General features: G+C 35.5%; 14 protein-coding genes and 2 long non-coding RNA genes across 25 annotated transcripts; 4 read left to right on the forward strand and 12 right to left on the reverse strand.

The window, feature by feature from the left end:
• Window positions 1–13658: 13658 nt before the first annotated feature.
• Window positions 13659–17946, reverse strand: LOC105172166 (two-component response regulator ORR26-like). Of its 2 annotated transcripts, none has more exons than XM_088885726.1 (6): window positions 17748–17946; window positions 16739–16888; window positions 15722–16087; window positions 14964–15040; window positions 14050–14529; window positions 13659–13968 (listed from the first exon to the last, which is right to left on the reverse strand). In XM_088885726.1, exons 1-6 carry the CDS (start codon window positions 17902–17904, stop codon window positions 13879–13881), a joined length of 1320 nt encoding a protein of 439 aa, XP_088741852.1. In that variant the 5' UTR covers window positions 17905–17946; the 3' UTR covers window positions 13659–13878. The 2 variants fall into 2 exon arrangements, with proteins under 2 accessions (XP_088741852.1, XP_011091824.1); XM_011093522.2 differs by having other exon boundaries at window positions 15722–16096.
• Window positions 17947–18508: 562 nt separating this feature from the next.
• LOC105172165 (two-component response regulator ARR14-like) lies at window positions 18509–21966 on the reverse strand. Of its 2 annotated transcripts, none has more exons than XM_011093521.2 (6): window positions 21723–21966; window positions 20875–21024; window positions 20320–20739; window positions 19861–19937; window positions 18940–19461; window positions 18509–18849 (listed from the first exon to the last, which is right to left on the reverse strand). In XM_011093521.2, exons 1-6 carry the CDS (start codon window positions 21829–21831, stop codon window positions 18757–18759), a joined length of 1371 nt encoding a protein of 456 aa, XP_011091823.1. In that variant the 5' UTR covers window positions 21832–21966; the 3' UTR covers window positions 18509–18756. The 2 variants fall into 2 exon arrangements, with proteins under 2 accessions (XP_011091823.1, XP_011091822.1); XM_011093520.3 differs by having other exon boundaries at window positions 18509–18867.
• A 4493-nt stretch (window positions 21967–26459) lies between these two features.
• LOC105172164 (uncharacterized) lies at window positions 26460–35111 on the reverse strand. Of its 4 annotated transcripts, none has more exons than XR_016067974.1 (4): window positions 34518–35111; window positions 30210–30329; window positions 27026–29902; window positions 26460–26813 (listed from the first exon to the last, which is right to left on the reverse strand). XR_016067974.1 is itself a non-coding variant. In XM_088886140.1 (4 exons), exons 2-4 carry the CDS (start codon window positions 30238–30240, stop codon window positions 29286–29288), a joined length of 555 nt encoding a protein of 184 aa, XP_088742266.1. In that variant the 5' UTR covers window positions 30241–30329; window positions 34518–35111; the 3' UTR covers window positions 26460–29285. The 4 variants fall into 4 exon arrangements, 2 of the variants coding, with proteins under 2 accessions (XP_088742266.1, XP_020552821.1); XR_016067975.1 differs by having other exon boundaries at window positions 26460–29697; window positions 29832–29902; window positions 34518–35110; XM_088886140.1 differs by having other exon boundaries at window positions 26460–29738; window positions 29832–29902.
• A 5381-nt stretch (window positions 35112–40492) lies between these two features.
• Window positions 40493–44347, forward strand: LOC105172162 (U-box domain-containing protein 44). Of its 2 annotated transcripts, XM_011093517.3 has the most exons (4): window positions 40494–40762; window positions 40890–41643; window positions 41740–42040; window positions 42695–44347. In XM_011093517.3, the coding sequence occupies exons 2-4, from the start codon at window positions 40942–40944 to the stop codon at window positions 44155–44157; spliced, it is 2466 nt and encodes an 821-aa protein (XP_011091819.1). In that variant the 5' UTR covers window positions 40494–40762; window positions 40890–40941; the 3' UTR covers window positions 44158–44347. The 2 variants fall into 2 exon arrangements, with proteins under 2 accessions (XP_011091818.1, XP_011091819.1); XM_011093516.3 differs by having other exon boundaries at window positions 40493–41643.
• A 1519-nt stretch (window positions 44348–45866) lies between these two features.
• LOC148786705 (uncharacterized) lies at window positions 45867–47032 on the forward strand. Of its 2 annotated transcripts, XR_016067806.1 has the most exons (3): window positions 45867–46120; window positions 46288–46420; window positions 46618–47032. It is a non-coding gene; the product is annotated as an uncharacterized LOC148786705 (long non-coding RNA). The 2 variants fall into 2 exon arrangements; XR_016067805.1 differs by having other exon boundaries at window positions 46288–47032.
• A 3218-nt stretch (window positions 47033–50250) lies between these two features.
• On the reverse strand, window positions 50251–68141 carry EMB2765 (P-loop containing nucleoside triphosphate hydrolases superfamily protein). The gene is made up of 15 exons (XM_011093515.3): window positions 67728–68141; window positions 66908–67050; window positions 65959–66048; window positions 64558–64620; window positions 63577–63663; window positions 63281–63430; window positions 63026–63186; window positions 60503–60737; window positions 60275–60385; window positions 56224–57282; window positions 55844–56107; window positions 54360–54545; window positions 53070–54224; window positions 51851–52201; window positions 50251–51048 (listed from the first exon to the last, which is right to left on the reverse strand). The coding sequence occupies exons 1-15, from the start codon at window positions 68002–68004 to the stop codon at window positions 50821–50823; spliced, it is 4560 nt and encodes a 1519-aa protein (XP_011091817.1). The 5' UTR covers window positions 68005–68141; the 3' UTR covers window positions 50251–50820.
• Window positions 68142–72016: 3875 nt separating this feature from the next.
• LOC105172234 (pectinesterase inhibitor-like) lies at window positions 72017–72583 on the reverse strand. The gene has a single exon (XM_011093607.1). It carries the CDS (start codon window positions 72581–72583, stop codon window positions 72017–72019), a length of 567 nt encoding a protein of 188 aa, XP_011091909.1.
• Window positions 72584–77959: 5376 nt separating this feature from the next.
• Window positions 77960–78526, reverse strand: LOC148786706 (pectinesterase inhibitor-like). Its single transcript, XM_088886240.1, has one exon. The coding sequence runs from the start codon at window positions 78524–78526 to the stop codon at window positions 77960–77962; it is 567 nt and encodes a 188-aa protein (XP_088742366.1).
• A 248-nt stretch (window positions 78527–78774) lies between these two features.
• LOC105172229 (pectinesterase inhibitor-like) lies at window positions 78775–79320 on the reverse strand. The gene has a single exon (XM_011093602.2). It carries the CDS (start codon window positions 79318–79320, stop codon window positions 78775–78777), a length of 546 nt encoding a protein of 181 aa, XP_011091904.2.
• A 1611-nt stretch (window positions 79321–80931) lies between these two features.
• Window positions 80932–81498, reverse strand: LOC105172232 (pectinesterase inhibitor-like). Its single transcript, XM_011093605.2, has one exon. It carries the CDS (start codon window positions 81496–81498, stop codon window positions 80932–80934), a length of 567 nt encoding a protein of 188 aa, XP_011091907.2.
• A 248-nt stretch (window positions 81499–81746) lies between these two features.
• LOC105172231 (pectinesterase inhibitor-like) lies at window positions 81747–82292 on the reverse strand. Its single transcript, XM_011093604.2, has one exon. It carries the CDS (start codon window positions 82290–82292, stop codon window positions 81747–81749), a length of 546 nt encoding a protein of 181 aa, XP_011091906.2.
• Window positions 82293–83905: 1613 nt separating this feature from the next.
• LOC105160063 (pectinesterase inhibitor-like) lies at window positions 83906–84472 on the reverse strand. Its single transcript, XM_011077327.2, has one exon. It carries the CDS (start codon window positions 84470–84472, stop codon window positions 83906–83908), a length of 567 nt encoding a protein of 188 aa, XP_011075629.2.
• Window positions 84473–84720: 248 nt separating this feature from the next.
• Window positions 84721–85266, reverse strand: LOC148786707 (pectinesterase inhibitor-like). Its single transcript, XM_088886242.1, has one exon. It carries the CDS (start codon window positions 85264–85266, stop codon window positions 84721–84723), a length of 546 nt encoding a protein of 181 aa, XP_088742368.1.
• Window positions 85267–99186: 13920 nt separating this feature from the next.
• On the forward strand, window positions 99187–103546 carry ABA2 (NAD(P)-binding Rossmann-fold superfamily protein). Of its 3 annotated transcripts, none has more exons than XM_011093512.3 (3): window positions 99187–99345; window positions 100594–100740; window positions 102626–103546. In XM_011093512.3, the coding sequence occupies exons 2-3, from the start codon at window positions 100697–100699 to the stop codon at window positions 103422–103424; spliced, it is 843 nt and encodes a 280-aa protein (XP_011091814.1). In that variant the 5' UTR covers window positions 99187–99345; window positions 100594–100696; the 3' UTR covers window positions 103425–103546. The 3 variants fall into 3 exon arrangements, with proteins under 3 accessions (XP_011091814.1, XP_011091816.1, XP_088742268.1); XM_011093514.3 differs by having other exon boundaries at window positions 100602–100740; XM_088886142.1 differs by having other exon boundaries at window positions 100627–100740.
• A 2409-nt stretch (window positions 103547–105955) lies between these two features.
• On the reverse strand, window positions 105956–108720 carry LOC110012685 (uncharacterized). The gene is made up of 2 exons (XR_016067755.1): window positions 106651–108720; window positions 105956–106542 (listed from the first exon to the last, which is right to left on the reverse strand). It is a non-coding gene; the product is annotated as an uncharacterized LOC110012685 (long non-coding RNA).
• Window positions 108721–108963: 243 nt separating this feature from the next.
• LOC148786708 (uncharacterized) lies at window positions 108964–109636 on the forward strand. The gene is made up of 3 exons (XM_088886243.1): window positions 108964–108985; window positions 109081–109088; window positions 109312–109636. Exons 1-3 carry the CDS (start codon window positions 108964–108966, stop codon window positions 109468–109470), a joined length of 189 nt encoding a protein of 62 aa, XP_088742369.1. The 3' UTR covers window positions 109471–109636.
• Window positions 109637–120721: the final 11085 nt, after the last annotated feature.

Genomic DNA, 120721 nt, shown 5'->3' on the forward strand with positions numbered 1-120721 from the left:
TGAATCCGGCTCTTGGGGGTGGGATTCGTAATCTCAGAAGTTATCCCCGCATTTATGGCTGTTGCAATTACTTTGTTACCCTCAATTTTTCTCGCTTTACGATTACTTCTGCGTTGAAGAAAAAGAGAAGCAGATCACAACCCACCCCCTTCTCTCTCCTCTATTACAACGATGCCGCATCCAAAATATTCAGGAACCAGTTCGACACTGACGTCACGACATGGTCGCCGGCGGGGCGGCTGTTCCAAGTAGAATACGTGATGGAGGCGGTGAAGCAGGGCTCGGCGGCGATAGGGCTGAGATCGAAGACTCATGTGGTGCTCGCCAGCGTTAACAAGGCGAGTTCTGAGCTCTCCTTGCACCACAAGAAGATCTTCAAGGTCGACGACCACATCGGTGTGGCCGTCGCCGGACTGACGGCCGATGGACAACAAGGCTCAGGTTTAAACCCTAATAAGTGTTTCATTTCTCGTTTTTCGTACTTGTTTGGTGGTTTATTTTGTGGAGCATCGTCTAATTGAGAGTTAGGGTTTAAGATTAGGGGACTAGTAGTGTAGAAATTCGTGAAAGGATCACAACAAAGAAAACGGTTATGTAAGCTATCCCTCGCAAATCTGTTATGAGAAATACACTTCTGGGCCAGTGTTTCCATGCTCGAAATGAGAAAAGCCATAAAGAAATTTTTCATCTTTTCCAGCCTTTTCTGCAGGTATGTTTGTGTTGCTAAGTTTTATTTGAGTCTCTCACTAAACTCTCTTCTTTCTCTTTTTCTTCTATTTCTTGGAAACACGGATGTGGTGGTATGCACCTCTGTTATAATTTGTCTCTTATCCTTCCAGTCTCTTGAAGCTTTGCAAGACGGCGAACATGAAAAACAAAGAAGGCAATTTTTATACTTTCTCCTGCATCAAGAGCCCGTGAGTAGTAATTTTAGTGTGCTCATGAGGTAAAAGGCTTGCCAGGTAACTTGGCCACATGTGATGTTTTGTACTCTAGATGATACAGTTTAATAATTGCACAATCTGGACAAATAATGCAGGTTAACTGCTCATTACACTGTTAGGATGGAACAAGGAGATATTAAAAAGCAGTGGACCTGGGAACCAAAGATGAGCAATAGTTTGATACTCTTTCTTGTGGATCCTAATGATGTAATTGTTTTTAGTTATGATAGTTTTGCTTTGAGTTCTTGAGAATGATAATTTTCTGCTGTATGTTTTATTGACAAATTTGTCTAAAGTTGAGCCTTAAATTTACTGATTGTTTTAGAATACCAGACAAGCTGGCAGGCATATTCTTGAACAAGTTTCAGATGTTCGTGGCCTTACTTGTGGTCTGCAATTTCTTTGCTCCATGCCACCATCATTGTTTGCCATCCTATTGGGGTTGAGACATGCTCTGAATTTGGTAAGATGTAGTAGCATAGTGGGACTGCTTTTTGTTTTTCCGTCAATAAATATTGCAAAGTGTTGAAGTCCACCTGAGTGATGATCACTTGACTTAATCACCTATATGTCTATATCTATTAAAGTCACATGGGTTTTTCCGGAGTACTTCTCTTTGCTCATAGTATAAGCTTCAGCCTTATTGCTGAAGTGAGTTTCTTGTCTTTCCAAAATTTCTCTTTTCATCCATAGTTGCAACTTTTGAGAGAGATGTTCGACTAAACTGGAACCACAGTCAGTTGGTTGTTGTCTTTTCTACTTCATGTAACAAACTAGTAATATGTAGAAGATAAACATCACCATTTTTTTTTAAGCTATCCCTCGAAAATTTTATTTTAGCTTGTGATGTGTGCACACTCTCTCAGTTTTAAGCTTGTACTGGATTTATGTGGTTTACCTGGTACATTTGGTTTAGGATTTTAGAGCTGAGGGTGAGAATAAAGATCACAAGCAGAAGTGTCAGTTAGCTTTGAATATTTGGAACAAGTATCCAAGTTCTTGTTACACTTGTGTTTAAACCATTTGTATCTGGTATATTCATACTTCAATGATATGAATTAACTGATCAAGGATGCACTATTTGTATTATGGGGAACCTTATAAGGAGAGAAATTGACGAGTGCGATTTCCCCAACTGCTGTATTGGGGGTAGGGGAGGTATTTCATTTATTGGATCTGGAAACCGTACAAGGACTAATCAATGAATTCGAGGTAGTTGGTGAAGAGCCCCAGCTGATGAATCCGCTGCTCCAAGCCAAGCCAGTGCTGCTGAACCAGGTCCAGCTTCTGCAGATCAGGGACCCCCTACCGACCAAGGCGTCGCTCCAATGGATATCTGATGATGCCATCTTATGGTTAAAGAAATGATTCTTGTGTCTTGAAACTTCCAACACCATGACCTACTGAACAGAATTGCTGGTAGTATTTGTATGTTTGTTTTATGAGCAGCAATCAAATTGTACTTCTTTAGTGAAATTATTTTAGTTTATCCTTTTGTGTCTTGCCTTATATTATTTTCTTTGAACACTGTACGGTGCTCTTTATTCGTGTTGGGATACAATGATGAACTTTGCTTGTTTGGAACCAATGGCTTATGATTTTCATTAGCGTTTATATTTAGGAAGCAGGCTGATGGATCTCTTTCTAAAGTAGCCGAGGAAGGTACATATGCTACCATCTAAACTTTTATGTTGACGTTTATTTGAAAATCCCATACTTCATGCTCAAGATCATTAATCACTAAATTTAATCGTTTTTAAGTATATTATTAAGGGTTCGTTGGACTAGCGAAAAAGGGAAGTGAAGGGAGGATGGAAAATAATAATATTTTTTTATCAAATTATTTGGTATGATGAAATGGAGAGTAAAATTCATATACTTGTCTGTTTGGTACGAGGAAAATATATTGAAAAGAAAAGGTTAATTTCTAAAATTTTACTAATTAGCTATTTCGCATTATTTTGTATTAGAAAAATAAACAAGTTAATAATGTATTAAAATAATTTCAAGTTATTAAAATATAAAATCTTATTAATAAAAATATTCATCCAACAATAACAAGAATATGTTTTATTTGGTTGTCTTTTTTAAAATTATGTACAACGTTTGCAGAAAAAGAAAAAAGTAGATGGAAATGACGAAGGGGGGGGGGGGCAGCTGTGTTCTGTAATGGTGGATTTAATCTATACAAGTAAACAGAAATGTAAGGATATATTACCACTCTTATCCGGGGAAGTAAACATATGAGCACTCCATCCCATCTGGCACAATCCAACTGACAATCCAAAATTAATTCGGAGGGGGAGATACGAAGTGGGGGAAAGTAAACATGACCTTATAGGACTAAAACTAAAATTGGGCATACTTACCGGATTAAAAATAAATATTTTTTCCTCCTCTTTTACATTAACGTGAGAATACATATCAGAAAAATTATTTGCTCTTACACTAGTTAATATTTTTTTGTTTCCCTTCTAGTTACAGCATGCAAACGTGCATCAACGGCTGTATCAATTTTATAAAAAGGAAAGGCTCAATTTGATCTTTTGAGCTTTTCAATTTTATTTTTAATTTTTTCTATATATTTAACTTCATATTCAATAGTGTATTAATTTTATATTTAAAATTAACCATATATTATAATTATTGAGTAATATCACATAAATTGATTTAGCTAATGACAAAATATGGTTTTTTATATATATATTTAATCTCATACAAAAATAAGCTTAATAAGTTAGTAAGTTCATTATTATTATATATTTTTTTATCTATATTAATTATTGATTTTTTAAATTAACTAATAGTTGAAGAAAATTTAAAGTGTATTTTTTAAAAATAATTTGGGCATATCAATATTAAAAAATTTAAAAAGCCCAGTTCGAGCTAGAATTTTTTTGTAGGGCTCGACTCGAGCTCAGCTCGTTTATACCGCTACTGAAGATGATACAATGCCTTTGTAACTAATTATGTGGAAGGAAGCACTAATAACGCAACAACTCTTTGCAAATTTGTGTTGATGTATGAGAACGCTATACCGTAGCTTTTGGATGCAGTAATAAAAATTAGAGATGGAATACAGTTAGATTTAAATTTTAAGAAAAGCAAACAACAATAAAATCATATTTTACTAAGTTGTCCTAGTTATATTTGTAATTTTATAAAATTATTAATTTATAATATTGAAGGGACCATAAATTTATACAAAAGTCTTTTAAAAAATTATTATCTTATTAATTTATCGAAATATTAATTTAGACTTTGGGCTCAGGTTGAGACAAAAAAAATTATTATTTTAGAGCAATTATTAATTTATAGAGGTTTATTGTAGCTTTTTGCACAATTCCAAGCGTTTGATCCAACACCTGATATCAAAACCAAGATCATAGGTTAAATCCCCAGGACAAGCAATTGAACAAGGAATTGTCGGTTTATATGGCAACAATATATAGATCCCATGACAATTAGTGGAAAGGGGATTGTTGACCTCTATATGTTACCCATAATTGTTCTTGATACGGTTTGCAATTTGATTAGTGTCTCGTTGCATGAGGTATTATTTATTTTGTTTTTGTATGAGCCTCACGAGTTTGTCTTGAAAATGCGCTTCGCTAAGAGAGAAGGATCTGGGGCTTATAGGCCACTCAAACATCTGCAACTAATATGGGACGATTGCCTACATCACAGTCCCCCAGATCCAGGATTTGAAAGGAGCACATGACCTCTTTCTCTAGATGGCACTAGTGATGTGCAAGTGGTTTTGATTAAGGGATTGAATGGAAAAATTACCGCGATACAATAATACGACTAGGTCTTACCTTTTAATTTTTTTTTTTTTTGATTTAGTATACCAAGTCTTGCCTTGTGAGAGATTTTTTTGCATGTATGATATTTCTATATCAATGAATAATGAACTACATTAAAAAATACATTTCTCATAAACCTCCTAGGTTCTGGAGCTATGTATTCCAAGATAGGAGGCTGCTCACTAAGTTTTTCTTCTGTATTTATGCCTGTACTCAACTATGTACTTAAATCAGTGGCTGACTTATGTAAAAGCAATGGATTGATGCTGTAATAGGGTCTGTTTGTTCTCCTTGATATAGAAACATTTTTTTATGAAATATTGTGTCTCTGCTAACTAGTGTATTCTTCTTTTCAGTATCATATAGTTTATATCCCTTTTGTCCATGCATGTATCCTAAGAATACACATTTTGATGCTCTTGGATCAAATTTTGTTTTAGAAAACAATGTTTTATGGCATAACATAGACATCCAAAGACTTTCATATGATGATAATCAACAGACCTATTGTATAACTTTTCATAGGGTGTACTTGAGTTGAGAGTTGGGGTAGGCAATCTATTAACAATATAAGTGGCTGTGAGGATGGCTTTAGTCCAAAAACTCTTAGCGAGACAAGACTGCAACATAAGAGCTCTTGCAATTTTCAAGAGATGCTTGTGTTTCCCTCAACTACACCTTTCTGTTGAGGTGTATACACACAAGTTTTATGATGCAAGATACCTTTCTTCTTAAAGAACTCCTGACATTGATTGCTTAAGAATTCACTTCCATTATCAGTTTTTACAACCTTAATCTTCTTATTAAATTGTGTACTGATCATAGCATGGAAGGAAATTAACAAGGCCACTGTGTCTGTTTCATAAGAAAGGTCCAAGTACATCTACTGAAGTCATCCACAATTGTCATCATATAGGTGCAGTGTGACAAAGATTGTTGGTTATAGGGCCCCCAAATGTCAATGTAAACCAGGTCAAACAATGCTTTAGAAACACTATTGCTAACTTTGAAAGGAAGTCTCTGTTGTTTAGCCATTGGACAAACATCACAATTACAGATTTTACTTTGATTTTCTTTCAATAAAGGAATGTGACAAAGTACATTTTGAGATGTGCGTCCTAGCCTTCTATGCCATACATCTAAATGAAGCAGTACAGAGTAACAGAGATGAACATCTAAGTCTATCCTATAGTGTTTGATTGTTTCTAGCTCGAAAGATGCTTCATCAAGGATGTATAATCTTCCTACCACTTTTCCTACAGCCACAATTTGTTTAGTCTTGTGGTCCTGCACCACAGTGAGAATTAGTAAATAGAAATGAAATAAAGGAAGAACTGCAAAGCATGTTTACAGAAAGCAAGTTAAACTTAAGTTCTGGAACATGCAATATATGTGTAAGTTTAACTTGAAGAGGCAATATAATGCTACCAATTCGTTCAACAGGATGCCTTGGACCATCTTCAAGGTGAATATATGACTTAACAGCAGTGTCAATGAGAGATGCAAACAAGTTTTTATTTTTGCACATATGTTTAGATGCACCATTGTCAATGATCCAAGAACTTTCATGTAAATTGCTACATGTCTCATTAGGCAGTGATTTACTTGAGAAATCATCAAAGTTAACGTGTGTGTTAAACTGTGTTTGACCATTTTCTGCCATCAGTTTTTGAATCTCTGCCTGATCAAGTTAGAGATCAACCCTTTGTCTACTGGAGTTTCAATTGCAGCTGCAACTTGATTGTGTACTTCTGTTGTGTTAAGAGCACGGCCTATGTTAGCCTAAATCTTTTTCTTTTCAACTAGAGACTTATACTATTCAGGGTAACCGTGGATTTCAAAACAAGTGCTCTTCAAATGTCCAATTTTCCCACACTCTTCACAGAATATACATTTTTTAGCTACTTGAGTTCTCTTCTTTTGCATAAACTTTGGAGCAAAGCTGACATTCTTTCTACTTTCTCTTGTTTGCATTGCCATATTCTGCATTACTGTGATTTCAGAATTAATCTCTCTCTATTTTTCAACTCTCAAGATCATGGTGTAAGCTTTATTCACACTTGGTAGTAGCTCCATCAACAAAATTTGATTTCTCACATGATCAAAGCTATCATGTATTGCCATCAAGAATTGCATGAGTTGATTGAAGAGGTTTATTTCTGCAATAATCTTGGATGCTCCACACTCACACTGTGGCATTGGTTTGAGACATGCAAGTTCGTCCCATAATCTTTTCAATTTTCCATAATATGCAGAAAATTGAAAGATCACCCTGTGATACAGATGTTATTTCCCTTTGTAGTTGATAGATCATTGGCCCATTACTTTTTCCAAAGTGTGCTTCCAATTCTTGCCACGATTCTCTAGCTGAAATTGACGTATAGAAAGCCCCCTACAATATCTTTGGATATGGAATTTAAAATCCAAGAAAAGACCATGCAATCATTATTTACCCACTGCTCATACTCATTTGAGTCTTCATGTGGTTTCAAACTCTTCCCATTGATGAAACTTAGTTTCATCTTCGCCCCTAGCGCTATTTTTATGGATCGACTCCAAGAAAGATAGTTTTCCCTTTCAATAGTGATGAAACCAAGCACATTCTTCGGTTATTTGAGTTCTGCAGCCTCATTATTTCTGAGTCTTCAATCATTCTCTTTTGTTTATTTGGTTTTTCTTCCAAATTGTCCGTGGATGAGTCTTGTTAAAATTTGTGTGTATGGTGATGGGTTTTTCAAGAAAACTGACGAACCATAAGAATAGCTCTAATACCATGAAGATATTCTAAAGAGAGCAAGAAAAGGATCAAGAACTTGATAATCCATTAACTTTGATTGAAGGAATAGCAAGGTAATATATACACAATACAAACTGTTAAGAAGATGAGAAAGAAACGAACTATCCAATAAGCGCTATTCCACTAAATGACTAAACCCACTACTAATAGAGTCGCTAGTATCATTTCACATAGTAGCAATTCTTGTGGCATTTGATGTCACGACTTTGACTTCAAACACGATCAGCTACATCACCAATCTTCCTCAAGCTTCTACAATATCTTCCTTCCTTCCGGGTGTGTATCTTGTTGAATCGCATATTGAGAAAGGGAATTAGAGCAAAAACAATTAGGGAGAAGGAAGCATTCTCCATTTCTGCAAATATCTCTATAATATGTTATGTTACAGAGAAGACGATGACTATGCTGCTATATATATCGTCGAGATAAGCTAACTGTCAACATAACAAACTAACCGTATGGATGATGAGCTGGCCCAATGACCAACCGAATAAATGACAAAGCTATGTGGCAAACAAAGGAATAAAGAAAAACGTATTCCCCAAATGCGTTTAACTAAAAACTTTATCCAGCATCCAAAATGTCAATGTCTGCTGCGTTGCTTCCTCTGCTTCCTCAAACTACTGCTGCTGCAAATGAAGATGATCAACTTCAACAGCCCCCCCCAAGTGGGATGGGGACCAAAGGACACCAGGCCCAACTTGGAGATAAGAGAAATGAACGTCTTCAGGGGCAAAGCCTTTGTAAACACGTCAGCCAATTGCAGAAAACCAGGAACAAAGGAAGGAGAATAAAACCATCCTTGTAGGCATTCCGAACAAGATGACAGTCTAATTCGATGTGCTTCGTTAGCTCGTGAAAGACCGGATTAGCGAGAATGTGTAACGCGGCCTTATTATCACAAAACAACTCAATTGGCAAAGAAGTATAAATGTTAAAATCAGAGAGAATATATGATATCCAACAAAGCTCACAGACAGTTGACGCCAAACTCCGATATTCAGACTCGGCAGTGGATCGCGACATGGTGGATTGCTTTTTTTGCTTTCCATGACACCAATGCATCAGCAAGGAAGATGCAGTACTCTGTAAGAGAACGCCGAGAGTCCGGGTAAGATACCCAATCGGCGTCACAGAATGCACGAAGAACCAAGGAATTATTTGTTGGAAAATACAAGCCTTTGGAGGGGCATCATTTGAGATAACGTACTACATGTAATGTTGCTCTCCAATGTGAATCACGAGGCTGGTTTAGGTACTGACTTAGCTGTTGTACCGAGTAAGAGATATCCAGTCGTGTGAAGCCAAGATATAGTAATCGTCTAACCAATCTCCGATAAGAATCAGGACGCTAGAAAACGAGACCAGAACTAGCATCCAGCTTTAAAGCAGGAGGAAATGGACTAGATGCAGATTTTGCTTGAACCAACCCACTGTCCTCGATGATGTCCATTGCATATTTCGTCTGAGCCATATAAAGATCTGAAGTACTATGAGCAATTTCAAGTCCGAGAAAATACCTCGCATTTCCTATATCTTTAATAGTGAACAAATTGTAAAGATACTGCTTAACTCGACCAATATCATCAAGAGAGGGACCTGTCATAAGAATATCGTCGACATAGACGAGCATAGCCATAAGACCCGAAGATGAAGGCTTGACAAACAAGCAGTGATCATGGACAGATTGAGCAAACCCATAAGCAATAAGTTTCAAAGTGAACTCCACGTTCCACTGGCATGAAGCCTGCTTGAGGCCGTATAAAGATCGTTGAAGTTTACATACCAAGTTAGTAGGAACATCATATCCTTTAGAGGGTAACATGAATATATCTTCTTCAAGATAACCGTGCAAAAACGCGTCGTTAATGTCCAATTGCTGAATAGGCCAAGTGTGAGCAGCAGCAATGGCTAGAAATATACGCACAGTCACAGATTTCGCCACCGGCGAGAGACTATCTGTATAGTCGATGCCTACAATCTGGTTGAAGCCCTTGGCTACCAGACGTGCCTTATACCTCCCCACTGATCCATCAACACGTAACTTAGTTTTGAAAACCTACTTGCAGCTGATGGCGCTTACCCAGCGGAAAAGGAACAACTTTCCATATATGATTAGCTTCCAAGGCCTACAGCTCCGCATCCATGGCCTCTCTTCACTCCTTGTGCTGAACTGCTTCAGAAAAAGAGTTGGGCTCCTGCAAAATAGACAAAGAAACTACAAACGATTTGTACGCAGAGGTATGTGTATGAGGCGAGGATGGGTGTTGAGCAGTACAAACAAAATCGTTAACCAAATAGGACGTTGAGAAACTCTAGTAGAACGTCTGCGTAATGGTTCTGAGGTAGGCTAAGTCGTCTAAGAGGAAGACACTTCAGCAGACTCAGTTTCAGGACAAGAAACAGAGTCATCAGCGGAAGAAGATACTATAGGAAGAGGACATGAATGTGAGGGTTGTGAGACAGGAACAGAGTATGGGAACACTTGTTCATAGAAAAGAACATCTCTAGACACAATAACACGATTGTTATCCATGTCAAACAACTTATACCATTTTTGTGTCATGGGATATCCCAAGAGAATGCATTTAAAGGATCTGGAATCAAATTTGGTCCTATGGGGCCAACATTCGTTGTATAACATAGGTTGCCGAAAGTGCGAAGATGGTGATATGAGGGGGAATTGCCAATTAGTCGTTCGAAAGGAGTTTTCCATTTAAGAATCTTGGAAGGTGTTCTATTTATCAAGTAGGTGGCAGTAAGAATGGAATCGCCCCAAAATTTAAGGGGCAATGAAGCTTGAAATAACAATGCTCTAGCAACATCTAGGAGTTGTCTATGTTTACGTTCTATTCTTGCGTTTTGTTGAGGAGTGTAGGTACAAGAGATGTGATGTACAATGCCATTTTCTTGACATAACAGTAGGCAATCTTTGTTTAAGAATTTAGAACCATTATCCATTCTGATTACTTTAATACTCCTAGCATATTGAGTTTTGACCATAAAGAAGAATGACTTTAGAATAGAAATGACTTGGGATTTATGTTTCAAGAGGTGAGTCCAAAGAGAACGGGAATAGTCATCTAAAATCGTCAATACGTAATTGCGGTTTAAGATAGTATAAGTAGTGTATGGTCCCCAAATATCTAAGTGTACCAGATCAAAAGAACCTTTGGATTGTGATTCACTCAAATGAAAGGAAGTTCTAGTTTGCTTGGCCTTATGGCAAACATCACATGGATCAAAGGGAACAAAAGCAGAAGAATTAGGTAGCTGAAAATGTTTCATTACGAGTAATGGAATGTGCCCCAATATATGATGCCAAACTTGAGTGTTACAGTGAGATTCAACAGAATTAGAGGAAGAGTTACAAATTACAGAAGTGGAAGGGATGCTGCAGGAAATTTGTCTAATAGTGTATAAGTTCTTGGATCTATTTCCTTCAAATAGAATAGCTTTATTTGCTTGGTCCTGCAAGAGACATTTAGAATCAGTGAAATGAAAAATATAGGAAGTATCTCGACAAAGTTGACTGAATGACAACAACTTTACAGAGAAGGAGGGAAGATAAAAACCGTGAGTAAGAGTGACAAGCTCATTTAAACGAACTAGGCCAACATACGTAGCAGGTTTATAAGTTCCATTTGGTAAGTGTATGTGTATAGGTTGTGTGGGAGTTGTGAATGAGTGAAATAATTGAAGGTTAGCGCAAATATGGTTCGTAGCTCCAGTGTCTATAATCCAATAGTCCAAGTCAATTCCTGAAGGTTCAGAAATATTACCAGTGAATTCAACATCATCATGGCAAGTGAAGTTGGAACAATTGCTGATAGGGTCTCCTATTGTATTTCTCTTCTGCATCAATTTAATGAGATCTGCCATCATTTCAGTTAGCTACTTAGTATCCGAGGTGTCTACAGATGTTGGTTTCTCAGCTATTGCAATAGCTGCAAAGGTCTTGCCACTCACTACCTTCTTCTTCTTATCGCCCAAAGTCTTGTACCAGTCCGGTACACTATGAATTTGAAAACACATATCCATATCCATCGCATGTTCAGTTCTATGACAATGTGTACAAGTCAGGTTCCTTTTGTCTACATATGGTCTCCTTTTATTCTTAAATCTGTCACCTCCATCCCTCCTGCTGTCCTTAGATACGAGTTGACAAGCCATGTGTTGAGGCGTTGCAGTTGTTTCTGTGTGTATTTGCCTTTGTTTTTCTACTGTGAAAAGCATGGAAAACACTCGTTCCATAGTAGGCAAAGGATCTTGCATCAATACTCGGCTTCTCTCACTATCAAAAGCCTCGTGTAACCCCATAAGGAACTGCATTAGTTGCATATGTTCATTTCATTCTTCTATTGCTTTGTTCACTCCACACGTACAGCAACCACAAGTACACTTTGGAGTAGGTGCCAAAACCAGTAGCTCGTTCCAGTATTTCTTCAGCTTGGTTATGTAGGCTATTAAGGACAAATCAAGTTGCGCAATGAATGCTGGATTTGATATATCATCGGTCCATTACTCCTACCATATCGACCTTGTATTTCTAACCAAAGTTCATGCGAAGAAGTAACATACATAAATGATTCGACGATCTCCTTTGAAATAGAGTTCCACAACCAAGATGTAACCATCAGGTCTACTCTACGCCATTGCCCGAAATTTGTTGATCCTATCGCCGGCCTAGGGAACGTGCTGTCAATGAAGCCAAGCTTCATTTTTGTTCCTAGAGCCACATAAACAACACGAGTCCAAGTTAGTAAGTTTGTACCATCCAAGAGAGAAGAGGATAACGCCAAACTTGAGTTTTCCGACGGATGGATGTATAGTGCCTCGCGCTCTAGTTGCTCCGCAACAATTCTGCCGTTTTGATTCAAATCTGCCATAGCTCATCTAATCAGTGTGGGTAGGTAATACATATCCCAGAGACCTTCATATAGAAGGCTCTGCTTCCTCTCAATCCTATATATGTTTCAAGACGACACATGCATACATAGATTCATAATGATTTTGTTGGCCTTATCAAATAAGAGAGTAATTATTCATCCCATTTCATAATAATTATTTTTTGGTTGCATTTGATAGTAAAATATACTGAAATTAATGAGAAGACCATGTAACAAGTGGAGAAACAAATTACAATAAACTATCAAATGTATAAAAAATTATATTTGTCATCCTTCTTAGGAATTAAACCACATCGTGCAATAAATCTTTTGGCACCTCTATTATTCTCTTATAAACGAAATTTATTTGTGTCATGATGTTCTCCAATTTTGAATTTTACACTCGTACTTCTTTGTGTTTGTACATTAAAACAAATCAATATATGTGTTGTCCTCTGATCCTTATCCCTATATTTTTCTACTTGTAATTCGACATGTATATATTAGACTGAACATCTACCGTCATACTAAAACCTATAGCTATTAGCAACGCGAGAACTTATTAATTAGCTCAAGCGCCCCGTTTTGCCTGCCGTCTCTACCATGAGAGCGATTGTTGTTAACATATATAGGTCAAAAATCCCCTTCCCAGTAATTATCGTGGGATCTATATATTGTTGCCATTTACGCTGAAAACTCCTTCTTCAATTACTTCTCATGGGAAGGGGAAATGTTATTTTTCGTTAACATAGGGTCTTTTCATTTTGGGCCTCATTGATTATGAGATTCTTACTTCAGTTTCATGACATTTCTGTTATATATTTTAACGGAACGTACCAAGTGCTTAGCACGTGGCTATTAGAGCTGTTACACTTTTCGTCATATGTTACGGGATTTTCACTATTAATCCCATAATTTTAAAAAAGTAGCATTTTTAGTCTCATCCACTAACGACCACGCGGCCTTTTTCGTTAAATATCTAACGAAATGGTATCACGGACCAAAAGTGCTATTTTTTTTAAAGTTACAGAATCAAAAGTAAAAATCCCGTAACCAATAGAATCAAAAGTGAAAAAGCCCTTTTTGGTATCAGTTGTTGGATCAAGTGTCTGGAATTGTACGAAAAGTTACACTAGAAACTCTATAAATTAATACTCAATAAATTAATAACTTCTATAAAATAATAAGTTTTCTCAGTTCCGACTTGGCCCGAATGTCTAAATTAATAATTTCAAAAATCAATAAGATAATAATTTTCGAAAGACCCTTACATATATTTATGATTCATTCAATATTATAAATTAATAATTCTAGAAAATCACAAATATAATTAGGACAACTTAGTAAAATATGATCATACTGCTGTCTGTTTCTTCTTCAACATTAAATCTAACTTTATTCCATCTCTAATTTTGAAAGAAATTAAGCATGCATTTGCGACATTATTCTTCTTCCCTCGTCTGGCCCTCGATTTCCTCTTCAGCATTCCCTGATTTCGTCACCTCAAAACTCCACTCACCAGTGCTTGGTACCTGCATTTGTAGGTAAAAAAACCTAGTATATAAGTACTTGCAGTTACTGAAAAACACATTATAATTAATGAAAAGACCAACCTCATTTTGGTGAAGAAAAACTGACTCAAAACTTGCATCATAATCCATTCCTAATTCTTCTATCAAACCAGAGAAATCATGAACCATAACATCCATGTTTGGGAATTCAAACACATCCTCAGCGATGTCGTTCTGGTACGACGAAGCAGGAGTAACACTTTGGACACCTTCCATAAACAGCTCATCCATGCAAAAAGTCTGCTCAAATTGTCCCATGTTGAACGTCTCATTGTTTTGATCAAGGTTGTAATAATTATCTCCAGCCATATTCCCTTCAATTGGTAGACCGATGATGCTGTCTGGTTGATTATTGTCGTGATTTTCCTGGAGATGGGACTGGTGGTTGCTCATGCGAGGCATAGCTCCAAAGTTCACTTTCTTTGTCCTTGGAGCTTTGTTCTTTGGTGGTTTTGCTTCTGCATTCGCTGGTTTCAGTTTTCTCAGATCATCAGAGGGCAGCAGATTTGCATTCCTACATTTCTGTAGAAAGTAGAATGAACTCCACATCATTAACAACATAATTGATTGCTTACAATTGGAAGATTATGTACTTCAACGGAAAATCGCATTAGGGTTATGATTTTCTCACATTGCATCCCATAACTTGAAAATTTTCTCAATGGTAATCCTCACGTGCATTTTCGACCAATAATTGATGAAAAATGTACCGAAAGTAATAATGCTCCGTTAATTGTTGGACTGAAAACGGACGTGAGGACTAAAGTTTGAGATAAATTTCAACTTATGGGACGCAAAATATGAGAAAATTATAATAAATAGGATTAAATTGAAAAATATTATAAAATATGGGACTAAAAATATGATTTAAGTATACTCTTGAACTACAAATGCAATTTAGAAAGATATATCAAATTTGCATTAAGGTCATGCATTCATGCAGTTGAAAATCAAACCTGGAGATGGCTTGCCACTTGCATTCTGGTAAGACCTGGTTCATTCATTAGTTCAAGGATCTCTCTTGGATAGCAACCTATCTCAATCAAAATGAAGTATGTCAGCTGCAACTTTCTAGACATGTATTTGCTATGTAAATATCGGGAAAATCGTATTTTTAATCTAATAAATTAGACACATTTTTAATTTAGTCCCATTTAGTACGCTTTTTTTGCATTGCATTCCAAAAGTTAGATTTCAGTCCTTATGAGACTTTTCCGTTCAAGAATTAACGAAAAAGTCACAAAGCCATTAGTTCAAATACATGTTGGACTAACAGCCTCATGACTTCTCCACTAATTTTGGATGAAAAGTCACGTGATGACTAAAAATAAGAAAATTTCTAACTATGGGATGCGATGTAAGAAAGTCGTAAAAAATGGGACGAAATTTAAAAAAAAAAAAAACTCTAACATATGGGACCAAAAATGCGATTTTCCCATATATTGACTTGTAAATTACAAAGGGCTCCCCTGAGATCCTTGTTTTTTGAAAAATTATAAATACTCCTCTTAAAATTATAAATATTCTATAATTTTTGAAAAATTATAAATACTCCTTCACTAGGTATTTATAATTTTAGAATGATATTTATAATTTTTCAAATAACGATGGGTATTTCTAATTATGGCAAGCCTTAGGAGAGCCCTTTGTGATTTACCCTAAAAAAACCTCAAAATATTTATGTTGTAAAAGCACTATATAAGAGAGAACATACTTCCCTCTCCAAGTTGCAAGACTGCATTCATGAACTTGTCATGAAGTTCCTCAGTCCATTCAGTCCAAACCTTCTTCTTGAACGCAGCGTAATCATGCTGTGCCGTTCCTGTTTTCACTTTTTTCTTTGACTTATGTTCTTTCCCAACATCTTGGTTGCTTAACATAAGATCTTGTCCAAGTTTGTTTTGTACCATGTTGCAGTCTGCAATCGCTCTAAGTCGCTCGTCTCCTCTCATTTTACCTGTCTTCTCCCTTATCACATGCTGCCATAAGTACCTCACTGTCTGCATTGTTAATGGTTTTTTGGTACAAAAAAGAGCTCCTTGCTCTAAAGCCAGCATGGTTGTTATAGCATCATCTTCATCTGACATCACTTTATTCATATAAACAAATTAATCAAGTTGAAAAAGTAAATAAATGTGAGGATAAGTCATAACGAGCTTTCCTGAGTTTCGGCATAATTAAGTAGAAACACCCCCCTGGATGTTTGATAATTACTAATACTTCTTAATTTTAATGATCATTTAACAATTAACTCAATCTGTTAGGTTTTTATTTTTTGTGGCGGACCAACCAAAATGCCATTGTGGACCGTGAATTGTAACTTTACTTATTTTTTTAAAAAATTCTGTATTTTTTTACGGAATAAGTAGATAATATTTTTACAATTTTTTAGTTTTTCCATTCACCTCTTCCGATTGTTTCTACAAATTCTCAATTCTATTTTTAGAAAAAGAAAAAAACATTATGGGAGTATTATGAATTTTATTTTCAGCGAGGGCAAAGTTGATAATGTTAGCCCCGTGAAAGGATTACATAATTTTATCAAATATCATGGGAGTATTATGAATTTTTCTAACGACAAGAGGGTATTCTTATTTACGCCAAATTTCAAGATAACACGTTGTAATTTACACTAAATGTAAAGCATCAACTTCATAAAATTCTAAGACATTTTGCTAACAAGAAATAAATCAACATTTCTAAAAAAAAAACAATGTGAAGAACCACTTACAAATCACAAGCAGATCCATTTTAGTAGCATCTTGTAAAAGCTGGAACCCATATAAATCAGGTGAGTTTATATTTGCCATCACAAGATCAAATTTAGCCTTTCCTTTTGATAAAATTGACACAGCTGTTGATGCAAGCTTGACTGCTGTAACTGCAAGGAAAACAAAAAATCATTAACTGGTGTAAGAACAAAGAAAATGGACATTTTGGTCAGAATATTTACTAAGGTTTAATTATGACTGTAGCGGAAAATCATGTTTTTTTTAGTGAAAAAATACAAATCGATAACAATATAGGATAACATGCAACAATCGAGCAAATAATCATCGATGTAGGTACTCTTGTTCATTTAAATAAAAGTACTCGCAAATTGTATTTACTATTTTCCATTTATATAAAAAATTCTGAAGATAATTTGAAAGATAAGATATCATAAAATTAAAACTGGCGCAAAATATATATTTAAATTCAAAATATGATTGTGGAAACAAAGACATTGATGAAAATATAATAACTCAAGACCTATATGTACAAATGCACTTTGATTCTTTAACAATGTGTTTTGAATTGTTTAAGCATCATGTAAACTTAATCTAAGCGAAAAATTTGACGATCATGAAAGAAAACACTGACGGAAAATCGTATTTTTGGTTCCATATATTTGAGTCGGTTTCATTTTTAGTCCAATCTATTACAATTTTCTTACTTTGCATCCAGTAAGTTAAAAATCTTCTCAATGTTAGTCTCCACGTTCATTTTCGCCCAAAAATAAGAAAATGTACAGAAAATGCTAATTGTTCTGTTCATTATCGGGCTAAAAAATGCATATGAGGATTAAAACTGAGAAAATTTTCAAATTGTGGGATGTAATATGGGAAAATCGTAACAAATGAGACTAAATTAAAAAAAAAAAAAATCTGAACATATGGGACCAAAAATACGATTTTTTTCAAATACTGACTTCATCTTCCTTGTGTACTTGAAGGGAGACAAATATGAGTTTGATGTACCTTTGTAAGAGAAGTATTGCAACATGCTTATTGCTTTATCATGATCTTCACTATCATGCTCAACAAGCAACACATGCATCCTATGTGCCATGTTTGGCAAAAAAGCTGTTGAAATAGGTGAAGCTTCAAAAGAGTGGTGAACTACTAAATCTTTCATGATGTTTAGAGCATTTCGGAAAATCAAATGAAAATGATAATTGTAATAATACCACAATTCTCAAGCATCTATGCCCATTTATATACACATTTTTTCTTGTGAAATTTAGTGATTTTATTTTTACTTTTTAACTTTTGGACATTGGTTTCAACTCGTAACGTTTAACATTAAAATTAAAGTAATCCTTTTTGCTTTTTAATTATGGCCCTTCAAGTTGACTTACAAGAAACCATTTTTCATTAATGTTATGCACTTTAATGCTTAAGTAGTCAAATGTTAGCATAATCATGTTGAGAAAATCATCACTTTATTACATAAACCTTATTAGCATTAATTAAGAATGTTTGCTTGTTCAACTTCTAATGTTAGATTTCCTAGACAGAATGGACCATGTTTTCTTTCTTCCCACTTTGATAATTAGGAAATAAAAGAGAAATAGAAATAAATAGGTGCATATATAATCATTAAAATTATATAAAATTGTTATAATAAACTAGGTAAAAGTTTAATCAATTTCGAATTTGTTCTATAATAAATTTTTATGTCAATTCTGCTTAGATTTGAACCTCGTTGATGTCGTCGTCTCACCATATATAGTTCTCAGTTGAACAATCATGACTACATATTTTGCACAAGAATAATAGAAAATGCACCACTATATATGTATACATTGTTCTCCATGGATAAGACATAAATCACAAGCTTACTTCATTATAACTAAATATTATTCTATTAGCTATGACAATAGCTATTATTGTAAAAATAAGTTTAGCTTTCTAGATCGACACAATTATATCTCGACAACCATTATTATTTGCTCTGAATTAAAGATCATAACATAAATCAATCTCATTATTCCTCTCTTTTCTGGTCTTCAGTTTCACCATTATTTGCTATTGCTGCTTCATTCCCCTGAGTTGTGATTGTAGCATCCAAGACCGGCCCCTGCAAATGAGAGAAAGACTGAAAAATAGATAACTTATTACTTATCTAATGCAGGCAATGTAGAGTAAGTAAGCACATATGAAAACTTGCCTGGTTAGAGTAAACAGGATTGAGATCAAACGCGTCCTGACCTCCACTAGATTCCACTTTTTGTTCTTGTTGAGATGCCGATAGATTTTGGATCATGCAGTCTATATTTGGAAATTCATAGTAGTCCTCAGCAGTATTCTTTTGGTCCAATGAAGTGTTTATGCTAGGTGTAACACTTTGAGCATCAAACACAAATTGTTCATTAGACATGAACGCCTCGTCGTCCATGCCTAAACTTAACCCAATCTGCGCCACATTTAACGTCTCAAGACCAACCTGAGAAAATCGGTTACTGTATCGTTCATAAGAATTTCCTTCTCCATTATCTCCTGGCATTTTATTCCCCATCGATGAGTAGAAAATAAAGTCTGCGATATTGTCATGATCTTGTTGGCCTATATGGGGCATGGACCCAAATTTCCTTGGTTTAGCTCGACCGCTAGTTTGTGGCAAGTTCATCTTAGGCATAACTATTTTACATTTTCTCTCATCAGGAGATTGCCAAGTTCCGCGACGACATTTCTGGAAAAAAAAGCGAATCTTAAATATATTATTTCTAGCTTCTTACCAAACTAAGTGCATGCAAGTATTTTTCTAGAATCCCACATAGCAAAACATTATAACATGCTATAAGAAATAATCATAAATATTATGCGCAATCTAGAAAGCAAATCGTAAAATATATGGCCGAATACATGAATTTATACTTCTTACTTGTCAACTCGTAGATTTTAACTCACTTGTATAAATAAGTTATACGGTAAATATTATTAAATAATTAAGCAATACTAAACGATTGAAAAAAAATAAATTAATAATAATATTAAATTATATATTTGGTAACAAAATCTATTATCATATTTTCCAATCAATTCAGATGGTAGAACTCAAACGGCTATGCTCAGAATGAAATAGACAAACCTGAAGATGACTTGCCACTTGCATTCTGGTAAGTCCAGGTACATTCATCAGCTCAAGGATCTCCCTTGGATAGCATCCTATTCAAAACACAAGAATATATCCATTCAAGAAATATTATTATTTCTAGGCATTTATATATGTGAGCATATGAAAAATCTAAAACTTAAGAGCATGCAAAAACTTGACTACTATTATTTGAATTGTTTGTGAATAAAGGAAAAAATGCAAGCAACCCCCTGTGATAATTACCCCCTTATGGAAAATAAGTACCAATTTACCTCTCTATATTTTTTAAAATGCAGCAATTTAACATCCTTAGATAAGGGAGTAAATTGCTTCATTTTAAGAAATATAAGGAAGTACATTGCTGTTTTTTTTCATAGGGGTAATTTGCTCATTTGTGATATCACAGGGTGTAAATTGAACTAAACCCTGCAAATAAATTAAGAAAACACATACTTCCTTCTCCAAGCATTCTGACAGCATCCATAAATTTTTCATGAAGTTCCTGAGTCCATTCAGTCCAAACCTTCTTTCTGAACTTAGCAACATCGCGATGTTGGGGACTGGTTTCTTCATCTTCATTGGCAATTTTCGTATATCTCACTTTTTTGTTTGATACGTAGTTCTCGTCTGAATTCATATAGTCATTTATATAGCCTCTCATAGGATCTTCTTCGCCAAATTCATCGTGCAATTTATTATGCATCACAAACTCTTTGAATCGTTCGTTTTCTTTCACTTTACGCACTTTCTCCCTTAGCACATGTTGCCATAGGTACTTTGCGGTCTCTATGGTAAGTGGCTTTTTGATACATAGAAATGCTCCACCTTCTAATGCCCTCTTTGTTAACACGATGTCATCCTCATCTAACAACACTTTGTTAAACATTAAGCAAGCAAAACAAATGCCATAAGTACATGACCTAATAAAAATATAAGGGTAAATCAATTTGAAAATCGCTTTACAGAAAAATAAGAGTTTAGAAAGGATAAATGGCATGTGATACTCACGTACAACTGGCAAATCCATGTTAACGGCCTCTTGTAGAAGTTTGAATCCACATAAGTCCGGTGAGTTAATATTTTCCATCAAAAGATCAAATCTAGGGTTTCCTCTCGATAGGATTGATAAAGCCACGGAGGCAAGCTTGACTATAGTCACTGCACAAAAACATATAAAAAAAACTGTGTCAATAAACAACTAACAGGGTTTGATGTAATTTACATTTTTGTGACATTAAAAATGAGCAAATTACTCTCCATAAAAAAGGGGTTAAATTGCTTCGTTTTAAAACATTGAGGGGCACATTGCTGTATTTTAAAACAAAGAGAGGAAAATTCCTATTTTTTCTCCGTAGGGAGATAATTTGTGCATTATATCACAAGGGAGTTGTTTGCATTTTTCCAAACTAAACATCATAAAGAACATTTTCAATATCATTATGCTTCACATGATTTTATGAAAAAAAAAAAGTAAAATACAATTTTAGGAACATAGAATCCGAATTCTTGTTTATCTGAAAACGCCGAGTCCAAGTATAATAAGAAAAGGAGCATTATAAATAAAATAAGTGCAAAATAAAATATAGTTGAAACAATAGAAGGATAAAAGTACTTTAAATTAAAGAATAATAATCTTTATCAATTTTAGCTTACTCTGATATATATAGCACTAACACAAATATATAAAAAGTATTTAATCGAGCCTTTTTTTTTTTTTGTGAAAACATAAAATGTACTTAATCAATAACATACGTAGAACAAAGTTCAATTAAAACTTAATCTAAATGAATTAAAACTTAAAAGAAGAAAATGAAGTCTTACTTATACTTTGCGGTGTAAATATGAGTTTCGTATACCTTTATAAGAGAAGTACTGCAATATTTCTATAGCCGGACCGTGATGATTAATATCATGGTCAACAAGTAACACATGAATCCTGCACGTCATGCTTTGCGCCATCGACATTGTTGCTTCGAACGTCTGATGGTTCAGTTACAATATAGGTTCGCACTTATTTGCATAAGAAGGAAGCCAAACTCTAAACGACTACTAGAAAGAAGACGGAAACATGAAAGACTAATGCATTTTGTGAAAAATTGTTGATGGAAATCATCAAATGTAGGACGGGTATATATACACCGTGCTTTCATTCAGATTTCGATGATTTATTTTTCCTTATTAAATTTTTCTTTTAACTTTTTGACGGTGAATTCAACTCGTAACGCTAGCATTAAACTCTAGTCGTCTTTACGATCTCGCTTTTGTGATTGTTCAAGTTGACTAATCTTGGGGTAAAATCTCAATTATTTAGTAAGTAACATAATATATCATGTGAAATATGAAGAATTTTTATGTAAATAAGACAAATAAAATTTACATATAAAATAAAAGCCTATTCATCAAACTTATATTTTGCTAGGGTTATTACAATATATGTTTTATAGAATAAGCTACCAATTATTGCTTACCCAATAATATATTGTGTTTTTAGTATATGAAATGACACTTTCAAATTTCATTATAAATCATGAATTGATACTCAAAATAAAATCAATGTATTACATTTCACGGTATAAGTAAAATATCTACATTTTAGTCTACTTCATCTTTAAATGGTATTTTTAAGTCATTGCTTGTACAATTATTTCTAGATTTAAATATATATATATATATATAATTATATATAATATGAGGTATTAATTGAGAAACTAACTTTTTTTTTTATTTTCTTGAATTTGAAAAAGTAGAGGAACATTATGAATCGAGGAGAACTACATTGACTTGATTTTCAACACTACCTAATTCTAGAAATAAGATTTACACATTTGGTCCTTGTTAATGTAATATGATTAACATAAGATAAAAGTATATTAGAGCAATTTCTTCCATTCAAATTTGTTTCAAACTAGCATTTAATGAGATATATATTCTATGTAATAAGATTAAGAAAACCACAGATTCACACTACTAAATTATGTATATTTCGTGCAAGTTAAAGTTACTGTACATAAATTATAGGGTAAATTATATTTTGTCATTCGAATTATGCCTATTGTTACACTTTGTCATCAAAACTTTTTCTTATGTCAACTTACCATCTCAATTTTACGAAATTTGCACTTTGCATATATGACCATTTTTTTTTATCTTTCTGTTGGAAAAACATCACATGTTGTGCATATATGAAAAATATCACATCATATCATCTTTATATATCACATGTGCACTGCATGTGATTTTTTTCAATAAAAAATTTGGTTGGAAAACAGTTATAAATAGCAAAGTGCAAAATTTTGTAAAGTTGAGATGGTAAATTGACACAAAAAAAATATAGATGTCAAAGTGTAAAAACAATTATAGTTCGGATGGCAAATTTTTCTTTAATGTAAATCATCTTTAAAACTCGTACACTGTGTTTGTTTTTATTTTCAAGTTACCTCCGGAATGAGTTAAAACATACTCAATATTTGTCATTATACAGTAATACCTTATTTGGGTGTTTTTAACTGTTTTATCATAAATACATACATGTATATATATACACGCACATATACATAAATATATATAAAAAAGACATGATTTGACAATGAACAGTAATTTTTGTCTCCCAAAACATAACATTAAACATACAATACTTATTTTAAATTATCTCTAAAAATTAATCCAAACATATATACTATCTCTAACATATACTTATTTATCTTTGTTTTTTCTCTCTATCTCCACAAAATACAATAAAATACTCAAAAAAAAAAAATGAATCCAAACACTATAATAATGTTTAGCATATCTAAAAGTATTTCTTAAAAGTTTATTTCTCATACATTTCCACTTACCATAGACCAGAATATTTAAAATTGTAATATCATTTCTCTCTCACTTTAAATATCTCACATGCATCAATAGTCATATCTAAAATAAATTTTAAAGTACATATTAGATGAATATTAACTATAATATTCTTTTTTCCAACAATCATTTGAAAGTGATTTGTGGATAACTATAAATGAAAATCTCTAGAATTATTGTCTAAAGATTTTGGTCATCTTTTTATTAATAAGATTATTTGAATTTAAAAATTTTATTCTAAAAGTTATTTCAAATCATTTTATAAATTAAAGGGTAAATTATATTTTTTCATCTGAATTATTTTTATTTTTGTACTTTATTGTTTATTTTTTTTTTGTGTAAACTTACCATATCAACTTTGTAAAATTTATGTTTTGTCGTGTATGAACTTTTTAGGTAGAATTTTTTGGCTGGGAAAAGATCACATGCACTGAACATGTGATATTTTATCTATACATTGCCTTTAAATATCATATATACAGTGTATGTGATGTTTTTTTGAGAGAAAAAATGATAAAAAATTGTCATATATGAAAAAAATATAAATTTCACAAAGTTGAGATGGTAAGTTGGCACAAAAAAAAAAACAGTTTAGATGATAAAATATAAAAATGGGTATAGTTTAGATAACAAAATGTAATTTACTCTGAATTATAATACTATTACGTACCTTTATTTTCTATTATGCAGTGCCCTCTAAAGGCACTATAACTATATATCCCCTAAACATCATATTTAAAGTAAATATCCTATTTATACATATAATTATACACATAATCTTGTCCCTATAGAGTATATATATACATGTTATTTCCCCTCACCACGAGCAAATTTATCATCTCATCCACGAGATTATACATATGTGTATCAAATACTACATAATGGAACTATTAATAGTTGGTTAACATGCCATCCTCATTCTTTTTTTTTATACAACCCCAAAAGATGATATCTATTAATATTGACGAGTGAGGAAAGAATTACATACTGGCCCGACCTGATTGAAATGCAAGGTTTGGACCCAGTCCTCGGCAAGTAAAGATTTATACCTGAAAAATATTAACAAAGGAATAAGCTTGCAGCTCAGTAAGTAAATAACCAGCATCACCAATATATGTACATCAAATATAGTTTCAAACAAGACAAAATGAGCAATCAAGAATATAGTAACTTTAATTTCAATAAGATTAACTTTATTTCATACGCAGTCAACTCATCACAAAGCAATCAATTAAACTCTTCTTTTCCTAGTCTGCTTATTAGAAGGTAATATAATTATTTTTTCTCCACCAACTCAATCTCCTTGACATGCCACACAGGCTCCTCAATCTCGTTTCATATCATAGTTTTTTTAATTCATATCAAAGCTCTTTTCGCATCGCATCATAGCTCTTTTAATATCACATCATAGCTCTTTTGATTTCATTTTGCCACATAGACTATTCACCAATATAAAGGGGTAAAATATCATAGTTATATTCAATTTTCATCACTCCCTCATTTCAACATATTACCGTTCTTGTAAGCAACTAGTAATGTAAAACCACATATCAATACATTTTCATTTACAGGCACCAACAACACATCACTCAATAAATGTAATATCTCAATGCATTTTCTTATTTCACTTTAACAAGATAAACATTCAAACTAAATCCTCAACCAATTATATAATTCTATATAAACTAGTTGCTGCACGAATCAAGACTTACATAAAAGTAGTATCACACGAAAGTGAAACATATATAGATAATACTAATTATTTACCTTGCTTCCTCCAATTAATTATTCACCTTAAACTATCAACAATCATACTCTTCTCATAGATTATTAGCAACACAAATCATAAACTTACGATAAACGTAATATCAAGATAAAAGAGACATACATATAGATGATACTAATCATTCATTTACCTCGATTTTATAGCGATTTAATCAGCAGATAAGGAGTTGTTCAATCCTCTAATTTATCCTCATATCCTACAACCAGTTATAATTTATACAATCAATATATAAAAAATATCGTAATTTTTAAATAGAATATTAATATTATTCGCACAGTTTCCAACAATCTTTTAATATTTTATTTCTATAGAAATATAGATAATTGTTCCGATTCCTCTGAATAACTAGACAATCTAGGCTTCCTAAAAATATATATAATTTATCAATTATCTCATAAGAATCTATTTCATTAAAGCCATCATTTTCTTGTAGCTATCGTTCTTCATAACAATTATAGACTAACTTATCTAAAAAATCTCATAATTCTTTTGAATAAATATAATGTTTCCAAATACAACTTTCTAATATAATTTTTGAATATTTTTTTTAAATTTTCTATTAATTCTTCGTTACTATAATAAAACACCAGTACATATTATTATGTACTTGGTTAATAGGTCTAATAAAATTGAGTAAAATTATTTATAGTAGTGATTAAATCTAATCAAGTAATTTAATCAACGAACATTCTTAATTTTAATGTGAAATTTAATTAATCACCAATTTAAACAGTCCAACTCATAAAATTTTTCAGTTAAACACTATATCAGACAATATAAATTATATTTAATGAATGGACTAATCGAATAATGTAATTATATAAATTAACAATAATTTAAAATAAAAATTTTCGTACTTGTTTAATCACACCCCAAATGTGTGTAAATACGTGTAGTTTTGATGTAATTGAATTTGTGCATATTATATATATATGTATTTTTTTCTGGTAACGATAAATTGCATAATGAAAAATAATAGTATAACATGGTTCAAGCATTAGAAGTCCCTTCAAATTAAGGGATCCTCCATAGTTTATAAAGTCCTCGTGTACTAATAGCTGAGAGGAGAGTGTGACTAACTATAGCAAGCCTAATCTCATCAACTATAATTTTCACAAGTGTGGAACAAGAGTGGTTGGTGTGCTGAAAGATTCATTGGTTCTACTCTTGCCATAGGTGATAAACGAAGGAAGCCGTTAATGCCCGAAATGATGCGTTGACGACGTGCTCCCCCTCCACTTGATCGACATCCACTCCACATCAGTAGCCCAAGATCGAGCGGGCCATTGGAACCGTACTATCCTCCAGATACCTGCAAGGCACTGACGAGCATAACTGCAGCGAAAGAATAAGTGAACATGGGTATCAAGTGATCGGTCTTGGCATAAGACACATGCCCCTCCAGTGTGGGATAGCCAAAGTTTGTCAAGTGTAGAAAGTTTCCCAAAAACGGCTAACCATAATATAAATTGATTGCAGGGAATTTTGAAAGGACCCAAGAATAGTGAATACCAAGCTAGCTACCTTGGGTCCATGGGGACGGAAGAGGTGATACATAGAGGCCATTGTGAATATGCCCCCTTCTAATCGCCTACTATACGGTCTTCTCATGGCTGAAAATCGATGTTTGGGAGCATAGGCTAGCTAAGAGCAAAGACCTGACGCCAACCCCCTAAGCCCTTGTTGTCACTAACTGTCCAAATAGTTTCATTGACAAGTGGAGTATGGAATATCGAATCAACCCAGATGGAGTCACGTTGCCTCGTAATAATCTTCCATAAATATTTGCACATTAAAGCTTGATTCAGAGCAAGAACATCTCTCAACCCGAACCTACCCTCATCCACGGATCTGCAAATGGTTTTCCAAGCAACTTTGGGTAACCCGTACCAATAGTGTCTTTCCAAAGAAAAGAAGACAGACGCTTCCCAATATCCTTGAGCACTGTTTTTGGCAAAATAAATGTCGATGCCCAATAGGTGAGATAGGACAATAAAACAGATTAAATAAGTTGTAACCTGCCGGCGAAGGTGAGTCGCATCCCTTCCCATCCTCTTATGCGACTATCAATCTTCTATAGAAGAGGATCGCAGTCCCTAATCGAAATACGAGAGGCAAGGAGTGGAAGTACAAGGTACGGAGAGGTAGATGGCCCTCACTAAATGATAGCAATTCAAGCAGCCAATCTTAAATGCCATGAGCCGATTTTGAAATGATGAGATGGTTTTTTTTAGGATTGACACACAATCCGGATAGTGATGCAAACGAATCAAGTCTCTTCTTAAAAACACAAATGACGGCTCATCCGCCCTACAAAATAAAAGCAAATCATCAGCAAAGCAAAGTTGGAAAAAACCGATCTTATTACATCTCCAGTGGAAGGAGAACCCGCCATCTTGGTCAATGAGTTGTTGTAAAAGCATCCGAAGCACCTCCATAGCAAGAACAAATAAATACTAGGGACATGGGGTCACCCTGTCGCAATCCTCTCGCACCACGAAAGAACCCATGAGCTACCCCAATAAGACAGACTGAGTAGGATGGCGTGGTAATATACTCCTCAATCCACCCAATGAACGTTCCCGGGAATCCAAATAAGCGCATGGCTGCCAATAACAAATCTCCTTCCACCGTATCATATCGCAAGTCTACCTTCAAAGCACATCATGGCGGAAGCCATTGCTGTTTATAACCTGTAAATAGCTCTTGTGCCAATAATATATTATCACTAATCGATCGGCCTGGAACAAAAGCATTTTGCGTGGACTAACCAAATCATCCAACACCATACGCAACCGTTGTACTATAATTTTCGTAATCACCTTATATAGTACATTACAACAAGAAATTGGCCGAAACTCGGCCACTGTGGAAGGGTTGTGTACCTTAGGGATAAGTGCCAGGAGAGTAGCATTCACCTGTTTGAGAAGTTTACTGGTGCAAAAGAAATCCAAAGTGGCTTGAGTGACCTCTGGACCCACCATTGACCAAGCGGCTTTGAAGAAACCAGAAGTATAGCCATCAGGTTCTAGAGCTTTATACTCAGCAATGTCAAATACAACCATTTTAACCTAAGTCGGGGTGATCGGCCGTATTAAGTCATGTGCTTCCTCGGGTGTCAAGATATGACGCACCCACTGTCGTAGGTACTGTAAGTCAATATACCTCGACCGTCGATCTCTTCCTAATAATCGCTAAAAATAAGCGACAAATTCATCCTTGACTTCCATGTGCTCTGTCAACAAAGTACCATCACAGTTCACAATTTGGAAGATCCATTTTGCAGACCGTCGAGCTGCCACCTTCTAAAAGAAGACACGAGAGCATTGGTCACCACCCTTCTTCTAGGCCATCTTCGCACGTTGCTGCAGCATGCTTTGCTCCAACCGCGTAGCCAACAATAGAATCAATTTGCAGCAGTGCTCCAACTGGATGAGGAGTGAATTATGCCGGTCTAATTGTAACAGGACTGCGCTTTGTCAAGAAATCCCTTAGTCATATGAACATTAGCTGCAAGATCACCCTTATTCCTCCTTTGCTAGCGAAAGATAGGCTTGAGCGCCTTCAGCTTACAGGTAACAGCATACATAGCAGTGCCCACAATGTGATTACACCACACACGCCACACAGAAGGGGTGAATGCCGAAGACAAGGCTAAAAAATTAGCAAAAGGAACCAAACTCACATTAGTGGAGTCATCATCACTACACATGACCAGTGGAGAGTGGTCTATATAATGCGTAGCCGACTAGTGCGCCAACCACCTTCATTAATGAGAAATTGATCAAGTCGCTTCCAAAGGCTTCGCATCACTACTACAGTTGTGCCATGTGAAACGCTCCCCTTGCATCGGCAAGCAGAGTAGGCTCGTGTCATGTAGGCATGTTCGAAATTCCTCCATAGCAACACAGATGTCCCCAGAAGTGACGCACATTTCACTCATATCAAGTACAATATTGAAATCACCACCCACAAGCCAAGGGGAGTCATCAATAACATGCGCAAGATGGCCAAGATCCTGCCAAAATTCTCTTTGCAAACCCAACTCATTGGCTCCATACGCAATTGTAAGTAACACATGATGATTCAAATTTCTAGTAAGAACACAACATTGAATATGTTGAGAGCCAACATCAACCACATCCAAACCTTGCCAATCATCATCGCAAGCAACCCATATACGATTGCTGGGACCACTATAATCAATAAACCAATTCCAACGAGGCAACATATTTAACTGGATTCTAGAGACAGTATTAGCAGCAACTCTAGTTTCCAATAAACCCACTAAATGCAACCGATATTCATAAACAAGATCAATGACCGATACCTGATGATCTCGGAGGTTCAGGCCCTGCACATTCCAGACTGCTGCACTAATCATCGGCACCCAGAATGGAGCTGCAATAATTAGGACCCCGTGAGCTATATGCTACATTATCATCACTGAACATAAGAGCTTCAAATGCATGGCAAATGACACGGCCACAAAGGCCGACAACTTTACTCACGATTGCTCAAAATTCCCACCATGGGACCACCAAAGTTTTGTTCACAGAGAACAATATCAACCACAAAGGTAAGAAATCACAGAGATCTTAGCAAGTTTTTAGGTTTTTCTCGTAGGTAAGTTGTTTTTCTAATTTCTGATCAAGGAGGTTTAAGTAGACGGTAGAAGTAGAAAAGGGCCTGATGGGCTTTGGCTTACCATAACGGTCATGGGACACAATTTTTAACATTATCCACCTTGGACCAGGATCTATAAAGGGAATCAGGCCCAAGGCCGGATCCCGGCTATGATCATAGCTAATGGTTGCCTGTAAGGTACCTGCAAAACAAAGAAATATACGAGTACAAATATGGGTTAAAAATCTTATCTTAAGTTTAGTATTTGAAGACAAGTTTTGGATTTTTCAAAAAGTAAACATTTTGTTCCAACATCTTAGGGTTTAAGTCGGTTCTTATCTTTTCTAAGTTAATTATTTTTTTTCCAACTATATCTCTTATAAAATGGTATCTAACATCAATATACTTTGTTCTATCATGAAAGACTGGGTTTTTACAAAGCTGAATTCCAGATATAACTATCAGAAAATACTGTTACTTTTTCTTTTAAGAAACCTATTACATCTAATAAACCTTTTAACCAAATTGCTTCTTTAAAGGCTTCTGTAGTGGCAATATATTCAGCCTCAATAGTAGATAATGCAATAATATGGTGGAGTTGGGATTTTCAGCTTATGCATGAAGCACATAAGGTGAATACATATGAAGTTGTTGATTTTTTGTTATCTCTATTATTAGCATAATTAGAGTTCACGTATCCAATTAATTTAACATCGTGATTACATTTTGAAAATCTTATCCCATAATCCATAGACCCATTCAAGTATCTAAGTAGCCACTTAAGAACATCACAATGAGGTAAACCAACATTAAACATAAACCTACTCAAGCAACTTACAACATAAGCAATGTCAGGCCTAGTACTAACCATCAAGAACATAACAGAGCCAATTGCATTTGAGTAGGAAACTTTTTCCATTTTCTTTTTATTAGTTTTAGACATAGGATGTTGTTCTTTAATTAACTGAAAGTACGCAACTAAGGGAATAGAGGTGGGTTTAGAGGTGGACATAAGATTCTTGATTTAGGAAAATTGTTGAATCATTTCCATTTCTATTAATAGACATTCCTAAAATTTTCTTAGCATCACCTAGATTTTTCATTTTAAAATTTTTGCACAAGTTACTTTGCAAATCCTTGATAATTTTAAACTAGGACTGGCATTAACATGTGATCTACATAAAAAAAATAGGGAATATAGGAACAGATTGATCATACTTGTAATACAAGCAATGGTCATAAGGACCTCTATAAAAATGTAAAGACTCTATAAGCTCATCAAATTTTTTGTTCCATTGCCTAGGTGATTGTCTTAGACCATATAAGGATTTTTTAAGCAAACACACATGATCAGGTTTTTGTTTATCTGTAAAACCACACGGTTGATGCATATAAATAGTTTCTTCTAAATTTTTATGCAAAAAGTAGTTTTTTACATCCATTTGTTTCAATTCCCAATCAAATTGAGCAACAAGAGCAAGAATAATTCTAACAGGTGGTGTATTTAACAACAGGAGAAAAAAAATTCAGTATAGTCTAAACCTTCTTTTCGAGTAAAACCTTTAGCAATCAATCTAGCTTTAAACCTTATTGAGTTATTTTCTTGTTTAACTGCTTCTTTATAGGTATTAGGTTCAAAATTTTCAGTAGCATTTAAAACAAGAAGAAAATCTTTTAGTCTAGAGGGAGAGTACGTTCTCTTCTTTCTCTATCCCTAGCGAGTTGATAGTTTTGTAAACTATAGGTTCATTATGATTTTCATTAATCTATTGATTTTCTTCCCTATTTTCTTCCCCTTGTTGGTTATCCTCTAAAGGAACCTCCACCTTATTAAAGATGGATTCTATATCTATGTCTTTAGAAGCCCTAGATGTATTAGTAAGACGTGGCATTTCTAATTCATTCAAAGTTACTTCTCTGCTTATTATAACTTTAAATGCAGGTTGATTTCTTAGCCATAATCTATAACCTTTAACACCTCTGGATAACCAAAGAAAATACATTTTTGGAAGTGTGGTTCAAGTTTATCACCAAGTTGTAAAGAAAATGCACAACATCCAAAAATCCGTAAGTTGGAAAAATCAACAGGTTTATCAGACCAACGACATTTAGGAATTTTTCCTAGTAAGGAAACAGAAGGAAATCTATTTATTAAATAAGCAGCAGTCAGAACAACTTCACCCCAGAAAGATTTGACAAGCCAGAACTAATAAGCATGCATCTAATTTTATTTAATAAAGTCCTATTCATTCTTTCAGGCACACCATTCTGCTGAGGGGTACAGGGGGTGGTTTTATGCCTTTTGATTCCAAATTCATTACATAAATCAATAAATTATTGATTACAAAACTCCAAACCATTATCAGTTCTTAATACCTTTAATTTCTTGCCTGTTTGATTTCTACTAAGGTTTTCCAATTTTTATATTTCTCAAAAACTTCATATTTTTGTTTCATTAAGAAAACAAAGACTTTTGTTGAGAAATTATCAATAATAGACAAGAAATATTTATTCCCACTTTGAGTACCAATATTTGCAGGTCCCCAAACATCAGCATGCACATAATCAAGAATACTTCATTAAGATGAGGGATTTGGGTAAGTTGATGTAGGAATATGAACCTTGTGTTGTTTTCCTAAGACACAATCATCATAAAAATCTAATTTTTCAATTTTATCAGATAAAAAATCATTTTTATGTAGCATTTCAAGATCTTTCGCAATTATGTGACCTAATCCTTTATACCATAAGTTGGTTTTACTATTTTCAGATGCAGTAGCAGCAAAATATTCTTACTTTACAGAGCAAATATATAATTTCTCTTTCTTTTAGCTTTAAAAATAGAGAGAGACCCTTTCATAATTTTCATTATTGCCTTTCTCTATATACCTTCTAACCCTTCTTCTTCTAGTGCACCACATGAAATTAAATTGTGGCACAAGTCAGGGACATGTTTAACATCTTTTAAGGTTAACTTATAATTGTTTTCAAAGATCATACAAATGTCACCAAGACCTTTAATTTCAAATTATTTTTCATTTGCCATGGACACAATGCCCAAATTTCTAAATTTATAATTGATAAAGATTTCCTTAAAAGGACTCATGTGAAATGTACAACCAGAATCAATAAGCCATTCATTTATTTTTACAGACGATTTTTCATCATAAAGCATATAAACTTCATTACTTTCATCAGTTACAATATTAGCACCTTCTTTGTTATTATTATTCCTATTATCTCTTTTAGATTTCTTACAATCTTTTATAAAGTGCCCCCACAATTGTAACATCTATTTTATCATCTCTAGTTTTTTCTTCTCTAATTCTAGATTTAGATCTACTTTTACTCCCTACTTCTACTTTTTTCCATTTCTTCTGTATTTATAGATCGAATTTCGATTTTTAATTCTTCCTCTAACAAAATTAACTTCGTTTGAGACTGACAATTTTTATTAGTTTTTAAATATATTTCTTTGCTTTTCAAACCATTAATTACTGTATCTAAACTTCATTGTCTCTACCATATTTTATTGCTACCTTAACATCACTATAAGCTCCGGGAATTGCATTTAATAAAAAAATAGGAGTATAGTCATCCATATTCTTATCACCAGTTAGCTTTATATCTTGAATTAATTTAGTAAAATATGCTAATTTTTTTCTATATTTTTAGATAAATCTAGCTTATGACGGAAGAATTTTTCAAGTAGAAACAATTTACTAGGTAATGAAGTTTCTGTATAAAGCTCTTCTAATTTATTCTATAAGTCTTTTGCAGAGTCTTGTTTACCTACCTTTCTTAATACAGTATAAGATAAATTTAGAATAATATAGGAATAAACAAATTCATCATTTTTAAGCTTTTTATTTTCTGAAACATTATCAATATATTTTCCATCAATGGATTTAAATACTTTTTGTTGAATCAAAATTTCTTTTCATTTTTTTGTTGCCAAATTGTAAAATGAGATTTTCCATCGAAGGTTTGCAAATTGTAACCAGCCATTTAACAGAGAATATATAACAGGAGTATTAACAGATTTTAAGAAAATATTAAAAAATAATAAGGGGATCCCAAGCCAAGCTCAACCAGATACCCGTCGACCTCAAGGATCCAGCTAGGTGAGTTATTGATAGGGAGATCGGGTATTGGTTTTAATAACAATAAAAAATGCACTAAGCAGAATAATAACAAAAATTTCACACCAAGCAAAATAATTCCAAATTATAGCAATATTATCGACAGAAAATATCACAACAGAATATAGCAATATTAATCGATAGACAAATTTTCACAGCAGAATATATTTTCTTTGAAGAACAGAAAAAAAAAAATGGGCAGTATAATATTTTGCAGAAAAATAAAAGAAGGGGTTTAAAAATATTACCGCCACTAGAGAAATCAGAACCTTAAGGCTCTCTTATCACTATTGGGAGTTAATTCCTTCAGCAATAGCCCATAAACTTGCCCTAACCAGCATTACGGACATAGTGGTTTTTTAAATCTTACAATATACAAACCGATTTACAAAAATAATACAAGAATAAAGAAAAACAAATACAAAAACAGAATAAAATAAAGGAATAAAGGCTCAGGAAGCTGAGGTCCGGAAAGGCAAGCACACGGCCACCAAAGGCCAGCAATCTTACTCACGGTTGCTCAAAATTCCCAGCAAGAGATCACCAAGGTTTTGTTCATAGAGAATAATATCAGTCACAAAAGTAAAAAATCACAGAGTTATTAGCAAGCTTTTAGATTTTTCTCGTAGGTGAGTTATTCTTCTAATTTCATATCAAGGAAGCTTAAATAGAAGGTGGAAATATAAGAGGGGAAGGAGATAAGGCGGTGGAAGAAGTTTCCAAAACCATTGAAAGCAAGAATGGGGGAAATCAGAGTATGGAGGAGAAGAACCCAAGGAGCCTGTCGCAGCCAAGGAGAGGGAGAAGAGAGAATGATGCCAAATGAATTAGGGTTAGGGATAAGGGTAGTTAAATATTAAGTTATCGGGTCGAGTAGGATCGACTATTACGTAAAATAAAAAATGAGTTAATTGAATTTATTGTCTGAATTTTATTGTAAAAGAAAAACATATCATAAATAAATAATTTTGTTCTTGAAGCTATCAAAAGAAAAAAAAAATAAAATGTTTATTAAAATAAAAGCAGATTAATTCTACATATTTATTTGAGTGCATTTTTGAAATATCACAACATTTTAATAGAATGCAATATTAAATTTAAATGACTAGGTTGAAACACAAAAACACACATTATACCTTATATTTAAAAAAAAAATAACAAAATTTGAATAACCCACTTTTTTATTTTTAAAAATATAAATAAAGGAAAAATAATCTTTTTGTACCATAAAAAAAAAATCATTGTTTCTGGATATTCCTCAATGTCCTGGCTATTCACGAAACATGAGAAGCAGATGATTTCCAAAGGAAATTGAAGATATTTCTTAAGAATCCTACAAGATTGGTTTGTTCTTTTTTCTCTGATAGATGGTCAGAACTTTATTTGGGTTTGAACCCTATAGAGAGGTCCACTGGAGATCAGATTAACAATAAATAATCTCTTAGCCAACCCATCAAATAAGTGGAAGATTCATTAAACTGTGAAACGTCGTCCTGCCATAATGTGATGTACTTCCAATGCCAATAAAAAGTAACCCATCCCCAGTAAAAGGAATCACTGATTAGTGGAGGTGTGCGGAGGGATGGGGAGAAGGCATAAGCGAATGTCCTTCCTTCTTGATCCAATATCGAATACTGGTAATAATATCAGTAAAAGAACGTTCTCCTGTGCTTGCAGACATGCTCACCTTCATATATTCTTTGGTACCACAGTTATGATGAATGTCGTTTTTGGTATTCTAAAATATAAAAAAAAATGTTAACTCCTCCCCCCCCCCCCCGCCGAAGGGAAAACTCACATTCCCTTGCCAAAAAAATATATCTTTCAAATAAAAATATTAGATAAATTTTATTCTTATATAACTACTCAATAAATTTAAATTATAATTACTTATATTGGAGATAAATATATAGAATCTTTTTATTACTTTTTGATATTGAATTATTATTTGGACTAAAAATATTTTAAAAAACTTTGACTACAAACTATAAAAGATAAAATATATCTTTTTAATAACATTTATTAGAGAAAATTTATTTTAATATGTATAATAATATCAATTTAAAATTACAATTATGTTTTTTAGATAATTTGTAGGATCTTTTTATTATAATTTGAAATTGACTTATTATTTGGTCTGAAAATATTTTAATATTTGACAACAAACAATAAGAAATAAAATTTACTTTTGATAATAAAAGTATTAAATAATTTTTAGTTTTATATAAATTATAAACTAATTGTTAAATTATAATTATTTATATTTGAGATAAATTCTAGCATCTTTTTATTATTTTTTAAAAATTAAATTATTATTTGGTCTAAAAATATTTTAATAAACTTTTAAAATATTTGGTCTAAATATTTTACAATTATAATTTTAAAGCTATGTTATTATATATATTAAAATAAAATTTCCCTAACATTATTAATTTTTAAGAAATAATTTTTTTTCTTATAGTTTGTAGTCCAAGTTGATCAGAATATTTTTTTGGTATCACCAAATAAAACGTCTGAAGTCAAAAGTAGCCAAAAAGTCACGTGGTCTAACGGTAACTAACTGGCATGCGTAACGCACATGACATTCTGGAACTAAAGATGCGTATTTTTATATCTTATGGTAACAAAAGCAATATTCATATAATTATAGTACCAAAAGCGATAAAAATGGCCTTTTTGAATGGTAAAAAAAAAATATTTGCCCCATAAATGAACCATATATTATTAAACATGACTATTTTTTAGTTTGGTATAACCTCTTACTTCATTTGAAAATCATGCATTTCAATATTTTTTAACTATTTTTAATTATATATTTATTTTTACTTTTATAAGATAAAAATTAACACATACCTTTTTATAGCTCATATATATATATATATATTAGATTAGGGTTGTTTTAGTTTTTAATTAAAATTTTAACAGATTGTTTGACTAAAAACTATAAGAGGGGAGGATTTTCTAAAAGATCAAACCTTGGAGCAGGTGAATGTCAAAAATCAAAAACTTTGGGAAAGGTGGATGCAAATAACCCCCAAAACAATGTTAGTTTGTCTCATGCATTCATATTTGATAAAGGGTCAATTATATTAACACTTTTTTGAATTAGGTTCAAAATATACAAATATTTTTACTTTTTAAAAAATTATAGCTACACCCCTGATGTTATAATTGTAATTACAACTATACCCTTATTTAATTGCAAAACTTACACAAACACCTTCTGAAAATATTACACTAACACCCCTCAAGGGGTGTAAATATAATTTTGTAAAATATGAAGGTATTTTTGTAATTTAATCTAATCTAAAGTCTCAATGTAATTTACCCTTTACCAAATAACACAATTTCCAAGGAAAAAGTACAAGCAACCCCCTTATGATATTGCAAATGAGCAAATTACCCCCTTATGAAAACATAAATAGCGATTTACCTCCCTATATTTTTGAAAATATAATAATTTACCCCCTTATGATTTTTAAAATGAAGCAATTTACCTCCTGTATAGGGGAGTAAATTGTTATATTTTTTCATAAAAAGTAATGTACTCATTTTCAATATCACAAGGGATAAATTGCTATTCACCCCAATTTCCAAGAACTCACATAAAGCTCAAGAATAAGGTCATATTGGTACCTATTTCTAACTTTATACCATTTCAAATTGTGGGATCATATTTTGATTGGCTATTTTCTTGTGGAATTGAACTATAAATTCCAACAAATTCATTCTATCATATGATCTTTCGTTCCCAAAAAGAAAAAAAAGAATTGCAAAAATAACATTTTTTTATATATATAAACTATTATAAAATCTAAATACATCTTGATTTTATTACGTTATTATTTCATACAAAAACTATCACAAAAAATTCAAATTCCGACGCATTTCATTTTATCACATCGTTTCATACCAAAACTATATAAAGAAAAAAAAAAAAAAAAAAACCATCCTTTTGTACAAATTTTCATCAGCATGTAATTAAATAGAAACATTAAGACTATTCAAGTAAGCGTTATATATTTGTATACTTGTATAGCCTAATTCATTTATATTTTTTTCACGTAAATAAATATATATATTATTTTTATTTATCTTTAGATAAGTGTATGAGTATTTATCTTTATAAACAAAATACTAAAATTTTTGTAGATAAATAAGTTAGTAATAAAATTTAAATTTTATGTTAATGTCAAATAATAATTTTAGAAATCATGTCTTTTTTCCGCCACTTAGAAAATATTTTTTATTTTCTTTTTAAATTTAGATAGATGTATTGTCCAAAAGATTCGCTAATTTTTCTGAGTAAATATAATTAGTAAAATAATTTAAATTTACTTTTGTGTTCATTAATTATTTTATCATCTATTTATTTTTATATTTAAAATTTAAATAATTTATAATTTAATTATTAATTTTTCTAGGAGTACAAAACATGGGGTACTATTAAATGAAATAAAAATAAAAACTTTCTTGAAAACACTAAAAATCAAAATATAAAAATGAAACAAAGCAAAACAAGGCCCAGACTTTGACCAAAGAAAGAACCCTTCAAAGAAGATGTGCCGGCATTGCTCCCACCATCCCGGTCGCTTTCTTGGCAACTTCTTGACTATATTTACGAGGGATGAATTACAAAAAGACTGAAATACCCTTTATTAAGAGTAAAAATGGGATTCACACCATTGAGTCAGCTTATGTCCTAAATAAGGCAGGAAGAAGGAAATCTGCATGCATGATCTACGGCCAGGATCGCAGATCTCCGCCCTTAACGCGATCCGGACGCTTAACCAACGAGGAGCCGTACGATTAGGCTTGAGGCCCATGATCACGACACGTAGCAGCTCATTATGATCAACTCAATCTCTATAAATATGATGTGCCCAAACCAGTTAAAGGTAATTTTGCATCCAATTGAATAGAGCAATCTAATCTTATATATATCTCAACCAATTTCTGACTTGAGCGTAGGAGTGTCTTAGTCGGGGATTGACCTGACTAGCTTGACGTATTTTCTGATCCTCAGAAATCAACAAAGGTCTAGGAGAGACGTGGACGTGATCGGGGCCATCGATCAAATCACCTCACTCGTGACCCGATTACATATATCCCTATATTATTAATTAAAAAAAAAAAGATAAATTTCATTTACATTCGTGAAGGTTTATTTGATTTGGATGAAAAGAAAGTAAAAATAAATGTATAAAATTAAGTCTTGTGTTTGTTAGGGAGAATAGATGGAAAGAAAGTAAAAGTGGATATATATATATATGAAATCCCTTTAGAATCTAATTTTGCTTTCGTCTAAAATTGAACGGGAAAGTGAACGTATAAGGGCAAAAAGACAAAAAGTTATATATTTTATTTTTATTTATTCTATTATCCATGTACATAATTTTTCTTCAATTATTTTCTTACTTTCGCTGATAATAGCGGTAAATAATTTTTGAAAAGGGCATTGGTAGCAATTTTTATTTTATTTAAATTGAATAGTTCAGAATAAATGAAAAATACCCATTTTGATGAATATTTTTATTAATAAAAAATATTCTTATTCTTATCTGATGAATATTTTTATTACTAAGATTTTTAAAATTCTCACATACTAAAAATCATTTTAATACAATATTAACTTGTTTGTTTTTCTAATACAAAATTTAGAGAAAGGGTTCGTCAGTAAATTTTTATATTAATCTTTTATTCTGATTCTATTTTTCTCTTACCAAACAAGGAGAAGTATTTAAAATTCATCCTCTTCTATGAACCAATAACTTGAAGAAAAATTATTATTCTTACCCTCCCCCTCGCCTTTTTAATTTCCCTCCTCCTTTCACTTTTCCTCTCCTTCACCCGAATCAAACGAACTCTTAGATTTAATTATGCAAATATTTTTCTATTCTTTTATAAAATAAAAAATAAATCCCTCGAAGTTATAATTGTAATTATCAATACACGTTCCTATTCAGTGGCAAAATATTGTACGTATATCTGATGAGATACATTGCACTAACACCCGTCAAGAAATACATTTGTATTTATTTTTTTTAGAAAAAAAAAAGGGTATTTGTGGAATTAAGCTTATTATGAAGGAGTGTTCACATAATGTTCCTTTCCAATTTAAAGATAGAAAGGGTTGACCTCGTCTTCTGGAAAATGAGCATTAACTTTTCTGTTCTCCCGGACCCGGATTGCAAGTCTTTCACACAAACAACAATTCATCACTTTCACAAGTCATCCACCATTTGAACTGAATATGACATCAAAGATGCCTTTCTTCACATCCCTACAAACCACAATCTTCCAACTACTCTCTCTCTCTCTGTCTCTCTCACACACACACACAAACAGAGGAAAGAAGAAGACAGGCAATTGGAACAAGAGTGGAAACCAAGTCCAAGTCATTAATTCTTCCTTTGGCCTGTGCTATGAATAGCTTTTCTCTTGTTGGAATTCTTGAGATGATCCCAAGTGCTAATCATCAGTGGGAGTAAAGGTATAACAAACTCTACGAAGACACTGATTCTTTGCTTTCATCTTAATAAGTACTTAGATATGCTTTCTTTCTTCACACACATGTGCAAGAAATACAAGTCATCCCATCTGTTCTTCTGTCTTCCTAGTTGAATTCCAGCAGGTTCTTGATCGTTCAGAGCGGTGATCCGATCCCGGAAAATGGAGGAGTTTGATTCCTCAACCATTAACTCAAGATCATCGTCAGAGCCGGTCACGGAATTCTCTATCTTCATTGAGAAACTAAGTCCAATCCTCAGTGAAATGAAGGATAGCTTTGAGGTGAAGGGCGTGCCGGCCATGCAGAAAGCAGTGGAGTCGCTGGAAACGGATTATAACCGCGCCAAATCAGTGATGGACAGTCAGAATATTCAGTCTTCTTCCCCGGCCAAACACATCGAGCGTTTGATACAGAATCTTGGACGGTCGTTGGGGCTCGTTCTGTTCACTAGCCATGACGTGCCGATGGCTAATAGGGAGAAGATTGAGGCCTTGTGCAAGGAGATGATGAATTTGAGGTTTGACTATAGCTCGGACCGGGAGTCAGAATTTGCTGATGAGGAAGAGGAGACAGAGGATGAAATAGAGGAAAGGCAAGAGGAGGAGATAGTAGAGGAGGAGCCAAGAATATTGACAGTTGATGATGCAATCTTGCAGATCAAGTATGGTAATGAAGAGAAGTTCAAGAATGCCCTTTCGGTGCTGAATGGATTTGTCAAGGATGGCATGATTTCCCACGACCGGGTTATTGAGGAAGATGTCGTCAAGATGTTATCTAGTCGACTGAGTTCATGTAAAGGGAAGGAAAGGGCGATCATCGTTCAAACACTAAGGCATCTTATTCTACAGAATGATCAACACAAGGTAGTTTAGATGAATTGTGGTGAAGACGAGTTTATACGTTTAGGCCTTCGACTTTTTAAATTCGTTATATGAGTTACATTATCTTAAAGTATGCAGGAAAATATGAAGGATTTGGCATTTTTATCATCAGTAGTGAGGTCACTAACGCGGGATGAGGAAGAGCAGAGGGAGGCCGTGGGACTTTTGCTGAATCTCTCTGATGATGCGGTAGTTAGAAGAAGAATGGGAAGAGTACAAGGTTGTATTGTTATGTTGGTTGCCATCTCAAATGGGGACAATCCAGACGCTTCACATGATGCAAGAATGCTGCTGAATGTAATGTCGGGCAATGCTCAACATGCTCTTCATATGGCCGAGGCCGGTTATTTCAAGCCTCTCGTTAAGTACCTAAAGGAAGGTAAACTCTTCTTCCCTTTGGTACCTCCTTATGTTTCATCTAGCTGTATGCGGTTAGAACTGATCTAGGAAGATGATCCTTCATCTGCAGAAACAGATAATCATGATATCGCTAGGAAATTGCACTACAGATTATGAAATGTACGCTAAAACAAGAAGAAAAATCAAAGCCAAGACATACAAATTCTGTTTGATTTGGAGTACTTGTACTTAGAGGGTGTTTGCCTGAATTTTTTTAAAATATGTTGAAAGTTCATATAACTTATAAGATATTATTGAAGCTTATAAGTCGTTAGATCTTTCTTATATATAAGTTCTTGAAGTGTTTGGATAAAATAAGTATAGTAATGACAATTTTATGAGCAATATGATCAAAATAGGAGTAGTTTGTTAAAGTTTCAAGAAAAAAAGTTGCGAACTCATTATTTTTCTTGAAGGAGGTTATGCATATCTTATAAGCTCATTCTCAAAAAATTTACCAAAAACCTATCCACGTAACTCTGGAGCATCTGTTCAAATGTTTTCAAAAGTTTATAAGCTGGCCGTAAAGTATAAAGCTGGACCCTCCATAGTTAACCAAGATGTAATGTTGGGTCGGGGCTACACGCTCCAAGAGGTATAACAACTCATCGGATGTATATTATCCTCTTATCAGGTTCAGAAATGAGTAAGGTTCTTATGGCAACTGCATTATCAAGGTTGGAACTCACTGACCAAAACAAAGCTTCCCTTGGAGAAGACGGGGCGATCGAACCCCTTGTTAAGATGTTCAACACAGGGAATCTTGAGGCCAAGCTCTCTGCTTTAAATGCACTCCAGAGCTTATCCACTTTGAAGCAGAATATCCAACGTTTGATAGATTCAGGTATTGTGGTAGCATTGTTGCAGCTCCTATTCTCCGTCACATCAGTTCTCATGACGTTGCGTGAACCAGCATCAGCGATACTAGCAAAGGTAGCACAATCAGAAAGCATACTCGTTAAACAAGATGTTGCTCATCAGATGCTCTCGCTTCTGAGCCTATCTAGCCCGGTAATTCAAAACCATCTCTTGGAAGCATTAAATAACATTGTCGTGCATGCAAGTGCATCTAAAGTAAGGAAGAAAATGAAGGAAAATGGAGCAATCCAGCTCCTTCTACCATTCTTTACAGAAAGGGACACTCAAATCAGAACCGGCGCCCTTAGGCTGGTTTACACACTCACCAAAGATTTACAAGAAGAGCTCATGGAACAGATTGGTTATGAACACGTACATGTCGTTGCAAACGTTGTCTCATCATTGACATCATCAGAATGTGAAAAAGCGGCAGCCCTTGGAATACTCAGCAACTTGCCAGTGAGTGACGGGAAAGTCACGGACATACTCAAGAACGCCAACTTACTGCCCTTGATGGTTTCTATTATCAGTTTAATCACAGAAAACTCGAATTCAACACCTATAACCGTGTGGCTGGCTGAGAGCATTGCTGCTATACTAATCCGGTTCACGGTTCCTACTGATAAAAGACTACAGCATTACTCTGTGGACAACGAAGTAATCCCTGTTCTTCTCATGCTGCTGTCACGCAGCTCAGAAACTGCTAAACGTAACTCGGCTTTGTGTTTGACTCAATTATCACAGAATTCACTGAGTTTGAGTAAGTCCCGAAAATTGAAGTGGTTTTGCATGCCCCCTTCAGTAGACGCTTTCTGTAGCGTTCATGATGGCTACTGCTCCGTCAAAAACACGTTTTGCTTAGTTAAGGCCGGAGCAGTTATCCCGTTAATCCGAATTCTTGAAGGTACAGAAAGAGGAGCAGATGAAGCAGTTCTAAGTTGCCTTTCAACTCTCTTACAAGACGAAATATGGGAGAATGGATGCAACTTCCTTGCAAGAACGTCTGCTGTTCATGCTGTAATTAGAGTTTTAACGTACGAGAGCTTGAAGTCTCGAGAGAAAGCCCTTTGGATATTGGAAAGAGTATTTAGAGTTGAGGCTCATAGAGAACAGTATGGTGAATCTGCACAAGTTTTGCTCATTGATCTTGCACAGAATGGTGATCCCATGCTGGCACCTTCAGTGGCTAAGTTATTGGCACAGCTGGAGCTCTTGCAAGATCAGTCTAGTTACTTTTGAGGTTTTAAAGATATGTTGATTTTCATTTCTTTTTCTTTCATTCTTTGCTCTTGTGTTTCTGATTAAAACTGAAGAGGAAAATGAAAATCAACAGAAAAGCATATGTTATACTGTCCATAGCATTCATATGTACATTGTTTTCTGGACAATTTCACTTGTTTGACAATAGATTGCTCACTTTGAAATGTAATTGGCTCTCTTCATCAGCCTCTCTGTCTTAGAGGGGTGTTTGGGTTAGCTTATTTCCAAGATGTTACAAGCTCATATATTTTGTAAGATGTTTTTGGAATTTATTTTAAAAATAAGTTTATGAAGTGTTTGAATAAAGCAAGATTGTCGAGCTTATAAAATATCAGTAATGACAAATTCATAATTAATTTAAAAAAATTTGTTAACATTTTTCAGAAATAAGTTTGCAATTGTTAACTATATTTTTTATTAAATGCAAATTACCTCCTTGTGTGATTTAAATATTTAGAAAAGCCCAAGTGAAAAATAAAATTCATTAATCCCCTATTTTTCTTAAAAACTAAGCACATTACCACATCTAATAGTGTAAATCACGAACCCCAGATGTCGCTGTGCGATAATCAAAACGCCCCCATCTTCCCTAAATAATACCAAATAAGTCTGACTAAGTTCTTTTCTACCCCAATTATCATATGTTTATATAGTAGATATAAATCTATATATCTTTTGAATTATACATGTTTTTAAAATATAATATAAAAATATATAATTTCATTTTACACATTCATGTGTGTGTTTGGGATGAGCCCAAAATGACAGAGGGTGTCCGAGACAGCCCAACCCCCGACTCGAGACATACAAGACCAAAAGGTCTAGGTAACCAAGAAGCCAGGAAGAAGGACGGAAGCCCAAGACAACTCCCGATTCAGCCTAAGGTCATAGCCCAACAAGGTATCCAGCCCAAAGAGGCCCATACACGTGGCAACCAACTCCTTCACGTGGCACCCAGTTGACCCACGTGTCAGCAACTATCTCAAACCACCTCAATCTTGGAGGCCAGCATGAGCAAGAAGGGATTACTTGGTAGCTAGAACTCTTTGTATGCGAGGAAGACTCCTACTATTATTTGTCTCTAGTATCATGGACCATTGCTAAACGGTCACCCATAGTAACTAGTACTCATGGTTTAAATATAGTCATAAGTTAAAAATAATTTTATTAATCTGGTACAAAGTGTTTACTAATTAAATTGTGCACTGACACAAGTTCAAATTTAACTGAAAGTGGACTATATAATGATATACAAACCACTACAGATTTGTCATAGTTAACTGTAAATTAATTCTAGACGAAAATGATTAATTTGAAGTGTTGAAATTAATTTTAAAGAGTAAATGATATGATCATTTAATGGAGAACCCATACGATGGGAGCTCAAGTTTTAATCAATAGAATTCATTGAAATTGGGCCTTATCCAATTAAAATAATGAGATTGATTTACTTGGATTTAACTTAATTAATTGATTAATTTGGGATTGATTTATTCAATATGATTAAATAAATTCAGATTGGGCCTTTAAAATTAATGAGATTAATTCGTATGCTTAATTAAATATTATTGATCTTGAATTAATTTAAATGTTCAATTAAAGTCAAGCTCAAGCCCACATTTGATTATATCCAAGCCCGTGAACCCATTTTGTAAAACAAGAACAAACACTTTCATCTCTAACTTTCTCTCTTTGTGTGGCCTTCCCCTTCTCTCCATACTCCTTTTGTTATTCTTGCAAAGGTTGTAAGTGAAGAACAAAGAACAAAAACAATTGCACTAACTAAAAGTACTTGATTTTGTATTTTCTTCTTTTGTATGCATTGGTTTTAGCAAGGCAGTGCGTACTAGATCCATGTGTGACGTATTATAGTTCTTGAGTGAAAGCTAAAGGGAGAAAACAGAACAACGTTCCTAGCTATTTGAAGATAAAACTACAAGAGGTGAAGTTCTGGATTTACGTTTCTTGTCCTTATTGGATTTTTTTATCTAGCTAATTGAATGTTATTTAATTTTAATTGGTGTTGAATGAACTGAAAAGGGATTTGATAACTACATGGCTTTTAAGTTTTCATGTTTAATTTTGAAATTCATTGTTATGTTTTTCAAGGCCATACAGATTCTTTCATCACATAGAGTACGATGCCTCGAAATAATGCCTCAACTTCTTGATGGCATCGAATACCGCTAAGTAGACTTACTCAATGGGGCGAGTACTTCAACTCAGTCAAAGTCCTACTCAGGTAATATATAGCTCTCTCTTTTCTTTCTTTATTTTCTTGTGCCATGAGTTCACCCACATATCATTGTTTTCCACTGGTATGTATAGTATGAGTGACTACCCGGGTGTTGAAGCTACTAATACCAGCAGATTTAGCAGATGTTTCTTGATATTTTCAAAGCATTTTGACACCCTTCATCCCACTGGAATTTCATAAAGTGATTAATAGGTTGACATCTTCTCATGAACGCGAGGTTGCTTTGAAGACTTCACAGCTCCTTCACGTTTCTCGGCGGTGGTGTCTTTTGAGTAGTGTCTATCTTCAAGTGGTCGAATACAATGCCATGGTGGCAAACGATGAAGCCAAGAAATTTTCCAGACGTGATGTCAAAGGCACACTTGAGAGGATTCACCTTTAGGTTATACTTTCTCAAATGGTCGAATACTACTTGAAGGTCTGCCAAGTGTTCTCCTCTCTTCTTGGTTTTAATGACTAGATCATATACATAGCATTCCAGTTTATTGTGCAGCATATTGTCGAAAATGTTCAGCATAGAACATTGGTAGGTAGCGCATGCATTCTTCAATGTGAAGGCATTACCTTGAAATAATAAATTAGCTTGGGAGTTTGAAAGTTCGTGCATTCTTCGTCTTTGGGCGACTTACGATTTGGTTATATCTGGCCATCCATGATAGACAATGCTTCATCTTCTGTAATTGCATCAACCTTAAGTTTGATGATAGGCAGCAAAAAGTTATCGTTCATATATGCTTTGTTCAAGTTTCAAAAATCAACACAAATATAGATTGGCCATTCTTCTTTTTTACAAGCACTATGCTAGAAAATCCACGTTGGATACTTCACTTCACTAATGAATCCGACGTTGATAAGCTTGTTTACTTCCATCCCAATGCGAGGGATGAGGGTCGAACGAAGAACTTTTGCGACTGCTTCACAAAGGAACGCCATACTTTTCTTCTTCTGAGCTCAATAGTGCACTGACAAATATAGAGTGCATTTCCTCGGTTGTACCAAGATTCAACTCCTTGAATTCGTCAGTAGTTGCTTGTGCACCATAGCTATAGGGGAGCATTTCAGATTTCACCTTTAGAAACGTCCGAATCGAAAGCTTTATCAACAATGACGTTATTGGAGCCAACGATGACTTCTATCTCTTCATTTGAAACATCATTTGCATCGTATGGTCTTCTGATGAAGTGTTGTTTCACGTTGATTGGTCCTCCTAAAGAGATGATTAGAATCAAAGTCTTACCTCCTTGCGTCACCTTCCTTAGGTTCGTCTTTCTCGCAATAGCGAGTTGTTTTCTTAAATTGTTGAGCATGGTCATCTCGAAAGCGTCGAACAAGGACCCTTGTTGGCATCATCTTGTGTTGCCAAACAAAGCTTAACCTGTTTCACCTAGTCATTCAAAAACATAAGCGGAAGAAACAGGAGTGTTGAGTCTGTTGAATACAGAGACGCGGTTGTCATTTGGCCTCTATTCTTCATCACTTCTACCATTCTCTACAAAAATGTACTGCGGGGCTACACACTTGTCCTCCACTTTGTGTGCATCCTTATAGGCTCATTTGGAGTGAAACCTAAGCCAATACGGGGTTGATCCACATGATCTTGCTTTCTCAATTTGTATTGCACTTCGGTCATCCTGTGGATCTTTTCTCCGTTCAACTCAGGATTCAACTTGTTGAGTCTTGATGGCACCGAAAAATCATACCCGAATTTTGCTAAAATGTGGTAGGCTTTCAGGCCAAATGCCTTTCGCATGTTTTTGTGTTGGTCTTTCAAAAGATGTGAATTGCTCAAGATCAGCAGATGTAGTGATCGACATAACTAGCCAGCCTTGACTTCTTGAAGGTCATTGACTCTCACCTCCTTGAGTTGTCTTCTTCCCTAGAAAAGTAGCGGAACATAATACTTTGGTTGGCTTTGTTTTTCTTTTCCATTTGACCAAACTAACATATAAGTATTACGAGTAAGGTGTCTTCTTGAACTCATGACTTCCATGGGTTGGGGCTTCATTATGGTCACTCTACTATGCTTTTCATTGCTACTTTCTGAAGGCGTAGCTTTTTGGGTACCTCCTCAATGGAATGAACGATTAGAAATTTCAAAGGTAATACGTCTTGTATATTATTAGGGTCGTGGTAGAGCTTCGGCATCAGCAAAATATGACTTCACCTTAGTGAAAGGTTTCACTTCAGCATCAATTCCATGATCTTCTTATTTTTTACGTACTTTAAGTATTAGTGCAATGTGGAATGTACACTTTCATGCAACCACGGCCTCCCTAGCAGTAGGTTGTAGGAGGTTCTTGTATCAATGATGTGAAACAAAGTGGTTGCTCTTAATTCTCCAATAGTAAAGTCGCTCTGAGTCATGCAAATAACTTGTTATGTTCCTTAATCGAAGTCTTAGATGGTCAAACAGCTAGGGGACAAATCTTGTAAGGTTATGCCCAATTTCTTAATGGTGGACTTCGGCATGATATTGATAGCAGATCCTCGATCTATGAGTTTACTATACATCCTTTGTTCTTGTATAAACCCCAAGACGAGAAGCTTTTGATCCAAGAAGTAGGCCCTCGTTTGTGAAGGATAATGGGGCAACAAGAGACTAGCGGCTGTCTACTTAGAGGAGCGCTTACAGTCTTTATCTTTTTGCTAGTTATCTGTGGGAAGAATTCTTCCAAAGTCACAAGGAGTCGATGGACTACCGTTCTGACTTGCTCTTTGTCTCCGCATGTCGAGAGCATTTATTCGACCATGGCTTTCTTGGATCATAGGTTGAAGCTTATTAATACATTGTTTGTGTCTTTACCAGCATGTCACAAGGATCCATCCATCATCATCTTTTGTGTGTAGTTCCTTTTTCTCACTGACCAGCGAAGCTTCATTTGTGTTAGCTCAAAACTCCCGAACTGAAGTGGTTGGTTCTTTGGTAGAAGACGACATAAATTTCTAGTTTTTTCGCCGAAATATGCATACTATTCGTTGGAGTGATGCTAATGATATTCGCATCTATCATCTCTTCAACATCCAGGATTATCTTCCCTTCTTTAGCTAGGGCATGATTTTCTCCTTGACTACGAAGCACCCTTCGGTGGGGTGACTAACCAATGGGTGATACTTGTAGTACTTGGTGTTATTCACCCTCCTGGCTTCATTCAAAGGCTTTGACTTTGGCAATTCAATCAACTTCTTTCCAACAACTCATCGAAAATGTAAGGCATGTCGGAGTCGGGGAACAGGTATTCTTTCTCATGCAGCTCTTTCAATGTACGCCGACATCTATCATTTGTCATACATCAGTCTTCAGGCTTTTTCAACTTCTTTCTATTATTGGAAAAGATTTTGACAGAAGTCGTCTTAATGGCCATGGACTCCTTGACATTGGCTTGACGACTCTCTTGCTTTTTCTTAGTCTTTTTTCATCCTGGCCATGACTCCTTGACATTGGCTTGACGATTCTCTTGCTTTTTTTCAGTCTTTTTTCATCCTTTGGTTGTCATTAGGAAAGGCGGTTTTTTGTAATTGGCAATGTTCAGTTCCCTGCAATGCTAAGCCAAGAAGCATTGGGCCTATTGGTTTCCTTTATGAGAAGCTTCCTATGCCAACTGAATATGAACATAGCCTTGCATGATTCTAGAAACGTCGTTGCAGAGAATTTGATTGACACGCACAGCTCTAACACGTCCAAGTATTTTCCATACCTGCAGAAAAGGAACTTGAGCAGTTAAAGTTGAAAAATATATTGGAGAGTTAATGGTCAAAACATGTCGAAAGTGGAAATTTTAAGAAATGAGAAGAGAAAAGAAGTTGAACAATTGAAGTATGAAATTGGGATGTTTGCCGTTTCCCTTTCCTCCAGTTAACAAAGATAAGTATTAACGTTCACTGTCCCCCATGCCTTATCAAACAACTTGGGAGACAAGTACCTGATCTATGTCATTACAGCACAATTGGATGGAAAATGACATGGACCTATATCAAGCAAAGCATTTATGCCATCCATCAAATTAACTTAAGACTTACAGGTCCTAACATGTCCAAGAAAAACAACATGGAAAGACAGACGAGCCAAGTCCATAGGAAATAGATTGTACATATACAACTATAAAAGGATATCAACCAACAATAGCTACAGCCTCTGTTTGGAAATCGAGTAGCACACTTATCCGCTCTAGTGCCATAAATGCTGGTACAAGTATTTGTGCGTCACAATGCAGCCATAACTCCAGAGTCCAGCTAGGACCTGGAACCAAAATACAACGCGAATTCCAGGTGGGAAAGGCTGCAATCCTTGATTGCCCGTTTCATCTTGCTCTTAACACAAATTGGTTTCAATTGCTGCTGCATCATCTAGTAATCATAGAACATAAATCTCTATGCATCATCCAGGATTACACATCTCCATCCTCTTCCGCAGAAGGCTCCGGCGCAGCTGAATCATTCGACTTACCATCAAGTAAGATATCCTTATCACCACCATTTGCTGAGTCATGCGTATCAATATCCATGGCATGGAGAGAGGTCTCTCCATTCTCCATGCCATTTTCTTCAGATCTATCAATCTTTGTAGAGACGTCTGCTTGATAAGCTGAAAATTCATTAAGCTGATGTACCCGTGCCTGGTAAAGGAAAAAATAAAAGGATGATCAAAATAACTAAATTTTCGAGAATCTGCTGATGCAAGCAGAAAGAGAGGGGCTAATAAAACATGGAAAGAGTACAATCATTTGAGTTCAATTAACTTTTAAGACAGCCAACAAACAAGCACCTCCCTACAGCACTGAAGAGCTTGAACTATACACGTCCTAAAATATCAGTGCACCAGGTATGAAGTCTCATATGGAGCCTAGAAAAGGTTCCTACTAAGATATTGACTTCATGGTATCTTGTGCTAAAATGCAACTAGTAACCACTCGGATAAGTGAACTTCAAAGTTAAATGACAACCAGAATACTGGAACTGATTAAGAGGAGAAAATTGAGCCATCTGAGAGCAGATAAAAATAATTAGAGATAGGTTCTCAGTCAGGAAAAGCAAAGGGGAATAAAATGCACTTTCTTCTAGCATAACACTGCAAAACCGCTGATGGATAAAAGCATGGGATGGCTTTAGACTGAAGATGATTAAAGAATTTCAAAGCAGGATTTGGAATTGGTCAATAAAGAGACAATTCAAGTTCCCAACCTTTGTTTCGAGGCCACAAATGAAAAAAGCACAATGGAATTTTTCATTTCCAAATTAAGACTGGCGACGAGTTACAACAGAATTCTTGCCAATGCGATAGCCTATTATCAAACTTCAAATAAAAATTGCTCATGGCACATGGAAATTAAAATTAGACCACCTTTGGTTGGCAACACTTGCATACAACAGGGGAAAGGATCAGGCAGTGTTATAAGAAACTAGTTGACGATGAGATACCTGGTAAACCTGATGCATTTTGTAATTTACAATGCTGGCCATCTCCTCAAGTCCACTAACAAGTTGAATTGGTCCTGTGTCTTCAACATGACGATCTGTAAATGCTGTGAACTCATTTAGATTTAGAGCAAGACGATCAGGCCTCTGAAGCAGAAGTTGAAATGTGGGTTGCAGTTCGTAGCATTGTTCAAACAGAGAACGCCGACAGAAAACATAAAGCCCCAGTCGAGCACGAGACATTGCAACCACCAATCTTCTTACATCACGAAGGTGCCCCACGAAGCGGGTACGAACCAGAGATAACAAGATAAAATCATTTTGTTGTCCTTGAAACTTGTCGACAGTGGCTACCTATAGTTGGAAACTTGAGTGTAAGCAATGAAAAAGAAAAGAGATCAACAACATTAAGGCTATAGGACTAATAAAAGAAGTAAAGAACACAGACATCCATATCACTATTTTATGTGCAAACTGCCAAATCATCCATACAACTTCGTGTATGTTACACCCACTCATCACACTAGCATGATTGACAGAAAAATCATCTGACCATAGATGTCTTCTAAAACTGATTTTTTTCCAACATTATATAAATGAATAGGTGCAATTTTGTCATCTTATAGCCCTTTAATCAGGCCTAAAATTTGCCAATGTACATGCCCAAATCTCCAAATCAGTGAATGTTGTGCAGCGATAAGAGGATCTACCCTCCATCCACTAGGTACTGAAATGATGATAACTGATAAATTTTGAAATACAGCCATTTCATAAGCTATACCATACAGAAAGTTAGTCATCAATGAACTAGGAAAAGCACATTATAAACAAAAAGGAGAAAGAAGGCAGAGAGGTGGAAAAATGGAAAAAAAGGAAGACGAAAGGTGGAAGTAAAGGCAAACAAAAAGAAAGGCTAAATGAAGAACTGTAAATAAAGAAGCACATGAGACCTCAGCCAGCTTAAACAAATGCCATTGTTAGCATTGAAAGCCATCTCATCCACATTGAACCCCAGATGAAGCTATTCATCCATTTTGTTTTAATTTGTGATCCAACATTTACCAACATTATGAAATTAACAAACAGATTGCAAGTATACAGATACTGTATCACAGGTGGCCGTCGAAGATTATGATAACTACAAACAAGCATCAAGGCACCTTGCAGAATACAGCCATTTCAGAAATTGCAGACTACAGTATACACCTAAGATATCAGTTACCTTGTGTGGTGGACCAATGAAGTCATAAGGGACACATCGTCTGTTAATAACATCGCGAATCAGAAGTTTCTGACCATTGTATGTTGTCAGTATCGATATTTTGTGTGCTGGATACCCGAGTAAACGCATGTACATATAGACACTAACAATATACTCAGCCTCTCCTTCATTTTGATAGAACCAGGGGGAAGGCGCACTCTCACCTCTCCCATTGTAATCAGGAACATCCACTAACTGATAGTCATAGGCAAATCCAGCATTTGCTCTGTGGAAGACATCATTCTCCCTCACATATGGAAGATCGCCAAGGTCTTTATATCTCCAATTGTAAAGTCTCGCTAAACTAGGCCTAGCTCTTCCCTGGGCATTGAGCTCAATATAGGGAATTCCTAGACGCACGAATCTTGTGAACAGGCTCTGATCCATATGGCTGTACTTCTGAAAAGCCATATTTTTCACAACAGGAGGCAGTTGGTGATGGTCACCAATCAATATACAACGTTTAAGCCGAGCATAACCATCTTCCTGCCTTTGGAGCAACATTGGAATGAAAGTCTCAATTTCCAAAATTTGAGCACTTTCCTCCATTAACAAGTTGTCATATTTAAAGCCCAAATGAAGAAAATCTTTCCGTTTAAGGGCAGCATGGGTGCAAGTCATAGCTACTATTTTTGCTTGCTTGGTCATGAGATAGTTTGACCTATCAACTGTTGACTTGAGCAACTCAAATGCCCTACATTCCTCAAGCTCCTGAAACATAGTTTTCAAGTGCCGGAAGCAACCTTCAGCTGCACGCATGTCTTTCTCGAAGGATTCGCCCATGAAAACTGGCTTGGAAGTATTAGAAAAGAACTCCTTAAAAGGAAAACGGTCCTGAACAAAAGTTGGTTTGTCTTGATTCTCAGCACAAGCAGCTAAAAATTGCTCCCAACGTGAGTACACATGAAGCAACCAGAAGTATCCAGCAGTTTCACAAGTATATGCTACATCCTCGGGCAATTGAAGAGATCTTGCAAGGCGCTCCACTTCACTAAGGAGTTCGAGTCGCCGAACAAGCATGGCATTCACACGGCCCTGGCGGCTAAAATCAAGATCAGTTGCCAATTCTTGCTCACCTTGACCCAGCCGAAGAAGGTATCGAGCTGGCACATCCCTCTGAAATCATGAACACATTGTGTAGTTAAATGGCATTATTCACACATAACAAAATTTTCAAAAGTCATTTCCAATACAAGTCTCTGTAATTCGACTCTAAAATTGCTAAGGAGTGCTCTATAAGTACTCTCTTACCTCCATAATCTTTTCAAAAAGATCATTCAGAGCCTGATTTGAATGAGTAATTATCAAAGTTCTCTGAGAAGGGCAATTATGGTAAAGAACATTCAGGATTTGCACAGCTGTATCTGTTTTTCCTGTACCAGGTGGACCAACCACCATAGTTAAACCAGGCTGAATACCTGAAATGATAGCTTCAACCTGCATAATAACACAAAAAGAGACGATCCCAATTATGATAAACTGCAATCTTAAACAAAAACTTGCCCTCCATCCACAAAAAGCACAGCCTTTCTTCTGAGAAGTAAATAGAAGAAATAGATCTCTGAGGAACTACACTGCGCATTGATATACAAAAGTTTAAACGTCACAATAGCAGCCTATATCAAGCATCACGATAGTAGTGAATTACACTTTACAACAAACACCACATACAATTACCTTTATATTTGGAAACAAAGCACTTAAACACAAAATAATATAAGAACATCGAGGAAACTAATTATTCTGGCAGCATATGATCCCATTCACCACTATATGCATAATTACCACATCTAAGATGTAAATTAAAAATTCATACATCCTATTGTGACATTCGAAATATTTTTCTAGTAATGCATACTGACAACCAACCCAAGTTAAGCTCTACTTCTAACTTTCCCAACTTGAGAACAAATCAATATTGCAAGCCCGAATCCTAGATATCACATGCTGCACCTAGAACATGATAAACCAATCTGAGAAAAACCCCAGTATATTTATCTTAAATAGCATACACGAGAAAATATCTATTATCACACATTCCTTTGACCATAAGAATCATGACAGAGGGAAAAACATCATTCATTACCAGATCATCCACAATTCGCCCAGACGGAAAGTGTCCTTACACAAGTGCCTCTATAACTCTTATTGAAACCAGGAAGTCCAGGCCAACAGCAGAGTAATTCCTCCATAATTAGAAGGATTAAATCGGAGTAAAGGAACATTTACTTTTTCGAATTATACTTAATCTTGCTCATTTTGTTTTCTTTGAAGGGGATGTTTAAAGTATGGACACAGCCACAGCACACACAGTTTACCAGCATTTGCTAAACGACTGCATATGTTGAAAACAGAAACCAAGTATGGCCAATGGAGGGGGAAAAAAGAGATCAAACAGCGGATTTTATAAGGCCATTTTAGGTTCTTGGCAAAAAGACTATTCAGATTTACACATAGTAGTTGTTCAATTAATCTAAACTTGTAAAAGTATTTCATGGCAGATTTTATTCTACGAGCTTATTCAAAAAAAGCTACCAAATTCTGGAGTAGCAGCCAACAATATAATAATTCAGGAAAAAAGAAATAAAAACTGGGATTAATCTGTGCTAACAGAACCAAGCAAAAAGGCAAATCAAAAACACGGAACAAAAAAAATACCAGCAAACTAAATATCAAAGCGGCAAGAAGGAAAGAACACTCAACCAACATTCTGAAACTATTAAATATTCAAGCACCTGTGTAGGGGTAAATCTAACTGTGTTCTGCTTTGGTTGATCTTGGGGATATGGACCGGGATCAGGAGGAACATAAGCCTCAACTAGAAGCTCCAATTTATCAGAATGATCATCTTCCATGCAGCTGGCGTCTTCTAAAGATTTTGTGGATGTCACATTGGCAGGAAGAGCATGGACCTTGCCTTCAAGATTCTTCGGAAACTTAATACGGAATGGCGAACATGGCTGCAAGTTCTCCGTGCCATCTGAATTTATAAAACTAACCTGCAAACAGGAACACCAAAGAACGGGAAGTAGTAAATACGAGTACTGCAATTCACTTGTGAAAAATATGATTATAGTACGAATTCCATAAAATCATATCCAGAAAAGACACCAACCTGATAATTCGGAAAGCTCTCTTTAACATGTGCAGCATCAAGGAAAGTGTCTTTGAAATCAACCTTTTCAATGAGATCGGGCATATTGGTCCATTGCGCTGCGGAAGGATTTCCATAACCCAAAAAAATGTCATGTAACCAATCGGGAACAATACATGTTTCATTCATTAGATCTCTTATGGATTCCAAAATTGCTTTAAAGTTGTTCTCTTTAGGTTTCCGCCTCATCAATATGTTGAATGTGCTGTACACATCATCTGCACCTTTCTCTGCAATATCACAAACATCCATATGATATTGTGCGGTATCCAACGCAACAGTCACAGTTCTCAGTTCTCCTTTGGGAGGCTTCCATTCATCACGTTTGATTCTCCCTGTAAAATCATTCATGAGAGTTCCCTCCTCATCACGTATTTCAATAATCTCACATCCACGTACGCATTGAAGACCAAGCTTCTGGGGAACAGTTGCCTTTGCTGCTTCTTCTGCACTTAGTGGCTCAAATGAAGGGCGAATAGACAGCAGAAATAGAACATCATGCTCCTTCAAGGCATTCCACTCAGATCTGATTTGTGCTTTATAGCTGGAAATGCTAAATGTAACTTCAGCTGTCACTGCTGACGGCTTTACTTCCCCAATATTTGGTTGTTTAACCTCTCTAATCTTGAATTCTTTAATTGGTACAGCCATTCTTGACCAACCACGAAAAGCAGTTTCTCCTTCATTATTAATGTAAGCAAGAAGATGCGGCACAGCTTCTTGAATGTCCTCACGGATTTCATATGTTGATTCGAGGCGGAAGAGGTTGAAATTTCTAAGAAGGTAATCATGAAGTGTTAAAAACTGTAAATTAAGCTTTGGAAGTGCCAGACACCCTTCCCCAGAGTAGTTAATGCTTGGAACGAGGCTTTCATCCCACATTATTTGTTCGTTGGGATATAGTGGAAGAGCATTTATAGCCTCTTTCTGAGACTGTTGTTTCTCAAAGAATGAAACCATGACTTCTATTAGGAAGGAAACTCTTTCAGACCATGGATCATCCTTCGACACCAGTTTGAGCTGAAGTTTCCAGAAATAAAAAAAATTTCAGAGAGGGGGCATTTACAAAACCTCGGCAGCACAACTAAACACTAATGATATATACACATCGACAGACTTGAGATGCAACATCCAGAATAACAGAATTTAGTGAGTTCTCTCTCTTAGTTTCCGCTGTCTTTCTCTGAACTCTATTCCAGATGGCTTGTTAAGTAAAGCTGAGTTAGATTAGACTGGGATGCTAGCATCACATACAATTCTGTCTAAGCAAGCAAGAGGTACCACAGCTCCTAGGAAACAAAAAAAATCTCGGTTTTACATGTTGCAGGTCGGATTTCTTTATGAATGAGACAAACAGATACTGTTTTGAGCATGATCTTTCATAATTTATGACCTTTAATATGGTAGCATATATATAGATATGTATATTCTAATACTCTTCTCATACTTATGTTACAATTTTTGGTGGTTGCATCCGGAGATCTGCCATTCTGTTTTTCCTTATTTTTGTGAGGGACCAACATGGAATGCAGACATTGTAGTATTGTAATGGCATGTGGACAGTAAGGGAGATCTATGAAGGAAAGAGTCTTTACATCAGACTTGATTGGCTGAATAATCCAACAAAGCTAGTACAACCTTTTTAAAATAGTAATCTAATGCATAACAAAGGGTGACACTAATTGGCAGAGTACAGGTTAATACAGTTATTCTCCCTACCTAACTCCTAAAAGAACACATTGCCAATAAGAAGCCTTGGGACCTATTATTCCATTGGATATACCATTAGATGGAGGCCACATTTTCAAGCAATAATTGAACAAAAAACATCTAACTTAATCATTTTTTCATTATTTATTCTTCATTTCTTTCTCACCTACCTGCCATTTCAATTCAGGTTGTAGCTTTTGGCCTTTCTTTCTCCTACATCTGATCACATAGGATAGCTATGGTCATTGACCAAATGCCACTCTTAGAAAAATAAGCTCATACTTACATTCAAATCAAAATTTGAGGAACCTATATAAACAAGAAGTTAGTAGCTAATTACTTATTGTCGTTACATTTCCAATGAAGTCAAAGAATTCATCGTGAACTGTTTTTTCCTCTCCACAAGCATTTTCAGTTTTGCCGAAACATTTAGACGGCATATTCTGAGCAATCAAGATTTTGTAAAATTTGAGAAACTCAAAGTATGAGCTTATACACTCGCTAAAATATTACCTCGCAAAAGGGAGATGATTTTTGGTCACACATGATCTGAATAAAAAAAAAAATTCTAAACTTGATTCTTAAATTGGACTGGAAACACAAAACTGACTTCCACAGAATCAATTGTCCATAATAATGTTTTGCAAATTCTTTAGAATCAATATCATGCCAAATTCACGCCAAACTTTTGTCAGTTGGAAAAAATTCCTATTAGAGTTCAATTCAATAGTTTACTAGAAACTCAGAATTTATAAGTTTCAAAATGTTACTTTTTCTGTTACCTTTGGCCCTTAAATGCCACCTAATTTTAACTTCTCGAAAGCATACAATAATATTGGAACTTAAAATTAAGCTGATCTCATAGGGGAAAGAGTGGAATTTCTTCTAAGTAATCAGAAAGGGTTAAAACTGATTAATAAAATTTTGGTACACGCTGCGACCAAAAACTTTAGTAAAAAGATTCAAAGATTTAAATTCCAAAAGAGCAGCAATACAAATACAATCCTAATGTCAATGACTTGTCACTTCACAATTGTAGTTGAAATCAGGTCAAGCTGGACTTCTCTTAAGAAACCAGAAGAAGGCAAAAGAGGTACGGAAATTATCATACACATTACAAGCAACAAATTCGGTAGAAACCCCTTAGATTTTAGTACATGCATCAATTAGACCAATCATAGAGAAGAAAACAAAAAGAAGAAAAGACTTTACAACTTCCACATCTTAGTAAGGGGATTTGGTTCATGTAAGAGGAAAGAGGAAGCAAAGGGGGATGGGGGAAACAATAATAGTTTTCGTTAAGTTGTTTGGTATGATTGGAATGGAAATAAATCTCAAATACTTGAAAATAAATTGAGAAGAAAAGAATAACTTTTGTAATTAACCCTGTTTCTTTATTTTGTAGTAGAAAATAAAGCAAGTTAATGTTATACGAAAATAATTTTTAGTATATAAAAAAGTTAAAAACCTTATTAATAAAAATATTCATCAAACAACAACAAGAATATTGTTTATTAATCAAAATATTCATCGAAATGAGTATTGTTCTAAACTACTCAATTTAAATAAAATAAAAATTACTACCAATGCCCTCAAATAAAGAAATTAAATTCAAACATCAACACATTAGCACTTTTGCTGGTGATTTAGTTATCCTTTTTAAAAAATTTATTTACCAATATCTTCAGCAGGAATGAGAAAAAAATTGGATGAAAATTATGTATATGAATAATAGAGTAAATAAAAAAAATATACACTGTTTTGTCTTTTTGGCCTTATACATTCACTTTTTCGTCCAATTTAAAGATCCAACTTTACTTACCATGTGGTTTCCCTAACCAAACACCAAACTTATTCGTATACATCTATTTTTGCTTCCATTTCTCTTATACACGTACTTTTCTCCCCAACCAAACATATCTAACTGATATTACAAAAACATGATATCTGGTCCACATGCTCTTACATTAAATGGTAAACATTAGATCAATTAAACACTAGAACCAGCAACCTCCATCCCAGTAATTGGCATGCTAATTCATCTCAATCCTTTATCATCAATTGGAATGATACAGACACTCATACTCATAGTGAGGTATAATACGTGCTTGGATTTAACCAGTAATCTTAGTAGGAATAAGCAGGCCATAACTTCACCATAAGAAATTCATGATGCTTGAAAGTCAAACCTAATCTAGTTGTGTGTTTAGCAGTTTGAGATATGAGCATATCATGTCAATTAAATAGAAATCTTTTCTCTTGTGATGTATGCCTCAAGAGAATGTTCGGCTGAAATACTGACCTTACCACATACTAAATCTCTCAACTCTTCAGGAGAAAGAATTGAAAGTTTTTTAGCCAGGTCAGCACGCTTGTTAATTGCCCCAATATTAGCCAAAGCAAGTTCTCGCAACTGCAAAGGAAAAAGAAATTGAAAGGATTAAGGTATATTTTTCCACAAATGTAAATAGAATAAAGTATTTTACTTAGCATGAATAATCATGGCATCACGTCTTCGGGCTGTACACACCTTTGGAATCTTTTTAAATGCAAGAAGCTGAAAAGCCTGGAGGCGCTTATAATGAGATTGAAGAACCTCATCATCAGTCATTTGTCTACCTTGATGATCATCAATCTCAAAACCTTCATAGTACTGAAGCAAGTCAACCAACTGCGCAAAAAGTTTCCCCTTTTCATGCCTATACAGAGCGCTCAAGTGACATTTGGAAACAACAGCTACATCAGCAACAAGAGGCCGAACTAACCTGCACAGAAATGGAGGAACCAGTGAGGATAATCAGCCTGTGCAATAATAAAATACGAGGAATATCAGTATAGTAGCATTCTGAAATCAATCAATGGAAAGGATCTAGAGACAAGTTGTTTTACACAAATATAAGCGACTTAGTAACCAAAAAAATCAAATGATAATAGAAGTCCGCAGTAGAAAAAATCACAAACGAAACACGTTACATGGTGGAAAAAATATAAGATATCAGCAAAATTGAACTAAATTACTGAATAATAACATCAAGTTATTTCACTTTAAACTACATTAGTTGTTTGCTTAATATCTGTATGAAACAGACCAAGAAATGGGAACGACTAAAACTGCTAAGAAGAAAACCAAAGGTTCCATAACAACAAATGATGGTACGAGCGGCACAGGCATAACGCACTACAAGGACATCATAACAAGGATATATCAGAGCTGAGCTTGTTGACCTCGACTTTCTTTAGGAGCCAACCTAAAAGTATCTATAAGCAACATGAGCTTCTTAAACTTTTACTTCAAATATTATATATTTTATAAGAAAATAAGATTTAAAATAATGATCAACAACTCAACGAATATTAATCTTTCGTTGATCAAAAGAATTGATACATAATAATGATAATAGCATAATAACATTATATTTCCATTGATATTATATAGTATTTCAAAAATAAGTACAATCAATCAATATTTTGCGCCTCCTTTTGTCATATTTTTTAATAATGTGTTTCTTATTATCTTAATATCAACGCTCAAATCGTTCCTATTTTACTTCCATAAATTATCTCATTAATCTCCATATATCATTTTATTAATATTTGTTTCATAACTTAATCCAGAGTATTTTTTTCCCCAAGCAGAACAGAAGATATGTTAAGTAGAACACATCGGCTGTAGAAGAAATACCAGAATAACTTTTCTATATTTCTCTCGTACTTTTTAGTTTAGCAAATATATATGTTACCCAGATGTTTACATGTGCAGATATAAACGAACATATTTCTATAAAAAAAAATGCAACAATTATTAATGCCTATTATTAAGTTCCATATACAATTATTAATATTCATATAAATGAATCCAAAGTACTTGTTTTCCCCCAAAAACTAAATTGTAAATTCGATACGATCTACAGAATAATATAATAACTTTCTTCAAAAAAATAATATAATAGCTTTTTATATTTCTCTAATACTTTTTAATTTAGCAAATATATAATTTTACCAAGATGTTTACATATGTAGATACAAACAAATGTATTGCTATAAATCTACAGTTACTATTAATGCCTATAAATCAATATAGATTTAGGAACAAGAATGGTAATAATAATCAATTTTATGTACCTTCGCACTAACCTTCTGTAATATATATGTTTCTAGAATAGGAAGAATAATGCTTGTCTTGTAATATTGTCTTTTATTTCAGAAATAAATCACTAAAATTAAATATAAAAAATTTAAACTGCAACCATCTCAACAATGTTTCCGTAGTCGTTCTCAATTCCTACTATATATTCTCTTTTATCAACCTTACCAAGCAGGAGTTCTATGTTATTATAGTCGTGACTAAGGATATTAGGTTGAAGTAGGTTCGATTTTTTCATCAATCAAACCCTTTCCAGAACGTAGGAGCTTCTTTGCAAATGGATCTTATATCACATACAGAACATGAAGTACCACATGGGTGGGTAATGGGTATCTATATGAATCCAAACTGAACTGCACATGAGCTGATCTTCTACATCATGTCTTCATAGCGAATAATTTTCATATTTTTAACTTGATAAGTAACTATTAAACCAAGTTAAGGTGAATATATCATCAATACATGTTTTTTACATTTCAGTCAAGTACGGTATAATTTATAAGTAATATCAAATTTATAATAATAATAATAATTAGTATTATTATGTACTTTACCAATAATTTCCAGTTCATGCCTGGGTGTGTCCATTTAAAAATAAATATTCATATATATATCTGGTTTTGAAATAAAATTATTAACCTCTTTTTTAAATAACACATACTAAAATTTGTAAAGAATTATTATTTTAAAAAACGATAAAAAGTTTTCGTATTATTTAATGATTGAAGCTCAACGTCGACCTTGATTCCTCTCTTTTATGCTCCAGCGCAAATCTTAAAAAGATAGGCTAGCTGCACATGAATTCCCCTCATCACGAAGGAGATTATGATAGTGGAAATCAAGAGCACAAACTTCATCTAAGCCAAGCTCAAGTAAAAAGTGAATCCGTATGAAAATACTAAATAGTACCTCCTTGTTGGCAGTTGGCTTAAGAGATCAATAAGGAACTCCATAAACCTTTCACAATAAAGAACACATGCATCATCCACATCTTCAGAACCATGAACATCACCAATATCATTATCCTCATCATTTTTTGGCTTAAAAGAAAAAACTCCAGAGTCAAGCACCTGTAATACAGAGGAGAAAAAGGAAACTTCAGATGCTCTGGCCCTGACTAGTCAAGAGAATATAGCAAAAGATCTGAGCTTGTGGAAATCATACATCCAGGAATTCCTCAATAATATTTCGTAAGAATTTAGCTTCCACCGTGGTTGTGGGGTCGAAAGCTTCCCCTCGTTTTGCAGCATCCTTCGCTCGCTTTGCAATTCTTCTCCATTTTTTAATCAGATTTTCATTGAGACATAGTTCCATCTGCAGCCAAGGGTTAAAGAATCACCATTTTGCAAGATTTTAATATTATAAAGATAGTGTAGCAGTTACCAGTTTTTAAAGACATGGAAAGAAAAAAGCGAAGGAACCATTTCTTCAAGCAAAACTGGTAAAAACACGAAGCATACCTGAAAACGTCCATATGAGAGGCTATGCCAACATTCCAGACTTGCTAATCTCATAATTCTTTCACTTACTATCTCATCTTCCAAGCTCTAGCAAAGTCAACAGAACGAGACCAACATTAAGATTCCAGGTAATCTTAAAAGCAGGGGAAACCCAAAAATTTCAAGAAAACATGCAAGGACAATAAGATTGACTGTTGATCACTGGACATTGTTGGAGAGAAACACATTAATGGAGTTCTTTGCTCTAAGATGGCTTGGTGGGCCAAGGTTCAACAGTAAATGGTATCTGTTCTAGCCCCTTCATGCACAACCAAAAATTAAGAATGGAAAAAGATGAGAGACAACAGGATGAAACTTCTTCCAGGACTCATTTCATGTAACAAGTTGAGAGGTTACGAAGTGATCTAAAAGCTCTTGTAGCTACTCCATATTGGCTTAAGTGCCTTGATTGATATTTTAACTTGGCCATGTGTTAAGGTAATCATTGTCGTACAGACCATCTAAAACAATATCTAGTAACTAGAAATACTGTGGATTAGATTCCATCAGTTGCGGAAATTTGGCGTATAAGATGGACATACAAGAAAAGAAAAAACTGAAAAGGTATCATGCTCAACAAAATTAAACTCAAATTCAAACAAAACCTCAAAGTGTTTCAGATCCAATGGCAAATAAGAAGGACAAGCAAAAACATAGATGAGATGTCACATTTGGTAAAAATTAAAAAAAAAAATCAATAATAAAAATAAAACAAGTTATAAGGAAACAAATTTCATGCGATTTAACAATAGTTATCTGATAAGAAACATTCTGATGAAATTCACAAATAGAGCTTCATGTACTAATTTAGATTCCAGCTTTTAGCGAGGAAAAGAATGGAAGTGCCGAAGTGGAATGGCATTGCTCATATTGAAGGAAAACAAATGAATCTCTCAAAATATCTACACGTTTAACATAGGCACACATCGAACAGCATACTACCTGAAAAGCATTGATCATGAAAAGCAGATAATTTGTCTTCTCCGCAATAGTTAGACTTCTCCCCTGCAACAATATGCAAGAAAATTAAACATAGAAACTAATCTGTTTAATCACAAAACCAGTCACCACAAGCACAAGCCCCAGATACAAACCTGGAAATGCATGTGGATTGTGCAATAATGTGTCTTTTAATTAACAAATAAAAAGCATACAACAGTAAGCCTTCCAGTATTCTTGGCTTTCAAACTTCATGAAAGTTTATAAAAGCAAAGAGGTAGATATTTAATTTCCACTATCTGGATGCCTCTAAATAGGCATGTAAAGGTACAAGATTTAAATATCATACAATAATTGAGTTCACATATTGTTAAAGCTTTCCTGAAACTTATTATCAGGTGATGATCTGTGTTTTGCCCTGTTGAGTGTTAAGGGCTTTGCCAGTGTTCAACATTTCTTGTTTGTTTTTAGGATCTTTTCCTACCATATTCTGTAACATATGTTTTTGCACTTTTATTGACCTAGACTCCATAGATAAACCTAATTACACAAACCCAACTTGTTTTTCTCTGATAGAAAATGAGTTACAAAACTTTATCAACTTATTGTTCATTAGCACAGTTTACAAGCTGGCATCTTGCTTATGTCATTTGAGTACTTCAAAATTTAAGCCTCTAGAATCATTACCAATCATTATTGATCATTAGGACATTACAACAACATGAAGAGCAAACAAACTCTCGTATAACTGAAACTGTCACCGACATGACAGAAGAAAAAGGTGAATGACCATATATTTCGTGCTCCATCATTACATGGCACCTTCCCCAGCCCAGTCTTGCATATCCATATTTTTACAGAGGCCTAGGACCAAAATCTCCCACTGAACTACCTCTAAAATGGAGAGGTTGGCCATAAAAATGACTATCAAGATGAGGTGCATTATACGGACCTGCCTCATCTGATCAACTTAATTTTGTTTTACCTTCCTATAAGCTAATATTGAAACCAAAATGTCTATAATGGGACAACACAGTTCACCTACTTCGGATATCCCATATCTGAAGTTCCTGAAGAGGAGCAAATCAGAAGCAGTAGCCTTGTAAATGACATGCCAACATAATTGTTGACATTCCAACTATTCATCATAAGCTTTACACTCAAGTATAATTGATTAGTTAATGCAAAATCGAACATAAGCACGATTTCCACAGACAAATGAGCATCCTTTGGTACTGTGTTTTTTTTTTATGCAGTTCTAAGCTGAAAACAGAAAACAAATATTGTGAAAATATAGTGAACAAACTCTTATTGACATCAGACCTAATGCAAATTGATAATTAAATGACTCAATAAAGAGATAAGGGGAAAGAGGATTCAAAAACAACAATTCGAAAAGAGTACCTCTTTGAGGCGAAGTACCCTTTCAAGAAATGCTTTAAACATATCCTTTCTGTCATAAAAGCATATCCATGCAGCCACATTCTCCCGAAACTGCAAGTTCAAAATTATGTTCGCAGTAATTCACTTTATATAAAGAGAAAGATAAAAAAGTTAAACTACACCTGTCAGTCTCAAACTTATATCGCCTATTCACTCCCTAGCTGCATAAATTATAATTAAACAATTTCTTCACTCATTATCCATCTTCATCAATGCATTTTTACTGCTAAAACCAAAAAATTAGTAACCAATCTCCTATACAATTGTAACATCAGCAATATAAAATGAAAAATAATGAAGCCTTTGATAACCAAGCATTACAGAGAAAGTATCATGCATAGTCTTTTGCACAAGGCACTTCATTTGGCTAGACTCTTCATGGTAATAATGACACCACTAAATTTACAGCAGAGTCAAAAAAACAACCAGCTCCAAAATTTCAAACTTCTTAAGCTTTATTTAACAAATCAAAAGCAAATCCTTCTTTTGCAAACATGACTAGCATAGATTAATACTTCTACTGAATACAGAATATGGTTCCTGAACCTGATGTTAACAAATATCAGTTTCAATTCCAGGGAACCAAAATGGATGGCTTGCCACACCACCTTTGATACCTTACTATAGTTTCACATGCAATTTCCATGCTGTTCTTTTCTTTTCATGTCCTCGACAGCATGCTAAACATTCTTAAGCAATAACCATATTCCAAAAATCTCTCTGAAAAAGCATACAAAAGACCCAGCAGCTATTGGTTAAACATCAGCACATTTTCCCTTCTAAACGGAATCAAGCACAAACATGGCGGACATAAATTCCCTTCTGCACATGCTTTTGCCAATCAAAAGTAACCAAGGACGTAATTAACTGATCAAAGGATAAAAAAACTATATGCAAAATTTCTCTGCACCTTCTCATTGACCATGAGTATCATTGACATCACATGCTCAAAAGAAGCAGCCTCTGGACTAAAGTTTGGCCAAAGGTAATTCTCCAAGTATTGGCTAACTTCTAGTATCATCACCCTCTGCAATGGCACAGGCTTTCTCCCCCCTATATTCAGCAATAATTGTAAGTAACTAGTAACAAATAAACCTCACTCAGTCTGCATGCTGTGATCTCTGAGAATGCAGTAAAAAAATAAACAAATAAAGGTGCATATTTTTTTTACTGGTAGATTTTATTCACAAAAATACATAGATAGCTAGAGATCATTCTTTTACAAAATGTAAGCATCAAAATTTCACATTCACTTAGATAATTATCAGATATTCTAATCTTATCCCACAATAACTTGATATGCACAATTATTCATGTGTGAAACTCATATTTTCTAAATTAGAGTATTAGAACCAAAAGAGAGGCAAAAGTATGCAAGGTCTGCAATCTATAAAGCTCATGGCAACATTAAAAATCACAGTAATACACCAATTCTTTTTTTCCTTCTAAACATCAAGGGAAAACAATCTTCAAGGTAAAAGAAAACACCCATTTGTTAATCCTCTTAAAACTATCTACAACAAAGGCAACGAATTTGCCAGCCACAGCAGGGTGCAAGCTCGCAGAACATAAAACATAACATCCACGCATCCTTTACCTTAGAAAACACACGTAATATCAGTGAAATGTGAAACACAGAATCACTAAAAAAACTTACACTTGAGATGATAGAGACAATATTAGGCAAACAATTCCAGAATATCATGAATAGCTGTGAACCTCGCAATTACCTTTAACAGTTAATTCAGTGTAGTAAATTTCATTAACGAGGTCCGGGCTGAAGGGCTTCTTTGGACCCGAATCTGCGGTTTTCGCCCAATTTTCGGCAGCAATTTTCGTCAGACGGTCTTTTTGAATCTCACTTAAGGTAATGGAGCTAGGCACATTGGACACCGGTCTGGACTCGGCCGGCTTATCCGGCAGCGGGAGCGCGTCCGCACCCACTGGATACTCGGCTACCCGGTGCCGCCGGAAATCGTACACTCCGGTGCCGTATACTTTTGTCATCTTTTGCAAGAAATAGGAAAATTTTAGGGATTTTGCATGTGGAGAATGGGGAATTAGGGTTTTTCTAGGGATTGGTTTGTGATAAACCCTCCCGCGAGAGAACTAGAAAGAGGTTTATGATGTTTTTACACGTTAAAATGTTTGGCCAATGTACTATATAAATTGATTAACTTAAAAAGATAAACAAATATAAATTAACATTTAAATTCGATATAATTAAATACTTCACTTCAAAATACTTTATAGAAGTTAATGTTGTTTTGTGTATATATGTATGGGATAATTGCACTGTTTCCTCTGCAATATGGTGCAATTATACGTAAACTTTTTGTGGTTTGAAATATTAAATTTAGTGCGATTTGTAATTATACATCAACTTTCTGTTATTTGAAAAATTACGTTTAGTGCTACTGATATTTGTTTCTATCTATCAAATAAGTCTCTTAATTAGTCAAAATTTATGAATTTTGATGATATTTATAAAGAAAAAGTGGGATAAAAACTCATATTACCCTCCATTGATTTCTAATTGATTCATTACAAGTCAAATAAATTTTTTATATTCAACTCTTATACATCTTCACACGTTAATGTATATGATCAAGTGTATCTTCATCTGGTAATTTAGTCACAAAAAAATATTTGATTGGATAAGCCAATAATAACTAAATCAATTGCAAATATCAATTTTCGTTCAATTATTTTGTTAATATCAACAAATTCAGTTAATTTTAACTAACGAATGGATCTATTTGTTAGACGGAAACAAACCTCTGCAGTACCAAATGTAATCTTTTAAAATATTACAGAAAATTATGTGTAATCATACCAAATTTCAAGAAATAATAATATAATTATCCCTATATATATTAACAAATCTCCTATAAGTGTGGAGGTTAATGATATATTATAAAAACATGATATAAAAGAATTCAAGTTTTATATTAAAATATAATAATAATAATAATAATAATAACTAATGTCTAAATTAATTATTTTCAATTTGAAAAGACACAAAATTAAAATTAAATTAACAAATATTAATTAGTTAAATCTAAATTAAATTATAAATTAATTTAAATAGAGAAAATGACATAAAACTGCACTGTGTTATTAGAAATTCTACTATAAACTCATTGTGTTAAAAATATAGACAAAAAACCTCTATGCTCTTAAAATCTTACACACAAGTTCCTTGCCTTTTGTTTACTTATTTCATGCATGCATGGGGCTAGGCTTTTTTAAATGTGCTTGCTTGGATGCTTCCATGGATGAGGGCTTTAATGGGTGAATCTTGTACCTAATTGGCTGTAGATCTTTATTTTTTTGCAAGGAGATGTTAAAATATAGATGTGTTGATTATGAATAGGGCTTTTGTGCTTGAACAGAGCTAGATTTGTGTGCCTCATCGAAAGATAGCTTATTTGAAGATACCTTTTTAGAGTAGGACTCAGGGTTCTAGCCTGAGGAGCGATAAGATGTCTATCTAGAACAGAGCTCTTGTGCCTCCGTGAAGGAGGGCTTAGGTGCTTATAGAGAACATGCCTCCCCGGACAAGAACCTGGGTACCCGCCTAAGGAAGACGGGGCCTTTTTGCGCCTCCACTGAGGAGAGCTTAGGATGTCTTATTAGACGAAGGGCTTATTCCTTGTGGTTTGTATGGAGCAATTTTGGGTCTGGAATAATGGGAAAAATACAAGGTCCCTTGTGATATTGGGAATGTTTAAAAAAACCTCTATAAATAATAAGTATCAATTACACCCCTTGTGATATGAAAAAAAAAAAATTAGAGAAACCCTCCGAGGCTAGAGTTGGTGGTACACCCACGTTGACTGCGATTATGGGTTTGGAAAGTATATTTTTTTATAATTTTGCCCTTCTCTCCAATCTATTTTTAATTAAATTAATTTAAAAAAATAATGGCTAAATTACTCTTTTCGTCCCATAAAGAACATGTTTTCCTTTTTAGTCCCACGATTTATGAGATATCCTTTTAGTCCCATATTTCAATGGACTCTCCATTCTTCAGTTAAAATTTGGAGACCAAGAAAAAATAGAAGAATAGAGGTGGGTGAAAGTCCAAGTATGTATATAAACAAATAATTTAATTATTTCTATATTTATTATAGGAAGAGAGGAGTGTAATTATTCCTTTATTTAATGTATATAACTAAATATATTAATTATTTCTATATTTTTTAAATAAATAAATAAATAAAATTATTAAAATTAAAATTAAAATTAAACTTTCACATTTCCCCAATCTCCCGGTAACGATCTCCCCCTCACCGTCAAACCAAACCCCTTGAGAGTTGAGCCTTTAGTACCCCGTCTTCCTTTTCCACCACCTCTTCCCCCAGAAGAAGGTCAACACCTCTCCGACCTAATACGCATGCGTGCGTGTATGTGTCTCTGACTTTCTTAATCTTGTACCGAACTGTCGTTTGAGAGAGTGTATTTGCATCAGTGTGTATGTGGGGTGGATAAAATATTGGTCCTGCCAGGTTGTGGCTCTGCCAGATTTCTTGGCTGTTCGGCACGAATTTTGTTCTTTGGGTTTTTTTTGTTGTTTTCGTGCAAGAATAGGATAGTTCCTGCCTGATGGGGATGTCGTAAGAAAGAGGAAGATTAAAACAAAGCTTTACCAGTTGGTCGCACGGTAGGTCGTTGATCGAAGCGCAAAAGAACATCTACAAGGTCGCAAGCCAAGGTCGTGAAATCATATGTGGCATATTGTGGCTTGATGACGTCTCAATCGGGTCAAACGGACCCGGATCCGACCGGCAATACTCCTCGGACAGGTGTCCATCGGAGAAACAGCTTAGTCATTGCATGGTTGAGCATGGAGGTGATATCTGTTCCGCAGGTGGGCCCTAGTTTCCATTGTCTATAAATACTCCAAGTCCACAGTGAGAGAAGGTACATATTTCCTTTTATCACTCACTTATTTAGATCGTAGCATTTTACCTTCGACCCCAGTATCTGACTTAAGCATCGGAGTATTGTCGTCGGGACGATCCCGACTAGCTTTGTGTTTTATTTTCGGATAACAGATCCAAATCGGTGACTTGGGAAGGTCGTGATTGTTGATCGTGGTCAAACGTGATCGAGGCGGATCAGTTTGGCACCGTCTGTGGGAAACGATTTGGAGATAAAACATAACCCTAAAACATGGAGCGGTCGCAAGGAAGTAGGCGTGCGTTAGAAGAGTAGGGAGTTTTAGTTTCTTCACTTCAAAAGGTGGTCGATGAAATTGCTGTTGACATCGCTGCTGTTGAAGCTGTCTTTTGCTTCTTCCAAGTAATTATAGATAAATGCATAATATACCCAACGATTCTCAAACTTCTCTCTTAGCTGATGATTTCTTGTTCTTTCAAGTGATCAGAGCATCCTGGCAGTTGAGCCCATGCAGGCCGCTGCCATTTCTAAAGCGACTTCTCCCTACGATCAGATTTCAAAATCTTTGAGCACAAAGGATTTTTCGTTTTCTGGCAGATATCATTGATAAGGTCATTTGCTGCCGATTATAGACATGAGAAAATAAACAAGTACAAACTTTTGTGTAGAAGTAGAAGCAAAGAACACTTTCATATTGCTTTCTGTAACTTTGAAAGTTGCTCCTGGTGCTTGTAGTGCCATGTCTTATGTAGTATTTTCATGATGTCTCCCATTGGTATAGTGGGAGAGAAAAGCGTATTAAAGTCATGATCTGGGAAAATGGGGCTAATCTCTATAGCTTAATCTTTACGATTCTTTCCCATAAAACAAATTTTTCCACTTTGCACTAACTATCAACCATTGATGCCATCATGACATGTCAAGCCAAATTTATGATATAGTCCGTTGCTATGATATCTGATAAGAGCAATTCACCTTTTTATTTTATCAGATTTTAAACCTGTAAACATAGCAATTCGTTATTCCAAGTCATATCTTCGACAAATAATAAAGGAAGCTCAAGACCATCCAATTTGCATTTTCTTCCTAAATCTCATCAAACATTGGGTAAATATTAGCCAGCAGGAAATGAGCAGTGTCTCCCAGATAGATGGTCACTAATAACCAAAACGACACTGCAAAGGCATTCCAACTTGTCGTTCCCTTCCCTGAGCCATGCTGGTTCAGCCCTTGCAAAGTTGTGTCTACAAGCAATTGGCTCATTTAGTGCAGCTGCTGTATATCTGCCTACACTTGCATAATCACCACCTTTAAAGTACTGGTTTGCAATGTTAATGTAATATAAGGCACTGTCGTAATTCACAGCACATGATTTGTATCGTTCCTTCAGTCCCTTATCTCTTGTTCTTAGAGACGAGAAGAGTATCATGTTTTTCGTTGCTTTAGCACTGGATTTGCTCAAGTCCATTGAGACTTCCCCAAGTTCAAGAGGAGAAGAGGCCTTACGAGCTCTACCATTTGATTTTAGAATCTGCAAGCACAGTCTCGGAGTTGTTGTTCTTTTGCAGACATCAGAGATCAAGTCATTTGATGTTTTTGCACGGACCCGCAGGAATGTTATATTGCCAAGTATGAAGAAGAACAATATGCATGGCTTAATTAGAGCAAAGGGCAATTCCATCTTGATTTCATCTACTTTGAAGCTTTGGTCGTCTTTTGTTATGATTGGCTTGCCAGTCAATGCGTATCCAAGAGTTTAAAGATTGGCAAATAGCTATTATGAAGTTTGACCAAAAATTGATAAGCTGAAGTTTGCAAGCATATATATACAATTATTTCCCCAGGCATTCCACGCAAGATTCATCACATTGAAGGCGGAAAATTATTTCATTTCTGAACCATGTGAAACATTGGGTATGTAAATAAGTATTAGTTGTTTTGGTTTAAATGATCAGAAATAACGGTTATGATGCTGCAAATATCTTTAAACTTCTGGTTGGCTCCTCTAAGTTGATCTGGCTCACTTGGTTGTTGCGCAAAATTCTGATCACAGTGAAGAGGGCGAATGGCGATAGCCACTGCCTTTGCGTACAGGGAGCTATAATTGCCAGAGTTGAGCAAAGCCTCCCACTCTCTGACCCCTCTAATGGCCTCAACATAGTCCTTCAAGCATGACCGAAACCGCTGTCTGGTCTTTTTCTTCCTTTCAACCTTAAATAGCATGATGATCAGCTTAAAAGTTTCTGTAGCAGTTAGTAATGTTGGTTTGAGAGAAATTTTTGCTAGGTCTCTAAGAGTTGCACCGGCAACACGACCACCTGGACTTAATATCAGATGACACAGAGGAACATCAGTTGTTTGTGAACAAATTGTTGTGATCAAGTCTGATGGTGTTGGGTCTGGTGTTGCGTTAGCCAGACATCCTAACACTACAAATAAGAGAGGAAATAACAGAGAAAGTAGCATTCTCCCCATTTTACTGCAACTGGAGAGGTGGCTTGGGGGGTAATGGGGGACTTATATTGCAGATAGATTATCAGGAAACTAGTACAATCATTGATTTTTTCGAGTAATTCGTAATCAATCTGGTGCAGTTTGTGAATGAATTTAGTGAAGAATTGGAAGAAGATAAACAGATTCGTGTAATGACAAGAATTTTCATTATATACAAAATAAAATTACAAGTTTGGCAAAAATCAACATAATCACCATTCATTTTATTCTAAGACATTCTTAATTTTGACTTCACCTCTATAAGGGGGTCTTTAGTTTTCGATTTCATTGCTCGAATCTGTTCTCTATGCGTTACAAATGGGTAATTTGGGTTATTGTTTTAGTGAGTGAGATCATCAGTCATATTAACTTAGAATTAGATTAAAATTAGATAATGATTAATGAATATCTCTAACTTGAATTCATAAATTATTAAGAGTTACTTATACTGACATCCCTACCAATATGAAAATATTCAAATTTCCCACTCTTATTATGAAAATTACATAAAACTTCTCCTTCAAATATATTCACCTTACAAATTGCCCCTTTTATTTTAGATGATCTCATGAACAAAATGGGTAATTTGGGTTATTGTTTTAGTGAGTGAGATCATCAGTCATATTAACTTAGAATTAGATTAAAATTAGATAATGTTAATGAATATCTCTAACTTGAATTCATAAATTATTAAGAGTTACTTATACTGACTTCCCTACCAATATGAAAATATTCAAATTTCCCACTCTTATTATGAAAATTACATAAAACTTCTCCTTCAAATATATTCACCTTACAAATTGTCCCTTTTATTTTAGAGATCTCATGAACAAAATGGGTAATTTGGGTTATTGTTTTAGTGAGTGAGATCATCAGTCATATTAACTTAGAATTAGATTAAAATTAGATAATGTTAATGAATATCTCTAACTTGAATTCATAAATTATTAAGAGTTACTTATACTGACTTCCCTGGCAGTTGAGCCCATGCAGGCCGCTGCCATTTTTAAAGCGACTTCTCCCTACGATCAGATTTCAAAATCTTTGAGCACAAAGGATTTTTCGTTTTCTGGCAGATATCATTGATAAGGTCATTTGCTGCCGATTATAGACATGAGAAAATAAACAAGTACAAACTTTTGTGTAGAAGTAGAAGCAAAGAACACTTTCATATTGCTTTCTGTAACTTTGAAAGTTGCTCCTGGTGCTTGTAGTGCCATGTCTTATGTAGTATTTTCATGATGTCTCCCATTGGTATAGTGGGAGAGAAAAGCGTATTAAAGTCATGATCTGGGAAAATGGGGCTAATCTCTATAGCTTAATCTTTACGATTCTTTCCCATAAAACAAATTTTTCCACTTTGCACTAACTATCAACCATTGATGCCATCATGACATGTCAAGCCAAATTTATGATATAGTCCGTTGCTATGATATCTGATAAGAGCAATTCACCTTTTTATTTTATCAGATTTTAAACCTGTAAACATAGCAATTCGTTATTCCAAGTCATATCTTCGACAAATAATAAAGGAAGCTCAAGACCATCCAATTTGCATTTTCTTCCTAAATCTCATCAAACATTGGGTAAATATTAGCCAGCAGGAAATGAGCAGTGTCTCCCAGATAGATGGTCATTAATAACCAAAACGACACTGCAAAGGCATTACAACTTGTCGTTCCCTTCCCTGAGCCATGCTGGTTCAGCCCTTGCAAAGTTGTGTCTACAAGCAATTGGCTCATTTAGTGCAGCTGCTGTATATCTGCCTACACTTGCATAATCACCACCTTTAAAGTACTGGTTTGCAATGTTAATGTAATATTAGGCACTGTCGTAATTCACAGCACATGATTTGTATCGTTCCTTCAGTCCCTTATCTCTTGTTCTTAGAGACGAGAAGAGTATCATGTTTTTCGTTGCTTTAGCACTGGATTTGCTCAAGTCCATTGAGACTTCCCCAAGTTCAAGAGGAGAAGAGGCCTTACGAGCTCTACCATTTGATTTTAGAATCTGCAAGCACAGTCTCGGAGTTGTTGTTCTTTTGCAGACATCAGAGATCAAGTCATTTGATGTTTTTGCACGGACCCGCAGGAATGTTATATTGCCAAGTATGAAGAAGAACAATATGCATGGCTTAATTAGAGCAAAGGGCAATTCCATCTTGATTTCATCTACTTTGAAGCTTTGGTCGTCTTTTGTTATGATTGGCTTGCCAGTCAATGCGTATCCAAGAGTTTAAAGATTGGCAAATAGCTATTATGAAGTTTGACCAAAAATTGATAAGCTGAAGTTTGCAAACATATATATACAATTATTTCCAAAGGCATTCCACGCAAGATTCATCACATTGAAGGCGGAAAATTATTTCATTTCTGAACCATGTGAAACATTGGGTATGTAAATAAGTATTAGTTGTTTTGGTTTAAATGATCAGAAATAACGGTTATGATGCTGCAAATATCTTTAAACTTCTGGTTGGCTCCTCTAAGTTGATCTGGCTCACTTGGTTGTTGCGCAAAATTCTGATCACAGTGAAGAGGGCGAATGGCGATAGCCACTGCCTTTGAGTACAGGGAGCTATAATTGCCAGAGTTGAGCAAAGCCTCCCACTCTCTGACCCCTCTAATGGCCTCAACATAGTCCTTCAAGCATGACCGAAACCGCTGTCTGGTCTTTTTCTTCCTTTCAACCTTAAATAGCATGATGATCAGCTTAAAAGTTTCTGTAGCAGTTAGTAATGTTGGTTTGAGAGAAATTTTTGCTAGGTCTCTAAGAGTTGCACCGGCAACACGACCACCTGGACTTAATATCAGATGACACAGAGGAACATCAGTTGTTTGTGAACAAATTGTTGTGATCAAGTCTGATGGTGTTGGGTCTGGTGTTGCGTTAGCCAGACATCCTAACACTACAAATAAGAGAGGAAATAACAGAGAAAGTAGCATTCTCCCCATTTTACTGCAACTGGAGAGGTGGCTTGGGGGGTAATGGGGGACTTATATTGCAGATAGATTATCAGGAAACTAGTACAATCATTGATTTTTTCGAGTAATTCGTAATCAATCTGGTGCAGTTTGTGAATGAATTTAGTGAAGAATTGGAAGAAGATAAACAGATTCGTGTAATGACAAGAATTTTCATTATATACAAAATAAAATTACAAGTTTGGCAAAAATCAACATAATCACCATTCATTTTATTCTAAGACATTCTTAATTTTGACTTCACCTCTATAAGGGGGTCTTTAGTTTTCGATTTCATTGCTCGAATCTGTTCTCTATGCGTTACAAATGGGTAATTTGGGTTATTGTTTTAGTGAGTGAGATCATCAGTCATATTAACTTAGAATTAGATTAAAATTAGATAATGTTAATGAATATCTCTAACTTGAATTCATAAATTATTAAGAGTTACTTATACTGACTTCCCTACCAATATGAAAATATTCAAATTTCCCACTCTTATTATGAAAATTACATAAAACTTCTCCTTCAAATATATTCACCTTACAAATTGCCCCTTTTATTTTAGATGATCTCATGAACAAAATGGGTAATTTGGGTTATTGTTTTAGTGAGTGAGATCATCAGTCATATTAACTTAGAATTAGATTAAAATTAGATAATGTTAATGAATATCTCTAACTTGAATTCATAAATTATTAAGAGTTACTTATACTGACTTCCCTACCAATATGAAAATATTCAAATTTCCCACTCTTATTATGAAAATTACATAAAACTTCTCCTTCAAATATATTCACCTTACAAATTGTCCCTTTTATTTTAGAGATCTCATGAACAAAATGGGTAATTTGGGTTATTGTTTTAGTGAGTGAGATCATCAGTCATATTAACTTAGAATTAGATTAAAATTAGATAATGTTAATGAATATCTCTAACTTGAATTCATAAATTATTAAGAGTTACTTATACTGACTTCCCTGGCAGTTGAGCCCATGCAGGCCGCTGCCATTTTTAAAGCGACTTCTCCCTACGATCAGATTTCAAAATCTTTGAGCACAAAGGATTTTTCGTTTTCTGGCAGATATCATTGATAAGGTCATTTGCTGCCGATTATAGACATGAGAAAATAAACAAGTACAAACTTTTGTGTAGAAGTAGAAGCAAAGAACACTTTCATATTGCTTTCTGTAACTTTGAAAGTTGCTCCTGGTGCTTGTAGTGCCATGTCTTATGTAGTATTTTCATGATGTCTCCCATTGGTATAGTGGGAGAGAAAAGCGTATTAAAGTCATGATCTGGGAAAATGGGGCTAATCTCTATAGCTTAATCTTTACGATTCTTTCCCATAAAACAAATTTTTCCACTTTGCACTAACTATCAACCATTGATGCCATCATGACATGTCAAGCCAAATTTATGATATAGTCCGTTTCTATGATATCTGATAAGAGCAATTTACCTTTTTATTTTATCAGATTTTAAACCTGTAAACATAGCAATTCGTTATTCCAAGTCATATCTTCGACAAATAATAAAGGAAGCTCAAGACCATCCAATTTGCATTTTCTTCCTAAATCTCATCAAACATTGGGTAAATATTAGCCAGCAGGAAATGAGCAGTGTCTCCCAGATAGATGGTCACTAATAACCAAAACGACACTGCACAGGCATTCCAACTTGTCGTTCCCTTCCCTGAGCCATGCTGGTTCAGCCCTTGCAAAGTTGTGTCTACAAGCAATTGGCTCATTTAGTGCAGCTGCTGTATATCTGCCTACACTTGCATAATCACCACCTTTAAAGTACTGGTTTGCAATGTTAATGTAATATAAGGCACTGTCGTAATTCACAGCACATGATTTGTATCGTTCCTTCAGTCCCTTATCTCTTGTTCTTAGAGACGAGAAGAGTATCATGTTTTTCGTTGCTTTAGCACTGGATTTGCTCAAGTCCATTGAGACTTCCCCAAGTTCAAGAGGAGAAGAGGCCTTACGAGCTCTACCATTTGATTTTAGAATCTGCAAGCACAGTCTCGGAGTTGTTGTTCTTTTGCAGACATCAGAGATCAAGTCATTTGATGTTTTTGCACGGACCCGCAGGAATGTTATATTGCCAAGTATGAAGAAGAACAATATGCATGGCTTAATTAGAGCAAAGGGCAATTCCATCTTGATTTCATCTACTTTGAAGCTTTGGTCGTCTTTTGTTATGATTGGCTTGCCAGTCAATGCGTATCCAAGAGTTTAAAGATTGGCAAATAGCTATTATGAAGTTTGACCAAAAATTGATAAGCTGAAGTTTGCAAGCATATATATACAATTATTTCCCCAGGCATTCCACGCAAGATTCATCACATTGAAGGCGGAAAATTATTTCATTTCTGAACCATGTGAAACATTGGGTATGTAAATAAGTATTAGTTGTTTTGGTTTAAATGATCAGAAATAACGGTTATGATGCTGCAAATATCTTTAAACTTCTGGTTGGCTCCTCTAAGTTGATCTGGCTCACTTGGTTGTTGCGCAAAATTCTGATCACAGTGAAGAGGGCGAATGGCGATAGCCACTGCCTTTGCGTACAGGGAGCTATAATTGCCAGAGTTGAGCAAAGCCTCCCACTCTCTGACCCCTCTAATGGCCTCAACATAGTCCTTCAAGCATGACCGAAACCGCTGTCTGGTCTTTTTCTTCCTTTCAACCTTAAATAGCATGATGATCAGCTTAAAAGTTTCTGTAGCAGTTAGTAATGTTGGTTTGAGAGAAATTTTTGCTAGGTCTCTAAGAGTTGCACCGGCAACACGACCACCTGGACTTAATATCAGATGACACAGAGGAACATCAGTTGTTTGTGAACAAATTGTTGTGATCAAGTCTGATGGTGTTGGGTCTGGTGTTGCGTTAGCCAGACATCCTAACACTACAAATAAGAGAGGAAATAACAGAGAAAGTAGCATTCTCCCCATTTTACTGCAACTGGAGAGGTGGCTTGGGGGGTAATGGGGGACTTATATTGCAGATAGATTATCAGGAAACTAGTACAATCATTGATTTTTTCGAGTAATTCGTAATCAATCTGGTGCAGTTTGTGAATGAATTTAGTGAAGAATTGGAAGAAGATAAACAGATTCGTGTAATGACAAGAATTTTCATTATATACAAAATAAAATTACAAGTTTGGCAAAAATCAACATAATCACCATTCATTTTATTCTAAGACATTCTTAATTTTGACTTCACCTCTATAAGGGGGTCTTTAGTTTTCGATTTCATTGCTCGAATCTGTTCTCTATGCGTTACAAATGGGTAATTTGGGTTATTGTTTTAGTGAGTGAGATCATCAGTCATATTAACTTAGAATTAGATTAAAATTAGATAATGATTAATGAATATCTCTAACTTGAATTCATAAATTATTAAGAGTTACTTATACTGACATCCCTACCAATATGAAAATATTCAAATTTCCCACTCTTATTATGAAAATTACATAAAACTTCTCCTTCAAATATATTCACCTTACAAATTGCCCCTTTTATTTTAGATGATCTCATGAACAAAATGGGTAATTTGGGTTATTGTTTTAGTGAGTGAGATCATCAGTCATATTAACTTAGAATTAGATTAAAATTAGATAATGTTAATGAATATCTCTAACTTGAATTCATAAATTATTAAGAGTTACTTATACTGACTTCCCTACCAATATGAAAATATTCAAATTTCCCACTCTTATTATGAAAATTACATAAAACTTCTCCTTCAAATATATTCACCTTACAAATTGTCCCTTTTATTTTAGAGATCTCATGAACAAAATGGGTAATTTGGGTTATTGTTTTAGTGAGTGAGATCATCAGTCATATTAACTTAGAATTAGATTAAAATTAGATAATGTTAATGAATATCTCTAACTTGAATTCATAAATTATTAAGAGTTACTTATACTGACTTCCCTGGCAGTTGAGCCCATGCAGGCCGCTGCCATTTTTAAAGCGACTTCTCCCTACGATCAGATTTCAAAATCTTTGAGCACAAAGGATTTTTCGTTTTCTGGCAGATATCATTGATAAGGTCATTTGCTGCCGATTATAGACATGAGAAAATAAACAAGTACAAACTTTTGTGTAGAAGTAGAAGCAAAGAACACTTTCATATTGCTTTCTGTAACTTTGAAAGTTGCTCCTGGTGCTTGTAGTGCCATGTCTTATGTAGTATTTTCATGATGTCTCCCATTGGTATAGTGGGAGAGAAAAGCGTATTAAAGTCATGATCTGGGAAAATGGGGCTAATCTCTATAGCTTAATCTTTACGATTCTTTCCCATAAAACAAATTTTTCCACTTTGCACTAACTATCAACCATTGATGCCATCATGACATGTCAAGCCAAATTTATGATATAGTCCGTTTCTATGATATCTGATAAGAGCAATTCACCTTTTTATTTTATCAGATTTTAAACCTGTAAACATAGCAATTCGTTATTCCAAGTCATATCTTCGACAAATAATAAAGGAAGCTCAAGACCATCCAATTTGCATTTTCTTCCTAAATCTCATCAAACATTGGGTAAATATTAGCCAGCAGGAAATGAGCAGTGTCTCCCAGATAGATGGTCACTAATAACCAAAACGACACTGCAAAGGCATTCCAACTTGTCGTTCCCTTCCCTGAGCCATGCTGGTTCAACCCTTGCAAAGTTGTGTCTACAAGCAATTGGCTCATTTAGTGCAGCTGCTGTATATCTGCCTACACTTGCATAATCACCACCTTTAAAGTACTGGTTTGCAATGTTAATGTAATATAAGGCACTGTCGTAATTCACAGCACATGATTTGTATCGTTCCTTCAGTCCCTTATCTCTTGTTCTTAGAGACGAGAAGAGTATCATGTTTTTCGTTGCTTTAGCACTGGATTTGCTCAAGTCCATTGAGACTTCCCCAAGTTCAAGAGGAGAAGAGGCCTTACGAGCACTACCATTTGATTTTAGAATCTGCAAGCACAGTCTCGGAGTTGTTGTTCTTTTGCAGACATCAGAGATCAAGTCATTTGATGTTTTTGCACGGACCCGCAGGAATGTTATATTGCCAAGTATGAAGAAGAACAATATGAATGGCTTAATTAGAGCAAAGGGCAATTCCATCTTGATTTCATCTACTTTGAAGCTTTGGTCGTCTTTTGTTATGATTGGCTTGCCAGTCAATGCGTATCCAAGAGTTTAAAGATTGGCAAATAGCTATTATGAAGTTTGACCAAAAATTGATAAGCTGAAGTTTGCAAACATATATATACAGTTATTTCCCCAGGCATTCCACGCAAGATTCATCACATTGAAGGCGGAAAATTATTTCATTTCTGAACCATGTGAAACATTGGGTATGTAAATAAGTATTAGTTGTTTTGGTTTAAATGATCAGAAATAACGGTTATGATGCTGCAAATATCTTTAAACTTCTGGTTGGCTCCTCTAAGTTGATCTGGCTCACTTGGTTGTTGCGCAAAATTCTGATCACAGTGAAGAGGGCGAATGGCGATAGCCACTGCCTTTGCGTACAGGGAGCTATAATTGCCAGAGTTGAGCAAAGCCTCCCACTCTCTGACCCCTCTAATGGCCTCAACATAGTCCTTCAAGCATGACCAAAACCGCTGTCTGGTCTTTTTCTTCCTTTCGACCTTAAATAGCATGATGATCAGCTTAAAAGTTTCTGTAGCAGTTAGTAATGTTGGTTTGAGAGAAATTTTTGCTAGGTCTCTAAGAGTTGCACCGGCAACACGACCACCTGGACTTAATATCAGATGACACAGAGGAACATCAGTTGTTTGTGAACAAATTGTTGTGATCAAGTCTGATGGTGTTGGGTCTGGTGTTGCGTTAGCCAGACATCCTAACACTACAAATAAGAGAGGAAATAACAGAGAAAGTAGCATTCTCCCCATTTTACTGCAACTGGAGAGGTGGCTTAGGGGGTAATGGGGGACTTATATTGCAGATAGATTATCAGGAAACTAGTACAATCATTGATTTTTTCGAGTAATTCGTAATCAATCTGGTGCAGTTTGTGAATGAATTTAGTGAAGAATTGGAAGAAGATAAACAGATTCGTGTAATGACAAGAATTTTCATTATATACAAAATAAAATTACAAGTTTGACAAAAATCAACATAATCACCATTCATTTTATTCTAAGACATTCTTAATTTTGACTTCACCTCTATAAGGAGGTCTTTAGTTTTCGATTTCATTGCTCGAATCTGTTCTCTATGCGTTACAAATGGGTAATTTGGGTTATTGTTTTAGTGAGTGAGATCATCAGTCATATTAACTTAGAATTAGATTAAAATTAGATAATGATTAATGAATATCTCTAACTTGAATTCATAAATTATTAAGAGTTACTTATACTGACTTCCCTACCAATATGAAAATATTCAAATTTCCCACTCTTATTATGAAAATTACATAAAACTTCTCCTTCAAATATATTCACCTTACAAATTGCCCCTTTTATTTTAGATGATCTCATGAACAAAATGGGTAATTTGGGTTATTGTTTTAGTGAGTGAGATCATCAGTCATATTAACTTAGAATTAGATTAAAATTAGATAATGTTAATGAATATCTCTAACTTGAATTCATAAATTATTAAGAGTTACTTATACTGACTTCCCTACCAATATGAAAATATTCAAATTTCCCACTCTTATTATGAAAATTACATAAAACTTCTCCTTCAAATATATTCACCTTACAAATTGTCCCTTTTATTTTAGAGATCTCATGAACAAAATGGGTAATTTGGGTTATTGTTTTAGTGAGTGAGATCATCAGTCATATTAACTTAGAATTAGATTAAAATTAGATAATGTTAATGAATATCTCTAACTTGAATTCATAAATTATTAAGAGTTACTTATACTGACTTCCCTGGCAGTTGAGCCCATGCAGGCCGCTGCCATTTTTAAAGCGACTTCTCCCTACGATCAGATTTCAAAATCTTTGAGCACAAAGGATTTTTCGTTTTCTGGCAGATATCATTGATAAGGTCATTTGCTGCCGATTATAGACATGAGAAAATAAACAAGTACAAACTTTTGTGTAGAAGTAGAAGCAAAGAACACTTTCATATTGCTTTCTGTAACTTTGAAAGTTGCTCCTGGTGCTTGTAGTGCCATGTCTTATGTAGTATTTTCATGATGTCTCCCATTGGTATAGTGGGAGAGAAAAGCGTATTAAAGTCATGATCTGGGAAAATGGGGCTAATCTCTATAGCTTAATCTTTACGATTCATTCCCATATAAAACAAATTTTTCCACTTTGCACTAACTATCAACCATTGATGCCATCATGACATGTCAAGCCAAATTTATGATATAGTCCGTTTCTATGATATCTGATAAGAGCAATTCACCTTTTTATTTTATCAGATTTTAAACCCGTAAACATAGCAATTCGTTATTCCAAGTCATATCTTCGACAAATAATAAAGGAAGCTCAAGACCATCCAATTTGCATTTTCTTCCTAAATCTCATCAAACATTGGGTAAATATTAGCCAGCAGGAAATGAGCAGTGTCTCCCAGATAGATGGTCACTAATAACCAAAACGACACTGCAAAGGCATTCCAACTTGTCGTTCCCTTCCCTGAGCCATGCTGGTTCAGCCCTTGCAAAGTTGTGTCTACAAGCAATTGGCTCATTTAGTGCAGCTGCTGTATATCTGCCTACACTTGCATAATCACCACCTTTAAAGTACTGGTTTGCAATGTTAATGTAATATAAGGCACTGTCGTAATTCACAGCACATGATTTGTATCGTTCCTTTAGTCCCTTATCTCTTGTTCTTAGAGACGAGAAGAGTATCATGTTTTTCGTTGCTTTAGCATTGGATTTGCTCAAGTCCATTGAGACTTCCCCAAGTTCAGGAGGAGAAGAGGCCTTACGAGCTCTACCATTTGATTTTAGAATCTGCAAGCACAGTCTCGGAGTTGTTGTTCTTTTGCAGACATCAGAGATCAAGTCATTTGATGTTTTTGCACGGACCCGCAGGAATGTTATATTGCCAAGTATGAAGAAGAACAATATGAATGGCTTAATTAGAGCAAAGGGCAATTCCATCTTGATTTCATCTACTTTGAAGCTTTGGTCGTCTTTTGTTATGATTGGCTTGCCAGTCAATGCGTATCCAAGAGTTTAAAGATTGGCAAATAGCTATTATGAAGTTTGACCAAAAATTGATAAGCTGAAGTTTGCAAACATATATATACAGTTATTTCCCCAGGCATTCCACGCAAGATTCATCACATTGAAGGCGGAAAATTATTTCATTTCTGAACCATGTGAAACATTGGGTATGCAAGTAAGTATTAGTTGTTTTGGTTTAAATGATCAGAAATAACGGTTATGATGCTGCAAATATCTTTAAACTTCTGGTTGGCTCCTCTAAGTTGATCTGGCTCACTTGGTTGTTGCGCAAAATTTTGATCACAGTGAAGAGGGCGAATGGCGATAGCCACTGCCTTTGCGTACAGGGAGCTATAATTGCCAGAGTTGAGCAAAGCCTCCCACTCTCTGACCCCTCTAATGGCCTCAACATAGTCCTTCAAGCATGACCGAAACCGCTGTCTGGTCTTTTTCTTCCTTTCAACCTTAAATAGCATGATGATCAGCTTAAAAGTTTCTGTAGCAGTTAGTAATGTTGGTTTGAGAGAAATTTTTGCTAGGTCTCTAAGAGTTGCACCGGCAACACGACCACCTGGACTTAATATCAGATGACACAGAGGAACATCAGTTGTTTGTGAACAAATTGTTGTGATCAAGTCTGATGGTGTTGGGTCTGGTGTTGCGTTAGCCAGACATCCTAACACTACAAATAAGAGAGGAAATAACAGCGAAAGTAGCATTCTCCCCATTTTACTGCAACTGGAGAGGTGGCTTGGGGGGTAATGGGGGACTTATATTGCAGATAGATTATCAGGAAACTAGTACAATCATTGATTTTTTCGAGTAATTCGTAATCAATCTGGTGCAGTTTGTGAATGAATTTAGTGAAGAATTGGAAGAAGATAAACAGATTCGTGTAATGACAAGAATTTTCATTATATACAAAATAAAATTACAAGTTTGGCAAAAGTCAACATAATCACCATTCATTTTATTCTAAGACATTCTTAATTTTGACTTCACCTCTATAAGGGGGTCTTTAGTTTTCGATTTCATTGCTCGAATCTGTTCTCTATGCGTTACAAATGGGTAATTTGGGTTATTGTTTTAGTGAGTGAGATCATCAGTCATATTAACTTAGAATTAGATTAAAATTAGATAATGTTAATGAATATCTCTAACTTGAATTCATAAATTATTAAGAGTTACTTATACTGACTTCCCTACCAATATGAAAATATTCAAATTTCCCACTCTTATTATGAAAATTACATAAAACTTCTCCTTCAAATATATTCACCTTACAAATTGCCCCTTTTATTTTAGAGATCTCATGAACAAAATGGGTAATTTGGGTTATTGTTTTAGTGAGTGAGATCATCAGTCATATTAACTTAGAATTAGATTAAAATTAGATAATGTTAATGAATATCTCTAACTTGAATTCATAAATTATTAAGAGTTACTTATACTGACTTCCCTACCAATATGAAAATATTCAAATTTCCCACTTATTATGAAAATTACATAAAACTTCTCCTTCAAATATATTCACCTTACAAATTGCCCCTTTTATTTTAGATGATCTCATGAATAAAATGGGTAATTTGGGTTATTGTTTTAGTGAGTGAGATCATTAGTCATATTAACTTAGAATTAGATTAAAATTAGATAATGTTAATGAATATCTCTAACTTGAATTCATAAATTATTAAGAGTAACTTATACTGACTTCCCTACCAATATGAATATATTCAAATTTCCCACTTATTATGAAAATTACATAAAACTTCTCCTTCAAATATATTCACCTTACAAATTGCCCCTTTTATTTTAGATGATCTCATGAAAAAAAAGGAAAAATGCATTATACCCCTGTAAAAAAATATCGGTCTGTTTAAAAAGAAAAATATTGACTTATCTTTTTTAGTTATTAAAATTGAAGCAATTTACTCCATTAAAAGGTCTCCCCTATCGCAACTAGGCATACAAATATTATTTTTATATGATATATTATGTTTAACATTTATTAATAATTATAATATATCTAAATATTTATTAAATAGAAAAATATTAATTTTTATATAAATTATTTTTAATAATATATACTTTTTAGTTTAAAAATAAAATAAAAAACCTCATCCCACCCCACCCCCTAACTAGCCACCATCGCGCGCTCCCCCTACCCTGTCTCCTTCCTCTTCCCCCATTTCCTGCCCTTACCTATGCCTCTTCCCCTTTCTTTCCCCCCTGCCCCATCCCTTTCGCTGTCCCCGTTGCCGTCGCCTCCCCTCCCCCTTCTTCCCCCTCAATTGCCCCCGCGCCCCTTCACCATCGTCGGCGTCCCCCACCTTCCCCCTTCTTCCCATGCCTGCTCCCCTACCCCAGCCTTCCCCAAGCGAGTAGGAATGCCATTATGACATATGAACGAAGGACACAACCCATTGAAAATGAAACAACCAAGCGAAGGGTAGTTCGTGAAAGAGAGACCGAACGAGCCTCTGAAGGAATGAGCAGAAGAGCCCCAGAAAGCAGGCGCATGGTCGCTTCTTCTGAAGTGGGATCTAGTACTCGGAGCGGATGGCAGAGACGCGAGCCCGCGATCTCAAGAGCTGATGTCGACTACTAGGAAAACAAATTGATGAATTGAAGCGGAGAGGGGAATTAGTCACTCAGAATAAGCATTCACCATTCTGTAATAAAATTTTCGGTGAAGTTGTAAACGCGGCTTTTAAAATGCCCGACTTACCAAAATATGATGGCATAAAAGACCCTCAAGAACATGTATCTGCATTCGATTTAGTAATGAATCTTTATGGACAATCAGATTCCATAAAAGCAAAATTATTTGTGACCACCTTAACAGGGAAGACGCAGGAGTGGTTCACAAGTTTGCCTGTAGGAAGTATTGAATCGCATGAACAATTGGTATAGAAGTTTGTTTTTCATTTTGCTATCAAAAGGAAGCAAAAGATGTCTGCGACGTACCTGTTCACCATCAGGCAAAGGGATAATGAGACCTTGAAAAATTTCATGGGAAGATTCAACAATGAGACTTTGGAGGTACAAGTCCTAAGAATTGACATGATGGTGAGTATTTTGATTCACGGGCTGAAAAAAGGACCTTTTGCTTCTGCTCTAGCTAGGGATCCACCTACTAATGTGGAGCAATTGATGCGTTTGGCCCAAAAGTACATTACGAAGAGGAAATGAATACAATGAAGGATGGGGAGTGGCTGGGCAGTAGGAGGAGCCGCGATCACGAGCATGGAAAAGATTCGAAGCAGAAGATAGATTGCGGTCGCCATCCCCCCTATCAGCCAAAGTATCATCGATATATACCCTTGAACACTACGCGAACCAAGGCATTGTTGACTGTGGAGAAGTCTGATATGTTAAAATGGCCCCGCCATACAAGATTTACCCCAGCGAAAAAGTTTTCAAGCAAATACTGTAAATTTCATCGTGAGCGTGGACATGACACAGAGGAGCGCTACCAGCTGAAGGATGAGATTGAGATGTTGATAAGGCAGGGGTATTTCAAAGAACACGTTCTAAAGTATCGCACCGAGGAGACTGTTGTTCGGAGGAGTCGGTCTAGAAGTCATGAGAGGACCCAAGATCGAGGAAAAGGGGTGCAGAGAGAAGCCAAACCAAAAGATAATGTGCCTGTGAAAGGCATAATTTATACCATCGCGGGAGGACCCGAAGGGGGTGATTCTGGAAGGTCTAGGAAGGGGCAGAGTAGAAATGACCAGAGAGATCAATTAGTTGTAAGCATTGAACCAGAAGAAGAGATCACGTTTGGGAACAAAGATGTTGCGGGAAGAACAGGGTCGCAAAATGACCCCATGGTGATCAGACTAGATATAGCCAATTTCACTGTTCGTAAAGTTTTGATAGATAACGGAAGCTCGGAAAATATCATCCTAAGGGATGTTCTGGTCAAAATGGGGTAGGAAGATGCTAAGCTAGAACCTGTGGGACCCCGCTAGTTGGATTCGGAGGTCCTAAGATCATGCCGTTAGGAACCCTCGATCTCCCTGTATCTATGGGGGAAGAGCCTCGAAGAAAGACGTTGATGATCAGATTTCTAGTAGTGGACACACCGTTTGCATATAATGTAATCTTGGGAAGGCCGGGACTCAATGCTTTTCGAGCGATAGTGTCCACCTATCATTTAAAAGTGAAGTTTCCAACCAGAGCAAGAGTAGGGTGACCAGGAAGAAGCACGTAAATGCTACAATTTGTCCCTGAAAAAGGGTGAAGGCGCAAATAAAAGAAGGAAGTTAGAAGTCATTGAGGGAGGCGATGAGATATCAGAAGAGAGAACAGAGAGAATCCAGCCAGCTGAGGCCCATAAGATTGTAGAAGTGATCCAGGAAGACCCTTCCAAAACTACCAGAATAGGATCACATTTGGGCGCGCAACTAGAAACTATGATGGTATCATTGTTAAGGAAGAATGCAGATGTTTTTGCGTGGAGTTCGTCTGATTTTGTGGGAGTGGCCCCGGAAGTGATCGTTCATCGACTGAATGTGAACCCTACCATGTGACCTGTGCAGCAGAAGAAAAGGAATTTTAGCATAGAAAAGAACCAAGTAATCAGGGAAGAAGTTGAAAGGTTGCTGAATGCCGGATACATTTCAGAGGTTCAATATACAGAGTGGTCGTCCAATGTTGTTGTAGTTCCAAAGCCAGGAGGAAAGTGGAGAGTTTGTATCGACTTCACGGATTTAAACAAGGCGTGCCCAAAGGATCCATACCCACTTCCTATAATTGATACATTGGTGGATTCGACAGCGTGATATGAACCATTCTCCATGATGGATGCTTATCAGGACAATCATCAGATTTTCATGGCGGAGAAGATCGGAGCAAAACCTCGTTTGTGACCGAAAGAGAAATATATTGCTACAAAGTGATGCCCTTTGGGCTGAAAAACGCAGGGACCACATACTAGCGGTTAGTGAATAGGATGTTTGAGGACCAAATTGGAAGGACCATGGAGGTATATGTTGATGACATGCTGGTGAAGAGTTCGAGGTCGCCTGGTCACATGGTCTATCTTGAACAAGCTTTTGTGACACTCAGAAAATTCAGGATGAAATTAAACCCAATAAAATGCACTTCCGGGGTAATAGGAGGAAAATTTTTGGGGTATCTGGTCAGTGAACGGGGATTGAAGTGAACCCCGAAAAGATAGAGGCAATACTGAAGTTGAAGTCACCAACCACCGTCAAGGAGGTCCAAAACTCACCGGTAAGCTTGCATCTCTTAATCGCTTCATTTCTAAATCATCAGATAGGAATCTCCCCTTCTTTAAAGTACTGAGAAAAACCAAAAACTTTGAATGGACTGAAGAGTACGAGCAAGCATTTCTGGACCTAAAAACGTATTTACGCTCACCACCATTGCTCACAAATCCGAAAGGAAACAAGGTGTTATATGTGTACTTAGTTGTTTCCGAGAATGCAGTTAGTTCCGCGTTAGTAAGAGAAGAGGAAGGAGTGCAAAGTCCAATATATTATTTGAGCAAGATGCTGCAAGGAGCGGAGAGAAGGTATGCGCAAATTGAGAAACTAGCGCTTGCACTAGTAGTAACGGCCCGTAAATTACGACCTTACTTCCAAGGTCACCGTATAGTTGTTCTAACCAATCATCCACTCCGTAATGTGTTGGCACGACCGGAGGCCTCAGGTAGACTTGTGAAGTGGGCAGTAGAACTGGGGGAATTTGATATTGATTATCAAGCCCGGGCGTCATTGAAAGGACAAATATTGGCAGATTTTATGGTCGAGCTCGTGGGCGAGCCTGAGAATGAACCTAAGCTGGAAAAATAGATATTGCATGTAGACGGATCCTCAAATGCGAGAAATGGGCAATTGGAATTTTGATACAAGGTCCAGGAGATGTAGAGATCGAGGTTGCCGCTCGACTATCTTTCCCAGTCACAAATAATGAAGCTGAATATGATGCTCTGATTATGGGGTTGGAACTAGCGCTTGGGACAGGTGCGAAGGATTTAGAAGTGTATACAGGCTCGCAGCTTTTCGCTTTGAAAATAGAGGGTACTTACGAGACTAAGGAGGAAAGCATGATACTCTATCATAATAAAGTAAAATCCATAATGTCCAAATTTAATAAATGCCAGGTGCATCAAATTCCACGACATAAAAATGATAGGGCAGATTCACTATCAAAATTCAGAGCCACTTTGTTAGGAATTCGAGATCGCAAGATAACTGTAATGGTTAGAGAAACACCTGTGATCGCTGAGAACATTGACATTAATGTTGCAGATGAAAAGCCGTCATGGAAGGATGAGATCATTCGGTATATGAAAGAAGGGATTTTACCTGCCGACCCCACGAGTGCACAAAGACTTAAGGCAAGGGCAGTCCGATTTACATTAGTTGATGAACAGTTGTATAAAAGGACTATAGAAGGACCTTTGTTGAAATGTCTTGATCCGAAAAAGGCTGAATACGTAATGAGGGAGATTCATGAAGGGAGTTGCAGAAATCACTCCGGAGGAAGGTCTTTAGCATAAAAAGTGATCAGACAAGGATTTTTCTGGTCAACTCTAGTGAGGGACACGAAAGAATTAGTCAAAAAATGTGAGGCTTGCCAGAGATTTGCAGCGCAGATTCATACACCCGCGACCCAGATGGAACCAGTTAAGATCGCGTGTCCATTTGATCAATGGGGAATAGACATCCTGTGACCATTCTCAACTGCGCGATCTCAGAAAAAATTTATTGTGGTAGCAGTAGAATATTTCTCCAAGTGGGTAGAGGCGGAGGCTGTAGCTAAGGTGACAGAAGGGAATATAATTGAGTTTATATGGAAAAATATCATATGTCGGTTCGTAGTCCCTAGAATTTTGATCTCATATAATGGCACTCAATTTCAAGGGAAGAAGAATTGGTGTAAAGAACTAAAAATTCAACAAAATTTTACAGCAGTAGGGCATCCACAATCGAATGGGCAGGTCGAGGTCGTTAACAGGACAATTCTTCAACATTCGAAGACAAGGTTGAATTCAAAGGGATCATGATTGGATGAGTTACCTGGAGTTTTGTGGGCATACCGAAGCACCCCTAGATCCTCAGCAGGTGAGACTCTTTTTTGCCTTGTATTTGGTACTGAAGCTCTTATTCCTGCAGAGATAGGCGAGGAATCACATCGAGTGACTATGTATGACCTTGCGACCAATCAGGAGGAGCGCACTTTTGACGGAAATCAAACGAAGAGGCACCTATCGCCTACAGGATATGGAGGGTCGAGACCCACCCAGACCTTGGATCATCAAAAACTTGAAAAAGTTCTACGCTTAACTTTGAGCCTGAAAAAGGTCGCATAAATGTAAATTATAGGGAAGAGAGTTTAGTCCTCTTTTTGATGTACCTGTGAAAGGTCTAGTTGGGAGCCTGCAAAAGGCGATGTAAATTGTATCTGGAAAAGATCATATATATCATCACCTCTTTTCATTATCACCTATCAATAATGTGAGTTTTGTTTCTCTACCATTCAATCTGAGAAAGATTACAGGTTCTGAAAAAGATCGTGGGATCTGCAAAAGATCATTCGATCTGAAAAAGATCGTAAGATCTACGATAAGATCGCAGGATCTGAAAAAGATCGTGGGATCTGCAAAAGATCACAGGATCTGAGAAAGATCATTCGATTTGAAAAAAATCGTAAGATCTACGATAAGATCACAGGATTTGAAAAAGATCATTCAATCTGGGAAAGATCGTGTCGAAAGTGCAAACTTAAGATACCTGAATAGAAGATTGCAGGGTCTCTACGCAAATGTTTAATTTGAAGTATTTAAGAACACAATTTATACATTCACTGATTAACTGCTAGAACTATCATGCATTAAATTTGTGAATTTGATTAACGTAGCAAAAGTTCCAAAAATTAGATCACAAAATGTGTATGGTAAACAAGCATTGCAAGACAAAAAACAATTGTTTCCTTGAATGACCCTGGATCTATACAAAAGATATTTGAAGTATTTGCAGGCATGCGGGTCGACTGATCGAGCTCATTCATCCAAAGCCTCCACATCATCGAGCAAGCTCGCAGATTCTGTACCTTTGATCTCCGGAGGCGGCTCGGGAACGTATGGCTGAAAATTCTCATCCACGAAAGGGTTGAGCCGGTCTTGGTCGAATCCTTCAGCAAACGCACCCAACTTGTTAGCTTGGGCCTTGCATTTTTTAAAGCCCTACATCATGTAAATCCCGACTTTTATCTCGACCGCGGTATCAAAGACCGGAGTCTTCAAGAAATCCCGTGTTCCCTCCAGCCGTATGCTGCAAGTTCAAGCAGCAAACTCGGGGGAGTGTAAGAACTCTTCTCGACCTTTCGCGCGAACCTGCACGAGACCAGCTTCTTGGCCAGCAGAGAAGCCCGACCTTTGACCCTCTTCGTGTGCCCGGGCAACCTCAGTATTATGCGGTGCCTCGACCTTCTTCAAGCGAGCGACCTCGGCCTCGAGACTGGCCTTTGCATCATTAAGGCGCTGACGCTCCTCGTCCCAGTCCCTCTCCTTTGCCCGAGTGTCGTTTCGAAGCTCGCGATATTTTTGATGGATCTCCTGCTGACGCTTGCGGAGGACTGTGCACTTGATGGACAATGATCACATAAAGACTGCAGCCTAAGACACCAAAATGCAAAGTTAGAATCATTCAAGGGATGAAAGGTCGAGAATTCGAAATAATTACCTGCATTAGAGAATGGGCCCCAAACTGTTCAAGTCGCGGATAAGGAGATGAGAGGATAGCATCTTGATCGTGTGGGAGGCAGATGTTCCTTTACAGCTCAAAAGATCTTGGCCTGCCTCACTATTCAAGACGGTTCTGAGATCTAACACTCTCCAGTTAGGTGCAAGCATCGCCCCGGTTAGCTCGGCAGACCTCTGGGTTTCTGTGCGATGATCGACCTGAGCCAACTACTCAAAATCTGCGATCTCCTTAAGATAATTCAAATTTTGGTCCTCTCTTGCTCGAGCAGCCGCCTCATCCTCTTCAGTTCGCCCGTGGAAGTGCGACCGTCCATGCTTAGACTTTGAGGGGGACATGTGCTTACGTTTGTGGTGTCGGCTAGGACCAGCTACACCTCCGCCCCCAGCCTGCGACCCCATCATCTCCGTACTGGGGGAAGCGCCTCGAGTTGGGCCTCGCAGAGTCAGATCGCGTGGATGGGTCTCTTCACTGCCGATCTCGATCAGTGTCTCCGGCCTTTGCATTTCTGCAGTGGGAGTAGCAGAGGTGTCTGGATCTGGTCGTTGGGGAGTAGGATGACCTGGGGCACGATTCGGTGAAGGAGCGACTTGCCGCATAGCTCGTTCTCTAGCAGCTCGCTCTTCGCGAGCTTGAGCACGTTGAATCATACGAGCTTGCATGATTTTGGTCTATGCAAATCACGATCTCAAAAAGTTAGTAAAAAGGAAGGAGTAAGAGTATGATGTAGAAAGGATAGTGAATCACCTAACGACCCGGTGATGGGTACAAAAGCCCGAGATAGGCGCGCAAGACAGAAAACCTCTTCAGTCAGCGACTTTTTTTATAAAAATGGGTTAGAAGTGAGACTATTAATCAGATCCCCATCTAAACCCTCTCATTCAGTGACTGGCTCGGGCTTATCTACAGACCACTTAAGGGTAAAAGGCCATTTCTGACCAAGTGGAGGTCGCACGAAAATGAACCTATCTTTCCAGAGGCCAACATTGGATTTAAGGGGCTCTAAGTACCTACACTGCCTGCGGAAGGTAAGATAGAAAAAACCCCTATTTGCTGACCTAGTGGAGGTGGTGAATGAATAAAGCGATCAGAAATTGTCAAAACTAGGATCGAGATGGAGGGCTCGCATTACCACAACAAAGAGGACAATTTGGCTAATAGAGTTGGGAGAAAATTGCATCGGGTTCAATCTCAAGTCCCTAAGAATGCAAGCCACGGGAGCTGCAAAAGGCAATCTCAAGCCGGCCTCAAAATGGCCGGTCGATAATGTACAAAAACCTCTAGGAGGTGTATGCATGCGATCAAAGGAGCGAGGGATCAAAACTTCAAAATCATGTGGAATAAAATACTTCTCTTTTATTTGGGAAATGGATTGTTTCACTTTACTCGCAATACCAATCCAATGGCTATTATCTAAAGCTTGCTGAAACCTAACATGCCTAGGGGTCTCATCATCGGATGAGTTACTGGAGGGATTCGACCTTGATCTCGACCTAGACCTGAACCTAGCCCCAGAAGGTCCCTTTGGTTGTTCCTCATGCAAGGGGGAGGTCGCAGAAATAGAAAAGGAAAAGCTCGAATTAATGGAAGACATGGTACCTTGTTAAGATCGAGAAGGCAAGTCGTTGGGTATCTGGCAACGATCTCGAATGCGAGCAGATGAAGCAAATGGATTTTGAAAGGAGGGGGTATATAGGAGGGGGTATATATAGGCCACTGTATGGAAAGACGCGCCCTACCAAAGCAAGCGGATAGAAGGCGCGTGGCACCTCGACGTTCGAGCCACCAGCTGAATTTCTGACACATGGCACCCTAATTAATGCGACGATTGGGATCATAGGGTGATGATGACTCTTCAGCTCCAAGCTTCAAATAACGATAAACTCACCAAGCCTCAACCCCTAAACTTGAGATAACATCAAACATGCGACCTCGGAGAATTTCATTCGTCCCAAATCAAGAGATTTTACTTCTCCCCAATGTAATGAATTACATTTGGAAGAAGTGGGGAATTATGATGGGGATGTCGTAAGAAAGAGGAAGATTAAAACAAATCTTTACCAGTTGGTCGCACGGTAGGTCGTTGATCGAAGCACAAAAGAACATCTACAAGGTCGCAAGCAAAGGTCGTGGAATCATATGTGGCATATTGTGGCTTGATGATGTCTCAATCGGGCCAAACAGACTCGGATCCGACCCGCAATACTCCTCGGACAGGTGTCCATCGGAGAAATAGCTTAGCCATTGCATGGTTGAGCATGGATGTGACACTTGTTCTGCAGGTGGGCCCCAGATTGTCTATAAATACTCCAAATCCACAGTCAGAGAAGGTACATAATTCTACACACATCAGTCACTTATTTAGATCACAGCATTTTACCTTCGACCCTAGTATCTGGCTTAAGCATCGGAGTATCGTCGTCGGGACGATCCCGACTAGCTTTGTATTTTATTTCCAGATAACAGATACAAATCGGTGATGTGGTGTTAAGAGCCGCCCGCACATTAGGCCCCCTTGACGCGCACTTCGGCTACTCAACCGTTCTACATGGCCGACCACTCAGCCTTCATCGACAGACGACGGACATCCAACAGTCTTAGAGTCCTAGGTGTAGGCCTTTTATTGCTTTGTTATTTGCTTTCTATTGTTTAGATTGCTCAGGGGAACGTTACGCCTCCTGAGGTGCAAATTTCAGGTTTTCTATTGTCTAGTGTAGGAAATATGATTTATTTTTTTAAGCCTATTATAGGGGGGAATGAGTTCAATAAGCTTGGTATAGTAACGTGTTAGAGTCCCCCTCAAGGCGATCCCCTTGCTCTAGCATCGTTGATCATTGTATACGCACTTTTCAGTTCAATGCAATCTAGTTTTCTGAATTCGCATGTGCAATTTACGGTTTTGTGATTTGTTCCTCCCTACTCTGATATATTTCGGCGCTCTGCATTAGTGCTGAGCGGAGGTGTGTGCGGAGATTGGCGGACGTAGTTAGCGGACTACTAGCCACATGGTGCGCTTTGCGATAGGCGCCTCGTGAGAAGTGGTATCAGAGCCTCGTGCCGAGATGGGGTCGAGGCGTACGACTGCTACTACTGCAAAGGCGTCGGGGCAAGATCCGGAAAGCCCGCGACACGCCGCAGCTTCATCCAGCGAGAGAGCTGAGAACCCGAAGGACGGACACTCCCAGTTGGCGGAATTGGAGGAGAAGGTCTCTTCCCTAGAATCTGAGATCACGGTGTTGAATTCGAAGTTGGACGAATGTCGGCACGTGATTCAGGATATGGCTGGCGTCTTCGGCAACGACAACATTGCCGATATGCGGCGTGACATGGAATAGATGTCCATTCAGATTGGGTTGCTTCAGTGTGCAGTGGGTAGCACGCCTATGGTTGCTCACGACCCCGGTGCTAGGCTTCGAATCCCCGAACCGATGGCCTATAGCGGTGAGCATGATGCGAAGGAGGTCGAGAACTTCCTCTTTGACATGGAACAGTACTTCCTTGCGGCAGACGTGCGGGACGAGGCAAGGAAGGTTGCGACTGCAACCATGTATCTGACTGGTGATGCAAAGCTGTGGTGGCGTACCAAGTTTGCAGAGATCCAGACCCATCAAGTACAGCTCGATATGTGGGCTCTTCTACTGGAAGCGATCAGAGAGTAGTTCTTCCCCGAAAATGTGGAGTACAATGGTAGGAGGGCATTGCGAAAGCTCGAACATACAGGTTCTGTGCGGGAATATGTGAAAGGTTTCTCAGCGCTGATGCTGAACATCCGAGACAAGTCGGAGGCAGACAATCTGTTCACTTTCATGGAAGGCTTGAAACAGTGGGCGAGAACTGAGTTGCAGGGAAAATGGGTGACTGATTTGAGTTCGGCTATTATAGCGGCCGAGCGCCTGGCAGATTTCAACCAAGAGACTCGGAAGGATAGGCAGGCGACGTCTGGTCCTGCGCAGAGTAAGCCGAGTGGGTTGAGATCGTTCAGGAATAACTTCAACAGAGGTGGGGGAGACCAGAAACCCCACACGCAGAATGGCTCTCAGGGCGGTTCAGACAGGAACAAGCCCCAGGAGAACAGGCAGGGAGCACCAGAGAGGAGGAGAGGGTGTTTCTTGTGCGATGGTCCGCATAGGTATCGGGACTGCCCGAAGAGACCAGTGTTAAATGCATTGGCAACGACCTTTGTCGACAATGCGTCATCCTCAAAGAGTGTGGAGCCACAAGCAGCGGCAGGTGGCGAGAATGACACGGAGGAGGATGAGTACAATTTGGGGGCCGTATCCCAATGGTGCAACACAGTCTCTACGGCGGCGGCGAAGAGAGTTGTGCCACCCCTTGCGAGAAAGACTGTCCCGGCTCTTACTGTGGAACAACCGAAAAAGAAAGAAGAAGAAGTTCAGCCCCGGATTCCTAGGAAGAAAAGGTTGATGTTCGTTGATGTGAAGATTCATGGCAAGCCGATTCGAGCCATGATTGATACAGGAGCCTCTCACAACTACCTTGCGAGTGCCAAAGTGGCGAGACTCGGGATCGTGCTGTAGAAGGGAGTTGGGCGTATGAAGGCGATCAACTCGGCTGCACAACCCATTGCCAGTGTAGCCAAGTCTGTGTTGAAGGTTGGTGCTTATGAGGGCAAGACCAATCTTTCTGTTGTGGTAATGGACAACTTCAAGCTTATCCTTGGGCTTGAATTTCTACGGGATACACGCACTGCAGTCTTACCTCATATCGATTCGCTGATGATGATGGGAGCGAAACCGTGTGTCATCCCCACCTTGGCCAGACGTACTGGAGAGAGGAATTTGTCGGCCATGCAGTTTGAGAAGGGTCGCAAGCGGAATGAACCATCCTACTTGTGCACTCTTTGTTTTGATGAAATGGAAGAGGTGTCAGGGCCCATCCTGGGCTGCATCAAGAAACTGCTGATGGAGTTTGAGGACGTGATGCCTGACGAGCTGTCTCGGAAGCTACCGCCAAAGAGGGCAGTGGATCACGAAATTGAGTTGGTGCCTGGCACGAGGCCGCCCGCCAGGGCACCGTACAGAATGTCGCAACCTGAGCTTGTGGAGCTTAGGAAGCAGTTGAAGGATATGCTGGAGAGCGGAATCATCAAACTGCGAAGTCGCCATATGGAGCGCCGGCCCTGTTTCAGAAGAAGGCCGACGGCTCCCGCACACTAGGCCCCCTTGACGCGCACTTCGGCCACTCAACCGTTCTACATGGCCGACCACTCAGCCTTCATCGACAGACGACGGACATCCAACAGTCTTAGAGTCCTAGGTGTAGGCCTTTTATTGCTTTGTTATTTGCTTTCTGTTGTTTAGATTGCTCAGGGGGACGTTACGCCTCCTGAGGTGCAAATTTCAGATTTTCTATTGTCTAGTATAGGAAAAAGGATTTATTTTTTTAAGCCTATTATAGGGGGAAATTAGTTCAAGAAGCTTGGTTTAGTGACGTGTTAGAGTCCCCCTCAAGGCGATCCCCTTGCTCTAGCATCGTTGATCATTGTATACGCACTTTTCAGTTCAATGCAATCTGGTTTTCTGAATTCGCGTGTGCAATTTACGATTTTGTGATTGTTCTTCCCTACTCTGATATATTTCGGCGCGCTGCATTAGTGCCTAGCGGAGGTGTGTGCGGAGATTGGCGGACATAGTTAGCGGACTACTAGCCACATGGTGCGCTTTGCGGTAGGCGTCTCGTGAGACGTGGGAAGGTCGTGATTGTTGATCGTAGTCAAACGTGATCGAGGCGGATCACTGCCCAAGACAGATCTGAGTTTCTCTCATTTTCTCTCTCTTGGAGCTTGTTTGATCTCTAAGGTGCTATATTTTCCCTTTATTTTCTCAGTTTTCTATAATGATTGTGTGTGGTTTTATGCAAATATATATATATAGTGTTTTGCTGTAAAAAAAAAATTGTGATTAACAGGAATTGAGAGCTCTTTCTCTCTCTAAAGTCTAACCCTCTATCTCTCTCGAAGGCGCGAATTCGGAAACAATTGCAGAGGGCGAAGACGGAAAAAGTTGCAGAACTCCAACTCCAGCTTCACGTCCACAAATCCACCATTAACAGGTGTTTTTTCTTCTTTTTATTTTTATTTTGACATTTTATAGTAGAAAGCAAGTTTTGCTTTCAAGGCGTTTGACGAAATGCCTGATTGAATTTTCAAAGTGTTTGATTAAATGCATTGGCTGGATTTTTGTATCATGAGCTCGAGCTTGAGCGCAGATTTTGGCTGAACTCGGCTCGTTTACACCCCTAAATACAATATCAATGGATGTACTTATAATTTTGTAACAAATATGTGTATTTGTGTAACTATGCCTAACCTTATATATATATACTGATTCTATTAGTGATAATTTTCTCTCAAAAGCTTATGTATTTAATTATCTCGATTTTGAGATGAAAATTACATTAGTGGATAATTTGCAAATACATATGCAAGTCATTTCAAGTCTTAGTATCTCCATCTTTGAGGGTGTTTGACTAAGTTTATTTGAAATATTTTATAAGTTTTTTAATCTTATAAGATGTTTTAAAAATTTAAAGACATTGAGTCTTATTTTAGAATAAGTTCTTAAAGTGTTTGGATAAATAAAATAGTAGAGCTTATAAAATGTTAGAACATTTGGCATAATAAACTCTTTATATTGTAATAACGACCGAAAAAGTCATCAAACTTTTAGAATTTAAAATTATATAATTCTAACAAGCATATACGATGAAGAACATCTTATTTTAGAATCTTATAAGTTCTTAGAAAATTTAATAGATAACTTTTAAAAATTTATAAATTTTGAAACATTTTCTAAAATGTTTTGAGGAGTTTATACGCTCAGCCTAATACCCTCTTATATTTACAGTGATATGGTATTAGTCATTTAATTTATAAATAAAAATAATTATCTTGAATGCACTTGACAGTTCCAGAAAAAAAATATATATATATACATATATTCGGATTAGAAAGTATTTTTTATTTTTATATTTTTGTATTAAATATAAAGCATTGATTATATCATGAAAAGTAAGGAAATGAGAAGAGCGAGCGGGGGTGGGTGGACGCTCCTTGGGACCCACAGCCACAGGGGCGGCCCATTTCCTCCCGACCATTCTGTTCTCTCTTTTTTCAAATAAAGCAAATTTGACCGTCCAACTTTCACTACTCGCATTTCACAACATTCCATTTACATACTTTCTCCTTTCTGGAATTATGTTCTCAACCCACATGCGGCGGTCTCAGTCCACGCGACATGTTGCATGTGGGCTAAAATATCTCATCATCATCATCATCATCATAGTCTAATTTATGAGTAGAGAAGCAGCACTAACGACGAGCAAAAAGCACAGTAGACGACAACTCAACACATTACATTGCGGAGGAGTGTGAGAAAAAGGGTCTTAAAGTAGATTTTGTGGCATGGCATCAACAACCCCCACCCAAGCTTCTCTCCCCACCCAAAGGTAATGATGAAAAAGTTGACCCTTTTCAGCTCATGTTCGTTCTTGATTGATTCTTCACATTTTACTAAACATTCAACTAAGTATTTGCTTGAAATCTTGAATGTTTGGCTGAGTAGGAACGGCACTTGTAACTTGTTGATTTGATCCTGTTTGTTTTAGTTGAGTTTTCAGCTATTTTGTTCTAAGGGTATTGACTCAGGATGGAAGCCCGACTCCTAATCTATGGAATTTGAAGAAGGGCAAAATTCTGAATTTCATTTGATTTTACTGATGAAATCTAAAGATATACCTAAATAAGCCGGGATGGCTGCCCAATTCAGCCTTTTTTGCTTATATCTGTATTGACCTGAGAATCATATAGCTTGAGTTCTTTCAAGTGTATCTTGTGCAAACTGGTCATTTCTGTGTTTATCTCCTTCCACTATCGTAATTCTATTTGATTGTTGATACTTTTAGGTACTATGTGTAGTGGGATTTTGTGTTACTTGTAGTGAAACATTAGATCAAGGCTTAGGTTCACTGTCACTAATTAAAGAAACTTTGCACAGAATTCTGTGAGAAGACTAAAGAGTAACTTACTTGGAAGCCATGTATATAGTTAAATTATTAGCTTTTAATTGTTAGCCTTTATTCTACGGTTTCTTGTATGTGATGCTGTGTTCTTGAATTACTTGTTTGCTTCCAGGGAGTCGATAACTCTGCCTGGTGAAGTGAACCTATTGAAAGCTATTTTGATGAATGAATTATTGGTGTTATAAGCCCCTCGAGTGATTCTTGTCTGAGAGAGTTCCAAGTGTAAAACTAAGAAGGGTCTACTTTTCCCTTTATTTTGTGTACAAAGGATTCATAAGCTTTGGAAGAAGAGCAAATCTTTGATCCTATGCTTCTCACCTGTTCAGTTACAGGGCAGCCAATCCAGTTTTTAAGTCTATCTTGTGCAATGGTTAGTACAAAATGACTTCTTTCTCCCTTCCAAGAGTGAAGGCTGAGGTAGAACAGAAAACCATAAAATGCTAGGTATCGGTTTTATCGGTTGGCTGACTTTCCAACTATAGGAATTTTCTAACAGCTGCACAACTGGATTTGGATCGGTAGATCAATTCATGAGTGAGTTCCTCCGACAGCCGAGTAGTTTAGCTTCTAATACCAAAAAGTGGTGTTTATTCTGTATATGAAAACACTCTCCTATATTCTGTCTTGGTGAATGCGGTTTGTGGAAATGGATATCAAGGTTCACTGAAGCTTATCACCCACCATACACCTAGGTTAATAAACTTATAGTATATGAGTAAGGCAAAGTGTTATTTGTTATGTTCTACTTGTAATATTCATTTCCTCTGATGGTTAATGCATATATCAATTTCTTGAGAGTTAAAGCATCGACTTTCTTATCAAAATTTTCTGACTTTTTGTTGTCTGATGATCGTGCGGATAAGAGGTAGTAAATTCAAGATTTGCTGCTAGCTTTTGTCGTTTCATTTCAAAGCATTTTGGCAAGCATACAACATCTTGTATTCCGTGATATAAAAATGCTGGCTGATTGCATGTTTAGTTTAGAAATTATTTCCTTTAACCATCGCAACTTATGATACAGTGTCTTTGGGAGTTAAGTTTATTAGATGCAAAATGGTTATGTAAAAGTTAAATTTGTTAGGTTACATTGAGTAAGTGAGCATTATACAAAGAAGCAAAGGAAAAGCCAAAACTTCTGGTAATGCATAAAGTAAAAATCTGCTGTTGTTCACTGCCCAAAAGTGGTCATATTTTGTAGTTTTTAAGATGTCTAAATGCCTGTGTGGAGGGATTTGGAGAGGTAGAAGTTATGTAACTCTATGTTGTAGTTGATGAAATTTCACAGTTGTTGCAATGAATTGTGTGGTTTCAGGTTATTAGGAAGAGTTGCACTGGTCACGGGAGGTGCCGCTGGCATCGGAGAGAGCATCGTGCGTGTCTTTCACAAACAGGGTGCAAAAGTTTGTATAGCTGACATTCAAGATGACCTGGGCCAGCGCATTTGTGAAAGTCTTGGTGGTGGCCTGGATATTTCCTTTTGCCATTGTGATGTAACCATCGAAGACGATGTCAAGAATGCAGTAGACGTCACTGTAGATAGGTATGGTACTCTCGACATAATGGTGAACAATGCTGGGACGGCTGGCCCACCTCGCCCAGACATCCGTGAAGTTGAACTCTCGTTATTTGAGCAGATCTTTGATGTCAATGTGAAAGGTGTTTTCATTGGTATGAAACATGCAGCTCGTATAATGATACCTGCCAAAAAGGGCTCGATAATATCTCTTGCCAGCGTCGCAAGTGCCGTAGGGGGCATTGGCGGACATGCATACACAGGATCCAAGCATGCGGTTGTAGGGCTGACGAAGAGTGTTGCAGCTGAGCTAGGAAAACATGGGATACGCGTCAACTGCGTGTCGCCTTATGCCGTTGCGACGCCCATGGCTCTAGCCCACTTGCCTGAGGAGGAGAGAACTGAGGATGTATTGACCGGATTTCGTCGTTTCGCCGAGGCTAATGCTAACCTGCAGGGCATTGAATTGACAACAGAGGATGTCGCCAATGCCGTGCTCTTCTTGGCCAGCGACGAGGCTAGGTACATAAGCGGCGACAATCTCATGGTTGATGGTGGCTTCGCAAGTTCAAACCACTCCCTCCGGGTATTCCGATGAAGATACTCTCTATTGTCCATGTTGTAACTCTTGTAAGAATGAAGAATGAATTGTCTCCAACAACTTTTTGTAATTTTTATGCATCCGTATTGCCTTCAGGAAATTTCATGCTGGGTTCAAGAGCCGACAGACCCCAAGGAAACAATTCAACAGTTGAACCCAAGTGTTCTGTGCACACAAGTCAATGTTATAGGGAAAATGCAATTTGCCCTAGAAAATAAAATAGTAATTTATCTTCTTGTTTTATAAAAAATAGATCAAAATACCCTCTTGGTCTAACAGTGCATTACTTTGTATATTTTTTAATCAATAAAATATTATTTTATTTATATATATTTACTTTAATATATTTATATAAATAACATTTAATATATTAATATTATATATTAGTATATAAAAATTATATATATACATTTAAACAGTCCTTTCTTCTTTGTCCCTACATTGCTGACTGTCGCTGCCGGCAGCCCCTTCCCCTTGCGCTACCATTGGCCCGCCGCCTCCCCTTTCCTCCTCTCTGTAGCGATCCCCTTCCCTCTTCCTCGTGTTGCTGCCACCCTCGCTGCCTCGTCTCATGGCCGTAGCCTCCTCCCCTTCTGCGTCTAGATTCGGCCTCCGCCCCCCTCCCCCTTCCCTTCGCATCCTCCTCCTCCCCTCCCTTGCCCAGTCCGCCTTTGCCTAGATCCGTCCTGCTCTTGGCCGCCGCCGCCTCCTCCTCCTCCTCCTTGCTCCCTCTTCCACTAACATCTCTCTTTCACATATATATAAATAGGTTGGTTATAAAAGTATAAATATATATATGTATATATATACATTCAAATAATCATATATAATATATTATTTTTATTTTTATTTACTTAATTTAAATTGTAGATTTAAAATAGATAAAATCTATATCGTTGATTTATTAGTTAAATTTGGAGTTTAGATTGATCAAGATCCAACGGTTATTACATAAGAACATAAATATTATTTTAAATTTTAAATTAAAAAATAAAAAAATAGAAAAAGCCCGTGTAATACACTAAACGCATCAGGGGGGTACTTTGCTCTATTTCTAATAACACAGGGGGATAAATTGCTATTTTTTAGCAGGGGATAAATTGCTCATTTCCCATAATATAGGAGGGAAATTACATATAACCCCAATGTTATATATGAGATTTTGGGTGATAAAGTAATCGTTGTGACTTACATACTAAAATAGGTACTGGAACGGTCTTTGGTTAAGTTCAAGTTCATCCAGGACATTTGCGTAATGTTTGGATTAATGTTTTGGGTGTTTTTGTTTTGGTGTTTTGGAGATAGAGAGAGAAAAATAGAGATAAGTTAGTATGTGTTTTGAGATAGATTGTATGTTTGGATTTGTGTTTTGATATAATATAAAATAGTATAAAATAAGTGGCGTAGGTTTGATGTTGGGATTTGGGAGATAGGAGTTACTGTTCATTGTCAAATCATGTCTTTTAATATATATATTTAGTAATATATATATATGTATGTATATAGTATTTTGTTTGTTAGTGAAGTATAATATATATATTTATGTTAAATAATTTTTTTTATTGAGGCATTTATTTTATATTTTAAACAATATTTATAATTTAAATGCATGATTGAATACATTGTAGTATTGTCTCTTAAATGGTTTTGTTAGACTTTATATTTGGAATAAAAAAATATAATATATTAAATTTAAATAAAAAATTTAGAATTACGTATGTATTATTGGTATATTGTCCTCAAATTTCAAATTTCTTAAATATTTCATTGAAATAGGAAAAATTATAAGTATAAAATATTTAAATGGTCTAAATTGAAATTTTTTTTAATCAGCGTTAAAATGCTCTATATAACGTGTTGAAAATAGATTCGTTAAAATTTTACATGCGAACAGATAAATTTTATTAGATAATTGAAGTAATAAAAATACGAATTAGATATATAGTACTGATATATTGTCAGTAGTGTACGAAACTACTACAGTATTTTTCGTTAGGTAGAAAAGTTTTATATTTCTTAACTAAGTAGCATTGAAAAATATCTTTAATATCAATGATTTCATAAGTTAATGATTATTTTTTAGTAGTAATTATTGCTTACATTTCACATATATTATATATTAAATAATTTTTTAAACATATACTGAAAATAATTTAAAAAAAAACAATTAAATCTCAATTGCTTTGGTGTTGAATAGATTTGTTTAGATTAAATCGGTGCGGTGAAAATTATTTCATGGCCGTTTATATTCGTGGTGAAAATAATTGCTTGATAAATCGAACAATAGCCACTTTGCATTACGCATGCAGTAATGCTATATTGCCCAATATTTTTGAAATTTTTTTTACAAATATTGTTTGTCATGTAAAGAACGATGTGTTGAGTAAAAAATATATAAATAATTAAAGGTCAGTGAATTAGTATCGATTAGTTAAAAACAGAATAGAGGAAATATTTTACTTGTACCATATAAAGTTGTCATATTTTTAGGGAATTGTTAAAATCTTAAAACACATCGGCACGACATATAAGAAACGAATGCGTTTGACAATGACAAACTGCTCGAGTACTTGTTCCAGCTTTACTAATTAAATCAATATTTGACGTAGAGTTTTCATATTCGGCCATTGTAATTCTAAGGACCGTCACGCCGTCGTGGTGGGAGTCCCTATGGTCGGCGTGAGCGTGCTGTGCTGTCGCCCTCACTGTACGACTCGGCACCCCCATCCTGCTGCACGCCAAATCGACGAATATAATCAGTCCACGATCCAATTTCCCCCACTTCTGAACCCATGTCAAGACTGCGTCGTGCGGCTATCTGGGTACTGTGTGGCACCGGTGGGGCAACATCGCCACGAGCTACATGTTCCACTGCATCCCAACTGGCAATGTGTGTATGCGTCTGTGCCGATGGGACAGTAGAATCCGATATGACAATTGGTGCATGCTGGCCTCCTCTCACCGGAATACGCACGGTGTGACTGCTCTCGTTGTCCGGTGCATCGCCGTGGGCCTCAGCAGGAACATTTGGCAACATCAATGGGCCCCAAACCTCTAGCATACTGGGATAATGTGGCTCTGGATAATGATAGTACCGTCTAGCCAATGGAAAGTGCTGCAAAAGGGTTAATTGAAAGGTGTTTGTGCGTTGCAAAATAATGTATGTAATTTGAAATGACAATTGTTAAATGGATTTCATTACATTTGCAATAACATGACGTACCTGTGACGCGTGTGGTCGTACCTCGGAGGGAAACACCATAACAAATGTTTCAATATCATAAAAAACCCCTGTTAGCTGAGTGATGCCGTGAAACTGGCGAAATCGAGTTTTGAACTCGTAGAACTTAGCACGGACTTGCTCTCGTGTGTAGGGGTATCAAAAATGTCTTCGTAATGCACGTTTGGGTATTGCATCTTTGTGGGTTTGATTATATATGACAGTGTCATAAAAAATAAGCACGATATTTGAACAATGCTACAGTTTAGATAATATTTGTCCTAAAGCAGAAAATAGATATTTATATCACATTAAATATAAAAAAATAATTGATTATATATGAATTGTATCATATTAAATATAAAGTAATAGCGTCTCTCAGAATATATTTAACTAAAAAGTAATATATAAATTATATTTTTAATTTCTTTTCTTCACCAGGATTATTTATTTTTGTGTATAAGATAAATCATATTGTCCGATTAAATTGAAATGTGAGAACTAATTCATATTATACAGTGACATACCAGTACACGATAAATTATTTGCAGACCGTCATTTTTTATAGTAAATCATAAATAATAGTAGACTTATAAACAACCCTTAAAGGATTCTAAATAATCTAAATCTCATTTTAAATGAAGTTTTTCTCTTCAAAATATTGATATATTTAAATTTTATATAAAATTATTTATAATTAATTTTGTAGATCCTTCTGTCCAAATGTAATATCAGATGAATAATATATAAATTTGATATCAAACATCCTTCAAACTTTGAAATATATATATATAGAAAATAAATAAATAATTATTGAATAAAGTAGGGTTGGTGAGTTAGATGGAATAAGACATAATAATGTCGTGATTATGGAAAAAAATAAATAATAATCTTAGGGCAAGATATTCATGCAATGGTCTCCGACGGGAAAATCATAATTTGTAAATCGTATCAATTTGATGCCCGAGGTGCAAATGATCAACTCAATATTTATATACCGAATTCAAGCCTTTTCAGATTTTCTCTACCACTACTCGTAAATGATTATAGCCTGAGTCTTCGTAGCACACTTATGGACCCGAACTTGGGTGGTCTATCCATGACCAGAACAAACTTGTGCTCAATTACTTGTTGCAATAAGGATAATGCAAATAAGCTCAACACAACAATCCTAATTTCTGACTACCCAGGAGCAACATTGAAAAATCCCGAATTCAGTCGGATATCATCCAACTGTACTTCAGAAAACTTCCAAGCAAATCAATTTTAAAGAAAAACTAAGCTCACACCCATCATGAGTAAAAAGCATTTACAGCAAAGTAGGGTATAGAGAGCCATCAACACCCAATGTAATTATCATAAGATCATAAACCAGACATGCAAAATAGCAAGAAGATATATTTGCATTTTTTTCATACAAATTAATTCTCTCACACTCTTCACTGCCAAACAGAGTTGTAATTATTCACAATCCAAACATGCACAAATCATATGAATGTAGCTCACATAAACAAGAAATAATTAGCAACTTAGCAACTTAGAAGAGACTGACTTCCAGGCAAAGAGACTTAATTTGCACTCATTAGTAAGTTCTCACATGGCATCCCAAACTTAAATTTCCTTAAGAACAGATTGATTAAGCTTGACCTCCATGGATCAGTCTCTGTTGTTGCTATCAATCTGAAGCATGTTCTTATCCAATTATCTCATGAAGAAGACTATTCCAGATTATGGCTGAGGGGTGAATGGGTCTTTTATAATTATCCTATATTTAAATGGTCTCTTATAGATCATCACAAATAAAGAACCTAATAATCCAATAGATATGCAAGTTTCATGAGACAGCTTTAACTTAAATAACCACAACCCGAACTCTAGCAAACAACATAAAATCAGAATTATTAAAGGGATTAACAAGTACCTTTTTCAATGAACGTACGAATATGATGGTTCACAAGTAGAACACCAACAAAAGTGGAATGCAAGCTACCGTTCCAAGAGTGCTACACTATACGTACTCAATAACCAATACAAGCATTTGTACTTTGAAGTTTAGATGCAGTAGTTTTTTTAGAGAACGATATGAATGCTATATATATAGACATAATAAGTAACATATATGTTATAGTCTCAAATAGGCCAAAAGTGACACTGTTGCCATGTGAAGCATTCACAAACAACTTGCAAATAATAGGACTGCAGTCAATGTAGCAAAAAGCAAAGCTGACACAACAATGCATATCAGTCATGCATTACACACTAAAGTTTAAAAGTTAAATAATTGACTGCCACAACGGTCCAATTTCAGTAAACATAATGATAAAGCTGTCACTGAAATGTTATCCAAAATAGTAGTAGCAGAAAATTGCAGTGTATAGTCACAATTGATATACACTTTAATACTTATTGCAATAAATACTCATCACGCTGCAGCAAAACAGGTATGTATAGTGCACCGACACTATATACTACAACTTACCCAAATCAATTTCTTAAAATATGTAAAAAAGAATTTCAATATACAAATCAGTGATAATTCTTCTCAATAACCCACATATTGTTCAGCAACAGAAATACATTGATACAAATAATTCATAATAAAAAAGAAAAATCCTAAATTTAAAGAAAGATTGACAGTGCAGCTGACCCTACCGTCTGACCAAGCACTGGAAGCGCAATACCGCATTCGCCATGGCTGGCATCGTTTTCATCTGCATTCCCATCGCCATGAAATCTGCCGAGCTTGAGCAACGTCCACATCTTCCAGTTCATCCAATTCCCTCCCAGATCTGGTGCAAGAACTTTGGGAACAAGGATTATTAGTTTGTAATAAGTTTTGTAATGCAACTATAAAAATCACATTACCTTCTGTAATCAATTTCGGATTGTGTATTTCTGGGGTACTTTTATTTTTGAAACAAGTGACTGTGAGGGCTGAGGTCTCCGTTTGATGAAATAAAAGACAATTGAATTGGTGTTCAAAAAAAAAAGAAAAAGAAAGAAAATAAGGAAAAGAAACGCGACCAGAAAAACAAAAATGAAGAAGAAAAAGAGAAGAAGAAAAGGAAAGAGAGAAAAAAGAAGAAAGAAGAAAAGGAAAGAGAGAAGAAAGAAGAAAGAAGAAAAAAGAAAAGAAAGAGAGAAGAGACAAGGCTGCAGAGAAAAGAGGGAGAAAAGAAAAAGAGAAGAAAGACGACAAGAAAGAGAGAGAAAAGAAAGGAGAGAGAAAAGAGAGGAGAGAGAAAAAAATTAAAAAAAAAATATATAACTTGCACACCTAGTGAAGGTGTGCAAGTTATATATACAAACACCATTTTGTGTTTTGGCCAAAACACAAAACACAAAAACAAACATAGGCTTGTTGTCCGCCTTTTTGAGGCTCTTCACCCACTTCCCTCAAGGAGGCGAGGCCGCCTACATGCCTTCGCACCTCATCCACGTTGATATAGTGTGCACTGCCCCATCACAATTAAACATTGTTGTATAAGGTATTGTCATCTTTACATGAAACTTTATAGATTTATTTTTAAAAGAGCACCTTGCTAGCTTGGGAGAATGAAGCTCGTGGATTATAGCCCTCGGATATTTGTAAAATATATTTCATTCAAGTTATTTTTTAAGGTGGGTTGCCTTTCAATTTTCTCACAACTGGTCACAGAGAAACCTGATTCTTCAGCTTTGGCGAGCTTACTGTAGGATGTTAAAAATAGTACTAAGCAGCTTTCATCACGTATTGCGTGAGGCCAGTATCTCAGCCCACATATTACTGGAGCTGCTAAAACTAACTCTGAAGTTGTTGTTGAGCCAATATTATTTTCTCCACGATATATTGCATATTTCCTTAAAAAATTTAAAAAAAATTAAAAAAATATGAAATAATTGGATGAGGTGGATGAAAAAATTTGAATTTTTTAAAAATTATCCACTTAGTTCATAATTCTTTTCTAAAAAAATTCAAAAAATAAGTAAATTATGATTTATAGTTTACAAGGTCATTTTGGTCAGTTCACTATAAAAAAAATGGACGGAGATCTAATGGGAACTAACGGATTGGACTAACTATTAAACAACCGTTAAAATGGGAGGTATATTTATAATTTTTTAGACATCGTGAAAATACTTTTAATTATGTCAGATGTCAAAAAAACTTCTTATAATTTACGCTATTTTTTAGGGTGCTTTTCTAAGTTGCCCTTCAATATTAGTGTTCGTTGATCTAAATCTGATCAATTTCACTATATATAACGTCGAAACAACATCTAATTTTTTTTATACGAATGCCGGAATTCTACGCGTCACTTCCATCATGTTTGTTAGGTAATTGAGTGAGTGAAATTTTGGAGCTCGATGTCGGGGTCAATAATAATTTACCCGATTGTGATATTGAAAATGAATAAATTATTCTTTATAAAAAATAAATAATAATTTACTCCCCCATATTTTAAAAAATAAGCAATTTACCTCCTTAAAGAGAAATAAAAATTATTGAGTAAAAATTCATAATATGAGAAAAGAAAAGTATGTAAGAAATGATTCCCCAATTAATTTTTAGAGGGTGTTTGGAATAAGCTTTTAAAACATCATATAATCGCCTATATTTAATAGAACATTTAGATGTTTATAAGATTTTGGATCTTACTGCAAAAATAAATAAAGCATTTGGATAAAATAAGGTATTAAAACTTATAAGGTGTTTTCACATCTTAAAATGTTCGGGTGTTCGTCAAAATAAGTTCTTTTTATTAATAAAATGACAAAAGAAGATGTGATTCCATTAGAATCAATACATAACTATTTCTTGATATATTTTGTATTTAATTGATTCCAAATAAAAATTTAATAGATATTTTTTTATAAAAATAAAAAATCAACAAATTACTACCTTAACTTTTGTATCAAATAACATTAACATTCATACTAGTCTAAATATTAACATAAATATATAATTGATATACTTTTATTTTTAGTCATATAATTTATAATGTCTTGAATCTATATTTTTTACTACGATAATTTTATTTTTAGGTAACTATATATAATAGAAATCATTTATTAATTACACAAGCCCAAATTATGTAATTAATGTCATAATTACACATAGATGAGAAAGAGATCTTGTATCAAATTACATAGCGACGAGAAAAAAGCGAGAGAGAATCTTTATTTTGTCTTATGAATTATTAATAACATAAAACTTATAAGATGTTATAAAAAAAATAAATTATTTTTTAAATTCTTTTTTATAAGATCTAAAATATTTTATTTTTAAATTTTATGAGCTCTTATAAAGAAAATGACCAAAAAAAAAATAATTAAATTTTTTTAAATATATTATAAAATATTTTGAGAAGCTTTTAAAGTTAGCCAACCATCTACACACCATACAATCTTCCTTTTTACTTTTTTCTTATCTTTTCTTTGTGGGGAATACGAATACCTTTAATTTGTTGAAGGGTCCATTGCAATTGAATCATTCTTTTGTTTCATTCTTTAGCATATTCCTAGATACTAACATCTTTCCCACCTTTTTAATCTTTATTTAATAAAAAATATGTATAACTCGTGTGGTGCAATTATTGGAAAGCAAGTTGATTAGTGATATCGCAAATGAGCAACATATATATAGTAGTTCTTGTATCTCGTGTTTCTTTTTTTTCTTTTTTATAAATTATTAGTCATATATTTTTAGTGTTTATAAAGTGTTATTTGTTAATGAGACTTAGTTTAATTAATGAAGTTAAGACTCTATGGTCTCTATTAATATGTGGGTATTAATCTATTTAATAGTAGTTTTTGATTTACTGTAATAATAGTTATTGGTTAGGTGTAGGTACTGATAAGGTGAGGGGGTATTTTATATTATACACTATAATGTATGAAAATATAAAAAATTGATTGGTGCAGTGTCAGACATGAATATGACACAGACATGTGTTAGATACAGCATTCGCATGTTCGATATAATATAAAGAAAAGTTGTCGAACAACCATTCATTTGATTGAATTAAAATTAAATGGCCTAACTTACTATGCCACAGAGTAGAAGTTCCACATTCAATATAATAGAATCAGAAACATCATTTTTATTATTTTCAACTCAAACTTTGAACAAGCCATCGTTTAAATAACCTTTACCAACAAAAATACCAAACTGTTGAATTACAACTTTATTAAATTTTAAAACTAATTCATATCCCTGTCTAACTATTACAGAACCACTAATAATGTGTCTTTTGACAGTGGGTACATGATTAACACTTTTTAACGACAGAATACGCCATATAGGAAACTTCAAGTCCACACTTCCTATCCTAAGTATTTCAGCTGTACTGGAGTTCCCCATGCTTACTGTCCTTCCACCTGATAACCTGATAAGACAGAAAGAGAGATTAATCAGCACAAACGTGCACATTCCCTCCAGTGTCAATCAACCAATCACACAGTTCATAAATAGTCAAGAGTTTGGGTTGTACAGATACATACCCTCCAGTTGCTCCTAAGGTACAAACACCGCTAGAACCTCCCACAACCATGTTGACAGCTGCCTGCCCAGTCTTGGCCTTTTTATTAGGACAAAACTTGGCTCAGTGCCCAACCTGCCACAATTCCAACATGTTTTGTTTGCTTTTGGTTTCTTATTTTAGAAGGCCTTGTTTTTATTAAAGGTTTTCGAGTTCGAGTTAATCTTTTTTCACTTTCTGTTTCCCTACTATTAGGTTGGCCCTAGGTTGATGTTCAACTGACATTTTGTGGATTTGATTTCTTTGTTCTTCCTCAATGCTGATAGCAATCATAAGATCATCTAGAGACAATCTCCCTTTCTGATGCTTGAGTGTCATGCCAAAACTTTTCCAAGAATTGGGAAATTTGTCCACTATGGACATCACCAAAAAATTTTCGGGAAGCTTCATCTCAGCATCGGCTAGAGTATGTTCAAGATTGATAATCTCATGAGTTTGTTTAGCTACAGATGGGTCCTCAACATTTGATACCGCATGAACTTGGAAACAGAATACTTTTCGAGCCCTTGCTCTTCAGTATTATATTTCCGGTCGAACTCATCCCATAGAGATGTAGTAGTGTAAGAATCAGAACAATAGATATAGAAGAGCGTATTTGACAAAGCTAACAAAATCGCTCCTCTAACAATTTCATCCCTCTCTGGCCACTACGCTATCTCAGTAGTCCTAGGATCGGTATATGTAGGTTTAGGTCTGGTTACCTGAATCACTAACAAGAGTCCTTTCATCGTTAACCCAATTTTCAATCGTTATTGCCAGCGTTTGAAAAACTGGCCCGAAAACTTGTTCAGCAAACTGGTCAAGTCGACTTTGGGTGTGACCAGAATTACAATAGGAAACTAAAAGCAGCGTTCAAAATACCGAGTTTAAAAACAACATTTTTCCAAAACAGTTCCAACAAACAAAAATTCGATTTTTCAAAACCTGTATATTTTCTTCAAGATTATTGGAAAATTTCAGTTTCAAGTAATTGAAACAACATTTTGAAATATAAACAATTGGATTCAGAAATAAAAAGCAATTAAAGCCACGTTGGAACAAATAACATAAAACAATTATAAATGCTATTAATGACACAAGAAAAATTTAATCAAAAACTTACAACGAGAATTGTATTTGTAACAATTCTCAGTCCAATTGTAATCGTTAATTTTAATCGAATGACAGAATTACTACTTGCCATGAAGAAAATATAGGTCCCGTATCAATAGTGCACCAGGTACAACGTAATTTCTCCTAAAATAAAATGGTTGCAGTTCTTTCGGTCTTAACACTATAACGAAGAGCACTTCGATCAATCACTTAGAAGCTCGTTACAAAAATAAAGTTCAAATCTATAAAAATATTTTTATAGAGAAGCCGAGAGTGATCTCAAGAAAGAAAGGAGGATTGTTCTTAAGTTGTCTGTTTGGAATTTAGGAATGACAACCTCTTATAGGCATGCCCAAACCTCACCATATATTTAGAAGTTCCAATTGTTAAAAAATCCAAATATTGCTGCAATAAAAAGAATTTTTCTCTTTTTTATCTTCTCATTTTAATTTATGGGTTTCATGTAAATTTTATTATTAAAATTACAACAATTTGCTTCCCGATTGAGATGACTAATTTATGCAATTATTGCCATTAAGTGCCAAACCAAATTTCCGGCGAAAACATTTTAAAAGGATGATGAGTCCATTTTCTCCCAATTTAAAATAACTTACATATTTTAAAAGTAACTTATTGAAGAAATTAAGCCTCAATGTTTCAATCCTCCCAAAGTTACATATTTTTTTCGTACATTATATGTTGAGTAAAAATTAAATTTCCCGTCCATAAAGTTTAGGAATATTTAATTCATCTCTTAAAATTGATACAACTATACATAAATGTATATAATTTAAAAAATTATATTTAATACCTATATATTTATTTTTATCTAAAAATAGATTCACCACATTTATTAATATTAGCAAAAAAATAAACTCGAATAAAAATCTATATTTAACCCGAATTAATTTTTATTCAATTTTTTTACTAATATCAGCAAATTTAATAAATTTTGATCAATAAAGGGATCAATTTGTCAGGCATAAAAAAAATTAGGGATATAAAAATTAATATTTTAAACCACAGAAGATCTATATATTATTATACCAATCCTAAAGGAGGACCGTGTAATTAAAATATTAATTTTTCTTGATAAATTCATAATATCCACTTATTAATTGTTTGCTACTTTATAATATATGGCGTGGTGCAAATTTACACAGCTTTTGCAGCTTTGCTTCGGGTGGAAGTTCATATCATTTTGTATGAAGAAGAATGCGCACGAGAGTGCAACACTTTTCCATCGTTGCTTCGGTCAAAATACCAATCTAATTTTTTCAGAATAGTTATATATATATATATATATTATTTAAAAGTGATAATACGTGTATTAATATTTTATAGAATACGTTACAATAATCTCATATAGGTTGAGACCAATATTTACTGTATTAATTGGAATTCAAACACATGACCTCTCGAGGCCATGTATCCACACAACATATATAGAAATTACATAATTTATTTTATTTAAAAAGGTTTCTTTACATGGTGTGTTTTATATATAATACATGAAATATAAAGTGCAATCTTCGAAATTGGAATAGAAAATTCGATTGGAGATAATTTTATTTTTGGGAATGTCTATTATTATGGTTAAAAATGAAAAAGTTTGATAAACGATAATTAATATGACTACGCAACAGTTATTAATGAGCAACAAAACTTTACGAATAAGAATTAACAAATTATCCCCTGTGTTTTGATAAAAGAAGCAAATGTGCTAATTGGCCTAAGTGTAGGACCAAAATTGAAAACAGGTTCACTTATGGAACCAAAAATGTAATTTATCCTTGTTTTGATTGTATTGACTAACGGATAGAGTAGCTGCCGCTATCAATTGGATGAAAATCCCTCAATTGAAGTTATAAGATGATAAAAAAATAAATTAAATATTAAAAAAAAAGAGAGACATCAAAGAGTACCATCCCTTAATAATAAATTATAGATGCTCGATATTATGATATAACGGTATCACAAATTAAACAATAATTTATCTTTGCAACATTGTTTAGTCAATGTGATGTAATTAAAAAGCAATTAATGAAACCGACAAGATATCACTATTTAATATTGGCATGAAATCATATAGCCAACCACATTTTCACATTATAATTTATAAATTCAATAAGTCAACCCCACAAATCCGGGGGTGGGGGGTTGAGGGTATAATGTATTCATATATTGGGTTGGATTAGGTCGAGTCCGGAAAAAGAAATTGATTTGGTTTAATTGCAAATCAAAATTAGAAAATAAATCTTACAATCGTTAAAATTTTAAATTGTCTATCAAAAAACTTGCATTAAGGTAAAACTTTGTAAAGACAAATAAATAATTTATATCTCTAATTCGGGATATCGTTATAATTCAAACTCATAAATTAAAAAATTATAAATATTTTATATCATTACAATTTATATTAAAAATTAAAGCCAACATGTTACATAAGAAAAAACGTTGGATTGGATGAACTAAACTAAGTAATTTGTAGGTAAAGTGCTGAAATAATACGATGGAAATGCTGAAATGCATATAGAAAGTGCGAAAAATGAGATAAAAATGAGTGGACTTTGTTGGAAGAATCCACCAGTAGTGAACTCTAAATATAAAAGCCTTAATAGAGAGAAGAACAGCGGAAGGTGAAAACCAGAAGAGAGAAGGCGGTTGTGGAGGTCCAGAGAAAAGGAGGGGGAGACAAGGAGATGAGAGAGAGAGAATTAGATTTAGGGTTTCACTTGCAAAAGAGGGAGAGATAAAAAAACAAGAAAGTCAGATCGAGTCAAGTGGGTCGGGTGGTAGAAGTGGATTGAGCCAAAGAATATGCCAAGGCAGGAGAATTGGGCAGCCATCCAGGTGAGTTATTTGGTGATGTGGGCTGGGCTTACCAAAATAGGTCACGGGCCACAATTTTTTTTTATAATATTCTACTTGGACCATGAACCAAAAGAGGAACCAAGTACAAAAATCGGATCTGACTTCATTATTGCCATTCACCGCCTGCAAAACAAGAAAGAGACACTTGCACATATATGGGTTAGATAATGCAAAGAATACTGAAGATGCTTAATTGTCCTAAGTTCAAGATTCTGAGGCAAGTTTGTTTAAACTTTTCAATTGGTAAACACATAGTACCCATATCTATAGGATTGGATTCAGAATTTATCTTTTCTAAGTTAATAATTTTTTCTTTCCAATAATATTTGTATTAAAATGATACCTAACATCAATGTGTTTAGTTCTATCTTTAAGACAAAATTTTTACAAAGTTGAATTCCAGATTGACTATTTGAAAATACTGTAGAAAGTCTATTTCTTTAAATAATCTTTCTAACCAAATTGCTTCTTTAAAAGCTTCAATAGTGGCAATATATTCAGGTTCAGTGGTCGACAAGGCAACAATGTGCTGGAGTTGAGATTTTCAGCTTATGCAAGCACCAAAGTAAACGCATATGAGGTTATTGATTTTCTACTATCTCTATCATTAGCATAGTTGGAATCCACATATCAATTAATTTAGCACCACCAGCGTACTTAGAAAATTTTCTACCAGTATTCATAGTACTATGTAAATACCTAAGTAACCATTTAAAAACATCCCAATGAGGAAGCTCAACATTAGACATATATCTACTTAGGCAGCTTACAACATAGGCAATATCTGGGTGAGTAATAACCATTAAATACATTACGGACCTAATTGTAATAGAGTAAGGAATATTCTTCATTTGTTCTTCTTCAGATTCACTTTTAGGACTCTGATTTTTACTTAATTGAAATGAGCATCTAAAGGAACAGAAGACAGATTCTACATTTCTAATATGGATTCTACATAGGATTTTTTTATTCAAAAAAATTGTAAAATTACTTCTGTTTCTATCAAAAGGCATTCCGAAAATTTTCTTAGCATCATCCAAATCTTTCATTTCAAAATCTCTGCTCAAATTATTTTGCAATTCTTTAATCAGTTTTAAATTGGGGCTAGCAATTAACATATCATAACATATAGCACAAGAAACACAGGAGCAGAATGATCTTATTTAAAATACAAACAGTTATCATAGACACTTCTTTTAAAATTTAAAAAAAAATGCATGAACAGATCAAAATTTCTTATTCCATTGCCTAGGTGATTGTTTTAATCCATATAGGAATTTTTTCAGCAAACAGACATAATCAGATTTTTGCTTATCAATGAAACTACTTAGTTGTTGCATATAAATTTGTTCACCTAGATTACCATGCAGGAAAGCAGTTTTAATATCCATTTATTTTAAATTTGTGTAAAGCCTTTTGCAACTAACCTAGCTTTAAACGAGTTGCATCATTTTCTTATTTTATTTTAAAAATCCATTTACAATCAACAATAGAACAATTATTAGGTTGTGGAACAAGAACCTAAGTTTTATCAGCATGCAAAGATTTCATTTATTCATTCATGACTTCTATCCAATATTTTGAATTAGTAGATTGTAATGCATCTCCATAAGTACTAGGTTCAAAATTTTCAGCATTTAACACAAGTTGAAAATCTTTAAATCTAGAAGGAAGCATATGTTCCCTTCTTTCCCTATCCTTAGCAAGCTGATAATTCTGCAAGTTATCTTTAGGTGCATAATTTTCTATATTATCAGTTTCTTGTTGATTTTTTTTCCCCTAATCTCTTCCCCTTGTTGGTTATTATCTGAAGGTCCCTCCACCTTGTTAAAGGTGCATTCTATGTCTACATCTTCATTTTTCCTAGGCGTATTAGTGAGACATGACATTTTAGACTCATTGAATAAAACTTAGTTAGCTTATAATCCATAACCTACAACCCTTAATACCTTCAAGATAACCAATAAACACATATTTTTGGGATTGGGCATCAAGTTTATCACCATTTGTAAATGCAAAAGCAGAACAACCAAGAATGGGCAAGGAAGAAAGATCAGCAAATTTTCAATCCGTAAAGATCAGGTATTTTTCCTAATAGAGGGATGGTAATCTATTTATCAAATACGTAGCAGTTAAGACAGCTTCACCCTAAAAGATTTTGACAAACCTGAACTTACAAGCATACATCTTACTTTATCGAACAAAGTTCTATTCATTTTTTTTTAGCTACACCATTTTATTGGGGGGTATAGGGAGTGGTTCTATGCCTATTAATATCAAATTCATTACACAAATCAGAAAACTGTTGATTATAGAATTCTAAACCATTATATGTTCTTAAAACCTTTAACTTCTTACCAGTCTGATTCTCCACTAAGGTTTTTCAATTTTTGAAATTTTTAAAAACTTCAGATTTTTTGTTACATCAAGAACACAAAAAATTTTCTAGAATAATTGTCAATTACAGACAGAAAATACCTATTTCCACTGTGAGTAGCAATATTAGCAGGTCCCCACACACTAGCATGAACATAATCAAGTATACAGGATGATGATGATGAGGGATTTGGGTGAGGTGATGCAGGAAAATGAACCTTATGTTGTTTTCCTAAAACACATTCAACACAGAAGTCCATTTTGTTTATTTTATTAGTTAAAATTCCTTCTTTATGTAACAATTCTAGGCCTTTAACACTAATATTTCCTAATCTCTTATGTCATAGACTTGTTTTTATCATTTTTGAAAACAGTTGCAGCAAGAATATCAAATTTCACAAAGCAAATATATAAATTTCTTTTTCTTTCAGCTTTGAAAACAGTCAAAGACCCTTTCATTACTTTCATAATGTCTTTACCCCATCTACCCTCAAGCCCTCCTTCTTCTTCTAGAGGAGCACAAAAAAATCAAATTATGGTATAAATTAGGAACATGCCTTATATTTTTCATGGTTAACCTATAGCCATTTTCAAAAGTTAAATATATGTCGACAAGACCTTTTATTTCACAAAGCTTTTAATTTGTCATGGACACAAAGCACAAATTCTCAGATTTATAATTTGTGAAAATTTCTCTAAAAGGACTCATATGAAAGGTGCATCCAGAATCAATTAACCATTCATTCATATTTAAAGAAAACTAAACAAAATTAACATCAGAAACCATATATACCTCTCCAAATTTTTTTTCCAGTAATTAAATTAGCATCTTCTTTATTCTTATCCCGTTTGGCTTTTTACAATTCTTTATATAATTTTATTTTCCTCCATAATCATAATATCTTCTTTTCCTTGGTTTTTAATCCATATTTCTAGACTTAGACCTGCTGCGACTTCTACTCTTAACTTTACTATGTCTCCTATGCTTATAATCAGAGTTCCTTTTTTTAGTTCTTCCCCTAACATGATTTACCTTATTATGGACCTGTTAGATTTTTATTAGTTTTAAGATCCATTTCTTTACTTTTTAAATCATTAATTATAGTATCTAAGTTTACATTATTCCTACCATATTTTATAACGGCTTTAACATCACTATAGGCTTCAGGAATAGCATTTAAAAGAACAATAGGAGAGTAATCATCAATATT

Source organism: Sesamum indicum, linkage group LG10 (genome assembly GCF_026168435.1).
Source record: "Sesamum indicum cultivar Baizhima isolate 11 linkage group LG10, ASM2616843v1, whole genome shotgun sequence".
NCBI lineage: Eukaryota > Viridiplantae > Streptophyta > Magnoliopsida > Lamiales > Pedaliaceae > Sesamum > Sesamum indicum.

Coding starts and splice junctions, on each gene's coding strand:
- LOC105172166 (XM_011093522.2), bottom strand. CDS start 17,904: ATGAAAGATTTAGTAGTTCACCACTCTTTTGAAGCTTCACCTATTTCA. Junction 16,097..16,738: donor AATGGATCTGCTTGTGATTT/GTAAGTGGTTCT, acceptor ATATGAATAAAG/TGATGTCAGATGAAGATGAT. Junction 14,530..14,963: donor AAGTGGCAAGCCATCTCCAG/GTTTGATTTTCA, acceptor TACTTTCTACAG/AAATGTAGGAATGCAAATCT.
- LOC105172165 (XM_011093520.3), bottom strand. CDS start 21,831: ATGTCGATGGCGCAAAGCATGACGTGCAGGATTCATGTGTTACTTGTT. Junction 19,462..19,860: donor AAGTGGCAAGTCATCTTCAG/GTTTGTCTATTT, acceptor TTTTTTTTCCAG/AAATGTCGTCGCGGAACTTG. Junction 18,868..18,939: donor ATCCTGTTTACTCTAACCAG/GCAAGTTTTCAT, acceptor TCTATTTTTCAG/TCTTTCTCTCATTTGCAGGG.
- LOC105172164 (XM_020697162.2), bottom strand. CDS start 30,240: ATGTTAAAAATTGTGTCCCATGACCGTTATG. Junction 29,903..30,209: donor TGTGTCCCATGACCGTTATG/GTAAGCCAAAGC, acceptor TAATTATTGCAG/CTCCATTCTGGGTGCCGATG.
- LOC105172162 (XM_011093516.3), top strand. CDS start 40,942: ATGGAGGAGTTTGATTCCTCAACCATTAACTCAAGATCATCGTCAGAG. Junction 41,644..41,739: donor TACAGAATGATCAACACAAG/GTAGTTTAGATG, acceptor TAAAGTATGCAG/GAAAATATGAAGGATTTGGC. Junction 42,041..42,694: donor CGTTAAGTACCTAAAGGAAG/GTAAACTCTTCT, acceptor TCCTCTTATCAG/GTTCAGAAATGAGTAAGGTT.
- EMB2765 (XM_011093515.3), bottom strand. CDS start 68,004: ATGACAAAAGTATACGGCACCGGAGTGTACGATTTCCGGCGGCACCGG. Junction 63,431..63,576: donor TCTCATATGGACGTTTTCAG/GTATGCTTCGTG, acceptor CCTTGGCTGCAG/ATGGAACTATGTCTCAATGA. Junction 52,202..53,069: donor TCATTGGTCCACCACACAAG/GTAACTGATATC, acceptor TTCCAACTATAG/GTAGCCACTGTCGACAAGTT.
- LOC105172234 (XM_011093607.1), bottom strand. CDS start 72,583: ATGGAATTGCCCTTTGCTCTAATTAAGCCATGCATATTGTTCTTCTTC.
- LOC148786706 (XM_088886240.1), bottom strand. CDS start 78,526: ATGGAATTGCCCTTTGCTCTAATTAAGCCATGCATATTGTTCTTCTTC.
- LOC105172229 (XM_011093602.2), bottom strand. CDS start 79,320: ATGGGGAGAATGCTACTTTCTCTGTTATTTCCTCTCTTATTTGTAGTG.
- LOC105172232 (XM_011093605.2), bottom strand. CDS start 81,498: ATGGAATTGCCCTTTGCTCTAATTAAGCCATTCATATTGTTCTTCTTC.
- LOC105172231 (XM_011093604.2), bottom strand. CDS start 82,292: ATGGGGAGAATGCTACTTTCTCTGTTATTTCCTCTCTTATTTGTAGTG.
- LOC105160063 (XM_011077327.2), bottom strand. CDS start 84,472: ATGGAATTGCCCTTTGCTCTAATTAAGCCATTCATATTGTTCTTCTTC.
- LOC148786707 (XM_088886242.1), bottom strand. CDS start 85,266: ATGGGGAGAATGCTACTTTCGCTGTTATTTCCTCTCTTATTTGTAGTG.
- ABA2 (XM_011093512.3), top strand. CDS start 100,697: ATGGCATCAACAACCCCCACCCAAGCTTCTCTCCCCACCCAAAG. Junction 100,741..102,625: donor GCTTCTCTCCCCACCCAAAG/GTAATGATGAAA, acceptor GTGTGGTTTCAG/GTTATTAGGAAGAGTTGCAC.
- LOC148786708 (XM_088886243.1), top strand. CDS start 108,964: ATGATAAAGCTGTCACTGAAAT.